General features: G+C 36.4%; 1 non-coding gene and 1 pseudogene across 1 annotated transcript; both read left to right on the top strand.

The window, feature by feature from the left end:
• The first annotated feature begins 21,095 nt into the window (after positions 1 to 21,095).
• On the top strand, positions 21,096 to 21,287 carry LOC125344447. Its single transcript, XR_007209557.1, has one exon. It is a non-coding gene; the product is annotated as a U2 spliceosomal RNA (small nuclear RNA).
• A 25,903-nt stretch (positions 21,288 to 47,190) lies between these two features.
• Positions 47,191 to 139,538, top strand: LOC125343031 (annotated as a pseudogene).
• The last annotated feature ends 4,641 nt before the right edge of the window (positions 139,539 to 144,179 follow it).

Below are 144,179 nucleotides of genomic sequence, written 5' to 3'. Positions count from 1 at the left end.
CTTCCAATGCCTTATAAATATGAGAATATAAAAATTGCATTAAGAGAAAATGAAAATGAACCTTGCTTTTGAATGAGGACGCATAAAATAAGATGCACAAATTAAAGTGCCTTAAGTAGATGAATAATGAATAATCTGTGCATGATAAACTTTCAACCTAAATGAGATTTTTATTGAACAGAATATTGAAGCCACATTAGAACATGACTCATATGACTCACTATAGTTGAAAATTTCACATATTTTTTATATTAGGTCTTGTCAATGAGGTTAAATTCAGAGGTATACTGATAAGTATTTAACAACCAGCTCATTCTACTAACTCTGCTTTGTAGCAGATTCTGATTTCTGTGTCACCATGGTTGATTTCCACACATTATGACAGACATTGGAGTTGAGAAGATGTGTGTAAAGTTGAGCTCTTATAAGTTAATATGAACCTCCTCCAGTACACTTTAGCTCATTTTATTTTTTGCACAGTGGAACTGTCAAGAAGACCTTTCCAGAATGCAGTCTTGCCTCTGATGATGACATGAATCCTCTAGCATGGTTTGTGTCCTCTGCTAACAGCAGTCTTAAAGTGCTGGCATTTCACATATGAAATACTGCAGTAACTTTCTAACTCATCTTGTTTCCAAACTCCCCTCATGAATTTACCATTTAATCTTCTGCTTTCATAGTGATAGTTCTGAAATACAAATAAGTTCACATAACTCAAGCCTTTTGTTTCTTGGAGTCTATTGAAGTGACCTCAAAGAAATCAATGCTGGCCTTAGCTAACAACTTATAAGTAAATATGTTGACTGGTATGCATATATATATATATATATATATATATATATATATATATATATATAAATGTATTAACTGAAATATGGTAGATTCATGGGAGAACTCAAATAATGTAATTTCTTAGAATGGAAAAGTCAAAGTTCCACAAAAATGAACACCAGGAAGCAGGAGCTTGAAAGAATTGAGGTGGGGTCAAGGGGGAGACAAATGAAGAGGAGGGGTGAATGCAGTCAAGAATTCAATGTAGATACTACAAAATTATGAAAAATAAGGGAAGGAGTGAGTAGGGTAGGTATAGGGAGAATGTTGAAAAGGATGACATTAATCAAGATATATTATGTTCATAGATTGCTTATTGGAACTAGGGAAGGGAAACTCAAAAATGGAGAGACAAAGGGTAAAAGGTGAACAAATGCAACAGCACTACTTACAAGACAATATGCTATAAGCCAATTGTACAATTTGGGGGAGGGGGAGGAGGAGTGAGAGAGGGGGAAGGTGGGAGAAAAACAAAGGTGGAGGTAACACGTTTGGTAAGAAATATACTCACTACCATATGTTTGAAACTATAACATTACTTTGACAACAAATAAATACTTAAAAATGCAAAAAAGATTTGTTTCTTATCTCAAATTTTCATTTATTAAGTAGGCTATAATATTTAATTAGAAATTAATTGGTAAAATAACAAAGGTTATTGAAAAATACACAGGACTTTGTAGAGTCATTAAATAACATTTTAATAGTATTGAAAGAAGATTTGAAGTCATTTTTTTTCCAACTTCAGAACATTAGCAATTGAGAAATGAAATTTCAGGGTTTTTTTTTCTTATTTATTGTCAAAGTGATGTACAGAGAAGTTACAGTTTCATATGTTAGGCCTTGGGTACATTTCTTGTACTGCTTGTTACCTCCACTTTCATTCCCCTCTCTCCTCCCTCTTTCCCTCTCCCCCCATGAATTGTTCAGTTGGTTTACACTAAATGGTTTTGCAAGTATTGCTTTTGGAGTCATTTGTCTTTTTATCCTTTGATTCTCGATTTTGATATTCTCTCTCACTTCCCTAGTTCTAATAACAGTATATACAGTATCCAGTGTACTCAGATGAGATACAGTGATAGTGTGGGTACAACCACAGGAAGGGGATACGAGAGGATCATCAACAATAGAAGCTACGGTTTCACATGGCATATTGAAAGTAATTTCAACAGTGATATAACACTCCTTTCCATAAGATGGAGTTTATTTCATTTAGCATCATCTTATGTGATCATAAGGGCCTAGCTATTGGGCCCTTGTGATCCTCTGCTGTGACTAGCCTAAACCTGTGCTAATTATTCTCTATGAGGGAGACCTTAGAGTCCCTGTTTCTTTGGGTCTGGCTCATTTCCCTTAGTATAACTTTTTCCAACTTTTTGCCCCATTTCCTTACGAATGGGGCAATGTCATTCTTTCTGATAGAGGCATAATGTTCCATTATGTATATGTACCACATTTTCCTGATCAATTCGTCTACTGAGGGGCATCCGGCTTAGTTCCATATTTTAGCTATGACAAATTGTGCTGCAATGAACATTGTTGTGCTGGTCGCTTTAGTGTGTTCTTGTTTGTAATCTTCTGGGTAGATGCCCAAGAGTGGGGCTGCTGGGTCATAGGGAACCTTTATGTTTAGCCTTCTGAGGAATCTTTACACCAATTTCCAGAGTGGCTGAACCAGTTTACATTCCCACCAACAATGAAGTACGGTTCTCTTTTGGCCACATCCCCTCCAACATTTGCTATTGTTAGTTTTCTTGATAGAGGACATTCTTACTGTGGTGGGGTGGAATCTTAATGTTGTTTTGATTTGCCTTTCTTTTATGGCCAGTGATGTAGAGCACTTTTTCATATATTTCTTGGCCATTCTTATTTCCTCATCAGAGAAGTCCCTTTTTAAGTCTTTAGCCCACTTGTAACAAACAAAATCACAAAGATTTTTTTTTAATTCCCTGAAATCAGAAGAACTAGACTGTTGACTCTAGAACCACAAAACAAAGACAGCACTAGATTGTACCTAGATGCAAGAATGAAAGCTTTTGAATGGATTAAAAGTTGTAAATTGGAGTGATAAATTATAAATATAAAACTGTAACTGTATGTTATTTTGACAATAAATAATATAATTTTTTTAAAAGAAAAAAGAAGTATTGTTTATTGTAGGTAATTTATACTCACAGTGCTGGTTTTAAAAAACCTACAAAGAAATACATGCATTTTGTTTGCTTATATTGGTGCTAGGAAAGATGTCATAAAGTTCGGATAGCATAAAATAAAATATCTCCAAATTAGCAAAATTACTAAAAATTTCTTAAACATTTAGGTTCTTTAAGTAGTTATACACAGGAGGTGCCATTAAACAGCAGTTTATGAATACAATGAATCTTGATAGATATTACTCCTCTCAATATTTTCACTCTTCCCTCCCAATCCGTCCCTTTCCTCACATTTCTTAATTTTGTAGGATATATGTTGAATTCTTGACTGCAGTCTCCCCCCTCCTATTCTCTTCATTTGTCTCTCCCTCTCTCTTTGAATTCATCTCAGGACTTTCTAGTACCTGTTTCCAGGTGTTTATTTTGAACTAAAATATATTAATTAAAAAATACCATTAAAGTTTCAAACGACAAACTAAGGTATTTGTGAGTGAAACTTTTTTCTTTTTTTTTTGCCAGTCCTGGGCCTTGGACTCAGGGCCTGAGCACTGCCCCTGGCTTCTTCCCGCTCAAGGCTAGCACTCCGTCACTTGAGCCACAGGGCCGCTTCTGGCCGTTTTCTGTATATGTGGTGCTGGGGAATCGAACCTAGGGCCTCGTGTATCCGAGGCAGGCACTCTTTCCACTAGGCTATATCCCCAGCCGAAACTTTTTTCTTAATTGCTGCACATCAAAAATAGTAATATGGAAACTCAACCGAGAAAATATGGGGCAATTGGTAGTCTATGACATTAACAAAACACAAATACAAGCAAACAAGAAATATTCAAGAATATCTTTGCTAATTATTAATATATAAAATTAGAACCAGTGGTGAATTACCATTTCATCCCTAAAATAAATGTTTATAATTATGATTTTGTAATAGGGTCCGATGGGGGGATCCCCCATCCCTCCAAGGGTTCACTACTCAGAGATAGTCTCAAGTAAAAAGATGATAAAAGGATGGATCTATTGGGGAAGTAAAAAGTGAACTGACAAACCAGGATCACAGTCCCAACTTGGGAGCTGAAACTGTGACCATAAAAAGCAGGCTGGCCGGCCAGGGTTGCAGCCCAGACTCAGGAGCTGGGATCACCCATGCCAGGCCACGATTGGGGTTGTGTTATAAAGGCAAATACCTCATGGTGAAGCTTGCTACATGCAGGTGTCCTTTGAGGTTACAACACTTACAGAGTATACGAGGTCACACGCAGGTGGCCAATGGAGTTGCAATCTGCCTTATAGCAACTGTTTGAACCAACCTATCATTTTAGTTAGAATTGGAGCACCGATTTGGCGGGGCTTACATGATGCAGGTGGATATAGCTACTCATGGGAGGGAACAGGTTTAACCTGGAACGTTCCTTGATGGGAGAACACAGGTTTAACCTTGAAGTTCCACAACTCAGGTGGTCAAGCAGTTTATACAATCTTATCATAGTGAAGGGGAACTTCCCTGGATTCCCAGCAGACTGGGCACAATCCCAAATCTGAGGATCAGGGGCAGGGGAGATCTTAGTGAAGATGGGGGTCAGCTTCTGCTCTCTTTAATCTGAGATGTAGTCAGTTTGACACCCTTCAACAGCCAATGATGGCGCTGGCCAGATCTGACCTCCGTATTACAGATTTGGAGGAAACCCTGGAACCCTTGAGAGGTGGGGACTCATGAGAGGTCTTTAGGTCACTGGGGGCTTGTTCTTTTTATATTCTTGGTCATTGTTGATTTCTTTTTTTTTTTTTTTTTGGCCAGTCCTGGGCCTTGGACTCAGGGCCTGAGCACTGTCCCTGGCTTCTTTTTGCTCAAGGATAGCACTCTGCCACTTGAGGCACAGCGCCACTTCTGGCCGTTTTCTGTATACGTGGTGCTGGGGAATCGAACCCAGGGCTTCATGTATACAAGGCAAGAACTGTTGCCACTAGGCCATATTCCCAGCCCCTCTTTTTATATTCTTTAAAGAGGTGCACAAAAGAGTTTCACTAGTCCATTTATGAGGACAATGCATCTTGATCAGTATCCTTCATCCTTCTCCCCCACTTCTCCCTCAACCCCACCCTTCCCTGAGGGCATGTTCCCAAAGGGCATTTTGTCTTGAAGAGACGCTAGTCTCCTCCTCTTCCTTTTCTTTCTTTTTCTTTTACTTGTTTTTTTTTCTTCCAAGCTGAGAGGCTCCCTTTACGAAGTAATGACTATGCAAGCCCCAAGAAATGAAGCCTGAACCTCCAAAACTAGGAGCTAAAATGCTTTGTGCTCATAACTTGGTTGTTTCTGATATTTGTTATAGGCTGACTGACACACATGGCAATGATTAATGTGATACAACCATAATAAATTCTGTAATATGGAGGCCATGTCTGGCCAGCACCATCACTGGCTGTTGAGGGGTGTCAGATTGACTCTATCTCAGATTAGTTAAACAGAGCAGAAGCTGACTCCATCTTCTCTAAGATCTCCCCCACCCTATCCAGGGAAGTTCCCCTTCACTGTGATAAGATTGTGTAAACTACTTGACCACCTGAGTTGTGGAACTTCAAGGTTAAGCCTGTGCCCTCCCATGAGTAGGCATATCCACCTGCATCATGTGAGCCCCACCAAATCCATGTGCCAAGACTAACCAAAATGATAGGTTGGTTCAAACAATTGCTATGAGGCAGACTGAAACACCATTGGCCACCTGTGTGTGACCTGGCATGCTCTGTAATTGTAACCTCATTGGCCACGTGCATGTGGCAGGTTCAACCATGTGGTGTTTACCCTTATAACATGACCCCAAGTGTGGCCTGGAGCTCGTGGTCCCAGCTGCTGAGTCTGGGCCGTGACCCTGGCTGGTCAGTATATCTCTTACTTCCCCAATAAATCTATCTTTTTACATGAGACTGTCTCTGAGTGGTGGACTCTTGGAGGGATTGAGGATCCCCCCATCAGACCCCATTACATTGTGGTCCCCTTCCTTGGGTGGACCCCATTACAGAATGAAAACATTTTCCTTTTAAAAGTTAAGTAATGTTGAATACCAGATACCCAGGTGGGCCTTGAACTCACAAAAATAGTCACCAGCACTCAGTCAATCGGGCTATGAGTATTTATCTAGCTGTGCACAGCATCTGCTTGCCATTACCGGCATGGTGATTAACAGCATCGGGGCCAAATAGGGCTGGGCTTTTTAAGGGCAAGCGTCACATGTACCACTCGCAAGTGGTCATGGGGTAGAGAATCATATTTACCACTCGCAGGTGGTCATGGAGGAAAAATCACATTAACCACACGTAGATGGTCTGACAGGTTACGCAAAGCAAGGAAGCAGAATTACTGTTAGTGATTACAGTTCCAGTAAACCCCAGAAACCAAAGCAATACAATTCCAGTTGTTATGCCTAGATTTCCGGTCCCCAAAGACCACCAAGCAGCCGATACTGATGCAAACGCATGAGAGTCTTTATTGCAAGCTCGAGCCTGGACTCCCAACAGTCACCGGCACAGCGGATGTGGATTGAGAGTCCGGACCCTCAGATACGCAGGGTTTTTATTGTGATTACAACAGGGGCAGGGTATTTCCAACTTGGCAGATATTTGATTGGATGGCATTTAGCAAGCAAGTTTTGTCCTATTTCTATTGGCTATCTGCCCTTTCAGTTATATATTTTTGGCTTTGATATTGGGATTTGGCCTCGAGATCAGGAATTGACAACAGGTGGTCACATAGCACTGATGCAAGGGGTTAGTGCAGGGGGTAGAACAAGTCACAAATGGGTTAAGCAAGCTGTTTACAGAAGCAGAATATTGCGGTCAGGCTGACCTAGTACCAACTTTATTTTAACAATTGCGACCATGTTTCTCCACTACCACTAAGCAAGCTTGAGTGGGCTAAAACAATCCAGTACTCAGTCATAAGTAAACCGATCCAACAGTTACCATGGCATTTCTACTATTATTATGGTTATTTCTATAGTCTATGACTATGATCATTTTTTACTGTCCATTACCATGGTTGTTACCCAGGTACAGAGGTGAACAAGTGCTCCCTACATTAGAAACTAGTCTCATGGGTGGGGGTGCAGCCCTCTATCATGGAGTCATCACCAGAGTTTAGAAGCTGTTCTAATTTTAACACTAAAACTTATATTTAGTTACTCCAGTTTTCAGGTCAGCCCTATCACTTTAGGTGCGTGGAGTGTGGGGTGCTGTGCTGGTGCCAGCACTGGCATGGTGGTAGGATGCCGCACGGAGCTCATATCTGTGTTTTCAGGCCAGCAAAGTCCATTTTTTTCTTCCTGGACAGAATCCCTTTACTGTTATAACTTTCTTGGGCTGTCTTTCTAGGAGTAAATGTTTCTCTGGAGTGGTAAAACTGCAATGTCGGAGGGAATTCAGCTAGAGGGCTGTTGCTCCTCTGCCATCTTCCCGGAAGTCCTCTAGGCCATTCATTCTTAATAATTATTTTATAACTTCCCTGCGATACAAAATTGTGTGCTGTGAGTTGCTATGCTGTTTTATGATTTTTATATGACATGATTTTCTGTGTGATGATGTGACACATGGAATGTTCCCCCAAACCCTATAATAACCCTGTTGAATGGAGGGTTGGGGCTCTTAATTCAGACCCGCTGCGTTGGTGACAATTGTGAGCCCAGGCTGGAGCTTCCAGTAAAGACTCTCGTGGGATTACAGCGGTTTTTGGCTGCTTGGTGGTCTTTGGGGACCCCAAAATCTGGGCATAACAAAACCATTAAAAACAGGGAGATAGAGGCCTTGGGAGAATTAGTGCACTAGAAGTAATATGCAAGCTGGGTGCCTGTGGCTCACACCTATAATCCTAGCTACTTAGGATGCTGAGATCTGATCCCAATGGGAGCTGACCTAAGCAAGAAAAATCTGAGACTCTTATCTCCAGTTAACCAGTGGGAAGCCAGAAATAGTATGGGTCAAGTGGTAGCTTGCCAACTAAGCAAAAAAGGGAAGTGAACATGCCTACATCCTGAGTAAAAGAATCTTTCCCAGCCATCCCAGGGGACCATTGGGAGATTGTCAAGGACAGCAGAAAAAGGCCTTTTAGGAGGTTTATTAGTGGGGCCATATCTCCCATGGGAGAGGGAGCAATATGGCATCTGCAACTTAATCCAGCTGGTAGCTTATGTAACTCTGGGGTAGAGGGGAAGTCTGTAGGTCTGAGTGGTGAGTGGGAGTGGCCAATTATAGCTCTAGGCCAGGGAGTTTGGGTATGGGTGGAGCTGGGGGCTAGTGGAAGAGGCTGAGGACCTGAGGTGGGGAAATACTGACAGAGTTCAAGCCCCCATACTGGCACAAGAAAAAAAGAAAGGATGGAAAGAAAGGAGTAAAGGAAGTGGAGGTAAGGGAAGGCAAGAAAAGGGGTGAGAGACAAAGAGGAAGGGAGGGAAGAAGGAAGGAAGGAAGGAAGGAAGGAAGGAAGGAAGGAAGGAAGGAAGGAAGAAGGAAGTGAGGAGGGAAAGAAGGAAGGAAGGAAGGGAAGGAGGGAGGGAAGAAGTTTGGGAAGGAGGGAGGGAGAAAGGAGCAAAGTGACACATAAGACCCACCGTCCAGAAGAGCAACAAGGTGGGAGAGTTTAAGCGAAGGCCACAGAACAGCTGGAGAACAACCAGGCAGGAGATTGAGTCACATGCCTTTATCCCATTTGATTTACTTTTCACTTATAAAGTGTCAGTTTTTTAAAGTCAAAGTTGGAAATGCACAGTCATTAAGCCAAGAAGACTACTTTTAGAGAATTAAAAATACTAGAACATCAACAAATGTTCATGCAAATTTTGTGGCCCATTGAATTCATTTTTAGAAAAAGTACATCTGAAAATAACCATGCCATAAAAAAGATAAACAATTATGATTTACTTGTAGTGAGGACATATGTAAATAAAGAATAATGTATTTTTAATGGAATTATGTATGGATCCAGCTTATTTGTTGATAACTTTTTATCATACCTAGTTAAATTCCCATTTTCTGTTAGTTACACCACTGTAAAATTATAAATATACTTACAAATATACAGTAGTATGTTTGTTTAATGAATGCTCTATTATCTATAATGGCACAAATTTTATATCTTATCTGACAATATGCATTTAATTACACAAATTACAGTAAAACTACAAAATAGAAATCGATAAAAGCTGATAAAACTTTGATAAAAACTTTAATGATGTAGATATACTAAAATAGAAAACTTTTATAATATACATTATACAAAAATCAATGTGTGTATATGTGTCTTTGTATATAAACCTATTTTATGTACGTGTACAAAGTCTTATCATTTGTATTTTCAAATGTCTAACTATATTTTATCATAATACATTTACATTTTGCATGATAGACACATTAGTCATAACTCAGAGTATCTGGTATTACTTTTTCTGTATAGCCTCTGTACTATTTACATTTTCTTTCATAAGCATTATTTTTCTGAGATTATTGCTTTATTTTTCAAAGTTTGATTTGAAAATTCAGCTAATAAAGTTTAATAACTATACATTAAGTCTTTCTTGCATTCCTTCTCGGAATCATTATTGTAAGTGTGTTAATAAAAGCTGGTCAGAGGGCTGTGATGTAGCTCAGTGGCAAAGCGCTTGACTAGCAAGTACAATGTCCTGGGTTCAGTTCCCAGTACCAAAAAAGAAAAGACAAAAAAAAAACCCAACCAAAAAAAGGTGGTCAGAATTTTACATTAGATCTATTACTTAAGCATAATAACCATACAGGCCTTTATCAACAGTAACAACCATTGATTTTAATGTACAATTATGCACTTATTTTGGCATATGAAGACCTACATCACTCCAATTTCATTTGTTTTTATTCAGTACCCATTTGTCATGGTCTTACATTTCTTAGGTTTGTGTTTAAGTACAATATGTTTCAGTACATGTTCTTTTTCAGCATAAAGCAAATGAAGACTACCTGCCATGAACTATAACCCATCAGCCATAGATTCTAAAAATGATGTCTCTGCAGAGAGAAATTAGGTTACAAATGAGTCAATAAATATGGAAAACATTTAGTGCATTGTGTATTCATACTATACAACAGAAAGAAAATTACAAATGACACCTAAGTTACCTTAAAATTATCAGTATTCTACCGTGTAGACTTCTATAATTGCTCAAGAATTTTTTACAGAGCCACTTGATTATCATGGAGACTACCTTGATATGAACAGATGGAATGTGTCACTTTGATGATACATAAATGTAGTAAATTAATTCATATGAGTCAATCTAGCTTTTGTCTACCTGCAGAATCACAGAGAAAAACTTGAAAGAAAATTTGAAAGTGAGAAGCAAACACAGCAATTATACAGGTATTATTAGAATACTTAAATAACTAACTTGATTATTATACCTATGTATTTCATTGACAGCCTTCTGGGAAGTGTCATAATCATCAACACAGGCATACATTTGTTACAGATCATAGAAAAACTAAACAGAATTACTCTCACTGCCCATCACCAAAAGATAAAAATTCTTATAATAAGAGCAAGACAAAATAAACAAGAGTTTTGATGGGCAGAACTAAACATGCTTTCCTATCCTCCTTATTAATGGGTCAAACATCAGAAAATTACAGGAATCAAAACATTTGCTTCAGGAAAAAAGAAATAAATTTGTACTTTAACTAGAGAGCCACTAAATATTGTTCTTAAATTGTGATCAGTTTATTACTGACATTAATTCTAGGGTTAGAAGTTAGTAGGAAAATTTTAGATCCAACTTGTTTAGGTTATTTATTTTAAAATGCAAAGAACAGTTGCAAAGAACATGAACAGTTGTTAGTTTTAAAAGTATAAGTTATTAATAACATGTTAATGACTTACATATGGTAGCAAAAATATACTTGGAAACTTTTTTTCTGAGAGGTCTATTTTAGACCTTTTTATGTTTAGTAGTTGTTTGGTTTTAGTTACATAATGTAAGGTCGCTGACCCAAACCTGTGGGAAATACCATTTGACAAGAAGTTTTTTGTTTTGCAGACCTGGTCTCTAGTGTCCCCACTTTGATATATTCACACTGTGCTTTTTAAATGAGACTTTCATCTCTCCAGATGATATACGTACAGCTAAATTGAAATGCTATTTGATCTCATTAGCTTTGCTTTTGTTTTGAGTTATTTTTATAACACCCAGCTCATTACAATGGCTAAGGTTTTATTCTGAGATTTTTCCTTTAATAAGTTAAAGTTTACATATTGAAAAGAACATCTCTCTAGCTCAAACGAAGTGAATATTTTCATAGTAGAGTGTACTTTTGAAATTACTACATCTCATTTCTCTATTGGATATAAAATGCTCACAGCAGTCAATGGCTAAGTATTTATTTGATAAGAATCTGATGCTTCACAAATGACTCTGGTAACTTACTTGTGGTTTTTTGTTGTACAAGTATTATTTGCCTATGGAATATAATAAGTTAAAAGTTGGTAATTCAGTTGTGTTTTCATTGTGAATGCCTTCAGAATAATATGGTCCTCTAATGGAAATTACATTATTTATTTTAAATTCCAGAATGATCATTTATATTGAGGTATTGAAAAAAAATTCCTTTCCTTTCAAATTTTCCTTGTGGAATTATAGAAAAGGCAACACATTTTGTGGGTAAAACACATTAGTTGCAAATTCTAGCATTTTCTTATGTTTCTCTCATTGGTTTAGGGCCTGATGACATTTAGACTTGTTAATTATTTATGTATTGAAACAGTGTCTCTAATTATTCACTGAACATTTATACAAGGGAAAGGTGGGAGACCACTAATTAACCTATTGATTAGGATGGTTGAATTTTGAGAAAGACAAATACAGTTTCCTGAAGAATAAGTAGCATCATTGTATGATAGGAATGTCAGTGTAAATATTGTGTTAATTTGTAAGCCAATTTTCCGTTTTTCTTGTCCAGGTAATTAACAGGAGCCATCTTCTATTTAATGGGCTACAGCTCTCATTGGTAAACTAGGTTTCTAATATCATTCCATGTGGGTACAACTTCATTGATATCTTCTTAATGATACCTTGGACAGTTTTGATTGGAAGTAATGGCTCCAGATGGCATTCTTTGGTTCAGCTATTCCTTTAAATTTGTTCATTTAGAGCAATTAGAGATTTTATAGCATGTGTTTGTATCATGTATTCTTTTTTAAATGATGTAGTGGTTTAGCTTCCAGAAGTAGGTAAATAGGTATAAATTTTGACTTTTTAATAGCATTTAAAAAATGTAAACCTATAAGTTTTTGAGTGGACTAGATTTTCATATCACATGCCTGTTGTGTTAAATATACATCATATAATATCTCAAAATCAGAATCTTTTCAGTGTGATGGATAATGAACTGCATATAACTAGCATTGTCTTATTATTAATATTGATGAATTGCTTATATAGAAAGTAAAAGTAATTGTGAAAGCTTTAAAATAAATATAAGTTCTCCACTGCTAACTTATTCTCATAATATTAAGGTCATGTTTGTCCATCTAGAAAGTTATGAAAATCGATGTACTTTTAATGCTATAATTTATTATTGTCCTCTCAACTTTATTGTCTCCAAAATATACTATAGAGTAATTTATCTATTGTGCTAGTGTGATAACTCATGTAAATTTTTCCCATCATATTTTCTTGTGAGCTGAACAAGGAAAAATTCTGAATTGCAGTTTTCTTCCAGCAGATATCAGAGCAAAGGGGGAAGAAATGTTCATGCAGTGATATCTAATAGTTAATCTTAAGTAATTAGTATTTCAGTATTATCATGGGAGGAGGAATTTCTCTAATTGACAGATATGAATAAAGTAGAGATGTCGCCCTTACCTTCTGCTTTTTAAGATCAGGTTATCTTGGGACTATCTTAAGGGGGCTATGGGAAAATAAACAAAATGGGCACATTTCAAGAGATATATAATAAAAAAAAATCTGGAGGCAGTAAAATAAGTAGTTTTCATAACTGATCCCAAAAGCACTCAGGCACAAAAAGCACTCTCAGGCACTCATTCCAGTCTTTGAGAGGATTACTGTTGATGGTCAAACAACCTCAGTCTAAACAAACACACAACCAGAGGTTTCCTCAGGCATCATTCATTTTCTATGCCCACCATTCAAATATCCTGCAGCCAGTCACAGTCCCTGTAGGGCTACAGTGTTTCCACACTAAATTTGATAACATATCCTTACATTGTATAAAGGAACTGAAAAAAATGGTGTCTAAGTATTTTTTTCCTCATCTACATCTCATGCTCTTATCTCTAGAAACTAGTATCTCGGTCATAAAATTTAAAGATTATGATCTTATTTCACTAAAAAATTTTCTAAACCAATCCTGCTTCTCCAGAACAATACCTTCATTAACCTTCCTATTTTCTGTCAAATATAATAGCACACTAGCCATCCTTCTAACTTATGGCATAAGGTCAATTAATAGAACCTGCAGTACAATGGGCCTTATTTTTCACAAACAGAATCTTGCTTTATTTTCCCCTATAAGTTGCAATAACTAAAACAAGTCATATTTCACCAGGCATTTCTGGTAATATCATATGGCTTACTTATATCATTTTAAACTGATTCAGTTAAAAACGAATTTTCCCAATTTAAATGTTTGGCTTCTTTTATATTGATTTAATTTGCGTATAATATTGTATCTTTAGGGTAAACAAAGAAATGATTGGGTTTCCCTAAAAGAGAAGAAATTAAAGTATCTGTTCATAATGCTAGTTTATCATAAGGGTAATTGAAGGAAAATATGACAGCTGTCATTTCTTAGCCTGGAGAGTTAATGCAGTTCATTGTTTGAAAATGTATGTGTGTTTAGTCTGAGGAGTCATTGGTGGCATGGAATTCTTACAAAATTTTTGTTTTTTAGTGATCAACATAAAACACTAAACTATTCACTTTTCACTTTTGAATTTAGAAGATAAATATAAAAATATATAAATTGTAGAATTCATCAAAACCATAGAAGTTGAAAATTTAAGGCCCTATGGGTTTAAATTGTGACAGGCTCGATCTTCTTCTGCATTTGAGAAAAACAAAACCAACTTTGACAATATGCCTTCACATTTACCCTCAGGTCAGTGAACTAGGAAGGAGAGCAGAATTTACTCAGTTAAATTTTATGTCCATTTAAAATCGAAATTGATAGTGAAAAAATGGATTCATACAAGTTACAGAAACATATCTATTTCTTTGGATCTTTCCTATCTTCAGATGTATTAGTTATCATTATATGTGATATATATGTATATATATATATATCATATCTATCTATGTATCTAGGCTGATTGTAGAGACCTATGTTTATAATCTCAATACTTGGTAGGTTAAGCAGGAAGACAGCAATTTCATGACCAGCCTAGACTACATAGTGAGATCCTGTTTCAAGCATATACATACTACACACGTTTTTATTCCATTGATGTCATATGAGTTATACAATTATAATTCTGTGATATATACATTTTTTTTTTTTTTGCCAGTCCTGGGCCTTGGACTCAGGGCCTGAGCACTGTCCCTGGCTTCTTCCCGCTCAAGGCTAGCACTCTGCCACTTGAGCCACAGCGCCGCTTCTGGCCGTTTTCTGTATATATGGTGCTGGGGAATTGAACCTAGGGCCTTGGCAGGCACTCTTGCCGCTAGGCTATATCCCCAGCCCCGATATATACATATTTTAAAGGAGTCATAACTCATACATATTGAAGGACCATTTTTTGCTTCTTCAATGAATTGCTTATTAGTTCACTCTTAGACTTTAAAAATGGAAAATCATATTTTTAGTAATTTAACTGGTCTTGTAAATTTTAATGCTGTCACATATACATATATTTTTTTATTTTTATTACTATTTTTATAAGAGTCTGTTCATTGTTCAGATTCAAAGATCACATTGTATTTCCTTTGCTATTTTTAGTTTTTAAGTGTTTTTTTACATTTGCATGATTACTTAATCTGGAAGTTAGATCTTTTCTCTTTTTTGGGGAATGCTCAATGTTCTATACTCCAATAATTCAAAGAAGAGTTTAAAAATATTTCAGAAACAGTTATGCTTTTTCTCACTTATATAGGATATAGATTCCCTGCTCTTACATCTATTATTCTGTTCTTTCTCCCTTTTCTTTTCTTTTTCTCCGTATTAACATAATACATCATAATTCTGCAATTTCCAAGAATAAATCCTTTTCACAGACAGCCCAATCACTTTAAGCCAAAGCAATCATACTAAATATGGAAAAGTATTTAAAGAAATGACAAAGATGAGCTTAAGTTGACTGCATGAAAAAGTAGATAAAGCAGATTAAGATTTATTTCTCTGTCTCTTTCAACTGCTTATGCTAGTAATTCATTCACTACTGGATATAACTAATTACACAAATTATGTATAATGCAAAAAGACAGCCAATTTGATATTTCCTCAGTTTGATCCTACTTTTTGCGCGAAAGGGAAATTTATATGTTAATACTGATAGGATTCATCTTCATAGCACTTTAAAACTCACTAAGCACTTTTACCCCCATCATCTCAGTTGAAATAGATAAGGCAAGCATTATCATTCTTGTTTGGGGATGAGAAATATGAAGTTCACAAAGGTTAAATCACTTCCCCTAGATCCCACAAGTAATTACTGGTCCAGCTAATATTGGATTCAAGGTCCATTTCATTTCATTTCATTTCTAATCTTGGGATTTTTTCCCACTTCTAAGGATTGAACTCAGGGACTAGGTACTGTCCTTGAGTTTCCCTGTGCTCAAAGCTAATGCTCTACCACAGAATCACTTGTGGCTTTTTCTGACTAGTTGGTTGTTGCATTTTATGGACTTAGGAATGCAATCCTCAGATTTCAGCCTCCTGAGTAGCTAGCATCATAGACACCTGTAGGTGTCACTGGCACCCAAGTAGAATTTTATATTTTAAAAATCTATGCCATTTTAATCATTAATCCTTATTTAATTTTTTATTCAAAATGTTTATAACACAATTTTGTGATTATTTTAGTGCTTAGGCTTTTGTGATCTTCATGCCTGAAATTAGTATTCATCCTTACACCTTGTTGTGGATGACAGTACTTCATTTCTTAATGTGAAAACTGCTATCAGGTTCAGAAGAGATTAAGTATCACTGTAAATTCTAATTTTGGACATAAGAAAACACAAACTCATGAGATCAGTTCTTATGCAATATAAGATAGCATGTTATTAAGAATTTGAATGAGAATTCTTGATTTTAATTCTTTGATTTTTCTGTTCAATACTACTCCATGAGGTAAATTAATAGACAACATTTTAAAGAAGAATCTTAAGAGAAAATCAACTATATGTAGAGAGAGAGGGTTCCTCCCATAGATTCTCCTAAGTATATGTTGTCTTAGAGTGAAGCAATTTTTGTAAACCACGAGCCAATATCAGTTCAGTATTATTAATTAAAGTCCACAGTTTGTATCAGAGATCTCACTTTGTAATGGACATTTCATGTTTCTTGAAAAGCAGATAACAGATGTATGTCTGTCATTACTGTGTCCCAATGAGTAGTTTCACAGACAAGAGTGCCCTGTTTGCTTCACAAATTCATCCTTCCATCCCTCCCATCAAACCTATATGACAACTACTCAATTCACAATTTTGCCTGCCTTTGATGAACTGATACAAATATGACTTAATATAATAGTATTTATGTTACCGTTTCAAAATTACAGTTGCCTTAATGTCAAATGCTCTTGCCCATGTTTTCATATCCTATTTGTCATCTCTGTGTCTTCTTTAATGAAGTACCTAGACCTTAATGAGATTTATTTTCTTACTAAAATTTTAAGAATTCTTTATGTATTCTAATGACAAGTTCATTGTACATTTTATTCTTATTATGGTAGTTATACAGAGGGGGTAAAATTTCATATGTCAGTTTATAAGTACAATGTTTCTTTGTCAACATCATCCCTTACTTCATTCTCTCCCATCCATCCCTAACTTCAAGTTAGTTTATTTTTTACATAATGTACACTGAATATAATGACTACATTTTCTCACCCTTCCTTCCTCCATTCTTATGCACAACCCCCGACTCCCATTAGCCATTCCCCATAACATGTTTCCACTCCCCGGTATTGATTTTGATTCAGAATATAGGCCTTTGCATATATTTGCAAAACATGTACTCATTTAGTTTGTTTATAAATGCTCTGAGCCATGTATGCATTATGCATTGTGTATAATTGTATTGTACATCTAGCTTTACATATGAGAGAAAATATGCACCATTTATCTCATGGGGCCTGGTTTACTTTATTTAACATTGTTTGTTCTAGGTCAATCCAGTACCCTACAGATAAGATATATTATTCTTTTTAATGGATGAAACATTGCATTGTATTTATGTACCATATTTTATTTGTTTTTATTTTGTTCATTATTATTTTATATATGATATAAGGAGGGGTTACAATAACATAAGTCAGGTGACAAGTACATTTCTTTTGAACATTGTCACCATTCCCCTCTCTCTCAGTTTTCCTCTGTAACACCTTCTCACCAGTTGTGTAGTTCATTTTCAACATAGTATCCAGTGAATATCACTGCTGCATTTGTTCACCCTTTGTCCTACCATTTCTGAGCTCTTCTCTTACCCTTCCCTAAACAGATAAGCTTACATACAATATAAAACATACAGAACTCAAAAATAGCAACAAGGGAAAAAACCAAAAGCAATAAAAAAATATCAAAAATTTCTTGTTCCTATTTCTCTATTTTTTTAACTTGTTTTGTTTTTTGCCAATCCTGGGGCTTGAACTCAGGGCCTGTACACTGCCCTTGGCTTCTTTTTGCTCAAGGCTAGCAATCTACCACTTGAGCCACAACACCACTTTTGGCTTTTTCTATATATGTAGTGCTGAGGAATTCAACCCAGGGCTTCCTGTATATGAGGTGAACTTTACCACTAGGCCATATTCCCAGCCCCTTGTTTCCATTTCTTGGAGTTCATTTCAATAAATATCCCTTTCTCTGATCATATGTGCATAGCTATTGAGCCTTTGAGATCCACTCCTATGAATATCCTCCTTTGGTCTCACTGTATGAATGTCAAGAAGCCTGAATAATTGACTATATCCAAGGGTATTTTTTTTCTTCTACCACCAACTGTGTTTACTTGTCGATTTATGGGTACATTCTAGTTAAAACAAATGCAATGTATGTTTCTTTGAGTCTGGCTTACTTAACTTGGTATCATTTTTCCATGTTCTTCCATTTCTTTATGAACCATATAATGCCATTATTTATGATAGATGAGTACATTTCCACTGTGTATATATTCCATGTTTGTTAATCCATTCATCCACTGAGTGGCATCTGGATGGATTCCACATCTTGGCTAAACAATGTGAAACACAGTTGTGCTGGTAGCTTTAGTGTGGCCTTGTTTCTGTTCTATGGATAAATGACCAGGAGTGGAAGTGCCGGGCCATATGGCAGTTTCTATGTTTAGTCTTTTGAGGAACCTCCATACTGGTTTCCAGAATGGTTGGCAAGTTTAAGTTCCTACCAACAGTGTAATAGTATTCCCCTCTTAACACATCACTGCCAGCACCTATTATTGTACCACATTTTCTTAATTCATTTTTCTATTGTAAGGGTTCTGAGCTATTTTGATAAATTAGCTATTGTGAATAGTGCAGCAATGATTATAGGTGTGTATGTATCTTTTTGATGTCTTGACTTATAGTACTGTGCGTAGATGCTCAAGAGTGCTATCAAAAGTTGTCTGTTACTATTTTGTTATATAGAATCACAGTGTTTTTAGTTTTTAATTTCTCTACCCCATCTATTCCAATTATGCACAGATTTAATATTTTGACAGTCTACTAGTTCTTGAATTAGGTCCATTGTGCTTTTAATGTTCATTTTCCTAGTGAATGAATTTCAGTTTGATGTTAGTCATTCACCATTTCCCTTTTATGTCCAAACCCTCTATAAATTATCACAAATGAAACCCTTGTCAACTTTCAAAATATAGAAAATACTCTTGTAAAATGTTACCAGACCAAAAAACAAATATCAGTAAATCAACAATTCTTTATCCTAAATCAAGCATTGTACGAAAACTTGTTTTCCTCAGTTGTGTGATCTAGCCCTGATTGTGTATATGAGATGTCTTCATTAATAAATGTTGTTGGCAATCCTTAAAAGTCAAGATATTATATGGATCTGATATTTCCCTACTGTAAATCAAATGACTAAACTAAATAATGAAATATTATATTCTTAATAATTCTGAGGTTTTAAGGATAGCACCTTCAAATAATTATAACAAAAAGATTTTTACTACAAAATAGTACTTAATAATTAGTTACATGAATGTGGCTTTGCAACAGACAGATACATGATAGATACATAGATACATACATGCATATATACATACATACATACTTGACCTCAAAACAGTTTTAAGTGAAAAAATATATAACTACTAATATTTGGGTACTCATTTCAGGTTGTTTTATTGACTCTAGAATAAAGATGACTTGAAAATGTGTCTATCATCACAGCAATTGTAACATTCAATAGCAATGCACTGGCTAGGAGTGTGACTTAGTGGTAGAGTGCTTGCCTTGCATGCATGAAGCCCTGAATTTGATTCCTCAATACCACATACACAGAAAAAGCTGGAAGTGGTGCTGTGGCTCAAGTGATAGAGCACTAGCCTTGAGAAAAAAGAAACCAGAGACAGTGCTCAGGCCGGGAGACCAAGCCCCAGGACTGGCAGGGAAAAAAAAAAAAAAAAGGATTGTACTTTCCAAGGCCATCATGATTACATTATCCATGAATACAAAATAACCCATTTTCTATGGCAGACTGTTACTCTCTCTCTCTCTCTCTCTCTCTCTCTCTCTCTCATGAAAATATTTTGAAGCATCCTCTGACCATACCAAGTAAACTAACCAGAAAGAGCATAGAGGAAGTTATGTAATACAAAACCATCCCTGAAAGAGAATCACAGGTGACTTATTTTAGAACATTTTTCATTTCTCAACGTTGTTGTTGACTCATTAAATCTAACTTCATTGTACTAGGCTTAGGTCATATTTATTCATTTTATGCTGATCAGAGAAGGATATTTCAGTATAATTAAGACTGAATATCAAGAACATACATAACCACAAATTGACCTGATTTTGACTGGAGTTACAGAAATAGCATTCAAATGAACATACAGAACTATAGCAACCTAATATTTGATAAGGGAGCCAAAAGCCCAGGATAGAAGAAAGACAGCTTCTTCAACAAATGATGCTGGCAGAATTGGTTATAAACATGAGGAAAACAGAAGCTAAATTCTATTTCAGAATCAATTCCAAATGAATCAAAGACCTCAATGTAAGACCAAATACCATGAAAATATTAAAGGAAGGAGTAGGGGAAACATTAGGGTTCCTAGGCATGTGTAGAAACTTCTTAAGCAAATATCCAGAATGACAACAAATCAAAGAAAGATTAAATAAATTGGATTGCATCAAACTGAGGAATTTCTGAATGACAAAAGACAGAGATAGCAAGATAAATTGAAAGCCCACAGTATGGGAGAAGGTTCTTACTAGTTATACATGAGACAAGGACCACACATATAAAATATACTTAGAGCTCAAAAAATTAAACCCCACTAAAAGGAGCCCTCAAAGAAACAGAAACAATTAATAAAAGAGCTGAAGCTGTGGGTTCAATTCCTCAGCACCACATATGAAGAAAAAGTCAGAAGTGGTGTTGTGGCTCAAGTGGTAAGGTGCTAGACTTGATCAAAAAGAAGTCAGGGACAGTGCGCAGGCCTGAGTTCACGCCCGAGAACCGGCAAAAAAAAAAAAAAAGAAAAGAAAAGAAAAGAAAAAACATGGAAATCTGGAAGTGGTACTGTGGTTCAAGTGGTAGAGCTCTAGCCCTGGGCTGAAGAGCTCAGGGACAATGCCCAGGCCGAGAGTTCAAACCCCACAACCAGAGAGAGGGGAGAGGGCAAATCAAAACAACAGTAGATTCCACCTCACCCCAGTTAAAATGGCTAATATCAAAAAACTAACAATATATCATTGCTTCTCAGCCTTTTGGCTAAGATCAAATGTAGTATGTGTTTCTATCAGTTTGATATCTTATATAAGTCCTCTATCCTAGGACAATATATTAAATGGATTTTTGGAGCTGGGAGTCAGAACAGGAGCTTACTCTGTCCACTCTACACATCGACTGATATTGCAGTACATCTATGAACAGTGCACCCTTCTCGGGGACTCATTGTGGTTTTGAAAAGTAGACTTATTGTCTCTGTACTCCATTTGAGTTTTGCCCCAGCATTCTCATTTTAGTCTTCTAGTCTGACCTTGGCATTGTTGCCCTAGCATTTCAACTGCAGGCCAACCTATTTCATGCATGCATTGGTTTCTTGGCACTAGTATTTTTTCTGCTACTTGGGTAACCTTCCATATGATTACAGGTAGAGGAAACTTTCAGTGGGTTTGTTGGGTATTTTTTTTAAACTCACTATCATTATTTGTGCTGGCTGAGTCGTCTTGCTGTCCGTTAACTCTGCTTCTGTAACCAGATGCTTGCTTGAATGGGGAAATAGAAGCTTTAATGTAATGACCATTTTGATTAAAAGGAAAACTACAGAATTTTCTGAAAGAAATTATACTGATACGGGAAGCATGGTAGAAGTGCTAAAAGTTGAGTTAATGTTCTGTAAGCCTAACCACAAAATTTTGCTTCTGTAAATGGCTTGTTTAACCTGTTTTTAACTTGTTTTGACCACCTGGGTGTGGTATACATAATTTTTTCCTTTAAAAACTCAGCCCTACTATGGCTCAGTGCTGTTCTTCACCATTCCAATGGTGGCGAATGGACACTGTACACAACTAAAGACTCCTAGGCAGATTGACTGAGTGCTGGTTACTTTTTGAATTGTATTAGGTGTAAATTTTTTTAAGTCTCATTATGCCCCAGAGTGTCAGTTAGATCCAGTATCCATGTTTGTCCTGCCCCTGAGCTCATTTTTCTTAAGGCTGGAGTTCTAAGACACTGAGCCACAGCAACACTTCTGGTTTTCTGGTGGTTAAATGACAATGGGTAGTTTTCAGCACTGGTTGGCTTTGAGCCATGGTACTCAGATCTCAGCCTCCTGATTCACTATGATTACAGGCATGAGCCACCAGTGCAGGGCCAGTATCCATAATTCAAGACTAGATTTGGGTGACGTTTTCAAAAAGATTCTGGGAAGTTAGGAATTATTCACTTTTTTTTGCTACCTGCACAATAAGACATGGGGGCCAAAGAAAGGGGAAAGAAGGATAGGAAAATTAGGGGACCAGCTCTCACTGGCTTCTGAACCCTGAGTTCCCATTAACAAACTTGCTAGTTTAATTAGTTCAGTACAGGAGAGGTGGCTACTGGTATGAGCAGAACCTCAGGTATCAATCTACCTTGTGGTTACAGCCACTAACATGAGGCTACAGTGATAATTCCCTCATTTTATCTGTAACACATTCATTTTACCAAACACCTCACTTAGGGTAATGATGTGTACCTCTATCTTGTCCTTCCTAGAGTCAGCTCTAGCTTCTGAGTGCTGATGAGATGGTATTTCAACCCCACATGTTAGAAGAGTTAATACCTATATAGGATCATTCATTTTCCAAAATAGGAAAGGGGCAGACAAACCAGAGCAACAGTCCTGAGTGAGAATAGTAGACCTGTAATTTAACTGTAAAGAATGTTCCCCAGATTTTTTGTTTGACTTCCTAAAAATAAAAAAAAAACTAAAAACTAAAAATAGATGCTTGCCTAAAGGGAACACTATTACACTCTCAGTGAGAATGTAAATTTGCTCAGCTATTCTGAAAAGCAGTATGTAAGTTCCTTAAAAGACTAATCATAGAACTTAATTTCACTCCTAGACATTCTTCTAATAGAAAACAAGCAAGGCCACACTAAAACTACCAGCACAGCGATGTTCATTGCAGCATTGTTTACCATAGCCAAGATACCAGATCAATCCAGATGCCGCTCAGCAGATGAATGGATCAAGAAAACGTGGTATACATTCACAACAGAATTCTACTCATCCATCAGAAAGAATTGTAATGTATAGTTCATAAGGAAATTGAAAGACTGGGAAAATATTATATTAAGTGAAGCAAGCTAGGCCCGAAATAACATAAGTTACATGGTTTCCTTCATTTGTTGTAACTAGAAAGTGCCTATAAATCTACAAGTAAATACATTGGATGATAAGTGACAAAAAATTGGATATCATGACCTATGCAGGATTCAAGACATCCACACAGTGAGACTGAAAGAGGATATTATTAGGAGAGAATCACAAAATTTCAACAGCTATGGACATATAAAATCGTATTTACCAAAATGAACTCCAAGAAATGGAAACAATGAGTTTTTCTTATTATACCTCTTGTTTTTTACCCTCCTTTGACACTGTTTTTAATTTATGTACCTTTTGCTCGTATATCAGTTTATCTGTTTGAGGGAGGGTAGGAGGGGAGCACAGAAATTGGTGGGATGGAGGGTGAGAAAAATGGGGCAGTGATAGTCACTAGACACCATGTTATAAATGAACTATACAACTTGAGGGGGGTGGGAGGGATAAACTAAAAGTAAACAAAGGAATCAGTGATATTGTTCAAAAAGAAATACACTCCTTACCTAACTTATATAACTATAACAACTCTGTACATCATGTTTACAATAACAGTAAAATAAAATAAAAAGATCTAGCATAGATGCATGAAGAGTGGAAGTTGGTAGAGAATGTAGTCATAAAGTTCAATGAATATTTCACAAAATTAAGAAAATTGAGGGCTTAGGAGGAATGAAAAAATGTTGAAAAAGGTAAAATTCATCAAGATACATTATATTTACAAACTGCTGGATGGTACAGATAACTAAAGATAATAAAATGTAATTAAAAGATTGAAAAAAGAAAAGAAATAGCATTCAACACCTAGTTTGTGTTTATCTTTCACTGAAGAAACAGGAAATATCCCACATAATTTCCCAGTGATGCCTTCTTAAAGAGGAAGTTGAAAGAGCTAAGGGTCTGTCTGAAATGGTACCAGTGCTTTAGTAACAAGTGGAACACCATCAGCATTAAAAATGAAAGGCTGTTCGGGAATGATTTTTCAATATAAATTTCCTAAACTCTAAAATTATGAAGCTATTAAAATAAAACAAGAGGCAGTATATGTGATATATAAATATGATATATATATCTATCAGAAAATAAAATGAATAGTTTAAAATACCTCAATGTGTTTAAGTTTTTTATTTTTCTGATATTTAATCTTGACTTTCAGAAACCTACTCTGTATATATTAATACCTAATTAAGTAATTTCAATGGAAGATATCACATTAGAGTTTTTATTGCATTATAATGGCTTTTACACTTGAATGGCATAGTCAGTATTTTGAGGTAATGCATTTCAAGCACTTTTTTCTTTGGTAATGTGTACCGTGGTGGATTCAGAAAAGTTTAGAAATTATCAACAGTATCACTATTTTACTATCTGATATATTGTGTAAAATGTTTGACATCCCAATATCTGGCACACAGCAAGTGATGAGAGATTATTATAATGCATAAAAAAACTGAATGCATGCATGCATAAATCACTGCAGTTAAGGTCATAAGAAAACTTGAAGTGCTATTTTCACAAAATATGTTTTGAAAAACATTTAAGTATGTAAAGTATTCTTGAAGTGATGCAAAAGCATTATGTGGATGTCAATATAATATGAAGTATACCAGAACAAAGTTTATATATGTATGAGTCATACAGATAAGAAAAAACTGCTTGATTATATCTGAAAGCACAAATACTCATATCCGTGCTTCTTTCTCTTATATCTTCTAAATATGTTCTTATTTTCATCTTTTAAGTGACCTTGAACACTGGTTAAATGTACAATGTTTCTAACCAGAGAGATCTGATTTCAAATCCCAGTTTACTAGTTTTATGACTTTGAGGACGTTATACAGCTTTTGTGAGTATCTGTTCATTTTCAAATTAATGATAATAATATTACCTATTTCATAAATTAAAATGAGGGCTGGGAATATGTCCTAGTGGCAAGAGTGCTTGCCTTGTATACATGAAGCCCTGGGTTCAATTCCTCAGCACCACATATATAGAAGATGGCCAGAAGTGGTTCTGAGGCTAAAGTGGCAGAGTGTTAGCCCTCAGCAAAAAGAAGCCAGGGACCGTGATCAGTCCCTGAGTTCAAGGCCCAAGACTGGGAGAAAAAAATAAAAACTAAATAAATTAAAATGAGTGAAAAGAAGCATATACACCAAACAGTCAATACATCATAGAGACTGTTGTTTGGGGCTGTTTATTTTGTTTTCCTCTAGTTTTCCTTCTATTTCCTCACTAGTCAGACTGCCATTCTGGTCTATATTCCTATCTTTCTTTATTTTTTTATTTTTTATATTTTACCTGTTTATTTATTTTTTTTTATGTTTTAAAGTTTTTATTATAAAACTGGTGTACAGAGAGGTTACAGTTTCATACGTTAAGCATTGGATACATTTCTTGTACTGTTTGTTACCTTGTCCCTCATACCACCCTTTCCCCGTGAGGTGTTCAGTTCACTTAAACCAAACAGTTGTTCAACTATTGCTTTTGTTGTTGTTTCTCTTATTTTACCCTTTGTCTCTCAATTTTGGTATTCCCTTTCAATTTCCGAATTCTAATACCAGTATACACGGTTTCCAATATACTCAGATAAGATTACAGAGATAGTGTAGATACAATCACAAGAAGGTGATACAAGAACATCATCAATAGTAGAATCTACAGATACACATGGGATGTTGAAAGTAGTTACAATTGTGATATAACAATCATTTCCATAAAATGGAGTTCATTTCACTTAGCATCATCTTATGTGATCATAAGGGTATAGCTATTGGGCTCTTGTGATCCTCTGCTGTGACTTGCCTAAACCTGTGCTAATTATTCCCAATAAGGGAGACCATAGAGTCCATATTTCTTTGGGTCTTGCTCACTTCACTTAGTATAATTTTTTCCAACTCCTTCCATCTCCTTACAAATGGGGCTATGTCATTCTTTCTGATAGAGGCATAAAATTCCATTATGTATATGTACCACATTTTCCTGATCCATTCGTCTACGGAGGGGCATCTGGGTTGGTTCCAGATTCTCGCTATGACAAATTGCGCTGCAATGAACATTATTGTGCTGGTGGCTTTACTGTGATTTTGTTTGTGGTTTTTCTGATAGATACCCAAAAGTGGGGTTGCTGGGTCATAGGGGAGTTCTACATTTAGCCTTCTGAGCAATCTCCATACTGCTTGCCAGAGTGGCTGAACCAGTTTACATTCCCACCAACAATGAAGTAGGGTTCCCTTTTGGCCACATCCCCTCCAACAACAGTTATTGTTAGTTTTCTTGATATATGACATTCTTATTGGGGTGAGATAGAATCTCAATGTTGTTTTGATTTGCATTTCTTTTATGGCCAGTGATGTAGAGCACTTCTTCATATGTCTCTTGGCCATTCAGATTTCCTCATCAGAGAAGTCTCTTTGTAGGTCTTTAGCCCACTTGATGAGGGGGCTATTAGTTCTTTGCGGTTTTGTTTTGGAGGAAGGTAATTTTTTTAGTTCTGCATATATTTTAGATATGAGGCCTTTGTCCGTTGAATGGCTGGTAAAGATCTTCTCCCAGTCTGTGGGCTTTCTGTTTATCTTGCAAGCTATGTCCTTTGCCGTGCAGAAGCTCTGCAGTTTGATGCAATCCCATTTGTCCAACCTTTCTTTGATTTGTAGCCTTTCTGGGTCTTTGTTAAGGAAGTTCAGTCCTGCGCCAAGGAGTCCAAGTGTTTCTCTTACTTCTTCCTTTAGTGTTTTCAGGGTGTCTGTTTTGATTTCGAGGTCTTTAATCCATTTGGAATTGATTTTGTTATAAGGATCTAGTTTTAGTTTGTTGCATGTGTTGAGCCAGTTTTTCCAGCACAATTTGTTAAAGAGGCTATCTTTCTTCCAAACTATTGTTTTAGCCCCTTTATCAAATATTAAGTAGGCGTAGTTCTGTGGGTTCATTCCCGGGTCTTCAATTCTGTTCCATTGGTCTTCAGGCCTGTTCCGGTGCCAATACCAAGCTGTTTTTATTACTATAGCTTTATAATACAACTTGAAATTGGGTATTGTAATTCACCCAGCACTGTTCTTTCTGCTTAGGATTGTTTTTGCTATTCTAGGTCTTTTATTATTCCATATGAATTTCTGGATTGCTTCCTCTATTTCAGCAAAAAATGGTGTTGGGATATTAATGGGTATTGCATTGAATTTGTAGATAGCTTTTGGCAATGTTGCCATTTTGATTATATTAATCCTCCCAATCCAGGAGCATGGGAGGTTTTTCCATTTCCTTAGTTCTGACTTAATTTCGTTTTTCCAGGTTTTAAAGTTCTCCTCAAAGAGGTCTTTCACTTCTTTGGTTAAGGTTATTCCTAGGTATTTTATGTTTTTGGGAGCTATTGCAAAGGGCGTTGCTTTCCTGATATCAGCCTCGTTCTTCAGGTTGTTAGCATAGAGAAAGGCCGTTGATTTTTGAAGGTTTATTTAATATCCTGCAACTTTGCCAATGTTTTGGATCAGCTCTAGTAGCTTGGGGGTAGAGTCTATGGGATTCTTTAGGTATAGGATCATGTCATCTGCGAAGAGAGAAAGTTTAAATTCATCTTTACCTACTTGGATCCCCTTTATATTTTCTACTTGCCTGATTGCTCTGCTTAGGAATTCTAGTACTATGTTGAAGAGCAGGGGAGAGAGTGGACATCCCTGCCTTGTTCCTGATTTTAAAGGGAAGAATGGCTTTAGTTTTTCACCATTTAGAGTTATGCTTGTTGTTGGTTTGTCATAAACTGCCTTGATCATATTCAGGAACGTTCTCTGGAATCCCAGTTTTTTCCAGGGCTTTTAGCATAAATGGGTGCTGGATTTTATCACACGCTTTTTCCGCATCCAGCGATAAAACCATTTGGTTCTTTAGCTTGCTCCGGTTGATGTGGTGGATAACATTAATTGACTTGCGTATATTAAACCAGCTTTGCATCCCTGGGATGAATCCAGTTTGATCGTGGTGTATGATTTTTTTGATGACCTGTTGAAGTCGATTGGCCAGAATTTTGTTGAGAATTTTTGCGTCTATATTCATCAGGGAGATGGGTCTATAGTCCTCTTTCCGTGATGAGTCCCTGCCTGGTTTTGGGATGAGGGTTATACTGGCTTCATAGAATTAGTCTGGAAGTGAACGTTCTCTTTCAATTTTGATGAGGTGTTTGAGAAATATTGGTGTGAGTTCTGTTTTGAAGGCCTTGTTCAATTCTGCAGTGAGTCCGTCTGGACCTGGGCTTTTCTTGGATGGGAGATCATTTATTGCCCTTCTTATTTCAATACTGGATATGGGTCTGTTTAGGAGGTTTAAATCTTCATGGTTCAGTTTGGGGATATGAATTTTTTCTAGGAAATCATCCATTTCTTCCAAGTTCTCGAATTTGTTGGCATAAAGGGTGCAAAATAGTCCCTTATTATTTTCTGAATTTCGGTTTTTTCTGTGGTGATGTTACCTGTTTTATCTCTTATCTTGTTTATTTGAGTGTGCTGCCTTTGTTTTTTGGTCAGGTGTGCCAGGGGTCTGTCTATCTTGTTGATTTTTTCAAAGGAACAACTCTTTGTTTTGTTGATTCTTTTGATGGTTTTTTTCGTCTCTAATTGATTTAATTCTGATTTGATTTTAATTATTTGCTTCCATCTATTTATTGGGGGTTCGGCTTGTTGTTCTCTCTCAAGGAAATTAAGATGCTTCCTTAAATTATTGAGTTGCTGTTTCTCCAGTTTGTTGATGTATGCACTCAGAGATATAAATTTTCCTCTGAGTACTGACTTTGCTGTGCCCCAACGGAGCTGGTTCTTTGTGTCCTCAGCTTGGTTGAATTCCATAAACATTTGAATCTCCGTTTTAATTTCTTCAATGACCCTCTGATGGTTCAGCAGTGTGTTGGTTAGTCTCCATGAATTGTAGCAATTTCTGTGGTGGCTGATTGAGTTGAGCTCTAATTTTATTCCATTGTGGTCTGAGAGAATGCAGGGAATGGTTTTGATACTTCTGAATTTGTACAGATTTTCTTTGTGCCCTAAGATGTGATCTATTTTGGAGAATGTTCCATGTGCTGCCGAAAAGAATGTGTATTCTGTCCTTGCTGGGTGGAATATTCTGTAGATGTCGATTAAGTCTAGTTGGTCTATGCAATTGTTTAGCTCTGTGGCTTCTTTGTTCAGTTTTTGGCATGTTGATCTGTCCAGAGGTGATAGTGGAGTGTTAAAGTCCCCAACTATCTATGTGTTTGGGTCTATGAGTGTTTTTAGAGTCAGTAGTGTTTGTTTGATGAAGTTGGGTGCTCCAGCATTTGGTGTGTAGATATTTAGAATGATTATTTCTTCCTGTAGGAGAGATCCCTTTACTAGTATGTGGTAACCTTCTTTGTCTCTTCTTACCTTTTTTAATTTGAAGTCAATTTTGTCTGATACTAGGATTGCAACTCCAGCCTGCTTATGGGGGCCATTTGCTTGATAGATTTGTTTCCAGCCTTTCACTTTTAGAAGATATTTACTTTTGCTGGATAAATGTGTCTCTTGGAGGCAGCAGAAAGATGGATCTTGATTTTTGATCCAACTCACGAGCCTATGTCGTTTGATTGGAGAATTAAGTCCATTAATGTTGACAGTTAGGATTGAGAGATGATCGTTTGTTCCTTTCATTATCACTATCTTGTTTAAAGCTGTGTCTTCCCATTTCTTGATCTGATGTTTACTAATTAGGGTTCATTTCTCTGTCTGTATTGGGATCTTGATTATTATCCCTGTACAGTACATCTTTGAAGACTTTCTGTAAAGCTGGTTTGGTGGAAATATATTGTTTCAGTTTTTCCTTACTGTGGAAAACTTTTATTTGACCTTCGGCTATGAAGGAGAGTTTGGCTGGGTACAGAATTCTTGGTTGATAGTTATTTTTATTTAGAGTTTGGTATACTTCATTCCAGGCTCTCCTTGCTTTCATGGTCTCTGCTGAGAAGTCTGGGGTGATTCTGATTGCTTTTCCTTTATATGTGATCGTTTTCTTTGCCCTAACAGCTTTGAGTATTTTTTCCTTGCACTCTACTGAACCTGTTTTGATCACAATGTGTCAGTGGGATGTCCTATTCTGGTCTGGTCGATTTGGGGTTCTAAATGCTTCTTGTATCTGTATAGGCCTTTCCTTCTGGATATTTGGGAAGTTCTCAGCTAATATTCTATTAAATAGGTTGCCTATCCCATTAACCTCTTTCTCCAAATTTTCCTCAATACCTATTATCCTTAAATTGGGCTTCCTGATCATGTCTTGAATCTCCTGTAGCGATCTGTTTTGTTGATTGTACTGGATTTGTATTGATTTTTGATCTTTCTCCATAGAATCTAAGGAATCTTCAACTCCTGAAATTCGATCCTCTGCTTCAGTTAGTCAGGCCTGTAGGCTAGTTACTTGATTTCAAATCTCTTTTGCTTCTGACTGTTCTTTCCTGATAATTTCCATGTCATTTCTTAGGTCTTGTATGGACTTCTTTACTTCATTAACTTCATTACTTTGGTTTTGAGAGTTGTCTGTCAAATCTTTTAGCTGGTTAGCTGTCTTTTCATTTGACTCTTGAAGTTAATTTATCTTTCTATTTGTGGATGCCATGAAATTCTCCATTAATTTTTGCTTTGCCTCCTCACACTCTAGAATAATTGACTGAAGAGATTCAAACTTTTCATTTATCATGTTTATCAGTAGACTTTGTAGAGCATTTTGAGGGTTCTCTTCTATGTCTTTGATTGATTGCTCTGCTTCCTGCTTGTTTTGAGCGGGGGATAAGACTTCATTGTTTGCCATCTTTCTTGTGTTTCTTCTTCCCATTTGAATTGGGGATGCCAGTCTACCAGCACCTGGGAGCACCGTTTAAGACCCAAAGCAGCCCTTACCAAGCACTGTTGTGTAAATCTTACAAGTTCACAATTATGTACAGTTACCCTGTATACCTGTCTATAAAATTAGATTTGGTGTTCCTAAAGAATACAATTTCAATATAACAACTGATCCTGGGCCCTGTGTTCAGTAGTTACTTATTTACTGTTACAACCCTATACGCAATTCTTGTTTTTATATTAAGTTCTTTTAGGACTGGCTTTCTCTATGAACCCCTTTGATTCACTCGGATTAAGCTGGGATACCCTCTATCCAATAACCAGGAGTCATTGGAGACTGTAGGTCCAGGCAGTAATTCAGGAGGGTAAGTTGGAGGTAGTAAAGAGAATAGAGTAAAATTTATTAGGGAGGGGAGGTGGTGATTTTGGTTTAGTTTCAGTGATGTGGAAGTGTCGAGAAGAGTAGAATCAGTAGAGAGAATAAGGTTGCAATGTTAGATAATGGAGAGTTAGCGGAACAGGGTGGAGGTGTTCTTCATACGAAAGTAAGTTTTAAAGAAAGAGAAAGCAAAGAGAGAAATAAAGTAAAAATAGTGGGAGACAGATGCACACAACAGAGAAAAATTATTTAAAAAAGAAAATAAAATGAAAAGAAAAAAAAATCAGCAAAGGAACAACCCAAACAAACAGAAAAGAAAAAAAAAACTTGATAAAACAAACAGGTAAAAATAGAAAATATGGAAAAAAAAAACCGACGACGTTTCCGAATTGAAAAATTTTTTTAAGTTTAAGAAATATTGAAAAGATAAAGAAAAAAAATTGGAGTCTCCTTATTATTTTCTGAATTTCGTTTTTTTCTGTGGTGATGTTACCTGTTTTATCTCTTATCTTGTTTATTTGAGTGTGCTGAGAACATGAATTCTCATGAACTACTGATATAAGTTCAAAACAATACAACCATTTCAGAGTACCATTGTCAGTTTCTCTTAAAACTACACATACTCTTACTATACAACAGTCAAGCTTCTTAAAATTTATCCAAGGTAATTGAAACATTAAGCCTATACAACCCTATTTGTGGTTGGGTCCTGGCGGCTCATGCCTGTAATCCTAGCTACTTAGGAATGAGATATGAGGATGGCCACTGGAAGCCAGGTGGGGCAGGAAAATCCATGAGACTTTTTTTTTTGGACAGTCCTGGGGCTTGAACTCAGGACCTGATCACTGCCGTGGTTTCTTTTTGTTCAAGGCTAGCACTCTACCTCTTGAGCCACAGTGTCCCTTCTGGCATTTTCTGTATATGTGGTGCTGAGGAATCTATCCCAGGGCTTTGTGCATGCTACACAAGCACTTTGCCACTAAGCCACATTCCCAGCCCGAGACTCTTATATCCAATTAACTATCTATAAAAGCTAGAAATGGTACCTTGAATGCTTACGTTGAATAAAAATAACATAGGAACAGCATCCAGGCCCTGAGTCCAAGGCCCCAGCCCCCAACTGGCACAAAAACAAACAAATACAAACCACCTGCTACTGAATGTTTATTCATAATTGTCAAAACTATTTCCAGTAGTGAAATAAAGTGTGACACAACTAAGCCGTGGAATTTTATTCATTACTGAGAGAAAATGTGCTAACAAGCCATGGAAGATATGGAAGAAACTTTCATACATACTAGTAAAAGAAAAAAACAACTGTAAAAGATGATTTATTATATAATTTCAATGCTATAGCTTCCTGGGAAAGGCAAAAGTATGCTTTTAGAACAGTTTAACAGCACTACATGTGTTCCAATGATTGTAGATGAATCCCCTTATTTGTCCAAACACATAGAACATACATCACCAAGAGTGAAGTCTAATGTACACTGTGGATTAATTCCAAAGCAGAGTAGCTATAGAAATGAACATCTTAACTCTGTCTTTACTGTTAAATGCAAATTGAATATGTACCTTTGTTCTTCCTTATAGAAGACATAACTGTTCTACAAATGTAAAAAAAATGTGAATAGTAATTTTTGTATTATTAGTGTGTTGCTTCTTTGGAGCATGTAAGATTGATTCAGTTTTCAAAAAGATGTCTAATCTCTTTGACTATGTCCGTATTGCTTTAAACATTCTGATTATTTTTCTAATTTGTGAGTATAACAGTACTTTGGTGGAATCTGAAGCTAGAATATCCAGTATAGCAGCCATTCATCAAATATGGCTGTTTACGTTTCAATTAATTAAAATTAACTATAATTTAAACATTTTGTTCCTTAGTGTCAGTAGCCATATTTTCAATACTTATATGTGTCTAGCAGTTAGCAAGCTGAATCAGATAGTTAAAAAACAGTTCCATGAATAAAAAATGTTTTAATAGAATATGGTACTTCAAATATTAATATCTTTTCTCTTTTTAGGGATGGATAAGAGAAACATATATTTATTGCAGAAGAGCCTAGAAAATTAGCTTGTACAGGTATAATTGAGTTTAGAAATTATTTATCCACATGAGATGCCTATAGGTTGCAACATTATTGTTGTGTCTGGAATTGAATTCACTGGCTCTTGTTTACGAGGAAAGCATCCATCACTTAAGACAGAGCCCCAGTCATTTGATTTGTAGTTTCTTTTTCAGAAAAGGTCCTATGTCAAACTTTGTCAAAGCTGCTTTATTTCCTGAGTGGTGGGGATTTTAAAATCTGTGCCACCCACACTCAGCCTTGTAGGATTTTTAAAACTTATTATTTTTCTTTTTAAAAATTAGTTAATTAATTGTCAAAGTAATGTACAGAGGGATTACAGTTTCATACGTAAGGCCATTTTCTATCAAACTCTTACCTCTTCCCTCATTTTTCTCCCACCTGCCCCTCTCCACAAATTCCCTCCCCACCTCCAACCTCGAGTTTTACAGTTGCATTACAGCATATTGTCTTGTGAGTATTGCTGTTGCATTGGTTCGCCTTTTAACCTTTGTTTCTCCATTTTGCTGTTCATTTTCCCTTCCGTAGTTCTGATAAATGTACATAAAATGCCCAGGGTACCAAAGTCAGTGACATCAAGGGTAAACACCTAAGAAAGAAAGACAAAAGAAAAAGGCATAATTTCATATGATACATTGAAGATAACAACAACAAAGATAAGCCACTTATTTCCAAAATTTGGAGATCATTTCACTTAGCATCATCTTATGTGTTCATATGTACATAGCTATTGTGGTCTTCAGCTAAACCTTAGACATGTACTAATTATCACCAATGAGGGAAACCATAGAGTCTATGTTTCTTTGTGTCTGGCTCAGTTCACTTAGAATGAGTTTTTCCAAGTCTTTCCATTTCCTTACATATGGGTCAATGTCAGTCTTTGAGACAGAAGCATAGAATTATGAGGCCCAGAAACACAGAAAAATCAGACTGCAGCACTTCTGCAATGGCAAAGGACATAGCTTGCAAGATAAACACAAAGGCTCAGATTGGAAGAAGATCTTCATTGGCCATACAACAGACAGGGTCTCATATCTAAAATATAGGCAGAACTCAAAAAATTATGCTCCCTCAAATCAAATCCTCAAAGAACTGTCCCCTTAATAAATGGGTCAATGACTTAAAGAGAGACTTCACTGAAGAGGCAGCAAGAACAGCCATGAGGCACATGAAGAAGTGCTCAACATCACTGGCCATAAAAGAAATGCAAATCAAAACAACATTGAGATTCCACCTTTCCCCAATAAGAATGGCCATTATCAAGAAAACTAGGGGCTGGGGATATGGCCTAGTGGCAAGAGTGCTTGCCTCGTATACACGAGGCCCTGGGTTCGATTCCCCAGCACCACATATACAGAAAATGGCCAGAAGTGGCGCTGTGGCTCAAGTGGCAGAGTGCTAGCCTTGAGCAAAAAGAAGCCAGGGACAATGCTCAGGCCCTGAGTCCAAGCCCCAGGACTGGCAAAAAAAAAGAAAGAAAGAAAACTAGTAACAACAGATTTTGGTGGGGATGTGGCCAAAAGGGAACTACCCTATTGGTGGGAGTGTAAACTTGTTCAACCACTCTGGAAAGCAGTGTGGAGGTTCCTCAAAGGGCTAAAAAATAGAGCTCCCCTATGACCCAGCAACCCCACTTTGGGGCATTTACCCAAAGGATTATAAGCAAGATCACACTAAAGCTAACAGCACAATTATATCTATAGCAGCACAATTTACCATTGCCAATATGGAACCAACCTAGTTGCCCCTCAGTAGATGAATGGATGAAGAAAGTGTGGTACACACCCACAATGGAATTCTGTGCTTCTATCAAATTAAATTTTGAGCAACATCATAGATATCGGAATGTTCTGCTTTTCTTTAACGTATATTACAGGAAACTATAAGCGGACTTTCACAATGTATATGATTTTTATTACATTATTTTAATGAGACAATTTCAACTTAGTTTTAGATGAAGCTTTAAAAGTTTGTGGTTTCTAAAATATAGTTATCTGTAGCATTTTGATGATAAAAATACTCAGTTCATTCAACTAGTATTTTCAAGACATTACAAACCATTCCAAAAATATTTCTAACTGAAAAAATAAGATTCAGGTGAAGTATTAAAACGTTTTAGTGACCAAAGATTTGAGAAAGTCCACAATTCTCAAGTGCTTTTGAGTTGTCAGGCTTCACTGTATCCATAGTCTCAGGTGTTTTTATTACATGAGTGTGCACATGTGTCAGACTTATACATCCTTTTTTTCCCTAAATATATTGCTGCAATACTGTTCTTTGAGTCAGTTTTATGAGTATTTGGTCATATGTCATTGTTCTATCAAAACTAATGAAGTAATCCCTTTGACACAACAGGGATTTGGTTCTTTTATTATGAACACTTTCAGAGAGATAAAATTTGCATAACTAGAAGCTAAGATTAGTCTATAAACTTATAAAAATACATTGTGCTGTATGTAACTGTTTACAAATGTACTAAATGAAATATTCTAGATTCAAGGGAGAACTCAAATAGTGTAATTCCTTAGAAAGGCAAAGTCAAAGACCAATTATATCAACACAGGACATGGATACTTGTAAGTGCTGGGGTGGAGCCAAGGGGAAAGGGGCAGAAATTGGAGAAGGGAGAGATAATTCAGTCAAGAATTCAGACAAAGTACAGAGGAACCAATGAAACAGTGAAATACACAAGCAGTATGTTGGAAATTAACTGTACAACTCCGTGGGGGGGGGTGATTGGGAGGGAGGGAAAGTGGCAGAAAAATGAGAGGAGGTAACAAGTTGGACAAGAAATGTACTCACTACCTTATATATGTAACTGTAAACAGTTTGGATTGGAAGACTTTGAAGAAGGGCAAAAAATCAGTAGATGTCATTTTTAACAGGGTCATACTCAATGTTGTCTAAGAAGCTGAGAGCTGGTGGCTCATGTCTATAATCCAAATTATTCAAGAAACTAAGACTGAGAATTATAGCTCGTGACTACACACGGTAGATTAATTGGAGATAATCTTCAACTCACCAGCAAAAAGCTCAAACTGGAGGTTTGGCTCAAGTGGTAATGAATCAGCTCTGAATGATAAAGCCCAGTGGGAGCTTGAATCCTGAGTTCAAGCCCCTATTAAGATTTAATCTAAGAAGTCAGAGCAATGGCATTACCATTTCAGTGAAATAGAGAAGAGTTCCATAAAACAGTAGACTTTGAGGAATTTATCATGATTCAATTTTGAATATGTTGAATTTGAAACTGTTTATTAAATATACAGGTAGATAGAATACACAGCTGAGTAAATGTGTTTGAAAGGAGCCCCAGTTGCCTAAAGGATAAGGCATTGGCCTCCTAAATGTGCTTGAAGTTCAGGAGAGAAGCTTGGGCTTCATCATTCTGGAGTTACACAATATATGAAAAGATTTACAAAAAGGAGTTTATTTTGACAGGAGAAGGGCACAAGTATTGAACTCTTAATGTTTAAGATTTTGTTGATGAGGTAAAATAAGCAAGGAGACAAAGAGTAGATGAGTGTGGAAGAAAATTTAAAGTTTTATAAACCCAAAACCAATTTAAAAAGAATAGAAGGGGACAGTTTACCAACTGTATCAAATGCTGCTTGGAGGTCAATTAACACGACCTTTGAGTATTCATCACTGGATTTAACAATGTGGGGCTTACTGGTAGTCTTGACCAAGCCAATTTAATAAACAGGTCATGGAAAAGCCTGCCTTAAGGGAAAGGAAAAATAGCTTCTGGAGCCCCAACTGTTGAGCTTTGCTGTAAAATGAAAGAGAAAAAAATATGTGTAGTTGGAATAGGAAGTATTGTCAAGAGTGGTTTTATCTTTTCTGTTTTCCTTTCTAGTTTTTTTATTTAAGGGAAATAACAGCATGCTTAAATATTGGTGAGAAAGTTCCTGTAGAGAAAGAGAAATTGATGATGCAGGAAATATGACACTCATCTCTCCTCTCTGTAATAAGAATGCAAAAGGAGCATTCTATTTTTCATTACAAATTTTCATTCCTTCATTCAAGGTTGAATAGCCAAAGGGTCAAATGGAAATGACCTGATTATTACTGAATAGTAATAGGATAGGCACATTTCCAGCTTGGTTCAAATGGCCAATAGCACCTTTCTTTGTGTTTCAACAGTCTTCATCTTTAAGAGGAAACAGAGCAAAAGGATAGCACAAGGAAGCAGATAGGAAAATGAACTAGGATTTTGTTACTTTGTTACCTTTCTCTTGTTCAGTCACCTTTCATGCTACATGGCAGTTGCAACATAAATGCTCATTTTTATGTGAAGTCTTAAAAACCTGTATGTTCAAAGTAGTTCTACTGACACGCAAACACTATATAACTGTACACCTGAATCACTTCAGCCCTATTCTTCCCTTTGGATACTTTTCAAGATAACGAGCCTGTAATCATATTCAGGAAATACTTTGAGGCAGATGGGACCGATTAAAGCTGAAGAATCATATAATGATAATAATATCACCTTAACCAAGTTTCCCCTAAAGTGTCAGGGGACATGAGTTGAAGGCGTAACCTGGGCATTACAATTATCAACTTGCTAATTAGGAAGCCAAGATTTTGTTTCTACTGAGATGCCAATTCAGTCTGTCCTGTTCAAGTCATTCAGACTCCCTTGGCATTATCATCTTTGCAAAAGAAAAAAAAATGGTATGTGCTTCCTTGCATATATTGACAATTAATACATATTCAGCAACTCTAAAATGTGTCAGGAAAAGGCCTTAAAATTCAAGGTATAATAAAGATCATATTTCTTTTGAAATAATAGCAGTTTGTTTTCATCTTATGCATAACTCAAGTGGACAAAATCTCACTTTTTCCAGAATGACATCAAATCATGAACATATGCAACATTCAAGTGCTAATTTCAAAGTTTTCTCATTTAATATGGGCCCTGAAGTACAGTGGGAGAGACATTGGACTAGATACATTTCCCCTCTTCTGGTTCTGGGAGGCTGACAGCCACCTTCATCTAAACTTATTGGTAACAGAAGAAAGAGCTTTGGGGAATTACATTTCTGACAAAGAGAATTTAACGGTGTTTGGATCTAACTTTCACTACAAGCCATAAGCTTCATATCAAGTGAATTGATTTCTCCATGCTTCTACAGAACAAAACTATGTCAGCTCAGAGGAAAAACAGAAAAAAGCAAAACATGTACACTATAGGAGGTCATTAAATTCATTTCTGAGCCTTACTTCAACTTTATAGAGCCTTTCACCAATTTACGAATACATCTCTTATACTCTTCTTAAGAAAAGCAACTATGCTATTCTTGCAACCTATTTCTGTTTGTTCTTTCATTCATCAAACAGTAATTTTTGAGTAGATACTACTTTTGAAGAAAACTGCTGACAAAAGAGTATTAAGATAGACATGACCTGGTCTTTGTGGCACTTACCAATTGAGCAAAGAGTACAACTGAACTACATTTCTAAGCCTATTTTGCATGAGACAAAAAAGAAATAAAAGACAGAAGAGTTTCTACCACTGCTCATTTCCATACAACTTGCAAAATCTTAAAATAGAGAAAGTACACTTCCTTTTCTCCTTAACATGTGATTTGCCTTAGCTACAAAAAACTCAGCAGAACTGAGTTTGCCAATCCTAAAAAAATGCTCTAGGAGCTAGAATGCTGTTTCATCAATCAATTTGCCTTCCCCCGTGGTAGAAGTTGGGCATAGTTAGGGCATCCTCTTTAGTCTGAATTTAGAAAGGAGGAAATCATGTGGAACAATAACAAAATTGCAGCCAATACACAATCCAGCCAATAAATCAATCTTTGTCCTTTTAAACCACTGATATTCTTAGGTCATAACAAAGCTCATTTAGGGTTTTTCAATTTAATGTTGATCCGATCTGAAAATAACTGGCCATTTAGCCCCACAGATATTTCTTCACAGGAAAATCCTCTCTCCTGATTGCCATCTCTTTGGCATCTTTCAATTTCTTTCTAAGAGCCAGTCATGTGGCAAATTCTATTTTTTTTAATTTCAATTTTATTGTACAGGTGATATAACAGAGGGGTAACAGTTAAATAAGTAAAGGAGTGAGCACATTACATTTTAAAATTTAATTTTGTTGTAAAGGTGATATACAGAAGGGTTACAGTTACATAAATAAGGTTATGAGCATATTTCTTGTCAAGCATTGTTACCCTCTCTCTCATTTTTCTCCCACTTTCCTTCCCCCTTCCAATTCCCCTCGCAAGTTGTAGAGTTCATCCAACCTAGTGTCTTGGGAGTATTGCTGTTGCATTGGTTCACCCTTTGTCCTTTGTTTCACTATTTTGCTATTCTACTTCCTTTTTCCAAATCAGATAAACGTGTATACAAGACACAGGGTACCGCAATAAAAAACAGTGACTATAGGGATAAAACAAATGGGGAAAAAGAAACAACTTCATGCAGTCCATTAGAAACATAAATATGTATGCAACAAAACTTCTTGTTTCCATATCTTGGAGTTCATTTTAATCAGTACCATTTTATGTGGTCATATGACCATATCTATTAAGCTATTATGATCTTCTGCTAGGGCTATCCCAGACATACAGTAATTGTTAAAAATGAGAGAAACCGTGGAGCCCATCTTTCTTTGGGTCTGGCCTACTTCACTTAATATGATTTTTTTCCAAGTCATTATATTTCCTTATGAGTGTGTGATGACTTTCTTTCTAATAGAAGCCTAGAATCCCACTGTGTGTGTATGTATGTATGTACATATATATATATATATATATATTTATTTATTGTCAAAGTGATGTACAGAGGGGTTACAGTTTCATATGTAAGGCACAGGGTACATTCCTTGTACAATTTGCTACCTCCTCCCTCTTTTTCCCCATGCCCTCTCCCTTTTCCCCTCCTCTCCCATGAGTTGTTCAGTTGGTTTGCACCAAATGGTTTTGTAAGTACTGCTCTTGGAGTAGTTTGAATTTTTATCGTTTATCTCTCAATTTTGATATCCCCTTTTCTTTCCCTCGTTCTAATATACAGTATCCAGGGCCCTCAGATGAGATACAGTGATAGTGTGGGGACAACAACAGGAAGGGGATGGAAGAGGATCAACAACAAAAGAAGCTATGGTTTCACATGGCATATTGAAAGTAATTCCAACAGTGATATAACACTTGTTTTCATAATATGGAGTTCATTTCACTTAGCATCATCTTATGTGTTCATAAGGGCCTAGCAATTGGGCCCTTGTAATCCTCTGCTGTGACTAGCCTAAACCTGTGCTAATTATTCCCTATGAGGGAAACCATAGAGTCCATGTTTCTTTGGGTCTGGCTCACTTCACTTAGTATAATTTTTTTCCAAGTCCTTCCATTTCCTTACAAATGGGGCAATGTCATTCTTTCTGATAGAGGCATAAAATTCCATTGTCTGTATGTACCATATTTTCCTGATCCACTTGTCTACTGAGGGGCATCTGGGTTGGTTACCTATTTTAGCTATGACAAATTGTGCTGCGATGAACATTGTTGTGCTGGTGGCTTTAGTGTGTTCTTGTTTGTAATCTTTTGAGTAGATGCCCATGATTGGGGCTTCTGGTCATAGGGGAGCTCTATGTTTAGCCTTCTGAGGAATCTCCATACCACTTTCCAGAGTGGCTGAACCAGTTTACATTCCCACCAACAATGTAGTAGGGTTCCCTTTTGGCCACATCCCCTCTAGCATTTGTTATTGTTAGTTTTCTAAATAATGGACATTTTTACTGGGGTGAGGTAGAATCTCAATTTTGTTTGGATTTTCATTTCTTTTATGGCCAGTGATATAGAGCACTTTTTCTTTTTTTTTTTTTTTTTTTTGCCAGTAATGGGGCTTCAACTCAGGGCATGAGCACTGTCCCTGGTCTCTTTTTGCTCAAGGCTAGAACTCTGCCACTTGAGCCACAGCGCCACCTCCGGCTTTTTATATATATGTGATACTGAAGAGTCGAACCCAGAGCTTCATGTATACGAGATAATCACTTTTACCACTAGGCCATATTCCCAGCCCTGTAGAGCACTTTTTCATGTGTCTCTTGGCCATTCTCATTTCCTCTTCAGAGGAGTCTCTTTTTAAGTCTTTAGCCCACTTGTTGAGGGGTGCTGTTGGTTCTTTGAAGTTTTGTTTTGGAGGAATTTAATGGTTTTAGTTCTGCATATATTTTTAATATGAGTTCTTTGTCCATTGTATGACTGGTAAAGATATTCTCCCAATCTATGGGCTTTCTGTTTATCTTGCAAGTTATTTCCTTTGCCTTGCAGAAGCTCTTCAGTTTGATGCAGTCCCATTTATCCAACCTTTCTTTGATTTGTTGCATTTCTGGGCCTTTGTTAAGGAAGTTTTGTCCTGTGCCAAGGAGCCCAAGTATAATCACATTTTCTTGACCCACTCATCTATTGAGGGGTGCCTGGATTGGTTCCATATCTTAGCAATGGTAAATAGTTCTGCAATGAACATAGTTGTGCTGCTAGCTTTAGTGTGGTCATATTTGTGATCATTTGTGTAAATGCCCAGGAGTGGGATGGCTGGATAATAGGGGAGCTCTATGCTAATAATTTTCAGAAACTTCCATTCTGCTTTCCAGAGTGGTTCAATCAGTTTACATTCCCACCGAAAATATACTAGCACTCCCTTTTGGCCACATCCTGGGCAGCATCTATTATTGTTTTCTTTGTTTTTGTTGTAGGTAATAGATAATGGCCTTTCTAACTGGGGTGAGGTGAAATCTCAATGTGATCTTTATTTGCATTGCTTGTATGGCCAAAAATGTCTATTCTCTATTCTTATTTCCTCTTTGGAGTGGTGTATTTTTTAATTCTTTAGCCCACTTATTAATGGGGTGGTTGTTTGAGTATTTTTTATTGTGGGCGGCTATTTTTTTGAGCTCTATGTGTATTTTTTATATAAAGCCTATTGTATAGCTAGTGAAAATCTCCCAAACTATGGGCTTTCTATTTATCATTATAGATATGTCCTTTGATGTGACAAATTTTTATTCCTTTAAGTCTATTCAAGACATCCTTCTTTTTCTAATTCAAGGAATCACACACTCTTGAAGGGAAATAGCATTTACATTAAAGAGAAAAGTATGTTGAAGTTTGGTAATGTTAGACACAGCCATTTTATGAATCTAATTGTTATAAAGAAAAATCCATTCCAGTTTGTAACCAATGAGCCATTTCAAGGGAATGATATAACCTGCAATAAAAAGGCAAATATTTAGTAAGTAAAATTAGCAATAGGTCTTATGGACATTATAATAAAAATTTCTCTTTTTGCAGTATCCCTTACAAGGTAAAATGTACTTTATTTATAGAACTTGAAACCATTGTATCAGGGGCTGGGAGTGTGGCTTAACTGTAGAGTGCTTGCTTAGTGTGCATGAATCCCTGGGCTCCATTCCTCAGTAACAGATAAACAGAAAAATCCAGAAGTGGCACTATGGCTCAAGAGGTAGAGTGCTATCCTTGAGAAAAAAGAAGCCAAGGACAGTGTTCATACTCTGAGTTCAGGCTCCAGGACTGGCAAAAAAGGGAAGAAAGGTAACCATTGTATTAATAATTTGCTTTCTGGATTGGTTCTCCTTATATAGTATTATAGAGTATTATTCAGTGTTAGGCCTTGAAGTAAGAAATGTTACTTTATAACTAAAGAAAAGAAGTGGAATGTAATATACAAAGCTATTTAACCTAAAGTTGCACAGTGGCTCATGCAGGTGCCATTCTTTTACAAGGGCTGCTGACTCTAAGTCTACTTTTCGGTCTACTGGGTGACCACCACATTGGAGCACATAAAAATAAGAGTACTATGGGCCAGTGATCTACTAAATATTATATATACACATATATATGATCATATATGCATATATATACTATTATATGAAATCCTAAAATAAATGTTTTTTTCTATGACTGGGTGGATTAATGAATTCACAAAACCCAATGATTCATAGTAACTGGCAGAAGTGGGATTTAAAGTGGGACATTCCTGCTCTAGAATCACTTTTCTGAATCACACATATAAGAAAGGAATATAAACTGAGCTGAAAGAAGAAATACAGGAGAAATATTAGGAAAAGTTATTTTTTGATCAACACTTTAAGGAAAATGTCTGTAACAAAATAAAATAAAATAAAAACCTTTTTAAGCTGCTTTGAGGACTCAGTATACTAGGCTCTGGCCTCTTTGGCACTGGTGGTTGATGTCTATAATTGGGGTACTCAAACCTTAATATGCTAAGATTTCAGATCTTAAGAGGCTGCAATTTGAGAATAGAGATTTAGAGCCAGCTCAAGCAGGCAAATGCATACATATTTCTATATGCAACTACCCAGGAAAAAGCTTGCAGTGGAAGTGTGTGGCTCAAGTGGTAGAGTGCCAGCCATGAGCTAACAAGCCAAGAAAGAGCAATGAAGCTCTAACTTCAAGCCCCAGGGCACACACATATGTATGCACATGAATGCATGTATTTGTGCACGCACACACAAACCCACACCTCAGTCTTAGTTTGGTCCCATTGCTCTTTGAGCAGACAATGGCAAAGTCTTAAAGGCAAATTGTCCTAGAGCTTTGTATCCAAAGGAAAAATTGTATTATAAACATATTAAGTGCTTCCATCCCTGAAATGCTTTTAAGTAACCCAAACAAAACATTTAGCACACATATGAAAATGGCTAAGTCATAGTAAGTCCGTGGAAACTTTGTGACATTTTTCATTGTACTCTCTGTCCTGTAGGATACACTCAAAATTGCCACCCAGATAAAAAAGGAGGTTCTGAAATTCACCTTTTAACAAAGGTTTCCATTTCCAGTGTGTCTTTTGCCCAAATGATTCTTGCTAAACACTCCCACCATGACTTGGCATGGAACATTAATGGATATTTACTCATGAAAGGACTGTGACTCAGACAGAAATGTTTTATCTGACTTGGCCTAAGTATCATTAACACGATTATGCAGAGTAAGTGAAGAAGAAAATGTAGGTTGATGGTAAAAGCCTTTCAAGTATGCCTTTCTCCCATTATCCAGGTAAAGTTATATGAGAAACTTGCAACCCGAATAGCACCATTTCACCATCCATGAACTTTTCCATCTTACTTGCTCTATTCTCTGGAAAGCTATATTCAAGTTCCAGAAAGAACAGCTGTTTATCTGAATTCACAACTACCTTTGTGCCTGCACAATGTACACAGTCTAGTATGACCTTAAACAGTACAAATGCCATGATGTAATTTAATGCTTAGGACCATGAGTTCTGGAGCCTAAAAGAATTGGGTCAAATTCCTGACTTCTGTCATTCACCCATTTTCTGATCCCAAGGGAAATCCTAACTTACATCAGCCTCTCTTTTGTTCACTGAAAGAAATAACACCTGTATTTCAAGAAGTTCTTCATTCATTCAATGCATGTATAAATGTCTGCTTTGTATCAGATGCAGAGACATCAACAATAATAAAATCATATAGGGAGTTAAAATATATACAACTCAACAGCTATATACTTATGACCATATAAGATGATGCCAAGTGAAATGAAGTACAGGATATAGAAACAAGTTTTTCTTTGTTGTTGTTTTTATTGTGCTTTGTGAAGTTATTTCTATGTTCTTTATTTTATTTTCCTTTGGTTTATCCCCTTTTATCACTGCATTTGGTTTTAGTACCCCATTTCTTGTATATATGTTTGTCTGCATTGGGGAAGAGAGAGTGAACAACAAAATGTTGATACAAAGGGCATAGGTTGAGCCAATGTAACATCCACACAAGACAATTTGTTGGAAATGAAATTTACAACTTGGGGGGGAGGGGTTAGAGGGAGGGAAAGTGGGAGAAAAATGAGGATAACAATGTTTGACAATAAATGTACTCATTACCTTATATATGTAACTGTAATCCCTCTGTATATTAGAGTAAGAAGTGACTTGTTGCCATGTGGTAGTTAGGAGGACAGAACTGTTCTTTTAAGTAGAATAGACAGGTTGTACCCTAGGTGAATAAGTCTCAGACTTATATGTTATATGCTTAGAATAAAAAAGGTCATCTATTATACTGAATACTGATAAGTCATTTATATGTACACACACACATATCGACAAGATATTATACTGATAGGATACTGTAGAGGAGAGGATCAACTTTACATTTAAATGATGACTGTGGTTGGTATAGTAAAGCACAAAACCACAACAAGGCAAAGGGAGAAAGAAGGACATCAGGTAAGATATATTAGTGATTCAGATTATCAAATCAGTGGTAGAGGTAGTATAGTAAGAAGTGATCAGAGTAGAAATTTACAGATGAAGTATTCAAGCCTAAGTAAGTAGAAAGGTGGAAATTCTAGTCAACGAGATGTAGAAGGCTGTGGATGCAGCAAGTATACATGTGAAAATAAATTGTAAGAGCTCAATTTGGGGCAATCAGTTTAAGATGTCTACTAGAAGAGAGGTAGACTAAAAAGTGAACTAAATGGATCTGGAATTTGTAATAAAAAAAAGAATTTATAAAGATACAAATTTGGAATACTAAAAAGATCAAATGACACAATATTTGAAAAACACTAAACAACACAGGATAGATGAGAACTCAATTTTTAAAGGTGTTTAACAATAGTATTAGCAATTATAATTCCCATTACTTGACTAGTACAGTGAAGTACCATAAAAGAAAAATTCAAGCAATCGCTTATGTGGATGATTTTTAAAATCCAAACATAGGAAGTAGCCACAATACATTTTCTTGTACTTAAGATGAAATTAATATTAGTTGATTATTTCTAATTTTATGAATGTTTGCTAAGAAAGAAATAAGACATTGGGTACTGGTAGCAATGGCACCAATCATAACTACTGAGGAGTCTGACATCTGTGAATCCAAGTTCAAAGCTAGACAGAGAAAACAAATTCAGGAGACTCATCTCCAATTAACCAAAAGAAAGCTTGAAGTGAAGCTGTGGCTCCTCAAGTGGAAGATTACTAGTTGTGAGCAAGAACACTGAACAAGAAAGAGAGGCAAGGGGCTGGGGATATAGCCTAGTGGCAAGAGTGCCTGCCTCGGATACACGAGGCCCTAGGTTCAATTCCCCAGCACCACATATACAGAAAATGGCCAGAAGCGGCACTGTGGCTCAAGTGGCAGAGTGCTAGCCTTGAGCGGGAAGAAGCCAGGGACAGTGCTCAGGCCCTGAGTCCAAGGCCCAAGACTGGCCAAAAATAAAAAAAAATAAAAAATAAAAAATAAAAAAAAAAGAAAGAGAGGCAAAGACCTTGTACTAGCTCTAAAAGTAAAGATAGAGCAAGGAGAAAGGTTGGAAGGTGGGACAGAGGGGGAGAGGGTGAGGGACAGGGACAGGGACAGGGAGGGGGAGAAGAAAGAACTATAGGTTTACAAACATATTTCCCCAAGTTTTATTACCACATACTTCCTACACAAATGACTCAACCCAGGCCCGAGCGCTCGTGAGGCGGGGCCCCCCGCAGGGCCGCAGCGTCCCCTGGCCTCGCGCTGGAGAGCGACTCCCCGCCCGCACTCCCTGCCCGCCTTCAGCAGCGGCGGGGCCAATGAGGAGGGGGCAGAGGCCGGGAGCGGGCGGCTGGGCCAGGCGGCTGGGCCAGGCGCAGCGGGCAGGGCGTGTGGGCAGAGCAGCAGCGGCTGAGCGGGGAGCATGCTCCTGTCCCTGGTGGTCCGCTCCTACTCGATGCAGTACCTGGTCCAGCGGGTCGTGATGCTGGGCTCGGCGACCACCTATGTGCTGGCACGGGCGCCTGGTGCCTGCTGTCAACGCTGCTCCCTGCCTGCCTCTACCAGCTGGTGGATGACCACCTCTACTGCGTCTACCAGAGCATGGTGCTCTTCTTCGAGAACTACACGGGCGTGCAGATAATGCTATATTGAGATTTGCCTAAAAATAAAGAAAATGTAATATATTTATCAAATCATCAAAGCACAGTGGACTGGATTGTTGCAGATATTTTGGCCATCAGGCAGAATGCTCTTGGACATGTGCGCTATGTGCTGAAAGACCAGCTAAAATGGCTGCCGCTGTATGGATGTTACTTTTCTGGGCATGTAAAGTGAAGTGCCGAATTTAATGAAAAAGAGATGAGAAACAAGCTACAGAGCTACGTGAAAGCAAGAACACCAATGTACCTTGTGATTTTTCCAGAGGGAACAAGATTCTTACCTGGAAAAACAAAAGTCCTGTCTCCTAGTCAGGCATTTGCTGCTCAGCAGGGCCTTCCAGTATTAAAATACGTGCTAACACCAAGAATAAAGGAGCAAGGACAAACAGACAGAAACAGAAAGAAACTACAATAGCCAGAGCCCAACAGAAAGAGCAGCTCACTAAAGACAAGAAAAAAAAAAAGAGGAAAAACAGCCCAACAAGAAAATGGAAGTAGAAAAACCACTCTTATCCTTGATCTCTTGATTATAAACGGTATAAACTCTCCAATAAAGAGGAGCAGACTGGCAGAATGGATCCGCAAACAAAAAGTTGCCATCTGTTGTCTACAAGAGACCCACCTTACAGCAAGGGACAAAAAAAGGCTCCCAATGAAAGGATGGAGCAAGGTCTTCCAAGCAAACACACCTACCAAAACGGCAGGTGTAGCCATTCTGATCCAACACAAGCTGGACTTTTCATTAAAATCAACTCAAAAAGACAGAGAAGGATACTACATTTTAATACAAGGAAAAATCCAGAATCAAGACATCACAGTGATAAATTTATACTCACCGAACAAAAGAGGCCATACATATGTCAAGCAAATTCTCACAGAATTACAGAACAAGATAGACCCAAACACAATCATAGTGGGAGACTTTAATACCCCACTCTCTCCAAGAGACAGATCCAACACCAAGAGGATCAGCAAGGGAGTTGAGGACCTAAGTAACACCATATCCCAAATGGATCTGACAGATCTATACAGAATCTTCCACCCTACAGAGACCCAATACATCTTCTTTTCAGCAGCCCATGGATCATACTCCAAAATAGACCATGTCATAGCCCACACAAAGAACCTCAGCAAATACAAAAGTATTGCTGTCATCCCATGTATTATATCTGATCACAGTGGATTAAAGGTAACCCTCAATAACAACGGTTACCACAGAGGCTATACACATTCTTGGAGGCTAAACCCCACACTGTTATCTAACACTTTGGCCACAGACCAAATTAAAGATGAAATCAACGAATTCATAAGCCACATGACAATGAAAATACATCACCAAGAAACCTATGGGGGGCTGGGGATATAGCCTAGTGGCAAGAGTGCCTGCCTCGGATACACGAGGCCCTAGGTTCGATTCCCCAGCACCACATATACAGAAAACGGCCAGAAGCGGCGCTGTGGCTCAAGTGGCAGAGTGCTAGCCTTGAGCGGGAAGAAGCCAAGGACAGTGCTCAGGCCCTGAGTCCAAGGCCCAGGACTGGCCAAAAAAAAAAAAAAAAAAAAAAAAAAAGAAACCTATGGGACACAGCTAAGGCAGTACTGAGGGGCAAGATCATTGCCCTCAGCACTCACATTAAAAGAATGGAAGCAGAGTAAGTGAATAACCTCACGATGAAAATAAAACAACTGGAGAAACAAGAAATGACCCAATCTAAAATGACTAGGAGGAGAGAGATCACAAAGATTAAAGAAGAGATAAATCTGATTGAAAATAGAAAGACCATTCAACAAATAAATAAGACTAAAAGCTGGTTCTTTGAGGAAATGAATAAAATTGACAGACCCCTCCCAAGAATTACAAAAAAAAAGAAGAGAAGAGACTCATATATGTAAAATCAGGCACTCCACCGGAAAAATTACAAGTACACACGATATTCAAACAATCATAAGGAGCTATTTACAGAACCTCTACTCAGTAAAAAACAATAATTTTACAGAAATGGATCAATTCTTAGAGACGTATAAACTGCCCAAACTGAACCAAGAAGAAATAAAACAACTAAATAAACCAATAACTTACAGCGAGATCCAGGAGGTAATCAAGAACCTCCCAACAAAGAAAAGCCCAGGCCCAGATGGATTCACCAACAAATTCTACAAAACCTTTAGTGATGAGCTAATACCAATACTCCTCAAACTCTTCCGCGAAATACAAACAGAGGGAGAAATCCCAAACTCATTCTATGAAGCCAATATCATACTCATTCCCAAACCAGGCAAAGACCCAACAAAAAAGAGAACTACAGACCAATATCACTAATGAACACAGACACAAAGCTCCTTAATAAAATATTAGCTAACAGGATCCAGAAACTGATCAAGAAAATCATACACCATGACCAAGTAGGCTTCATCCCTCAGTCACAAGGATGGTTCAACATCCGTAAATCAAACAACGTAATTCACCACATAAACAGATCTAAAATTAAGAATTACATTGTTATCTCAGTCGATGCCCAAAAAACCTTTGACAAAATACAACATCCATACCTTTTAAAAGCTTTGGAGAGAACAGGAATAGATGGAACATTCCTCAAAACAATAAAAGCCATATACAACAGACCAACTGCTAATATCATATTAAATGGAGAGAAACTTAAATCATTCCCCCTAAACTCAGGAACAAGACAAGGATGCCCACTCTCCCCACTTCTTTTCAACATAGTGCTGTAATACCTAGCCATAGCAATAAGGAAAGAGGAGGACAACAAAGGGATCCACATCGGCAAGGAAGAAATCAAGTTATCCCTGTTCGCAGACGACATGATCTTTTATCTGAAGGACCCAAAAAACTCAGTACCCAAACTCCTACACCCAATAAACCAATTTGGCAAAGTAGCAGGATACAAAATCAATCCACAAAAGTCAGCAGCTTTTCTGTACACCAGCAATAGACAAACAGAAAAGGAAATTATGGAAACAATTCCATTTACAGTAGCCAAAAAAAGAATAAAGTACCTAGGGATCAACTTAACCAAGGATGTGACAGATGTATTTAATGAAAATTATAAAAATGTAATAAGGGAAATCAAAGAAGACACAAGGAGATGGAAAGAACTCCCATGCTCATGGGTAGGCAGAATCAATATAGTGAATATGGCCATATTCCCCATATTGTTATACAAATTCAATGCAATGCCTATCAAAATCCCAGTCACATTCTTCACTGAAATAGAGAAACCAATCCATAAACTCATATTGAACAGCAAAAGACCTAGAATAGCCAATGCAATTCTAGGCAAAAAAGGCAGTGCAGGATTTATCACAATAACAGACTTCAAGCTCTACTAGAGGGACATCATAACAAAAACAGCCTGGTATTGGTATAAAAACAGACCGGAAGACCAATGGTTTAGAATTGAAGATCCAGAAATGAAACCGTAATCTTACAGTCAGCTGATATTCAACAAAGGAGCTAAAGACATACAATGGAATAAACATAGACTCTTCAACTACTGGTGCTGGGAGAACTGGGCAGCCATATGCAGAAAACTGAAAGTAGACCCAAGCCTGTCACCATGCACAACGATTAACTCAAAATGGATCAGGGACCTCAATATCAGACCTGAATCCTTGAAACTACTGAAGGACAGAGTAGGATAGATGCTAGAACTTATAGGCACAGGAAGGAAGTTCCTGAATATATTCCCAGGGGCACAACAAATAAGGTAAAGACTCGACAAATGGGACTACTACAAAATAATAAGTTTCTGCACAGCTAAGGACATAGCCACCAATATAGAAAGACAGCCAACGATATGGGAAAGGATATTTACCAGCACAGCAACAGACAAAGGCCTAATATCTGTCATCTACAGAGAACTCAAAAAACTAAGCCCCTCCAAGCCCAATAAACAAATTAGGAAATGGGCAAAGGAGCTAAAGAGAGACTTCACAAGACAAGATATAAAAATGGCAAAGAAACACATGAGGAAATGCTCAACATCCCTGGTGGTAAAGGAAATGCAAATAAAAACAACCTTGAGATACCACCTCACCCCAGTTAGAATGGCCTATACTCTGAACTCAGGCAACAACAAATGCTGGAGGGGGTGCGGGGAGAGAGGAACCCTTCTCCATTGTTGGTGGGAGTGCAAATTAGTACAACCACTTTGGAGAACAGTATGGAGGTTTCTCCAAAAGCTCAATATAGACCTACCCTATGACCCGGCCATACCACTCCTAGGCATCTAGCCTAAACAGCAAACCCCATATATCAAAAAGACATTTGTACTTCCATGTTTATCACGGCACAATTCACAATAGCCGAAATATGAAAACAAACCAGATGCCCCTCCACAGACGAATGTATCCAAAAAATATGGTACTTATACACAATGGAATACTACATAGCGATTAGGAATGGTGAAATATTGTTATTCGCAGGGAAATGGTCAGAACTCGAACAAATAATGTTGAGCGAGACAAGCCTAGAACACAGAAAACAAAGGGGCATGATCTCCCCGATATATGACTGTTAACAAAGGGAGACGGAGAGACAGTAGAAACAAAATCTGTGAATACTGTATATGTTCTTGATACATTGTATATTGTATATATGTCTACCTGACCTAGAGAAGGGATAGAAAAACAGGACGTAAGATATCACAAGAAATGTACACACTGCCCTACTATGTAACTGTACGCTTTTTGCACAACACCTTGTCAAAAAATTTGTGATCAATTAATAAACAAAAAAAAAAAGAAGAAGACACAAGGAGATGGAAAGACCTCCCATGCTCATGGGTAGGCAGAATCAATATAGTGAAAATGGCCATATTGCCAAAATTGTTATACAAATTCAATGCAATCCCTATCAAAATCCCAGTCACATTCTTCACTGAAATAGAGAGAGCAATCCATAAATTCATATGGAACAGCAAAAGACCTAGAATACCCAAAGCAATTCTAGGCAAAAAAAAAGCAGTGCAGGAGGTATCACAATACCAGACTTCAAGCTCTACTATAGGGACATCATAACAAAAACAGCCTGGTATTGGTATAAAAACAGATCAGAAGACCAATGGTTTAGAATTGAAGATCCAGAAATAAAACCGCAATCTTACAGTCAGCTGATATTCGACAAAAGAGCTAAAGACATACAATGGAATAAACATAGCCTCTTTAACTACTGGTGCTGGGAGAACTGGGCAGCCATATGCAGAAAACTGAAAGTAGACCCAAGCCTGTCACCATGCACAAAGATCAACTCAAAATGGATCAGGGACCTCAATATCAGACCTGAATCCTTGAAATTACTGAAGGACAGAGTAGGAAAGATAATAGACCTTATAGGCACAGGAAGGAACTTCCTGAATATAGTCCCAGGGGCACAACAAATAGGGGAGAGACACCACAAATGGGACTAGTACAAATTAAAATGTTTCTGCACAGCTAATGACATAGCCACCAATATAGAAAGACAGCCAACCATATGGGAAAGGATCTTTACCAGCACAGCAACAAAGGCCTAATATCTGTCATCTACAGAGAACTCAAAAAACTAAGCCCCTCCAAGCCCAGTAAACCAATTGGGAAATGGGCAATTGAGCTAAAGAGAGACTTCACAAGACAAGAGATAAAAATGGCAATGAAACATATGAGGAAATGTTCAACATCCCTGGTAGTAAAAGAAATGCAAATAAAAACAACCCTGAGATACCACCTCACCCCAGTTAGAATGGCCTATACTCTGAACTCAGGCAACAACAAATGCTGGAGGGGGTTTGGGGAAAGAGGAACCCATCTCCATTGTTGGTGGGAGTGCAAATTAGTACGACCACTTTGGAGAACAGTATGGAAGTTTCTCAAAAATGTCAATATAGACCTACCCTATTACTCAGCCATACCACTCCTAGGCATCTATCCTAAACAGCCAGTCCCAAGATATCAAAAAGACAATTGTACTTCCATGTTTATCGCACTACAATTCACAATAGCCAAAATATGGAAACAACCCAGATGCCCCTCCACAAATGAATGGATCCAAAAAATACGGTACCTATACACAATGGAATACTACATAGCGATTAGGAATAGTGAAATATTGTTATTCGCAGGGAAATGGTCAGAACTCGAACAAATAATGTTGAGTGAGACAAGCCTAGAACACAGAAAACACAGGGGCATGATCTCCCTGATATATGACTGTTAAGAAAGGGAGATGGAGAGACAGTAGAGACCAAGTCTGTGAAACCAAAAACTGCTTGTCAAATGGTATTTCCCACAGGATTGGGGCAGCGACCCAACAGTATGTAACTAAAACCATACAACTACTCAACATATAAAGGTTAAAAATTGACCTCTCGGGCTGGGGATATAGCCTAGTGGCAAGAGTGCCTGCCTCGGATACACGAGGCCCTAGGTTCAATTCCCCAGCACCACATATACAGAAAACGGCCAGAAGCAGCGCTGTGGCTCAAGTGGCAGAGTGCTAGCCTTGAGTGGGAAGAAGCCAGGGACAGTGCTCAGGCCCTGAGTCCAAGGCCCAGGACTGGCCAAAAAAAAAAAAAAAATTGACCTCTCAGTGGAATACAATAGCTCAAAAGCTATATATGTACGTTCATATAAGACTACTGTCGACACATTGTCTAATATCGACATTACATTTAAAGCCCTAGGTGAATTTTCTTGGGCTTGGCCACATGGCTACTGTATATGTTCTTGATACATTGTATATTGTATATATGTCTACCTGACCTAGAGAAGGGAAAGAAAAACAGGGCGTAAGATATCACAAGAAATGTACACACTGCCCTATTATGTAACTATACCCTTTTTGCACAACACCTTGTCAAAAAATTTGTGTTCAATTAATAAATAAATTAAATTAAAAAAAAACTCAAAAAAATAAGACTCAACCCAGACTCATTGATGTCATTTTCATCTGGATTTTTATAAACAATCTACATTATTCATTAGCTTACAAATAAAACGATACAAAAGAGTGTGAACATTACAACTTGATTTCATTCTTGCCCTTATTCATTTCTCCTAGTCTATATCAAAGTTACTTCTGAAAGGGTCATTGATGACTATTTTTTTTCCTCAATTTTTTATTATCAAACTGATGTACAGAGAGGTTATAGTTTCATACGTTGGGCATTGGATACATTTGTACTGTTTGTTACCTTGTCCCTCATGCCTCCCTCCCTCCCCCCTTTTCCCTCCCCCCACAGGTGTTCAGTTCACTTACACCAAACAGTTTTGCCAGTATTGCTTTTGTAGTTATTTCTCTCTTTTTACCCTGTATCTCTCAAATTTGGTATTCCCTTTGAATTTCCTACTTCCATTACCAGTAAGCACGGTTTCCAATATACTCAGATAAGATTACAGAGATAGTCTAGGTACAACCATAGGAAGGTGATACAAGAACATCATCAATAATAGAAACTACACATACACATCGGACGTTGAAAGTAGTTACCACTGTGATATATCAATTGTTTCCATAACATGGAGTTCATTTCACTTAGCATCATCTTATGTGTTCATAAGGGTATAGCTATTGGGCCTTGTGATGCTCTGCTATGGCTTGCCTAAACCTGTACTAATTATTCCCAATAAGGGAGGCCATAGAGTCCATGTTTCTTTGGGTCTGGCTCACTTCACTTAGTATAACTTTTTCCAAGTCCTTCCATTTCCTTACAAATGGAACAATGTCATTCTTTCTGATAGAGGCATAAAATTCCATTGTGTATATGTACCACATTTTCTTGATCCATTCATCTATGGAGGGGCATCTGGGTTGGTTCCAGATTCTCGCTATGACAAATTGTGCTGCGATGAACATTGTTGTGCTGGTGGCATTACTGTGATTTTGTTTGTGGGCTTTTGGATAGATACCCAACAGTGGGGCTGCTGGGTCATAGGGGAGTTCTATATTGAGCCTTCTGAGGAATCTCCATACTGCTTGCCAGAGTGGCTGAACCAGTTTACATTCCCACCAACAGTGAAGTAGGGTTCCCTTTTGGCCACATCCCCTCCAACAATTGTTATGATTAGTTTTCTTGATATATGACATTCTTGCTGGGGTGAGATGGAATCTCAATGTTGTTTTGATTTGCATTTTCTTTATGGGCAGTGATGTAGAGCATTTTTTCATATGTCTATTGGCCATTCTCATTTCCTCATCAGAGAAGTTTCTTTGTAAGTCTTTAGCCCACTTGATGAGGGGGCTATTGGTTCTTTGCGGTTTTGTTTTGCCCGGCACTGTGCCAGAGCCGGCGCTGGCGCGGCGGCGGGACACCGCCTGGAGCTCAAATCTGTGTTTTCAGACCAGCAAAGTCGATTTTTCCTTCCTGTTCAGAATCCCTGTACTGTTAGAACTTACTTTGGCTGTCTTTCTCTGAGAAACAGTTTCTATGGGTTGAGAAAACTACAATATCGGAGGGAGCTCTGCAAGGGTTCAGCCGCTCCTCCGCCATCTTCCCAAAGATCCCCATTGATGACTATTTTAAAGTGTGGGGCCTCTTGGGATCTGTTTCAGTTACTCATTTCTGTTGTGTTGCAAATGTAGCTATAGATCCATTGGAAACAAATGGGTATAGCTGCATTCCAACAAACCATTAGAAAAACAAGCATCCTGTCTGCTGGTCTTGGCCTTCTATTTACTATAGGTAATAGTTTTAGTTAGTTTATGTCTTACTTATAGCTGTTAGAGAAAACTGTAATACAGTTTTTTATTTTTTTTTCACTCAATGGTATGTTTTTTTTTTTATTTCTGTTGATACATATAATTGTACATCATTGATTTCCTAGATCATTTTTTTTAAGTTTTTATTAAAAAACTGATGTACAGAGAGGTTACAGTTTCATACGTTAGGCATTGGATACATTTCTTGTACTGTTTGTTACCTTGTCCCTCCTACCCTCCTCCTCCCTCCCCCTTTCCCCCCGGAGGTGTTCAGTTCGCTTACACCATACAGTTTTTCAAGTATTGCTTTTGTTGTTGTTTCTCTTAATTTACCCTTTGTCTCTCAATTTTGGTATTCCCTCTCAATTTCTTAATTCTAATACCAGTATACACGGTTTCCACTATACTCAGATAAGGTTACAGAGATAGTGTAGATACAATCCAAGGTGATACAAGAACATCATCAACAGTAGAAACTACAGATACACACGGGATGTTGAAAGTAGTTACAACTGTGATATAACAATCATTTCTATAAAATGGAGTTCATTTCACTTAGCATCATCTTATGTGATCATAAGGGTATAGCTATTGGGCTCTTGTGATGCTCTGCTGTGGCTTGCCTAATCCTGTGCTAATTATTCCCAATAAGGGAGACCATAGAGTCCATGTTTCTTTGGGTCTGGCTCACTTCACTTAGTATAATTTTTTCCAAGTTCTTCCATTTCCTTACAAATGGGGCAATGTCATTCTTTCTGATAGAGGCATAAAATTCCATTGTGTATATGTACCACATTTTCCAGATCCATTCGTCTACGGAGGGGCATCTGGGTTGGTTCCCTGCACCAAAATCAATTCCAAATGGATGAAAGACCTTGAAATCAAAACAGACACCCTGAAAACTCTAAAGGAAGAAGTAGGAGAAACACTTGGGCTCCTTGGCACAGGACGGAACTTCCTTAACAAGGACCCTGAAAGGCTACAAATCAAAGAAAGGTTGGACAAATGGGACTGCATCGAACTGCAGAGCTTCTGCACGGCAAAGGACATAGCTTGTAAGATCAACAGAAAGCCCAAAGATTGGGAATGTCCTTTATCAAGAAAACTAATGATAACAATTGTTGGAGGGGATGTGGCCAAAAGGGAACCCTACTTCATTGTTGGTGGGAATGTAAACTGGTTCAGCCACTCTGGCAAGCAGTATGGAGATTCCTCCGAAAGCTAAATATAGAACTCCCCTATGACCCAGCAACCCCACTTTTGGGTATTTACGCAAAAAAACACAACCAAAATCACAATAAAGCCACCAGCACAACAATGTTCATTGCAGCACAATTTGTCATAGGAGAATCTGTAATACAGTTTTAAAGATGGAAACTCAATATGACTGTAACATCATGGCCAGATTCTGGTGAAAGCAGACTGGTGACCCTTATATCATTACAGAACAGAACAAGAGAAAGCTAGTCCCATATTATAAGGGTATGAACCTCACTCATGGAAAAGATTTCATTATATATATTTTGAATAACAACACTAATTTTGTTTTTATGTAAATATAAATATATATGATTAAATATTTTCATTCCCCCTAATGCAAAAATTAGCTAACGATATGTCATAATTCTTTACCTTGAAAGAATATATAGTATATTCTTTATTTTAGATATCTTTCTATATCACTACGTAGAAAACATCCTCTCATTTTTCTGTCTGCTCTCTTCCATTAAATTGGACACACATAGCTTATTTAATTATTATTTTATAGACTTTGATATTTTCCTATTCCTTTATAATTAAAAATAATACCTGCTGAAGAACAACTCAATGTGTATATAAGTGTACAAGAGGAATAAATTTCTAAACATGATATTGCTCAATTGAGGAAGAACACTTGCAATTTTGACAGACCATAAAGTCAAGAGAAAATAAGTTTTCTTGCCTTTTTGAGGAAATTAAAAATGAAGGAAATGGCATCAAAAATGATCATTTTAGTTTTCATTCTGGTGCTCAAAATGGTAGCAGAAGACCTTTCTCACCCCTTGAAAGATGTGCCCTTGTCAGCTTTAGTTGCCTTAGGCAAAGCCTGCCCTTAGGAATCTGGAACAAATATTTGGAAGTCTTTTCAAAGAAAAATTCCCCAAGCTCACAGGATTTGTACTGATCTGTCTCAGAGGGTGACAGTTTGGATTGCTAGGCATAAAACTTCAACTTTTGACCTATGTATGCCATGTTGGTCTACCCTGGTTTGGCTGCTGAGTCAAATAAGCTGCCTCAGGCAGCTGCGCCACCTTTGCTGATGATGATCCAAGCCCAAATTTCTAACCCCCTGCCATTCAGCAAGTTCTTTAGCAGCTTTCCAGAAAAAATTGGCTTATAGTTTGGGCAAGTTCCAATGGAAGTTCAGGTTAAATCTTCCAATATTCTTAAGTCCAACTCAGAAGCTTATAGGTTTTGAATCTTACAAGTTTACTTTGTAGACTATGATACAGAATGCATTAAGAATTATGATGATGTTTTCCATGTGTACAAAGAAAATCCTGTTCTTGAATATAAATGTGGAATTGGAGCTCACTAGATTTCTCAACTTGTTAGGAAATATTGGCCAAATATGTAATACTCAGGCCCATTCATAGAAAACCTAGAGTGAGGTATATTGTTTTTTTCTCCCTCTCCAAATTACAAATGGCTCTTTCTAAGAGCACAGAAGCATCTTGAGATGGTTTGACTATAGCACATATGTAGGATTTTTGTAAGAAAATGTTGCTTCTGCATTCTATGTTATGATTAAAGAATCAAGTCACAAGACTAAGAAGTGCTTTTTAATCAGATTATAAAAGTACTGTTAATTGTTAAACTACCAAAGGGATAGAGCCCTTGCAGAGCTCCCTCCGATATCGTAGTTTTCTCACCCCATAGGAACTGTTACTCCTAGAAAGACAGCCAAAGTAAGTTCTAACAGTACAGGGATTCTGAAAAGGAAGGAAAAATCGACTTTGCTGGTCTGAAAACACAGATTTGAGCTCCCGGGGGCGTCCCGCCGCCGCGCCAGCGCCGGCTCCAGCACAGTGCCGGGCACAGCCCCCCCGCACTCCGCACAGCTAAAGCGTTAAATACACCAGACGGCAGCTGAGCACGGACGACCTGACATCGCAGAGACAGCGTGAGTACCCCACAAAAGTTATCCTCACTTGTGCCCACAGTCCAGCTTCTGGAAGGCATCCCTGTCCCCACCGCCAGAGCAAAGCGCCATTTTTGCCCCTGGCATAGGGTCAGACCAGACTTGAACTGAAGCAGGCCTGGGGAAAGCGAGGTCAAAAAAGCCATCTTTGAAAAGGGCAGGAGGGACGGAATCAGTGAGAACCATATCCGCCCAGAAGAACGCCCCCTGCCCTGACTGGAGGCGAGTTCGGTGCTTAGCCAGAGGTGCCCCGCCGTGCCCGCTGGAATTTCTAAACTTAAAGCAAAAGCTGCGAGCAGCTACCAGGGGCACGGAAACACCAGTGGGAGGAACAAACAGTTCCTGGGACAGCTAAAAGGTCCCGTCACAGAGGAAGCTAATTCCCAGCCCAAAACAGAGCTGCACTCCATACCCACCTATGCCAAGGAGGCCACCTCCCTCAGGCAAGCAACTCTCAGCAGAGCAAAACAGGCTAGAGGCGCCCTGCCCTGCTGTGTTCACAGCCTAGTCAAGACCAGGCATCAAAGGCAGCGGCCCCACAGCAGACAGAGGAGCCACATTTCCTGAGACTGCTCACCTCCCCATCTACAGAGGACGCCCAAGTCCTGCCTGCAAGCTGTGTGAACCTCAGAGACCCACGATTGCACCAACAGGGGAGAAGGTCAGAACAGAACCACCCCTTGCCAACTGAAATCAAGTCAAACCAGCCAATCAGGAAAATAAACTGCAGTCCATTGCAGGGAAACCAGAGACTGGTTTCTTTTTCTTTTCAAACAGTTTTTAAACTTTTTTTTAAACTTTTTTTTTTAATTTTTTCACATCTGAAACATCATTTGTTTTTTTTTGTTTTTGTTTTTTTTTTGTTTGTTTTTTGTTTGTTTGTTTTCCATTTTTACCGGTTTGCTTTATCAAGTTTTTTGGGGGTTTATTTGTTTGGGTTGTTCCTTTTCTGTTTTTTTCCTTTTTATTTACTTATGCTTCCTTTTTAAATATTTTTTCTCTGTTTTGTGTATCTGTCTTCCAGTATTTTTACTTTATTTCTCTCATTGTGTCATGTTCCTTTAAAAATTACTTTCCTATAAATAATTCCTCCACCCTTTTCTCCTAACTCTCCAGTGTCTGTCATTTTAACATTGTTCTTTCTACTGATTCTACTCTTCTCCACATTTCCACGTCACTGAAACTAAACCAAAATCAACACCACCCCCCAAATACATTTTACTCTATTCTCTTTACTACCTCCAACTTACCCTCCTGACTTACTGCCTGGACCTCCAGGTTCCATTGACTCCTGGTTATTGGATAGAGGGTATCCCAGCTTAATACGAGTGAATCAAAGGGGTTCATAGAGAAAGCCAGTCCTAAAAGAACTTAATATAAAAACAAGAATTGCATATAGGGTTGTAACAGTAAACAAGTAACTACTGAATACAGGTCCCAGGATCGGTTGTTATATTGAAATTGTATTCTTTAGGAACACCAAATCTAACTTTATAGACAGGTATACAAGTTATCTGTATATAATTGTGAAATTGTAAGATTTACACAACAGTGCTTGGTAAGGGCTGCTTTGGGTCTTAAACGGTGCTCACAGGTACTGGTAGACTGGGATTCCCAATTCAAATGGGCAGAAGAAACACAAGAAAGATGGCAAACAATGAAGTCTTATCCCCCACTCAAAACAAGCAGGAAGCAGAGCAGTCAATCAAAAACATAGAAGAAAACACCCAAAATGCTCTACAAAGTCTACTGATAAACATGATAAATGAAAAGTTTGAATCTCTTCACTCAATTATGTTATAGCGTGAAGAGGCAAAGCAAAAATTAATGGAGAATTTCCTGGCATCCACAAATAGAAAGATAAATGAGCTTCAAGAGTCAAATGAAAAGAGCTACCCAGCTTAAAGATTTGAGGGACAACACTCAAAACCAAAGTAATGAAGTTAATGAAGTAAAGAAGTCCATACAGGACCTAAGAAATGACATGGAAAGCATCAGGAAAGACCAGTCAGAAGCAAAAGAGATTCGAAATCAAGTAGGTAGCCTACAGTCCCGACTAACTGAAGCAGAGAATCGAATCTCAGGAGCTGAAGATTCCTTAGATTCTATGGAGAAAGATCAAAAATCAATACAAATCCAGTCCAAGCAAAACAGATCGCTACAAGAGATTCAAGACACCATCAGGAAGCCCAATTTAAGGATAATAGGTATAGAGGAAAACTTGGAGAAAGAGGTTAATGGGATAGGCAACCTATTTAACAGAATATTAGCTGAGAACTTCCCAAACATCCAGAAGGAAAGGCCTATACAGATACAAGAAGCATTTAGAACCCAAAATCGACCAGACCAGAATAGGACTTCCCACCGACACATTGTGATCAAAACAGCTACAGCAGAGTGCAAGGAAAAAATACTCAAAGCTGTTAGGGCAAAGAAAACAATCACATATAAAGGAAAAGCAATCAGAATCACCCCAGACTTCTTAGCAGAGACCATGAAAGCAAGGAGAGCCTGGAATGAAGTATACCAAACTCTAAATAAAAATAACTACCAACCAAGAATTTTGTACCCAGCCAAACTCTCCTTTATAGCCGAAGGTCAAATAAAAGTCTTCCACAATAAGGAAAAACTGAAACAATATATCTCCACCAAACCAGCTTTACACAAAATCCTTAAAGATGTACTATACAGGGAAAATAATCAAGATCCCCACACAGACAGAGAAATGAACCCTAATTAGTAAACACTAGATCAAGAAATGGGAAGACACAGCTTTAAACAAGATAGTGATAATGAAAGGAACAAATGATCACCTCTCAATCCTGTCAACATTAATGGACTTAATTCTCCAATAAAACAACATAGGCTTGTAAGTTGGATCAAAAATCAAGATCCATCTTTCTGCTGCCTCCAAGAGACACATCTATCCAGCAAAAGTAAACATCTTCTAAAAGTGAAAGGCTGGAAACAAATCTATCAAGCAAATGGCCCCCATAAGCAGGCTTGAGTTGCAATCCTAGTATCAGACAAAATTGACTTCAAATTAAAAAAGGTAAGAAGACACAAAGAAGGTTACTACATACTAGTAAAAGGATCTCTCCAACAGGAAGAAATAACCATCCTAAATATCTACACACCAAATGCAAGAGCACCCAACTTCATCAAACAAACACTACTGCCTCTAAAAACATTCATAGACCCAAACACAATGATAGTGGGGGATTTTAACACTCCACTATCACCTCTGGATAGATCAACACGCCAAAAACTGAACAAAGAAACCACAGAACTAAACAATTGCATAGACCAAATAGACCTAATCGACATCTACAGAATATTCCACCCAGCAAGGACAGAATACACATTCTTTTCGGCAGCACATGGAACATTCTCCAAAATAGATCACATCTTAGGGCACAAAGAAAATCTGTACAAATTCAGAAGTATCAAAATCATTCCCTGCATTCTCTCAGACCACAATGGAATAAAATTAGACCTCAACTCATTCAGCCACCACAGAAAATCCCACAATTCATGGAAACTAAAGAACACACTGCTGAACCATCAGTGGATCATTGAACAAATTAAAACGAAAATTCAAATGTTTATGGACTTCAACCAAGTTGAGGACACAAAGTACCAGCTCCTTTGGGACACAGCAAAGGCAGTACTCAGAGGAAAATTTATATCTCTGAGTACATACATCAACAAACTGAAGAAAAAGCAACTCAGTAATTTAAGGAAGCATCTTAATTTTCTGGAGAGATAACAACAAGCCAAACCCCAAGTCAATAGACGGAAGCAAATAATTAAAATCAAATCAGAATTAAATCAATTAGAGACGAAAAAAAACCATCGAAAGAATCAACAAAACAAAGAGTTGGTTCTTTGAAAAAATCAACAAGATAGACAGACCCCTGGCAAACCTGACCAAAAAACGATGGCAGCACACTCAAATAAACAAGATAAGAGATGAAACAGGTAGCATCACCACAGTAATAACCGAAACTCACAAAATAATAAGGGAATATTTTGCAAACCTTTATGCCAACAAATTCGAGAACTTGGAAGAAATGGATGATTTCCTAGAAAAAATCGATACCCCCAAACTCAACCATGAAGATTTAAACCTTCTAAACAGACTCATATCCAGTATTGAAAAAGAAACGGCAATAAATGATCTCCCATCCAAAAAAGCCCAGGTCCAGACGGATTCACTGCAGAATTCTACAAGGCCTTCAAAACAGAACTCACTCCAATATTTCCCAAATTCCTCAATGAAATTGAAAGAGAACGTTCACTACCAGACTCATTTTATGTAGCCAGTATAACCCTCATCCCAAAACCAGGCAGAGACTCATCACAGAAAGAGGACTACAGACCAATCTCCCTGATGAACATAGATGCAAAAATTCTCAACGAAATTCTGGCCAATCGACTTCAACAGGTCATCAAAAAAATCATACACCACGATCAAACTGGATTCATCCCAGGGATGCAAAGCTGGTTTAATATACGCAAGTCAATTAATGTAATCCACCACATCAACCGGAGCAAGGTAAAGAACCACATGGTTTTATCGATGGATGCAGAAAAACCGTTTGATAAAATCCAGCACCCATTTATGCTAAAAGCCCTGGAAAAACTGGGATTCCAGAGAACATTCCTGAATATAATCAAGGCAGTTTATGACAAACCAACAGCAAGCATAACTCTAAATGGTGAAAAATTAAAGCCATTACCTTTAAAATCAGGAACAAGGCAGGGATGTCCAATCTCTCCCCTGCTCTTCAACATAGTACTAGAATTCCTAGCCAGAGCAATTAGGCAAGAAGAGAATATAAAGGGGATACAAATAGGAAAAGATGAAGTTAAACTTTCTCTCTTCACAGATGAAATGATCCTATACCTAAAGAATCCCATAGACTCTACCCCCAAGCTACTAGAGCTGATCCAAAACTTTGGCAAAGTTGCAGGATATAAAATAAACCTTCAAAATCAATGGCCTTTCTCTATGCTAACAACCCGAAGACCGAGGCTGAAATCAGGAAAGCAACTCCTTTTGCAATAGCCCCCCAAAACATAAAATACCTAGGAATAACCTTAACCAAAGAAGTGAAAGACCTCTTTGAAGAGAACTTTAAAAGCTTGAAAAACGAAATTAAGTCAGAACTAAGAAAATGGAAAAACCTCCCATGCTCCTGGATTGGGAGGATTAATATAATCAAAATGGCAATATTGCCAAAGGCTATCTACAAATTCAATGCAATACCCATTAATATCCCAACACCATTCTTTAATGAAATAGAGGAAGCAATCCAGAAATTCATATGGAACAATAAAAGACCTAGAATAGCAAAAACACTCCTAAGCAGAAAGAACAGTGCTGGAGGAATTACAATACCCAACTTCAAGCTGTATTATACAGCTATAGTAATAAAAACAGCTTGGTATTGGCACCGGAACAGGCCTGAAGACCAATGGAACAGAATTGAAGACCAGGGAATGAACCCATAGAACTACGCCTACTTAATCTTTGATAAAGGGGCTAAAACAATAGTTTGGAAGAAAGATAGCCTCTTTAACAAATGGTGCTGGCAAAACTGGCTCAACACATGCAACAAACTAAAACTAGATCCTTATATATCACCCTGCACCAAAATCAATTCCAAATGGATTAAAGACCTTGAAATCAAAACAGGCACCCTGAAAACACTAAAGGAAGGAGTAGAAGAAACACTTGGGCTCCTTGGCACAGGACAGAACTTCCTTAACAAAGACCCTGAAAGGCTACAAATTAAAGAAAGGTTGGACAAATGGGACTGCATGAAACTGCAGAGCTTCTGCACAGCAAAGGACATAGCTCTCAAGATAAACAGAAAGCCCACAGACTGGGAGAAGATCTTTACCAGACATTCAACAGACAAAGGCCTCATCTCAAAAATATATGCAGAACTAAAAAAATTACCTTCTTCCAAAACAAAACCGCAAAGAACCAATAGCCCCCTCATCAAGTGGGCTAAAGACTTACAAAGAAACTTCTCTGATGAGGAAATGAGAATGGCCAATAGACATATGAAAAAATGCTCTACATCACTGGCCATAAAGGAAATGCACATCAAAACAACATTGAGATTCCATCTCACCCCAGCAAGAATGTCATATATCAAGAAAACTAATCATAACAATTGTTGGAGGGGATGTGGCCAAAAGGGAACCCTACTTCATTGTTGGTGGGAATGTAAACTGGTTCAGCCACTCTGGCAAGCAGTATGGAGATTCCTCAGAAGGCTCAATATAGAACTCCCCTATGACCCAGCAGCCCCACTGTTGGGTATCTATCCAAAAGCCCACAAACAAAATCACAGTAATGCCACCAGCACAACAATGTTCATCGCAGCACAATTTGTCATAGCGAGAATCTGGAACCAACCCACATGCCCCTCCATAGATGAATGGATCAGGAAAATGTGGTACATATACACAATGGAATTTTATGCCTCTATCAGAAAGAATGACATTGTTCCATTTGTAAGGAAATGGAAAGACTTGGAAAAAGTTATACTAAGTGAAGTGAGCCAGACCCAAAGAAACATGGACTCTATGGTCTCCCTTACTGGGAATAATTAGTTACAGGTTTAGGCAAGCCATAGCCGAGCATCACAAGGCCCAACAGCTATACCCTTATGAACACATAAGATGATGCTAAGTGAAATGAACTCCATGTTATGGAAACAATTGTTATATCACAGTTGTAACTACTTTCAACGTCCTATGTGTATGTGTAGTTTCTATTATTGATGATGTTCTTGTATTACCTTCCTATGGTTGTACCTACACTATCTCTGTAATCTTATCTGAGTATATTGGAAACCGTGTTTACTGGTATTGGAAGTAGGAAATTCAAAGGGAATACCAAATTTGAGAGACACAGGGTAAAAAAATAGAAATAACTACAAAAGCAATACTTGCAAAACTGTTTGGTGTAAGTGAACTGAACACCTCCGGGGGGGGGGAGGGACAGGGGTGGAGGGAGGGGGGCATGAGGGACAAGGTAACAAACAGTACAAGAAATGTATCCAATGCCTAACGTATGAAACTGTAACCTCTCTGTACATCAGTTTGATAATAAAAATTTGAAAAAAAAAATACTGTTAATGGAGTATGTGAAGTGTGCTCATTCAAAATGCATTTGTTCATCAAACCAGCCTAATTATTCTCTGACAAAGGTTCAATTATTTACTCTACTTTTCAGATGAAGACACTGCGATTCCAAATATTATTGAGGTATTTGAGATTGCCAGACCCTAATATTTCTTGTGACAATGACTAAGATTAACTACAGCCTGTATAAAAGTCACAATTTGTAAAGTGGATGAATGCTCCTTCATTGGTAAATTGGTGCAGATGTAAAGTTATGGCTGGGCACTGGTGGCTGATGCCTGTAATCCTGATTTCCTCAGGAGGCTGAAATCTGGAGGACTGCAATTCACAGGAATCCAAGGTGGGAAAGTCTCCAAAATCTAACCAACAAAAACTAGCCAGACAACAGGCATGGACACTTGGTAGGGCACCAGCAAAGCATGTGAATTGAACAAGTGTAAGGACCAGAGTTCAAACCCAGTACTAGCATATAAGAAAATTCACTTACATAAGCTTTATAGTGTACCAAGGGAAGGAGAATAACAAAATGATTAGACAAAGGAAAAAGGGTGAACCAATGCAACAATGACACTCTTATGACAATATGTTGGAAATGAACTTTACCATTTGGGGGGTAGGGGAATTGGATGGGAGTGACTATGGGAGAAAACAAGGGAGGTTATAACACTGAACATTGTACATCACCTTTACAATAAAATTTGCAGTGAAGTTGAGGTACAAAGGAATTACAGTTACATAACTCAGATAATGAGTACATTTCTTTTTTAAGGGTGTCACTCCCTAGCACATTTTCTTTCAGTTCCCCCCAACCCAGACCCCCCTCAAGTTGCATAGTATAGTTAATTTCCAACATAGTATCACTGATGAATTGGCTCACTCTTTGTCCCACTGTTTCTGTGTTTCCCTTTCCCCAGACTATTTAAAAAAATGAATGAAACAACATCAGAATAACAACAATTTAATACCCATTATTTTATTTTAAAATGCTCATACAGAAAAGTGATATGATAAAAATAAAAAGTGTATTTCCAGCCTGCTATTTTAAATGTCGTTCTTTAGAAAAAGAAACATGGAAGTGGCTCATTAGAGTTATACATGGGAGTTTTGTCTGCTCATGTCTCATTTGCAGTGCTAGCGATAGAAGCAGCCAAAGGAGAGTCATAAAAATGAAGTTCAGGAGATAGACATGTAGGAAATATTCACTCATTTTTTGTTTACTCATTTGTTATTTTTAGTTTTTCCAGTCCTAGGGCTTGAACTCAGGGTCTGAGCCCTGTCCCTGTCTTCTTTTTGCTCAAGGCTAGCACTCTAGCACTTGAGCCACAGTGCCACTTCCAGCTTGTTCTATATATGTGGTGGTGAGAAATCGAACCCAGGGCTTCATGTATACGAGGTGAGCACTTTACCACTAGTCCATATTCCGAGCCCCAGAAACACACTTCTTGACTTCCCTACAGAGCTGAAGATAGAACCTAAGAATCTTGAGATTGGTTGATTGCAGCACATAGTTAGGACTCTTTGAAGAAAATTTGAATGCTCCACATAATTGAGTGTATGACATCAGTATACATGAGAAAGTCAAGTACTGTATATAAATAAATACAAACCTTGGTTCACTTCCAAGATTACTTAGGTCTTTACTTATGTTTTCATATAATGTTTATTTTAACTTGTTTATTAGTCAATAATTTGTTATTCCTCCATGATAACTAGTTTTTCAATAATATTCTCCCCTAATCATCTGTGTTAAAATATGGACTTTGAAAACTGACCTAAATTTAAGGCTGGTATTTCTGCCTCATTGTGATACTTTAAGTGAATTAAATAAGCACTTTATGCTTCAGTTCCAGAGTGACTAACCATTCAAATTTTCTAGGGACTGAGGGACTCTCCAGAGATTCTAGAGTTTGAAAGTGAAAGCTGGTACAGTAATGGGGAAATTAAGATGGGTGGTCACCTTCAATTTCTCACTGATAAAAATTGACAGGAGTAGAAGATATCTGAAATAGTTATAAGGATGAAGAGGAGGTAGTACATTATCTGGTTGGTTCAACACAAGGTCAAGTGTTATTACTGCATTGTTAGATTCTTAGTCCTTCCTGACATTTATATCACTTATATTAATAATTGAAGCTTTTCAGTAACTTTTAATTTTATTTATTTTTATTTTTTAAAATTTTTATTGTCAAACTGATGTACAGAGAGGTTACAGTTTCATACGTTAGGCATTGGATACATTTCTTGTACTGGTTGTTATCTCCTCCACCATTCCCCCCCCCTCACTCCTCCCCCTTTCCCTTTCCTCCAATGAGGTGTTCAGTTGGTTTATACCAAATGGTTTTCTCAAGTAATGAGAAAAAACCTGGAAAAATAAGTCCAATGCGGTTTGCTGTTCAACATGATAAAGTACATGGTCACTATATATATATATATGTAGTAATGGAACAATTTTCTTTACAAAGAAAACTAGGAATATAATTGAAATTCATAAAAATTTATACATGGTAAACACAGTATTTCAACTTAATTGTATAATAGGAATTATTTTATACCCAACATTTAGGCTATTGAACAAATTTGTAAAAGTAAATAAAGTCTTACTTTCTATGTTCTGCAGAAGTAAATTCCAGATGGAATAACTAGTTAAGTACAAACCATTAAATGTAAAAATCGATGAAACCAAACATATTTATCTGACTGTAGGCTAAAGGAGTCCAAAATCAAAGGGAAAATATTCATAGATTTAACTTAGTGATATTTAAAACTCCTATGAGTGCTTTTTAACATATGAGTAGAATCAAAAGGCATATGGAAAAATCAATAAAATAGTTATCAGCAGGTACATATATTTTATATTAGCAATGAGTTTACTAATTAGAATATAGAAGAAGAAAAATATGGAATGATCCTATGAATATAGAAAATTTAAAAGCTTAATTGTAGGCAATAATTAAAATTATACTTTCTAATAATAGCAGCTCTAATGAAATAGCAACTGATACTAGTTTCGTATGTGGAAATAGTAATATGGCTTAAGAACTAGTACTGATGTGACTTAAAAATATGAAAATGTAGACTGGAAAACAATTTGGCACTATGTATTGAAAATCTTCATTACTGTTTTGTTCCATAAAGTACATATCTAGTAAATTACCCTAAAGAAATCATTTGAGCTGTGCACAAAGATGAAAATGGATATTTATCTAAGTCTTGCTTAGGCTAGAAGAAAATTTGAAAGAATCTGCATGTCTTCAAGATAGGCAATGGCTCAATGTCTAATAATCTACACACATCGTAATACATGTCATCAAAAAAGCTGTGTTTTAGAAATCATTTAATAGCACAAATGGCTACAGTATTCAAGCTACTTAAAAAGAAAATTGTAGGGGCTGGGGATATAGCCTAGTGGCAAGAGTGCCTGCCTCGGATACACGAGGCCCTAGGTTCGATTCCCCAGCACCACATATACAGAAAACGGCCAGAAGCGGCGCTGTGGCTCAAGTGGCAGAGTGCTAGCCTTGAGCGGGAAGAAGCCAGGGACAGTGTTCAGGCCCTGAGTCCAAGGCCCAGGACTGGCAAAAAAAAAAAAAAAAAAAAAGAAAATTGTAAAAAAGGTATGTGGTATAATTCTAATTTTTATACTGCATGTTTGCATTTGGTATATATACATATATATGTACCTGTATGTATTTTTGACAATTCTTCCTCATTGCAGTGTTGCATATTTTTACAAAAACCAACATAATCAAATTATATTCAGAATAGATTAAAATTGATATTATTCTTTGTTTTGGTCTTAGCATCAGGATTTCCAAACTGTGAGCAAACCATGTAATTTATTAATTGGAATAACTTTTTGAAATTGTTTCATACATTGATGTGCACTTGCCCTTGTTTTGAAAAAATTTTATTCATTTTTGTAATGCAAAATGGATCTCAGGAAGAATCCATTCAATAACAAACAGTACAAGAAATGTATCCAATGCCTAACGTATGAAACTGTAACCTCTCTGTAAATCAGTTTTATAATAAAACCTTTAAAAATAATGATATTTTAATAAATAAACTGAGGAAACAAATGCATGAGCATCATGGACTATTTATATTTCATTAATTTTTTTAATTGTAAATTTTCTGTGTGTGTGCTAGTAGTAAAGTTTCAATTCAATACATAGGCATTCTCCTTGCACTACCTACTGAGCTACATCTCCACTTTCAGCTTTTCTTTGTGGTTAACTATACATAGAGATGAGAAGTCAGCCTGGTTGGCTTTGAAAGGCAATCCTCAGATGTCAGTCTCCTGAGCAGCCAGGATGAGAGTCATGAGGCATTAACACCCAACTATTACAATATTTTTAGTCTCTTTTAAAGCCAAGTGAAAGGCTGGCATAGAAAGTCATATCAGGTTTACTGATTGGTTTAATTTGGGGGAACTTATAGAATTTTAAAACTTATTTTATTGTAAAGTTGATGCTTATGTACAAAAGAGTTACAGTTATGTAAGTCAGGTAATGGGTACATTTTATTTTGTACAGTGTCACACACTCCCTCATTCTCTCCCAGTTTTTTCCCTCCACCCCCCACCCATTGTATACTTCATTTCCAACATAGTGTCTACTGACTACCACTGCTGAATTGGCTCATCATTTCTCCCACCTTTTCAGTGCTTCCTCCTCCACTATCCAAATCACACAGACTTACATACAAGACAAAAGGTACAGAAATCAAATACAGGAACAAAGAGAATAAACCAAAGAAAAAAGGAAAGAAGAAAAGAACTGCAATCAGCACAATAAAAAAATCTCTTCTTTCAAAAGGATAGGCTCATATCCATAAGATCAGGGACTCCACCAGAAAAATTACAACAAATACCCAGGATATACAAACAATCATAAGGAACTATTTCCAGAACCTCTAATCACTAAAGAATGATAATTTTATAGAAATAGATCAATTCTTAGAGAGTATAAACTGCCCAGACTGAATCAAGAAAAAATAAATCAACTAAATAGACCAATAACCTACAGTGAGATACAGGAGGTAATCAAGAGCCTCCCAACAAAGAAAAGCCCAGGCCCGGATGGATTCACCAATTAATTCTATAAAAGCTTTAGTGAGGAGCTAATACCAATACAGGTAACATCACCACAGAAACAACCAAAATTCCGACCATAATAAGGGACTATATCAAGAAAACTAACAATAACAATTGTTGGAGGGGATGTGGCCAAAAGGGAACCCTACTTCATTGTTGTTGGGAATGTAAAATGGTTCAGCCACTCTGGCAAGCAGTATGGAGATTCCTCAGAAGGCTAAATATAGAACTCCCCTATGACCCAGCAACCCCACTTTTGGGTATCTATCCAAAAACCACAAACAAAATCACAGTAAAGCCATCAGCACAACAATGTTCATCGCAGTGCAATTTGTCATAGCTAGAATCTGGAACCAACCCAGATGCCCCTCAGTAGACGAATGGATCAGGAAAATGTGGTACATATACACAATGGAATTTTATGCCTCTATCAGAAAGAATGACATTGCCCCATTTGTAAGGAAATGGAAGGACTTTGAAAAAATTATACTATGTGAAGTGAGCAAGACCCAAAGAAACATGGAATCTATGGTCTCCCTTAGTGGGAATAATTAGCACAGGTTTAGGTAAGTCACAGCAGAGGATCACAAGACCCCAGTAGCTATATCCTTATGATCACATAAGATGATACTAAGTGAAATGAACTCCATGTTATGGAAACGATTGTTATATCACAGTTGTAACTACTTTCAACATCCCATGTGTATCTGTAGCTTCTACTATTGATGATGTTCTTGAATTACCTTCCTGTGGTTGTACCTACACTTTCTCTGTACCTTATCTGAGTATATTGAAAACTGGGTATACTGGTATTAGAACTAGGAAATTGGAAGGGAATACCAAAATCGAGAGACACAGGGTAAAAAAAGACAAACAACTACAAAAGCAGTACTTGCAAAACTGCTTGGTGTAAATGAACTGAACAACTCATGGGGGGGAAGAGAAAGGGGAGGGGGGAGTGGGGAATGAGGGATGAGGTAACAAACAGTACATGAAATGTATCCAATGCCTAATGTATTAAACTGTAACCTCTCAGTAATTCAGTTTGATTATATATATATATATATATATATATATATATATATATATATATATATAAAGATTTTGAGATGGAATGGAAAATCTGAGAGAAAAACTTCTGAATGAGGAAATGGCAAAGTGAAAGGACCACATAATCTAGAATGAGAGAAATAAATTATTTTGGACAGGCAGTTAAAGTCTTCATCAACTAGGGTTGATTAATGTATATATGATGAGACTCTATTGGAGGGTTGAGAGCAAGACCATTGTTTGATCTGATTTGGCTGAGTGAAACCGTGTTATGTTGGCTGAGGGAAAGTTGACCCAAGGAATCAAAATGGAAGCAAGGAGACCAATTAGTAGGCTGTGGAATAGCATGGGCAAGATGTGGAAGTATAAGAGGTCCTTCCTCCGTTCTATGTGTTTACTCATGTACTTCCTTCTGCTATCTCAACCAACAATTTATAATTCTGTCAATGCAAGCATGATTTCTCTGGAAAGCGTTCTCCAAATTTCATCTAATTTTCACTGGATATAATAAATTGCTTCTTTTAGTGGGAGAGAGAGTACAGATATTCTTACGACTTCTATTATACCCTTACTATTAGACCCGTTAAATGTACAAACTCTATAGTTAGATTATATGAAAAGAAATCTTGTCTTTACTCTTGATGTGGGATGAATTGTGCCACCTCACATTCTTATGATGAATTAGTAATGTTCAGTAGCTTAGATTGTGAATATATTTGCAAATAAGGTAATTGCAAATTAAATTATTAAGATGAAGTGTTACTGGAGTGACTGGATCTTTAATTCAATATGACATATCCCTTTTCTGTTTTATTTTGTGCACGTTCTGGGGCTTGAACTCAGGGCCTCACTCGCTCACTCAGCTTTTTCCATGCTTAGCTGGTGCTATGAACCATGAATCTTTAATTCTGGCTATTTTCTGGTTAACTGGACATAAAAGGTTCTTGGATTTATCTTCCCTGGCTGGCTTCTAACTGAATTCCTCAAATCTCAGCTTCCTCTGTAGCTAGAATTATAAGCATGAGCCACCAGCAGCCAGTTGATGTCTTTATCTTTAGAAATGTAAAGTTTGGATGCAGACATGCACACAGGGATAATACTATATCCAAACAATGGCAAATATTTAAGTGATGCTTCATAAGCCAAGAAATCTCAAAGACTGACATAAAACCACCAGAAGCAAGAAGAGTTGCCTGAGACAGTTTACTTTTCCACAGTCCTCAGAATCTAATACTGTCATCTTGGATTTCTAGCTAAAAGAATTGTGTGAAAGCTCATGTCTGTTGTTCTAAGCCACTCAATTTGTGATACTTTGTTATAGCACTTATAGAAATTGAATATACACCTTTACTAACTATGCAACCTTAGAAAGGTTGCTTAACTTCTCTGTGCTTTAGTTTCTTCACCTGCTAAAAGAGAATAACTTCATACCAGAGAGGTTATTATTAATGTTCCATGATAAAATACACATAAATGTGTTAGAATAGTGTCTGGCATATAGAAAACATTTAAAATATTAGGAGGCAAAGATTATATTTTACTTATCTTCACATGCCTAGAGACTCATCAAAATTCCTAACACAGAGTAGAAGAGTATTTGCTTGTTCAGAAAGAATTGAAGATTTCTGAAGCTTTTGATAAGGAACAGAGCTTTGCCCATTTCTATTATCCAGAATTCTTGGACTTTCGTTTCTAGTGTCTCATCATTAAAAAGAAGTCTGTCAGTGCTATTTAGATTGCAGTGAATAATTTGATACTTGTGTGCAGTTAAGCTAGCACTTACTCTTTCCAATCTTGAATTGTTCATTTATTAGATGACATAATTGAGCCAAATGATCTCTAAGGTCCCTTCTAATTTCAAAATTCTGCAAGCATAGGTCCCTCACTATAATTTAGGTGTGCATTTGAAGAATGAATTATATTTCTTCATTAAAGAAATAACAAAATATCTCGCAAATCAACTAGAAGGCACTCTCATGGAATGAAGATTCTATTTGGCAGGGCTCTCAGTGTGCTTTTGCTTGGTCATTAAAATGAATCAGACCTTATGTGCACATCTAAGTAATTTAATGGTTCCACTTTTCTCAAAATCATTCAAAGATATTTAGTTTCCTCCCTCTGTCATCAGATTCCCAGAATTGTTCCTTTTTCTCATCCCTCAGGTAATTATTCATAAAAATCTATACTCCATAATTTCTGTCTACAAGTAAATCTTTCTGCTTTACAACGTTATGTATACTGTCTCAATTGTCAAGATGTTTTCTAGTTCAAGCAATTTACTACTGCATGTAGGTTGCAGTCATGGATTCAGTAATGCTGATTTGAATAAGAGCAGAAGATAATAAGTAACTCCAAATATAGGTCATCTTAGAATATTGAAACATATTTTTAATGTAGCTTTTTTCCTCTCACTGCCAAATTCTGGTTTAACAAGTGCTAAAAGGGCTATGATATGGACATTGTTTGAATGTATACCACAAGGGTTTAGGTGTTAAAAAGGCGAATCCTCAGTGTGGTAATGTTAGGGAATGGTAGAGCTTTCAGAGATGGCTGTTTGTTGAACGGAATTAGGACACTGGTGACACTGCCCTCATGAATTAGTCATGGTTCTTGTGGAAACTCATTTAGTTCCCATGACAATGTTCTTTAATAAAAGAATAATACTAACCCCTCCTCACTCTTTTGCTTAATGCCAAACCACATGATTATACCCTTTTATATGTGCCACCACCAAAATTCCATCTGCGAAGGGGCTCAGAGCAGAGGCTGTAAATAAAGCCACCCAATCTTGTACTAATAATTACTAAAAATGTGATCTAATAAACTTTTTCATAAATTCCTAGGGTCAGATGTGTTGGTATGCAACTGAAAATAAATTTTCATGAGTATAAATTTACATTTTAATGAGTATTTTAATTGATTTCTATGTTGGTGGTCTATAGATGGTGCATGCATTTATAGTGACTCTTCATAGGGTATATAAAATTATTTTTAAAAAACATATTAAATCTTAGATTAGCAAAATTATACATTTAAAACTGTACACATGATGTCTATGGACAAATATCTAATAAAAATCTTTTATTTGTATATACTTAACTCATTTGCCAGACTTTTATATGTAATTAAACATTTAAGGAAAATAAGAGGAGTTGATATAGTTTTGAAAGCTGAAAAGTCATTATGTACCTGTATTCTTATTAATAATATCATTCACACACCTTGATTAGCCTGATTTGCTTTGATTTGAACTTTCAGTTTTCTGGTCTGCTAGATATTTAAAAAAAAATTAGACTTTTGTTGCTATTTTACCTCTTGCTTGCTATATAGATTTTGTAAAATAGTATGGTTAGTTCAAGTGAAATTTGAGTAAAGTAAGGTGTTAACATTACTGCAATAATATATCACTCTCAAATCACAGTGGCATACAACAGTAAACATTTATTTCTTGCTCATTTTAAATAGAGGCTATGGGTCAATTTTGACAGTGGTCCAATATGTAGTTCTGCCTTAGTTTGGTGCATATGTTTTTACTTCCAAATCTTGATTAAGACCTGGGAATATGGACTAGTGGTAAAGTGCTCGCCTTGTATACATGAAGCCCTGGATTTGATTCCTCAGCACCACACACATAGAAAAAAACTGGAAGTGGCGCTGTGGCTCAAGAGGTAGAGTACTAACTTTGAGCAAAAAGTCAGGGACAGTGCTCAGGCCCTGAGACCACGCCCCAGGACTGGCAACAAAAACAAAACAAACAAACAAAATCTTGGTTAAAATAACATTCACTATATTCTATGTGCTCTTCTCCTGACAAGTGCAGTGGCAAGATACACATTTAAATGTGCAATAATGTTTAAATCCTCCTCCAAGACATGGCATAAATCATGTCCACACATTCCATCAACAAAAGGATGTAGTTACACGGTCATTGTTGAGAATTGGAAGAACTGTACTTTGCCTACAATGAGGCATGGCATGGTGACTGTGGGGATGTGCAACTCTGTCACAGGGGAAGAAACCAAGTGCGAACAACTTGATTATCTGACCATTAGTTCAATGAACAGTTCTGATTTCAACTGCAAAGTGTTTCTTTTTAAAGAATTCATCTATTTACATAGACAACACCTCAACGTACATCTATTTTGATAATATAACAATGAAGTCGCAACTTGAAGATTTATAATCAATAGTTACTACCTCTTTTTATACACATGGAGATGATGTCTTGGGTTTGACATGCTGCCCCTGACTTCATTTTTTGTCATCCTTTTAACTATAAGCTCCATTAAGTTTCTCATTCTATTCTCACTGTGCAGTGCAATACCTGACTCTATGGTTGAACTCAAGAGATATTTATTGCGTGAATAAGTGAAGGGTAAAAGTAGTTAGGATTAATAGAATACATCATAAAGTGTGCTGTATTTGTGCTGTATTAGTGTAATTTGCATAACATTTTCAAATGCGTTAGTATTTGAGATTTTTATTGAAACTCAGAGGTTAGAAAAATAGATGGAAAGATTAAAGTTCTATCTGTTTTGTACGTGTGGCAGTCCTGGGGCTTGGACTTGGGGCCATGGCTCTGTTTCTGAGCATTTATGCTCAAGGCTAGCACTCTACCACTTGAGCTACAGCATCACTTCCAGCTTTTGGGGTGCTTAACTAGAGATAAGAGTCTCACATATTTTTCTGTCCAGCCTGGCTTCAAAGTGGGATCATCAGATCTCAGCTACCTCAATAGCTAGGTTCACAAGAGTGAACCATCAGCACCTGGCTAAGTGTTTATCTTTAATCTTTATTAAAGTAATGTTGAATATACTGTAAGAGATAAATTCAGGAACTCCTGTCTGTGGATCTTGAGTTAATAGACAGCAACTTGTAAGATGCCTAGTACATGGCAGGAGCTCATGATATGCTTGATGACAATTTAAATTCTTTTCTTATATTACCAGGTTGCAAACTATTATTTCATTTTATTCTATTGCTTTCTTTTTTTGCCATGTTTTATTTTTATTGTCAAAATGGTGTTTCAGAATGTTTACAGTTACATTAGTCAGGTAATGAGTACATTTCTTATTGAACACTTTTGCCTCTTTCTTTTCTTGTGGTCTCTGACAAAGCCTGTGTATGGACTACAGAATGCATTGTTTGAGGATTAATCTTACCATTGTAATACTCTCTTTCCCAGAGCAAGTTCTGTTCTTTTTTTCCTTCAGAGGTCCAGTTTCTCTCATGCTCTGTGAAGGAGATGAGAAGAAGGACTACAGAGGGTTTTTATATCTCAAGATCTCAATGATCATAGCTCTGAGGGGCAGACTTTCTGCTTCAACAGGGCCAACTATTCTCTTTCCCATAAAACCCATGTTTTACCCCTGCTGCAAAGAAAGGAACATGACAGGTTGACTCTTTACCTGCAGGCAGACAGTATGTCTGGATTTGCTTTGAACTCACTGATCAATCACTCTAGGGCACTTCCAACACCAGGTCAGTATACTGATTCTCTAGATGGCATAGGACCCATAGGAAAGTTATAAAAATTTAAAGTTATGCAGTTTCTACTTCCTTTCTATCTATTTAATATAATAATTTATCATATTAATAGAAAACTTACAGCATTAGGCAGAGTAATATTGTAGTCATTTTCAAAGCTTGTTAATTATTTGTCCTAAATCAGGTTTCTTAAAAAAAATTTTATTGTCAAGGTGAAGTACAGAAGGGTTACAGTTACATATGTTAGGTAGTGAGTACATTAACTGTTCAACTTGTTACACCCTCCCTCATTTTTATTCCACCTTCCCTCCTACACCCCCACCCAGAGTTAAACAGTTTATGACAAATTGTCTTGTAAGTATAGCTGTTGCGTTGGTTTGGCTTTTACCCTTTGTCTCACCATTTTAATGTTCGCCTACCCTAATTCAGACAGACATATATAAAATACCCAGGGTACCAGAATCAAATACAGTGACCACAGGAGCTAAATCATAGGAAGATAGAAGAAATAATCTCACATAGTACATTTAAAATAACATTAATGATAAACCACTTGTTTCCATATTTTGGAGACCATTTCTTTTTACATCATCTTCTGTGATCATATGTAAATACCTAGTGAGCTATTGTGATCATCTTCTAAGACTATCCTAGACATATACTAATTATTACCAATAAGGGAGATAATACAGTTGGTGTTTTTTTTTGTCTGGCTCACTTCACTTAGTATGATTTTTTCTAAGCCTTTCCATTTTCTTATGAATGGAGCAATGTCATTCTTTCTGAAAGAAGCATAGAATTCCATTGTGTGTGTATGTATACATATATATATATGCCTCCATTTCTTGGTCCATTCATCTACTGAAGGGCATCTGGGTTGATTCCATATTTTGGCTGTAGTAAATAATGCTGCAATTAATACAGATGTGCTGGTAACTTTATTATGGCCTTGTTTATGATTCTTGGCTAAATGATCAGAAGTGGGATTGCTCGATTACAGGGGAGCTCTATGTTTAACCTTTTGAAGAACCTCCACACTGCTTTCCACAGTGGATGGATAAGTTTACACTTCCAACAGTGTAGTAGTGTTATATTTTGGCCACATCCCCTCGAGCATCTGTTGTTAAAGTTTTCTTGATAATGGACCTTCTTATTGGGGTGAAGTGGAATCTCACTGTTGTTATGATTTGTATTTCTTTTATGGTCAGGGATGTTGAGCACTTTATGTGCCTCTTGGCCACTCTCATTTCCTCTTGAGAGAAGTCTCTTTTTAAGTCTTCAGCCCACTTATTAAATGGGAAATTGCTTCTTTAAGGATTTGTTTTGGGGGAACTTAATTTTTTTGAATTCAAAGTACATTTTAGATATGATTACCTTGTCTGTTTTATGGTCAGTGAAGATCTTCTCCCTGTCTGTGGACTTTCTATTTATGTTTTAAGCTATGTCCTTGCCAGGTAGAAGCTCTGCAGGTTGGTGCAATCCTATTTGCACAACCTCTCTTTGATATGTTGTGTTTCTAGGTCTTTATTAAGAAAGTTTCAAACTGTGCCAAGGAACCCTGGTGTTTCCCTTATTCCTTCCTGCAATGTTTTCAGGATATCTGCCTTTTCCTCAAGGTCCTTGATCCATTTTTAATTGATTCTGATGCAGGATGATATATGAGCCATATGTCTAGGGTGTGAGCCATTTGGGGATTCCCAATGGACTCTCATAGCATTTCCTGGTTCCAGATCATGCCTACCTATCAGCCTATATTAATAGTTGTCCATATGGTTTCACATGAACCATGCTAATATACTAATAGATAGCATGAAGACAATAAAAACAAGATTTTATATACTTCCTTTGTTAGTGCTTTATTTATTCAGGTATAATTTATATAGAAGAAAATATATAATTTTAAGTGAACATTCACAAATATAAGTGCTCTTGTAACTCTTATCTAGGTTGAGACAAGGAGCTCATTTTCTTTACTGATAAATAATTTTTCATTGTCTAAATTTACCCATAGTTTACCCATTTTCCTACTAAAGAACAACTGATTAATTTCAACTTTTGGCAATTATGAATAAAACAGCTATAAATTCTTTGTATAGGTTTTAGGTATTGTTGAACGTTCTTGTCCTAGTCTTTTATTGAATATAAACCCTATTAGAATTTCTCAAGTCATGTTGATTTTACTAAAAGATGCCATCTTTCTCCTAGACACTCATATTTCTGATATTAATTAATAAACTAGGATCAGTAAAAATTAATTGCTAAGTGTGATCACAAATCCCTGCAAACACTACAATGATGCAAGAGAATTGTGACTCAAGGTCAGTGTGGGCCATACAGCACGTATGAAGTTGGCTTACCCTATAATAATGAGAACTTGTTGGAAAAAAAGATATTCGCAATAAGTAAGTGATTATAGACCTTAGGAATCTTAGCATGCTCCCCCCCCCCAATAAATTGAGATCTTTGACCTTATGTATTGAATAAAGAATCACACAGCTTTTCTCTGGCATATGAGTTGACAGTGTCACTCTTTTTTTTCCCAGTCCTGGGCCTTGGACTCAGGGCCTGAGCACTGTCCCTGGCTTCTTTTTGCTCAAGGCTTGCACTCTGCCACTTGAGCCACAGCAGAACTTCTGGCCATTTTCTATACACATGGTGCTGGAGAATCAAACACAGGGCTTCATGTATATGAGGCAAGCACTCTTGCCTCTAGGCCATATTCCCAGCCCACATTGTCACTCTTTTTACACTTGGAGAAAATAAGGGTTACTTGGACATAGCCTTGTGATATTCTAACTTTCACCTGATAAGTGAGGTTTCTACTAAATAATTAATGGGTGAGTTCGAAGTACAGCCTGAATATAAAACCTGAGTTTTATCAGAAAGCCAAGGTTCTCAGGTTATGGACTGGACTAGACTCAGCCACCCTTTCTTGCTTGTCACTTAAAGGGATAAGTACTAGTGAATGCCAGAAAAAGGATATTTAATTGAATGATTCATCTTTGAAAGGACAAGGACAGTCAGTGACCCTGAGATGTTCTTGGGGGTATTGGCATAATTTTTACAGTTAAGTAAGAGGAGAGTTAGGGGCAATAACCACAGGAACGTGAAATTATATGTTCAGGTAGTGTCTGGTCACTGTAAGAGGAAAGTATTATTTGTATGAGAGATTTTAGCTGTTAGCACAAGATGTTTACTCATTGATCTTGTACTTTCTGAGATCCCAAAGTGAATATAGGGAAGAAAGTACCAGAAATCACTAGACACTGGTGGATTATGCCTATAATCCTAGCTACTCAGGATTCTGAGACCTGAGAATACCCAATTCAAAGCCAGGTGGGGAAAAATAAATACATCCATGAGACTCTTATCTCTAATTAATCACAAAAGTGTCAGAAGTGAAGCTGTGGCTCAAGTGGTAGAGTGCTATACTTGAGCAAAAAAATCTCAGGGACAGTGCTCAGACCCTGAATTCAAGCACAGGACAAGCACAAAGAAAATGATGCTTGTTTGGCTATCATCCAGGGTTCTTTTTCAGATATATTTGAAGCGGGTGATTCACATCCCAATTGGGAGGAAGCACAATTGCTTGAGATTTAATTACACTATTCAAAACAACACATGAATTGTTTATTCCTGAAATTTTTCTCTTAATATTTTGACTGCAGTTGAGTACAAGTGAAACCTGCAAAGCACATTTACAGATAATGAAGTACTATATTACTTCCAAGCCAATGACACTTCAAATATATCTATCAAGATACAAAATGTAGGGGCTGGGAATATGGTCTAGTGGTAAGGTGCTCACCTTGTATACATGAAGCCCTGGGTTCGATTCCTCAGCACCCCATATATAGAAAGAGCTGGAAGTGGGGCTGTGGCTCATGTGGTAGAATGCTAGCCTTGAGCAAAAATAAACCAGAGAGTGCTCAGGCCCTGAGTCCAAGGCCCAGGACTGGCAAAAAAAGATACAAAATTTAAATATAATTTCAAGCTAACTTGATTATAAAAAATGACACTAAGAAAAAGGCTACACATACAATAATAAATAATAATATCCAATTCACATTTTATTTTCTCGTTGTGTATGCATGAAATAATTGGGATTAAAGATCACATTTTACGTCAGAATATCACCTTTATGGTATTATGGAATTGAGACAACAGATCATTACTCTAAAGGTACTATTTACTAGTTAGTCATCTGAGTACAAAATAATGACCTTGGTATTCACTGATGTGATCATTAATATTACAATCAATAGTATTGGAATGAGCACATTGGGTTTGGAATCCTGGAGTGAGGAAGAATGGTATAGATAGATAGATATATAGAAATATATTAATATAGCATTTGTTTTGAAAATGTAAATTTCTTATAATACATGCATTTCCCCAAAATTACTGTGTGGTACAAAGATAGTGAAAACAACCTGGCTCATGGGACAAATGAGGTTAGGTATACAACATTTTAGCCATTTATGCTGCACTATATTTTCTTGAACCATGCCATTTTAATTTCTCAAGAAATGTAGTAAAGGATAACATTGATCAGGATGCATTATATTTACAAACTGCTTTGTTTGAATTGCAACTCCTGTTTAAAACTACTTAAAGATAATGAAATATTTTAAATGTAAATAAATGGAATATATAGTAAAGTCATTTTTAGGAATACATATACAACAATATACAAGATTACAGCTAAATTAGCTATGCATACACAATATAGTGAATATAACATTTATATGCATTGTTTTAGTTTATGGAATGTCTGTGTTGTTAAATCAGCAGAAATGAACAGATATTAAAAGATAGCAAAGTCATAGCAATAGAACTATTGACGTATGACTATTTTTATCTTTATCAAATATTAACTGGAAAAAAAGATTTTTGACTGATGTCACTAGCCCAAGATATTTCTAGAGATTATGTGCAGACTAAAATAACAATAGCCAATCTTCTCAAACATGGTAAGTGTTGCAAACGAAGTATCTTTAAGGTAAGGCACTGGTGGGGTGGCTCGTACCTGTTCTCATAGCTATGCAGTAGGCTGAGCTCTGAGAATCAAGGCTCCCAGGCAGAAAAACTTGTTATTTTTATTGATCTATAATAAAGAGGTCAACACTAAGTATACAAAAACTGCACAAATAGAAATAAAAACTTCAAAAGCAATTACAAAAAATATTGCTCCCATGGTTTTTCTTAGGATTCCTCTTCTGTTTCTGAAACTTTACTGAAAACAGTTGCAATCACAACAGTAGTAATACACAATTGATTTCTCTACTAATCTGTGGTGGTTGATTGGTTGTGTTCTTACCAATTTATATTATCTATTCTCAATCTTCTTTTTGCACTGTGGTTTTTCTATACCACTTAAATCAAAGGCAGTTTGTAATGCTTAGAACTACTCCCCTCTTCTTTCCCTTCCTCCCTCCCTTCCCTCTTTGCTTCATTTCATTACTTCCTTCCTGTTAAAATTTGATACTTGCATTTTTCTATTTAATATTCCATATGATGTTCAGCAACCCTGATTGCAACTACCAAATTCCATCTCTATCCAATAAGGAGGCAGTTGCAATCAATTTTAGAATACTAGCAGTACAACTGGGAATGATCTCTCCCTATTTTTTTTGAAAACCACACTTCAAATAATCTTGTTCCCTGCAGGGGACAGTTTATTGTCAAATGTACAGTAAGCAGGGGGTGTTTATGATTTTAAATATGTTTCTATCATGGTTTCACCCCTGCTGTTTGCTGACAGCCTCAGTCATTAGTTCTGTCTTTCCAGTGCTGAAAATAAACCCGGCATGGTAAGAATTCTGTGCAGCCTTGGCAGCCCACTGAGGAGTGGGGATTGCTTTAGCTATAGCCCCAGATTTCTTACAGTCAAAGAAATGTTTCCCCAAATCTGCAGATTGTAGCAAAGTTACAGAACACTTTATTTTGCTATTGGATATGTCAATTTCTCAGGATAGAATTTAGAAGGTTTATTGTTCAGGATTAAATTTTACATTATCAAGAAGACTAACAATAACAAATGTTGGAGGGGATGTGGCCAAAAGGGAACCCTACTTCATTGTTGGTGGGAATGTAAAATGGTTCAGCCACTCTGGAAAGCAATATGGAGATTCCCCAGAAGGCTTCCCTATGACCCAGCAGCCCCACTTTTGGGCATCTGCCCAAAAGACCACAAACAAGAACACACTAAAGCCACCAGCACAACAGTGTTCATCGCAGCACAATTTGTCATAGATAGAATTTGGAACCAACCCAGATGCCCCTCAGTAGACAAATGGATCAGGAAAATGTGGTATATATTCACAATGGAATTTTATGTCTCTGTCAGAAAGAATAACATTACCCCATTCGTAAGGAAATGGAAGGACTTGGAAAAAATTATACTAAGTGAAGTGAGCCAGACCCAAAGAAACATGGACTGTATGGTCTCCCTTATTGGGAATAACTAGTACAGGTTTAGGCAAGTCATAGCAGAGCATCACAAGAGCCCAATAGCTATACCCTTATGAACACCTAAGAAGATGCTAAGTGAAATGAACTCCATGTTATGGAAACGATTGTTATATCACAGTTGTAACTACTTGCAACGTCCCATCTGTATCTGTAGCTTCTACTATTGATGTTCTTGTATCACCTTCCTGTGGTTGTACCTGCACTATCTCTGTACTGGTATCAGAACTAGGAAATAGAAAGAGAATACCAAAATCTAGAGATACAGGGTAAAAGAGACAAATGACTACAAAAGCAATTTTTGCAAAACTGTTTGGTTTAAATGAACTGAACAATTCATGGCGGGGGGAAAGGGAAAGGGGGAGGAAGGAGGAGGGAATGAGGGAGGTGGCAAAAACAGTACAAGAAATGTATCCAATGCCTAAAGTATGAAACTGTAACCTCTCTGTACCTCAGTCTGACAATAAAAATTTAATTAAAAAAAATCAAAGTTTGTGATGTATTGTTATGCTATTCTACAATCTGCAAATGGATGTGTTACTAGTCACTCTATTGGGATAATGGTAATTATAAGCACAAACAAGAAGCTCCTTTAGATAGATAGGAGTTAAACATATACATATACATATACATATACATATACATATATATATATGTTTCTTTGTAAGAAATCTGTGGCTATAGCTAAATATACATATACATATACACATATATATATATATATATATATATATATATATATATATACATTCCTTCCTATTATACCAATGACCCAGATACCATTAGGAGTCATTCAGATTGTCATATGCAGACTGTGTTTTGCAGAAAGCAGTTAGGAGGTGATAATTAACACCCAATCCCTTTGAAAAGTGTAGAAATGAACTAGGTGCTGTTACTGGATCTCTGTATCTTAACAGATTACTATGATCTGGTTCATTGTCTACCCTTATGCTTCTAGAAAAGTATCAATTTCCTGAACTCTTCTTTCATCCTCCTGTGCCCTTGCAACATACATATCAAATAATCTCTCTCTCTCTTTGTCACTCCTCCTCTCTCTTTCTGTGTGTCTCATTACTTCTGCCACCTGGGTCTGTAGCTGTCTTTCTCTCTTCCCTCCCTCTCCCTCTCTCCCTCCCCCTCCCCCACCCTCTCCCTTCCCCCTCCCCTCCCCTCCTCTTCCCTTTCCCTCCCCCTCCCCTCCCCTTCCCCCTCCCTCTCTCCCTTCCTGAGGATATAATCAATGATATTAATGCCAGGAGCGCAAATTACCTTATTATTAGTTGCTAAAATTTAATTTGCTCAATGGCCTAGTTTTTATAGAAATCTTAATTTATTTTCCGAAATTAACTTTTTAAATTTATATTGTCTCTGTTTAGGATCCACGTCTTCCTGTTTTATAGCCATGAAACTAATCAATTAATAATATGGTATACTAACTTTTCAATTTACCCTCTAATACTTAAGACTTTTTTGCCAGTTCAACATTAGGATAAATATATAGAAGTTTTCAACTCTTATATTTTATATACAGTACAGATATAATCCTTTATAATTCTTTATTTCTTAATAAAGAATGCACTTATTAAAACTGCATTATAGGTTTATTGTCAAAACAGAAATGTATTTTTGGGCTGGGAATATGGCCTAGTGGTATAGTGCTTGCCTTGTATACATGAAGCCCTTGGTTCGATTCCTCAGCACCACATATATAGAAAAAGCCAGAATTGGCTCTGTGGCTCAAGTGGTACAGTGCTAGCTTTGAGCAAAAATATGCCAGGGACAGAGCTCAGGCCTTGAGGTCAAGCCCCAGGACTCGCAAAGAAAAATAAACACACACACACAAAACAGAAATGCATTCTTTACTACTGGATCTATCTTCAAAATTGAAATGCTTAGATTTCACTTGGAATTTTTCTGGCCTTTAAAATGATATAACTTTATTTGCCTCCCCCTTTCTCAACTCTAAAAGAAAAATTCCAGAGGCTGGGAATATGGCCTAGTGGTAGAGATTTAGAAGGGGCACTATGGCTCAAGTGCTAGAGTGGGAGCCTTGAGCACAAAGAAGCCAGAGACAATGCTCAGGTCCTGAGTTCAAGCCCCAGAACTGGAAAAAATAAAAGAAAGAAAGAAAAGAAAAAATTCCCCCTGACTTATAGAAAAAAGAAAAAGATTTAAATAGCGTTCATTGTTCCATGTCTAGGTATAGGTGTGGGTTTAAAATGCTGTTCCCTACAAGATTGCTAGAATTTGGAAAATTATTTCATCTGAAAAATCTGCTTTGATATCTAAAATTAAAATTTTCCCTTTTTTAGCAGAAATTTATTGTAAAAATTTGTTCATTGTGATATTCACATATATGCATATAATGTTTTTAACAAATTCATTACCACTATGTTATTATTTCTCAGCTCTTGTCATTTTTATTTTTTAAAGTATTTATTTGGTATCATTATGCTATTTTATGTATATATACTGTACTTACACAATAGTCACTCCACCATCCACCTCCATACAATTTACTTTTACCCTTCTCCACTTGTTGACTCCTTTTCAAAAAAAAATTTCCTCTTTGTAAAATCATGACATATTATTGCTGAACTTTTAAGGTTTCGCTTATGTGTATATGTTATATAGTATATAATTATATATTATATATAAAGTCTTTTAGAGGCTTCCAGTCTTGAATATTAAGAATCACTTATAATAATCCATATTCTGTTCTAAAAGCTTTTTTCTTAGCCAGGTGTCACTGCCTCATGCTTGTAACCTAGCTACTCAGGCAAGTGAGAGTGAGAGAAAGAATTATGTTATGAAGCCAGCCTGGGAAGAAGATTCCAGGTGACATCATCTGCAGAATGTTTAGCAAAAATGCTGCTTAATGGATTAATCCCAGTTCTCAAACATCAGACGTGAGCAAAGAACAAAACAAAACCAAGCAAGTGTGAGACTCTGAGGTTTTTTTTTTTAATCTTGACTATAGTACTAAAAGTAATTCTTAATAAATCAATCTATATTTAGGAATCCTATGATTAGGTGCATTTATTTCCATTTCAAAGGTTGTTTTACTGAATCAAGAGTAGGTAGGTAATAGGTAGAGTTGGCAACACTTTAAAATTCCTTTTGTTTTTTCTTTTTGCCAGGCCTGGGGACTGGGAATCGGGGTCTGAGCATTGTCCCTGGCTTCTTTTTGCTCAAGGCTAGCCCTCTAGCACTTGAGCCACAGTGCCACTTCCAGCTTTTTCTGTGTATGTGGTGCTGAGGAATCGAACCCAGGGCTTCATACATGCTAGGCAAGCACTCTACAGCTAAGCCACTTTCCAAGCCCCACTTTAAAATTCTATACCTATATTTTTCTCCTTTGTGGATGACTTTAAGACCACTAGAAAAGTACACAGATTTCATCATTTGATATTCTATGAACTATAAAAATATATAGTGTGTATGAGGTGATGGATCAGTATAATAGCTTGATTTGATTGTTCCTTATTGTACATATACATCAAGATATCACATTGCACTGTGTGAATATATGCATTCATTATTTGTGCATTAAAAATAAAATTAAGAGAAGAACAAGATTTGGAGAAATGGGAGTAAGAAATCAATACATATGATATATGTAGATGATAATACTTTTACAGTCTAGATTTTATTCCATTTTTAAATTTAGTCTTCTGTTATAAAGAAGTGTTACTGTAAAAACATGAAATATGCATAATATGTTTATAATGCTTCTTGGAATAGTGAAATTTTATGGAATAAAAGACTTTAAGCATCCCTCCCCAAAGAATAAATTACTGAACAAGACTTCTAGGTTCCACAAGTAGAACTGATTAGTGGCAGAATGATAGGAAAATAATCCATATCATTCTATATTATATAATGTGATATCTGTTGACTATGATTAAATGTGCTACAATAGGCTAGGAGCCGATACCCAAAATTTATTTCTTTACAAGATTATCTTAATTGATTATAATGTGTCATAGATTGTAATGTCTAAATGCAAATTTCCATCTTAGATCCTTTGACTCTGTTTTTAAAAAACTGTATAAGTAATAATGCTACTATATCCTACAGGACCAGAGTTGTAGAATAATTATATCTTTTTTCACTATTTTGTGAATTAAAAGTAGTTTACATAAATTTAGCCTATGAGGAATTGTTGCAATCTTTTCAAAATCTGATGACAGGGTTTTGCACCTATTACTTCCTATAGAACTAGGAAAGTTTTGGGAAAATTATTTGTCTCATCAATACTTCCTCCATCACATCTTATTCCCCACTCAAATTACTGTTAGTCACCTTTCTCCTTTAAAGCTTTAGGGTGATTTTTTTCTGGGAAGTAAGGTAGAAATAAGTACAATGGGAATAGTGTTGCCATATGTGAACAAAAATGATTTTAAACAACTCTATAAGAATTGAATGGGACATTTGGCTGTGAGACTTTCCTAAGAGCAGGAATGAGTTTGATGTTGCATTGAAAGTAGAAGATTAAGTACAGTTCTCATCTCACTTTACTTGTTAGGTTATTACATAGATTCCTATTATCTAGAGTTAGAAAGTCATTATGAATCAAACCAAGCATTTGAAGTTAGAATCATAAGACATGTTTTAAAGTTTTCCTGGGAGACATAATCTATATGAAATGTTCACTATACTATGAAAACATTCTTCTGTATGAACATTTTACTTTCACATATCAATAGAACTTTTAATAAGGAAGACAAAATTTAACCTATTTTGTTCAACAGAGTTTCATCATTGTAACAAATTCTTGAGATGGCAAAATTATAAAGAAAAGTTTATTTTCAGCTCAGATATTTCTAAGTTTCATTCTATGATCAGTTCCATTGCTTTGCTCCTAAAGTTTGAATGCTTCTCCATACAAAATTGTTCAGAACATGCCCAGGAAATCCAGGCACCAGTGGCTCAATATTATAACCTTACCTACTCAGGAGGCTGAGATCTGATGATCACGGGTCAAAGCCAGCATGGACAGAAAAGTGCTACGGGAGTCTTATCACCCATTAACTAATCAAAAATTAGAAGTGGAGCTGTGACTCAAAGTGGTGAAGTGCTAGCCTTGAGCAAAAGAGCTCAAGGAGCACCCAGGCCCTGTGTTTGAGTCTCACCACCAAAAACAAAACAAAAATGAAAGAAAGAAAGAAAGAGAGAGAGAGAATGAGAGAAAAAAGAGAGAGAGAAAGAAAGGAAGGAAGGAAGGAAGGAAGGAAGGAAGGAAGGAAGGAAGGAAGGAAGGAAAGGAAAGGAAAACAGTATGACCAGGAATTGGTTTAAAAAAAACCCAAAGAAGGGCTGGGAATATTGCCTAGTTGTAAAGTACTCACCTCGTATACATGAAGCCCTGGGTTCGATTCCTCAGCAACACATATATAGGAAAACCCAGAAGTGGTGCTGTAGCTCAAGTGGTAGAGTGTTAGCCTTGAGCAAAAACAGGACTGGCAAAAAAAAAGGAAAAAAAGAAAAAAAAAACGAAGCAAAACAAAACAAAAAACCCAAAGAATATATTGGGTTACATAAACCTTGTGCAGGTATGCTCTAGTTAACTAAGGATATTCTAGTAGGCATCACCTCAAAATTTCTGTTGCTTCCCACTAGCACTAAGCTGTGTAACAAGTCTTTAACACAGGGCCTTTACAATCCATTCTAGAACTATCCAAACCAGGGCATTCACTTCCGGGACCGTGAAAATCTTCTCATTTTGTGTCTCTCACCAATTCTGGAAAATGCATTAATTCCATCCTCAGGGTCTCAAAGTCGTAACTATTTTAATATTATTAAAAAGTCAAGTCAGAAGTTTCTTCTAAAGATGAAGACAAGCTCATCTCTAAGCTCCTGTAAAAGTGAAAATATTTATATTTCAGTGACACAGTGGTGAAACATACACAGATTTGACTTCTCCAAAGCAGAAAATATTTAAATAAATGAGAAATTGAACTAAAGCAAGACTGATACCCAACAAGGAAACAATGAATTCTGTAGTTTCACATTCAGCATGTGATGCCCACTGTGGTAGTTGTGGACTTTCAAGGGCTTAGTAAGCCTTGCCTCTAAAATTGTACCCATTGACATTCACATGGTTACCATCACTGCCTGTAGCTTCCCTATGCAGATATTTCATTATTAGTTGCAACTCTACCTACCTGAAATCTATCTCTATTAAAGATTCGACTTCATTGTCACACTTGTGTACATTGCTTTGTTGGTGGCTACTTATACAGACTCTGACCTGCCACATATAGTCAGATTCCCACAGATTCTTGTGAATTCTTAGTGGAAGCCTCTGTGACATATGGTTCAATATAATATTGCTTGTATTTGCTACTTAATACATCTTACTTGCTTGTTTCTGGATGAGAAAAGGGCATGAGGATATTGTAGGACAAAAACATCTCAATGTGAAACAATGGAATGTTGACCGAAAATATGTTTTTGAAACAATTCCAAGAGATGTAGTAATTCTGAACATGACCCCACCAATATTTCAACAGAATTTGCTTGGTTTCATTTGTGTGTGTGTGTGTGTGTGTGTGTGTGTGTGTGTGTGTGTGTGTGTGTGTGTTTTGTCAGTCATGGGGCTAGAACTGTGGGCCTGCGTGCTGTCTCTGATCTCTTCATTCTACCACTTGAGCCACAGTACCACTTCAGATTTTCTGGTGGTTAATTGGAGATAAGAGTCTCATGGACTTTCCTGTCCCAGCTGGATTTGAACCATGATCCTCAGATCTTAACCTCCTGAGTACCTAGGATTACAGGCATGAGCCACTAGTGCCCTGATCATCAGGCTTTTTGTCTTGTTTTTGGAAGTTCTACGGTTGTAGTTTCACTGATGGATATCAATTAAACTTATAAAGGGTAGTCTGGGAGGGACACCAACAGTGAGAGTAAAGTTGGATTGAATATCAATCACCCCTGACTTATCTAGGAAGAGAGAAATGGTCTGCCACAGTGAAATTTGTCAACAGTTTAAAACACTGCAGAATTTGAAATGTCAGTTACCAGATGCATCTTATAGAGCAAATTATAAACATGCCATTGTGTCATGTCATTCCCACAACTGCGATGTGATTGCCTGCAACAGAAGACATGAAACAAGGGAGAATTAGACAAGTTTAATTGCCTCTACTTCACAGTATAAGCATTGTAAAAATGAAGATTTTTAAAACATATTTGTGTAGCCTTAAAGCATGTTTCCTATCAAATAATATATACTAGTACTACTATTCATAAACTACCTAATCTGGATTCCTATCTTTGTGAAGGGATAGTGCCTAAATTCCCTCTCCTTTCTTTCAGCTCTCCATGACTTCAAAGATCAGCCTTTAATTTCCATAAATTCTTAGACTCAGTCTCAATTCCAAAACCTTTTATTTGGTGGTAGCTAGGAAGTTCAAAACAAAGTAATGAGGTCTGAGTTAATCAGAGCAGGAAGTACTTGTTAACTCAGTCATTGTTCATATAAAATTCTGCATCTCTGCACTTCACAGGATTTGCAGGATTGATCCAATATGACTATGTACAGCATGCACTCTGCTAAAGGTTTTCTGGCAATGATTCAGTATAAATAACAATAAAACAGCATTATTACTTTTTAAAAGCATTTACATATCTATATGAGAGTAAAGAGAATAAAAGGCATATGGATTTAAACAGCTCTGCCTTAAAAATTTAGACTGAAAATAACAGTAATAGAAAGATAATTTAAATATCTCTCTTATTGTAAGATCCCCTGAAATGACTGCTATTGTAGATGATAAAAACAGGAACAAGCACTCACATGAATGTAAAATGCTCAAGCCTCTTGATTCTATTTTCTAAAACTCCTAGACTAGGTTACACAGCATTCTCATTTAGTACAGCCTCCCTGAAAAAGGTTTTAAAATGTACTGATACTGGCCCCACCCTGAGGCATTTGTCAATCAGCATTATTTTTAAAGCATCCCAGATGCTGCTGTTGCATGAAGCATAGAGAATGACTGCAATAACACATACAAAATGTTATATAATCCTAAGACGTCCGTGAGTACTTCGTAATTGTAGGCTGTATGGTGCACAGACTCACACTGCAGAAAAATCAAAGCTAGCTCCAGCTCCGATTGTCTCCTGAAAAAAACCTTGAGAGTTTAAAATGGAATCCTAGGAGATCTACTTTGAGGCCTGGAGATGTTGCCCCCATGTGGTACCTTCTTTAATAACAACAGAAAGTAATGTTGCTAGTCTGAGCAATTTTTTAAAGAACAATGTTCAGTTTTAAAAGACCAACTGTTTAATATTAATAGAAATTTCTGGTTAACAGTGCTCTTTGAGCTGTTTCATTTTTATGTTTTCATGATTTTTTAGTGTATATTTTCTCTTTCCCTGTAAAAATAGTTTGGTGATTCTCCATTTTTCCCCAACAAGAGCTACATCAGATTTTCATAATGAATCTGAAGCAATCAGTTTGATCTTTTCCCAGTCTCATGATGTCATTCTAGTGAGATGAACTTCATATTATACTTCTCTTCTTGATCTCCGCCACACACACACACACACACACACACACACACACACACACACACACACACGTGTGTGCTAGTACTGTGGCTTGAACTCAAGGCCTGAGCACTGACCCTTATGCTTTTTACTCAAGGCTGGTGCTCTACCATTTGAGCCATAACTTCACTTGTGGATTTTCACTGGTTAATTAGAGAAAATTCTCAGAGTTTCCTGCCTGAGCTGACTTCAAATTTCATCCTCAGATCTCAGCCTCCTGAGTTGCTAGGCTGACTTGAACCACTGACACCAGATTTTTCATTGGAATGTTTGTGTGCCTCCAATTCCACTATGGCTTTCTTTTTCTCCCTTTGGTTCTAGATTGTTTCCTTTTGTGACTATCTTCTAAAATGGGTTTTGCAAATCAATTCTGTCAACTTCGTTCAGTTATTAAAGTAGAAGACATTTCCTGCTCTAATTTACTTTTGACGCATAATCATTTCTAGCATCTCAGTTCCCCAAAAAGAAATAGATACATACTAGGGTATGTTTATGTTCCATTACATCTGTTGCAGATTGAAGATAATAAGGTAAAATTAGAAAATTTTTTATTAAATGATGTTATTATTGCTCTGAATATAATTTAAACACATAATTCAAAGAAACAGTTCAGTATCTTAGAAATGACTTGGAGTCTGGGAGCACCTGTCAGAATCCTTCTGTTAGTCACACTCTTGTGGACCAGACATTGAAAAAGTGGATATACGCAGAGGGGCCCCAAAGATGCATTATAACCTGTAATTGTATTATAATGGTTTTCTTGCTTTAATCTTTTTTATAATGAAGGAAAAAATTCCTATTTCCATTCCCAGAATTTATATCAATAAATATTATTTTATATGATCAGATCCGGCTTTAATTTTCAAGTCTTTCATTTGTGTTATCATTTAGATGTGTTGCATTGATAATCACTGCTATTGTCTGCTCCATTCTTCATTAGAGAGGTGAATCTTTAAAACCCAGTATAAATAGGAGTTATGAAAATGAATGTGACTAAGAGAATCTCCAGGGTTATTGGGACTATTAGTAGGAATTTCCAAGACATCGTCTAAGGAATAAGCAAAAATTTGAAAGGAAGTCAAAAGGTTCTGAAAAAAGGTCTTTGGAACAGTGATAAAAGCAAGACCTGAAATATATTTGAATATATTTAGTGGATATTTATACACTTTAATAGTTCTTACGTGAGTTGAAAGAATGTGGGTCCAAGAAACGTATATTCGATATAAGTAAAGAACATATTAAACAAACAATAAGACCAACCTTCTACTCATCAAAGAACATATAACTAAACATTATGCTATAAGGTTGTATTGAGATCAGTTTAAACATTGAACTGATACATGATAAAATTGTGATTCAATGGAATTAATATTAGGGGAGAGGAGGAATATACTTAAGCATACAGATGTGGTTCAGAATTTGAGAAGAAAAGTCAGTTCTTCATCATCCCTAAAAGAAAGTCATTTGACAATGGTTATATTTGTATGATTCTTCTGGAGAGAGAAAATCCAGAACTGTGGGTATGGCACTTGTGGTAGAGCACCAGCTGTGAGTGAAAAACCCAAGTACATGTGAAGCCCTGAGATCCAAGTCCCAGTACTGGAACAAAAAAATTGAGCAAGAAATTCAGGTTCTACATATAAATATGAAACTCTATCTCAAAAACAAAGCAAAAATGGGTCAGGGCCTCATGCACAGTTGTGAATTCAATCCCAAATACCATCAAATAAAGGTTTAATGTACATCATGGAGGCTATAGTTTAAAAAAATGAATGAATGAATAAAACCTGAATTTGTGATTCATGCTAAATAGATTTTATCTTTTCCTTTGGCATAAATAAGTATATGAAATGATAGACGTGTTCATTCACTTTCTTATAGTAATCATGTGAATCTCATAACTTTTCTTTAACCTTAAGGACACAAAACAAAATAATTTAAAAACAAAAAGAGAGAACCTAGAATATGACAACCAATTTGCATGTCCATGGAACTTTTCAACAACAACGGGAAATATGGGATGAAGGAGAAAAGAAAGTTGCAAGGGCCTCAATGAGTATGGAGCTCAGTATTCAGAACAAAAATAAAACCATTGTCTTTTGGACAAGGGATTAAACAGATCATATGCATGCAGATAGGAAGATGGGTATATTTGGTTTAGTATATATATATATATATATGTATATATATATACATATATATATATACACACACAAACACATATAGATAGACACATAGATAGATAGATAGATAGATAGATAGATACATACATACATACATACATACATACATACAAGCAGAGAAAATTTTGGAAACTCAAGTAATGAAGTGGAAAGAGTCTAGGGAAATTTAAAAGATTTCAGAACTCTTCAAGTACAGGTATTTTGCACACAGGATTGCTTTGTCTTTAAAGGATTAATTAAACAGATAAAGTTGAAATCCAAAAAGTCAAAAACCAAATACAATATCAAACACCTAATGGTGGCTAGAGTATGGATGGATGTGAGGGCGATCTAGCTGCAACATCTGTCACCCCATTGATCACCATGGTTGATTCGGCTGATCTGGCTGGCTACGCAGGTGTCCCCTTCTTCCCTCACCACTCTATTTGCATCCCTCCCAAAGTTGCGTGCTGAATCAAAGAAGAGGACCATCCCTCATAGTGGAGGACCGGTCTTCAGTCAAGGGTATACGAGTAGCTGTGCTCCCCTGCTAGAACTTCTAAACAAGCTTTCAAGGTAGCTATAATGACACACAAATTTAAACTCATTGACTCTTGTAGCAGTGCTTTCTCAGGCCAAGCATTTCCATGCATTTAACTTAAGTCTACACATTTCCTCTCCAAATGCTCAAATTTCTGCTCTGAAAACATCTTTTGATATGGAAGAGGCCTTTTCCCATGGTACTCCCCTGCACAGGCAGTCTTGCAAAAAACAGAAGTCTTTCTCCAAGGAATGGTTCTGTGAGAAGAAAGTCTACAATAACTTTTTTTCAAATGCATTACAAACCCAAAATTGGCAATAGACATCAGAAATGTAATGCTTTCTGAAACAGATGACTGGGTTCAGATATTTTCGGGTGGTGTGTTTGACAGTTATTGACTAGTATAAAATCATGTATGAAGGACAACAGGATGTAAGCCAAATTTTTCATGTGTTAGTGAAGATGAACATTCAATGTCTCAGTGTTACTCTGTGTCTAGAAAGACTACATCTTAAAAATGCCAGAAGCATGCAATATAGTCCAAACTGGGCTTATGACAGTTAAGAAGAATAGAGGAAATACAGATATTTTCGAGTGATAAGAGAACTTAAAAATTACATCATAACAAACTTGTTGAAAATGAGAAATATGAGGCTAATTATGGAAGGAGGTAGACCTAGAAATCTGAGTATAATATATAATGCTCAGTAAACAATATCTCCCTTTCTTCTTTTTTCCTTGTGTATTGTGTTGAGAAAGAATGGACTGGCAAAGGTACAGTATCCAGTGTATTCAGATGAGATACAGTGATAGTGTGAGTACAACCACAGGAAGGGATACAAGAGGATCCCCAACCAAAGAAGCTACAGTTTCACATGGCATGTTGAAAGTAATTACAACAGTGATGTAACACTTATTTACATAACATGGAATTCATTTCACTTAGCACCATCTTATGTGTTCATAAGGGCATAGCTACTGGGCTCTTGTGATCCTCTGTTTTGACTATGCTAAACCTGTGCTAATTATTCCCTATAAGGGAAACCATAGAGTCCATGTTTCTTTGGGTCTGGCTCAATTCACTTAGTATCATTTTTTTCCAAGTCCTTTCATTTCCTTTGAATGGGGCAATGTCATTCTTTCTGAGAGAGGCATAAAATTCCATTGTGTACATGTACCACATTTTCTTGATCCATTCGTCTACTGAAGGGCATCTGGGTTGGTTCCATATTTTAGCTATGACAAATTGTGCTGTGATGAACATTGTTGTGCTGGTGGCTTTACTGTGTTCTTGTTTGTAGTCTTTTGGATAGGTGCACAAAAGTGGGGCTGCTGGGTCATAGCAGAACTCTATGTAGAGCCTTCTGAGGAATCTCCATACCACTTTCCAGAGTGGCTGAACCAGTTTACAATCCCACCAACAAGGAAGTAGGGTTCCCTTTTGGTCACATCCCCTCCAACATTTATTATTGTTTGTTTTCTTGATAAAGGACATTCTTACTGTGGTGAGGTAGAATCTCAATGTTGTTTTGATTTGCATTTCTTTTATAGCCAGTGATGTAGAGCACATTTTCATATGTCTCTTGGCGGTTCTCATTTCCTCATCAGAGAAGTCTCTTTTTAAGTCTTTAGGCAACTTGTTGGGAGAGCTGTTGGTTCTTTGCAGTTTTATTTTGGAGGAATTTAATTTTTTTTAGATCTGCATATATTTTAGATATGAGCCTTTTTTCTATTGTATGGCTGGTAAAGTTCTTTTCCAAATCTGTGGGCTTTCTGTTTATCTTGCAAGCTATGTCTTTTGCCCTGCAGAATCTATGCAGTTTGATGCAGTCCCATTTGTCCAACCTTTCTTTGATTTGAAGCATTTCTGGGACTTTATTAAGGAAGTTTTTCCTGTGCCAAGGACCCCAAGTCTTTCTCCTACTCCTTCATGTAGTGTTTTGGGTGTATCTGCTTTAATTTCGAGGTCTTTGATCCATTTGGAATTGATTTGGGGCAGGGTGATATATAAGGATCTAGTTTTCATTTGTTGCAGGTGTTGAACCAGTTTTGTCAGCACCATTTGTTAAAGAGGCAGTCTTTTTTCCAGACTATTTTTTCAGCTCCTTTATCAAAGATTAAGTAGGCATAGTTCTATGGAACCGGTTCATTTGTGGGTCTTCAGTTCTGCTCCATTGGTCTTCAGGCCTGTTCCTGTGCCAATAGCAAGCTGTTTTTATTACTATAGCTTTATAATACAGCTTGAAGTTTGGTATCGTAATTCTTCCAGCACTGTTCTTTCTGCGTAGGATTGTTTTTGCTCTTTGTCGTCTTTTATTGTTCCATATGACTTTTTGAATTGCTTCCCCTATTTCATTAAAAATGGTGCTGGGCAATTAATGGTTAATGCATTGAGTTTGTAGATAGCCTTTGACAATATTGCCACTTTGACTTTGCAAACCTTCATGCCAACAAATTCGAGAACCTGGAAGAAACAGACGATTTCCTAACAAAAACTGATATCCCCAAACTCAATCATGAAGATTTAAATGTTCTAAATAGACCCATATCCAGCACTGAAATTGAAACGGCAATAAGAGATCTCCCATCCAAGAAAAGCCCCGGTCTCTATGGATTCACAGTAGAATTCTACAAGGCCTTCAAAACAGAACTCACACCAATATTTCTCAAACTCTTCAATGAAATTGAAAGAGAAAGTTCACTACCAAACACATTCTATGAAGCCGGTATAACCCTCATCCCAAAACCAGGCAGGGAGTCATCAAGAATATAGACCGATTTCCCTGATGAACATTGATGCAAAAATTCTCAACAAAATTCTGGCCAATCAATTTCAACAGGTCATCAAGAAAATCATATACCATGATCTAACTGGATTCATTCCAGGGATGCAAAGTTGGTTCAATATATGCAAGTCAATTAATGTAGTACACCACATGAGCCGGAGCAAGGTAAAGAATCATATGGTTATATCCCTAGATGCAGAAAAGGCATTTATTAAAATCCAGCACCCATTTATGATAGAAAGCCCTGGAAAAACTGGGATTCCAGGGAATGTTCCTGAATATAATAAAGGCAGTCCATGACAAACCAACAGAAAGCATAATTCTAAATGGTGAAAAGCCAAAACCATTCCCTTTAAAATCAGGATTAAGACAGCGATGTCTGCTCCCTCCTCTCCTATTCAACATAGTACCATTTTCTTTTTCTTGAAGACAAGTTCTCTAAAAGAGCTGGAGAATCAATATGTTAATCTCTTCTTAGTAATGTTAGTAGGCATCCATCAAAGAGAAATATATTAGGAAGCTGATTCCAAAAGTATAGTCCGGGCATGCGTGGTATATATATACAAAGATGATGTGCATCTCAATACTGTTTGGCCATGAAAATCATGTGGAAAAAAATGATAGGCCGTTGACAACTATTTCTATACATACATTTGTCAACAATCTAATATATGTTTTATAGAATTATTTAGGATAGCACATGGTTTCTTATTAAAATCTACATAATGTCAACTGCATTTATTAATTACCTTTAATTTTCACTCCAAACCACTGTGTGTGACATAGAAAGATTAAAATAAAGACAGACTTAATTGGAAGTGGAGAATTAGGTAAAAAGCTCAAGGTTCTTACAGTATAGAGTATTTCCAATCTACTTCTAGAAGTAATATAATACTGGTGCTTGTGGATAGCAGAGAGACTTTAGCAATAAATAAGTACACTTAGGTTACTCATAATACAAAAATCAGCAAGTTCCTAGGAAATGAACTTTGTGACTTCCAAACTTATTTTCTCTAGTTTGTATACAATACAAGTTTGTATATTGGACTATGTCAGAGAGATGGCATTACTGCTAGTAGTTAGCAGAGAAAATCTTGTGTGGCATGAACTGGAAGTTACATTTCTTTCCATTTTTGGAAGTACATTTTTAAAGTACAATATATTATTTTCAGGGACTCTGGAAAAAAAATTTAAGCAGCAAATCCACATACAAATGTGCTTATCAACAGTCAACTGTCATTGGGGTAGGACTGTTGAATTCAATTTATTTCTGAAGTTGTAAGGTTTTCAGAAGCTTATAGGCAGCAAATTACAAATCCTTTGACTTCTTTATCATGTGCAGACCAAAGCATTCAACAAATGGTACACTAGGTATTTTCTTTCTATTTTCATAAGGCAGAAATAATGTGCTCTTTTCAAGTCAAGCTAAGACTAATTAATATACTCTCTGAAAGTTGTATTCACATGAATGGCACTCTCATCATATAATATGCTAACTAGGATACTTACAATATGTCACTAATTCTTACAGTGTAATACATCTTTTAAAATTATCTATGTCTTTTAGGAATACTTGTTATAGTGTTCTGACATTTATTAAATTAACCACTTAATTGCATTTAAAGTGAAAGTTCATAAATAATAGAAAGTTTGGTTATAGCAGGAAAATATATGCATTTCTATTCAGGGAGTACAAAAATGGCACATGTTTAAGCCTCTAGTTTTCCATCTTGCTTGCATTCTGGCCTATTCTAGTAAGAGTATAAATTGTTTCATTTCCATCAATTTCTAATCTAGACCCAATGCTTGATCAATTTATAAGTTATGGAATTCCTTTAGTTTTGTGTGTGTGTGTGTGAGAGAGAGAGATACAGAGAGACACAGAGAGAGAGACAAAGACAGACAGAGAGAGGGGGAGAGAGAGAGATGTGCATGCTTATCCTATTACTTGCTTTTGGGAGAGCCTTCAAGATTTTTAGTTTAAAAAATGCTTCAAGTCTGCTATGGGTTTGGAGGGAAACCACATAATCCCCGTCCTGTTTATTAGTAGTTCGTAAAAACACCCATAGTTAACTCCATTGAAACTCAATTCTACAATTAATATATAATGCAAATATATATCCACAGAAGGTAAAATAAAGGGACAGGTACCAGTAAGGGCAGAGGCAGTTGTGAATGTTGGTGAATATGCTCATGTACTCAAAGCACTTCTTATATAAAGACATATACATACATCTATAAAAATTGAAAATGAGGCATCATGAAATTGTTTTCAGGAGGAGGGAGAGCTATGAGATTAATAGGGTACAGTATATGCATGTGTGGAAATAAAACCCTCCTTATACAAATTGTATATTTAAAAAACACAATTTTAAAACACTCTGCAACACAACGACACACAAGAATGACTTATTATCTGATGAATTTGAATGTTACCAATTGAATCCAGATCACTCTTCCTGGCTTTGACTGAATGCCATCATGTCAGCTTTGGATCTGTAAATCATCTCTTATTCTGGGAGGAATTGGTTCTTAGGCAGAATAATGGAGAAGTGAGTGGTGGAGTGTATAGGCCTCATCATCTACCAAATTAGACAAATTAGTTCAGCAGAGTTCTGGGAAGGAAGGTAAAAGTTTGCAAGGTCTCCTGAAGCATGAACTCAACACAATTAGGTCAGTGTCATTTATATAACACCTTATTAGCCAAGTTAAGTTACAGGGCCAGCCAACAGCTAGTAGGTGGACTACATCATTTTGTGGAAAGAGGTACAATGTCAACTTTCTAGGGGAATAGTTAAGTGGTGGATAGGTGTCTGTGACAGTTGACTCCAGTACTGAATACTGTAACCATCCAAAATAGTTGGATTCTAAATGTAGCTAGTTTTTTTTTTTTCCAGCCAGTTAAGTATCTTTTGCTTATTCCTTGGTAGTTACTATCCATATTTTCCATGGCAGCTGGTTCAAAGCTTTCTCATTCTTGTTTAATACCTCTTTGGTGATATAATAAACAGCAAACCCCATATACCACACAGAAACACAAATAAAGATGCTTAGTGATCCAGACATGAGTGGGTAATATTTATTATCTTAAATACTTGGGAAGTTGACATAGGGAAGTTCATAATTCAAGACCAATCTGGCAGAAAATTTCACAAGAAGCCTTCTTAACCAACAACTGGTACAGTGGCCTTTGCCTGTCCTCCTAGGCACACTGGGAATTTTAAAAAGGAGGATTGTTATCCAACTGTACCCTGGGCAGGAAGCAAGACCCTACCTCAGGGATATCCAGTTCAAAAAAGTTCTGGGAATGTTGCTTAAGTGCAGTATGTCCTTAATAAGTGTGAGGCTCTGAATTCAAGTCCAAGAACTGTGAATAATGTACTTTGTTGAGAATCTCAAAACATTTTCCCCATCCACACCACTACATTTCACTATAACAAATCCATGTCACACATATTTCTCCCTCAGCTCAGAGGTTCTTTGTGTGTGTAAAATCCAGACAATTTGTAAGTTTGTGCTTGATATCTTAAAGCTTCATAAATTAAATGGATAATCTCCTAACTCTGTGTATTCTGTTGGAGCTACTGCTTCATGTCCTTAAATTTTTTTCATCTCAAAGTTTCCCATGGGCTTGCGTGAATAATCTCCAAAAAGTGGTGTGCCATAATGCAATGTGATTATACAGAAAAAATACATATTTGGGGAGATAGAAAGATTGGAGGGAAATGATGTGAATCCCTTCCCCATACCTTTATAAGAGGACAAAAGTAGACTGATACTTGTGAATGTAAGCAATAATTTATCAATAAGGAAATTGGTATGGCTCTTTTGCTTCTAAAAGAATGACCTCGTACAAATTTGTCAACCTCTATGAGTCTGATTGTCAATATCCATAATGTGCTGTTCACAATAAACCTTACATACTGATCATGAGTGTGTATTTGGTGGTGGAGGAGATATGTGTCAAGCACTTGATAAATGGGACTTACTCTTATTAATTACAGTATGGCTTCTTCCTTAACCACTGGATTTGAACAGTTCCTTAGAACTGTCATCAGTACCTGCTAGTGATCAAAGCCAATAGCTTATTTATCCTACGCATTCAACAGGATATATGCAGCATTTGTCATGGTTGCGTTGCTTATTATAAAAAAAATGATCCAATTGTCTACTTTCTACCTGTAACTAAATATTTCAAAACTATCATTACTTCATATAGCTAAAACAGAAGAAGTTGCATTCTGCCTTATATATATTGTATTTTCAAGCTTCATTCATGATGTCAGCATCTATTTACTCTCACAAGATAAAAGCCTCAAAATAATCTTGACTTTGCTTTCTTCCCAATATTTCTAATCTTGTGTGTCTGCAACCACAAAACCTAGTAAGTCTGATTATGGAGACTTTCCAACCTTACCACAGTATCACATTCGTTAAGGTCTAAAAAGCAGTTTGTGATAACCGTATTCTAAAAAATTTATATACTAAATATATTAAATATTCAATGCATGGATTAAAGGGTTGAATCTAAACAGAAATAATAAAATAACTGTAAAGACATATACACAGATTTTATATGATCAAGAGATAATAGAATTTCAAAGCATTATGCCAAATACAATATTTCAAGAACTGTAATTTAAACATTGTCATTGTATTTGATATTGGTACCTGGGATATTGTATATGCATTTATCTGAATCAGGGAAGGGAAGGGGAACATCAAATTGACAAGAAAAAAGATAAAGGGAGAACCAGCCCAACAGCAATATTCACAAGACAGTATGTTTGAAATTAACTGCATAATTCTGGGGGGTAGGGGTGGGGAGGAGGAAAGTGGGAGAAAAATTAAAGACGAGATAACAAGTTTGACAAGAAATGTACTCACAGGGATGGGAATATGGCCTAGTGGCAAGAGTGCTCGCCTCTTATACATGAAGCCCTGGGTTCGATTCCCCAGCACCACATATATAGAAAATGACCAGAAGTGGCGCTGTGGCTCAAGTGGCAGAGTGCTAGCCTTGAGCAAAAAACAGCCAGATTCCGCAGAGTGCTCAGGCCCCGAGTCCAAACCCAGGACTGGCAAAAAAAAAGAAAAAAAAGAAAAAAAATGTACTCACTACCTGATGTATATAATTTTAACTTTGTACATCACCTCTTGACAATAAGAATAAAAATAAAAAATAAAAGAACTTCAAGTTCCTAAACCTGTGTTTCTAATAAAAAAATAGACACTAAACTAATAGGAATAAACATTGGAATAAAAAATTGGAATAAATTTTGCCAAAACATAATTCTTTCTTGCCTTTAAGGGTGTGATTGGGTGACTGAAAGAACATTTGTTTATGCCCCCTGATGGTTCAGTAATTTTACTTTTCAAGATAAACTGGTAATAGGAAGACTAACAGAAAAAAGGGAACATTTAGTATGTGTACAGCGGTATCACAGGAAAATGAGTATTTACTAAGCCACTTAGGTTTGGAAACATATAATCTCTTTATGAGGGAGAGGAAAGTGAGGAAAGCAAGAAATTTTAGAGGAATAACAAATGAGCTTTAGGGGAGGTAGTTGGGTTTGAAGAACAGACGACATACTAGGACCAATTTTAGATAACTTCTGATTGTGATGTCACTGTGGTCTTTCTCCTTAGAGTTAAATTGCCTTATTTACTGAGATTATAGTGAAGGACCCATGATAACTGAGTTTCTTCATTTGTAACTTCCCTTAGTCACCCAAGAGAATTTTAGAGAAAGCCCCTTCATGCCCTTGGGAAATAGAAAGGAATGATTAGATGGGGCAGGCATGGAGGGGTTTGGAGGGATATCAAGGAGACATTGAAGCTGCTTTTCTAGTTCAAAATACTCTTCCTGTCAAGAACAAGTGCTTTAGAACATAATTTTCTGACCACTAAAATTCTTCTGCATACTTTTAAAAGTTGTTTACAATGAGCATATTGTTAAAATTAAGTACATGTATTTAAGGCATGTGGGTTAATTTATTGAGATTTTTAAATAAATGGAAGAGAGATGATTTAATTTTGCATTCATGGCATTCTATATTTCTTCACTCATGGGGAAAAGCTTTTAAGAAAATAAAGCAAAAAATAAAAATATTGATTTATTCCCAAGTTTTTGCAAAAATAAATATCAATGGTGAATTTCCTCATTTGTGGAAACATTTCATCATTTGGGATTTTGATTGAAAATATCTGAGTGATTAATTTTTTCTTTGCTAAAACCATCATTAAATACATATTTGACTCCATATAATTCAAATGAGATGAAGTATTTCTGTAGCAAAAAAAAAATGAAAGGCTAGAAGGAAAGATGTGAAGCTTATTAAAAGCTACCTAAATGGATCAATTTTTAAATTTTACTTTATTTTATTGTAAAGGGGATGTAGAGAAGGCTTACAGTTACATTACTATCTCCCTTGTTTTCTCTCACTTTCCTACCTGCCAAGCACCCCCCCCCCAACTGTTTTTGTAAAGTTCATTTCCAATATAGTGTCTTAAGAGTATCAGTGTTGCATTGGTTCACCCTTTTTCCTTTGCCTAATCATTTTGTTATTCTCCTTCCCTTGGTACACTACAAAGCCTTATGTAAGTGAATTTTCTTATATACTATTACTGGGTTTGAACTCAGGACCTTTTATACTTGTTCAGCTTGCATGCTTGCCTGGTGCCCTACCAAATATCCATGCCTCTTGTCTGGCTAGTTTATGTTAGTTAGGTTTTGGAGATGGAGTCTACAGACTTTCCCACCTGGGCTTACTTTGAACTACAATCCTCCAGGTTTCAGCCTCCTGAGGAAATCAGGATTACAAAAATCAGTCACCAGTGCCCATCCATAACTTTACATCTGCATCAAGTTACCAATGCAGGAGCCTTCATCCAATTTAAAAATTGTGACATTTATAGAGACTATAGTAAATCATAATCACTGTCACAAGAAATATTAGACTCTGACAATCTCAAATTCCTCAATAATATTTGGGATCACAGTGTCTTCATCTGAAAAGTAGGGTGAAGAATTGAACCTTTGTCAGAGAATTATTAGGCTGATTTGATGAACTAATGCATTTAGAATGAGCACACTTCACATTCTCCATTAACAGTACTTTTGTAATCTGTTTAAAGGCACTTCTTTGTCTTGCAACTTGATTCTTTAATCATTGGATAGAATGGGGACACCCAATTTTCTTCCCAAAGTCCTACTTATATGCTATTTTCAAACAGTTTCAAGATCCTTCTGTCTTCTTAGGATGTATGGGGCAGAAGATACAAGTCAGTCAAAGAAAGAACTCTGCATTTTGCAGAGGGAAAAAGAAAATAATATGCCTTACTCTAGGTTGTCTATGAATGGGCCTGACAATTACATATTTGGCCAACACTTCTTAACAACCAGTTGAGAAATCCAGTGAACTCCAATTCCACATTTATATTCAAGAACAGTATCCTCGTTGTACAGATGAAAAATATTTATCATCATTCTTAATGTATTCTGTATCATAGTATACAAATTTACCATATAAGATTTAAAACCTGTATCCCTTTCTCAGCTGGCCTTGAGTACTGAAAGGATTTAACTTGACCTTCCATTGGAACTTACCCAAACTATAAGCCATCTTTTCCTGGAAAGCTGCTAAAGAGCTTGCTGAACGGCAGTGGGTAGAAATTTGGCATTGCTGCAATTTATGGTGAGTGAGCACATGTTAAAATAACATCTTTCAACACACCTAAATCACCTTAGCGTATAAAATGAACTTATCAATATTGTTGAAGGTTTAATGCTTTCTAGTAAGTAACAACAGGCCAGGAATTGTTCTGGAATAACGAACTCCTGTGACAAATGACCTGTTATATAATACTGCATATGAAAGGAATAAAAGTATCTGTCTCTAATGCATATACTATCTACAATAGTTAAAAACCACTTTGCCTACCAAGGGCCACACAGTACAGAATTCTATCCAGAGAAGTGCAGGAATATTCTCACTGACTCAGATGAAGAAAACAATGCCCAATACCAGAATCCATGGATTTGGTAATGTATTTGGATTAGGAAATTGTGCGATTTAAGGTCCATTAGATGGAAACCACGATGTCCTATATACACATATTAGTTAGCAAAAGGTGATGGTTCTGATCTGTACAACACGATAGCCCCAAGCTTTGTAATTTATGTTGTATTCAATTTTTATTTGTTTTGGTGGTGTTATATTTCTCTTGTGTTAAGCAAGGTAGGAAAAATTAGGGAAAATAAAGCATAGCTCTTTAAAATAAATCAAGATCCTGGAGCTAAGAATAAAGAATACTTTGTTGTTGTTGTTGTTGTTGTTGTTTTTTAACTAATGAACAGCTTGGTTAAGATAATACATGCTTTTCACTTTAGTCTCTCTTCCGCTTTGAACCATAGCAAGCAGTAGAATACACCCTTTTGACCTTGTCCAAATGATTGATATGGCCTGAGAGCTTAACAAGCATATCTGAAAGAAAAAATACATTTTTTGAAACAAATATTTGGTAAAATGATTCCTTTGATGACAAGAATGCTTGTAGGAGGAGAAACTGGCTTCTGTGTTATGACTGAGATTTAGCAAAAGTGAATAAATATCTATGGGAAAAACTGATAATGTCCAGACGTTGTAGCAACAAAAATGACTAAAATGTACCAGATGCCTGGAGCTAAGGAGCACTTATTTAAAGGGATGTTTAGGCTAATACCTTGGCCTAGTATACATAGTACTTACTTAGTAAACAGACCTGTGTTGGTAAAACAAGTAATTGCAATGTTTTAATATATCCATACTTTTGTCAAGTCTATCTGCTTCTCTGGTAAATAAAGATAGCTCTTACCTTTGCCTTGTGACTTGGCCTGAAATTCATTTCTGTATCCTGAATTAAGAACTTGAGAATCCATGGAGCAAGTTGGGGACATTTCATCTCTGGTATTTATGGATATTCTCATACACACTAATCATTGAAGTCACAAGAAAAATGGTGCTTTAAAATTGAAATACCAGGCTGGAATCATGGTTGAGTACCTACCTAGAAAGCATGAAGTCCTGAGTTCAATCCCCAGTACAACCGAAACAAAGAAAACACTAAAATACCCTTACTTGTTCATACTTAGTTTACAATTTCTATTAGCATACATTAATAATCATATATTTGATTATGTTAATTTGATCAATACATAATCCATACTTTGAACAAGTAATTTATATTATGTTCTTTTATGTTCCTCTTTTTTCCCTCCCCTTTTCAAACAGTGTTTAGTGAGTTTCATTATGCTATCTTCATATACATACATGCATACATACATACCTACATTTTTGCTTTTTTATCCATTTGTTGATATGGGCACCTAGCCTGACACCAAAGTTTGGCTATTGCAAATACTGTTGCAATAAGTATGTATGTGCAAGTATCTGTTTTGCATAGATATGAGAGAATATATCTTGATTAATACTACAGCTATATGCTCAAGTGCTCTAACAGGGTAAAGTAACTTTAGAAGGGAATTATTGAACCAATTAAAAAAGTATAATATACTATTTTATTTGGGAACACTTTAAAGGTTGAAATTTATAATACATAATTGATAATTGTGAGAAAGTCAATCAGTAAAACATCAATGCTATCATGACATTATCAGTTAAGCTAATCTGGAAATCTTAAATTTCAAGGATGAATTTAAGTGTTTTGAGACAGCATAGCATAATCATTAGCAATAAAGATGCATTATCAGAAAGATTATGTGGACTTAAAACCCACTAGATACTATTAATAATCATTTCTTCAATTATAGCAAACAAATTAACTTTCCCAAGACTTAGATATTTTCCACTGTAACATAGAAATGAGAACAGTATATGCCACATGATGTTCTGTTGATATAATAAGGGATCCATGGCTAGAATGGGTGGCTCACACCAGCAACCACAGCTACTCAGGAGGGTGAAATCTGAGCATTGTAGTTTGAAACCAGACCAGGCACAAAAATTCATGAAACTCTTATCTCCAACAAACTGCCAAAACAGCCAGGAGGGGAAATGCAGTTCAAATGATAGAGCACTAGCCTTGAGCAGAAGAAACTCAGAATCGGTTCCCATTCCCTGAGTTCAAACACCAGGAGTCACACCAAAAAATTTAAAAATAAGACAAAACAAATAATCCAACTACAAGAAACACTTAATGAGTTTCATACACATATATGTAATAATAATTTCAATATCTTATATATTGTAAATATTTTCACATATTTGAATACACATTTGTATACAAACTTCAGAGAAACTTAGTTTATACATACAGTATTATTATCATAATAGGTGCTATACATTTACTTATTTATTTTCTTACTTATTTTGTTAGTCGTGGGGCTTGAATTCAGGGCCTGGTTGCTGTCTTTCACTCAAGGCTTTTTCACTCAAGGCTTATATTCTACCAATTTGAGCCACAACACCACTTCTGTTTTTCTAGTGGTTCATTGGAGATAAGAGTCTCACAAACTCTTTGCCCAAGATGGCTTTGAACTGCGATACTGAGATCTCAGCTTCCTAAGTAGCTAGGATTATAGGTGAAGCTACCAGCACTCGTATCAATTACATTTTTTGAAGTACATAGAAAACATATGTGGTGAAAGCATGTGCCTTCTACTCAGCAGATGAATCGAACCTTTATTGGTATATAACTGTATATGGAAATCATATAGTATTGTAGTGCAATTCTTCAAACAAATATGTAATGAGTAGATATGTAGATACTAAACTCACACAAAAAGACTAGTGCAGAATTCTCATCTTCCTCTGTGACAAGTTTTCCTGAGGTATAGTAGAAGTATACAAAAATAAACTGAGTGGTTGAACAAATTTACACTCTCACCAACAGTGTAGTAGGGTTCTTATTTGGCCACATCCCTGCCAGTAACAGTTGTTATTAGTTTTCTTGATAATGGCCATTCTTACTGGGGTGAGGTGGAATTTCCATGTCATTTTGATTTGCAATTCTTTTATGGCCAGTGATGTTGAACACTTCTTCATATACCTCTTGACCATTCGTGTTGCCTCTTCAGAGAAGTCTCTCTTTAAGTCTTTAGCCCATTTATTAAGGGGGTAGTTGTTTCTTTGAAGATTTTGGGGGGGGGACTTAATTTTTTGATTTCTATGTGTGTTTTAGATATGAGACCCTTGTCTGTTGTATGGAGAATATGAAATATTCTCCGAGTCTGTGGGCTTTTTATTTATCTTGATAGCTATGTCCTTTGCCATGCAGAAGCTCTGCAGTTTGATGCAATCATATTTGTCCAACCTTTCTTTGATTTGTTATGTTTCTGGGTCTTTGTTGAGAAAATAGCCAAAGTATTTCTCCTATTCCTCCCTGCAAAGTTATCAGGGTATCTACTTTTATCCCAAGGTCTCTGATACATATGGAATGTATTCTTATGCATGATGATATATAAAGATCAAGCTTTAGTTTGTTACAGGTGTTTAATCATTTTTTTCTAGCACCATTAGAGATCCCCTATGAGCCAGTAATCCCACTTCTGGGTGTTTACCCAAAGGATTACAAGCAAGACCACATTAAAGCTACCAGCACAACTATGTTCATTGAAGCACTATTTACTCTTGCTAAAATATGGAACCAGGCCAGATTTCCCTTGATAGATGAATGGATCAAGGAAATGTGGTACATATACACAATAGAATTCTATGCTTATATCAGAAAGAATGAAATTGCCTCATTCATAAGCAAGGGGAAAGACGAAGAAAAAAATCATACTAAGTGAGCCAGACCCAAAAAACAGACTCTATGGTTTCCCACATTGTTAATAATTAGTACATGTCTAGTACAGGCCTAGCAGAAGATCACAATAGTTCAATAGCTATGTATGTGTGAACACACAAAATGAACTCCAAGTTATAGAAATAAATTGTGTATCATTGTTGTTGTTATTTTCCACATGCCATGTAAAATTATGCCTTTTTAATTTGTCTTTCTTCCCCATGGTTTTACCCCTGATGTCACTAACTTATTTTGGTACCCTGGATATTGTATGTATGTTTATTAGAACTAGGAAATGGAAGCTGAGCATCAAAATGGAGAGAAAGGGTTAAAGCAAATCAATGAAACAGCAATACTTGAAAGTCAATGTTCTTTAAACCAACTGTACAACCCTTGCGGGCAGGGGGGGTAGGAGACTGAGGAGGGGGGCAGATGGAAGAAAAATGAGGAAGGAGATGACAAGTTTGATAAGAAATGTACTTATTGCCTTACATAAGAAACTTTAACCCCTCTGTACATCACTTTCACAATGAATAAATTAAGTAAAACAGTATTAAAAGCATACATTATTTTACTGAAATATCTAGTGCATTCAAGGTAAGTGCATGCAAGCAACAAAGATCTCATTGAAGTGTGCTTTTTGACGTAACTTTCAGATGAATAAAATAGGAAATGTTATAAAATGTTATTAAAATAAAATGATTAAATAAAATACTGATGTGAAATACAGTTAAAACACAATTTCAAGTAAGGAACATTCGATGAGTGTGTTCACATACAGCAAGTGTCAGAAGGAAGTGAAGAGAGAGTTACCTACAAAACTTAGCCTTCATCTTAATTTGCAGATTTACTTGCACTATTAAAAAAGTTAACAATCAGATGAAGCTTCACAGAATACATGAGTACTTTGGGTATACAAATAGATTGTTATTGCATAAAGATGAAAGTCTAGATGTTATTTGTTTGGAGAAGTAAGGTTGAGTTTAGGGTATAATTACTGGAAATAACAGTCAATTTCTTTCCACCCAGCCTTTGGCTGTGTTAGCATCAATTTAATGTTTTATTTGGTGGCAAAATGGCAGCCAATAGTTCTGGTAACTTTATTCTCATGTTTTCAAATTTAATGAACACAGATTATCCCCTTGACTCAGAAGTTCTAAGAAAAGTGTTATTGAATGATGAACTTGCATGACCATATCTGAGCCAGCAACTCTGACCAGGCATGTAGATACATGAATCTGTTGAACAAGATCAACTAATGAAAAGCAAAAATCTAAGGAAGGATTCAGATTGACTAATTATGAAACTAGTTATAATTCATTAATTTTGAAGACTGAGAATACGATTGTCACATAGAATAAGATTTGGCTATGTTTACAAGAATGAGAATGAGTGGGTATAAAGGAGCTAACACAAGTGCCTTCTAAAGTTTGTGATTCATATTGATTTTGTAAAATGATTTCCAGGAAAATATTTTATAGATTTTGATAGCTTGCTTAAAATGACTGAAAGTGTTCATAATTCTATCTCAAATTCCTGCTATAAGTACAATTTCCTACAAGCTCAGAACTAAGACTGCAGATATTAATGTTTCTGATAATGTATTGTTTCTATTGACTTTAGAAAAAACATTTGTGCCTAGAAACCTTATTTAGCCTCTTATTTTTCAACTGTAATATCTGAACAACTAGACTGAAACTACTCACTCTCTTAAGGATGTATGAAAAGATATAGATAACACTTGTATTGGATGCTGGCTGAAGCCTATAATCATAGTTACTTGGTAGGCAAAGATTCAGAGATTGTGGTTCAAGGCCAGGGAGAACAAAAAAGTTCATGAGACACTATGTTATGCTCAAGAATACTCTTTAGATTAATAGTTCCAAAAGATATCATCTAAGGCCTTGTTTGTAGAACATATATATTTCTAGAGCCCACTCCCAAAAATTATTCAATAACTTTGGAATATGATTTATGAAAGTAAATAAAAAAGGTAGTCCAAACACTTGGATAAATGCTTTTCTAGAGTTATCCCATGCATATTTCTTGGTTATATCTTCTCCACGAAATGTGAGCTGAGTACTAGTTTTTCACTAAACACTGTTATTATGAAATTAGTTAAATAATATTATTTCTTTTCTAAACATAAGAATTTCATGAGCATACACTTACTAGTAAAATTAGCATGTTTATTAAGGTTTGAAGAGCTGAAGAGAAAAACTAATGTTATAAATACAAAGATAGCTGTGTAAGTTTGACCTTGGAAAATTATTCTTTTTTATTTTTTTAAATTTATTGTCAAAATGATGTACAGAGAGGTTATAGTTTCATATGTAAAGCCTTAGGTACCTTTCTTGTACTGTTTGTTACCTGCTCCCTCATTCCCCCTCCCCCCTCCCCCTTTCCCTCTTCCCCCCATGAGTTGTTCAGTTGGTTTACACCGAACGGTTTTGCAAGTATTGCTTTTGGAGTCGTTTTTCTTTTTTTACCCTGTGTCTCTCGGTTTTGGTATTCCCTTTTATTTCCCTAGTTCTAATACCAGTATATACAGTATCCAATGTACTCAGATGAGATACAGTGATAGTGTGGTACAACCACAGGAAGGGGATACAAGAGGATCAACAACAATAGAAGCTATGGTTTCACATGGCATGTTGAAAGTAATTACAACAGTGATAGAACAGTCATTTCCATAACATGGAGTTCATTTCACTGAGCATCATCTTATGTGTTCATAAGGGCGTAGCTATTAGTCTCTTATGATCCTTTGCTGTGAGTAGCCTAAACCTGTGCTAATTATTCCCTATGAAGGAGACCATAGAGTCCATGTTTCTTTGGGTCTGGCTCACTTCACTTAGTATAATTTTTTCCAAGTCCTTCCATTTCCTTAAGAAGGGGCAATGTCATTCTTTCTGATAAAGGCATAAAATTCCATTGTGTATATGTATCACATTTTCCTGATCCATTTGTCTACTGAGGGGCATCTGGGTTGGTTCCATATTTTAGCTATGACAAATTGTGCTGTGATGAACATTGTTGTGCTGGTGGCTTTACTGTGTTCTTGTTTGTAGTCTTTGGAAAACAATTATTTTAGAGTTTCTGTTGTTGAATGTTACATAAATTTTCAATAAGATTTTTCCCTAAAATGTTCAGACTTGAATATTTCATTTTCCAAGCAGCCTGCTGGATTCTTTTGGACTCATTTAATTTCTTACAACTCTATGAAGTAGAAACCATTTTTAGATGAGGAAAATGAAACAGAACAGGAAGTTCATACATTATACAGAAAAAATCTTTATAGATAAAACAATATATGGCTAAGAACTTTCCTGTTTTTAGAAAGATTCTTAATATATAAGATACTTTGGGGTTTCACAAGGATTAACTAAGGTAAATGAAAATGGTACCAGGCAGGAGGTGGGCTAAAAATTCAAGCAAGTAATTCTTGGTGAGTATGAATTATCTCAAATTTGATTAAACACTGCTGTCACTTTTTGAAATTTGACCTGAGCTGAGCCTTCAATAAAAGAATCTTGGTAAAAACCACTCTTAGGAATTAGTATATAGTACCAAGTTCTTTTTCAATTCTAAATAATAGAGTAGCTAAACTTAAAAGTTTTCTTTTACTTGAATGTCATGAAGGTGCCAGGCACCAGTGGCTCAACTCTATAATTATAGGTACTTAAAAGGCTGAGATCTGAAGACCACTTTTTGAAGCCATTTTAAACAGAAAATGTGTGTGAGGTTTTTCTCTGCAATTAACTAGCAAAAAGCCACAAGAAGAAATGTGGTTCAAATGGTTGAATGCCAGCCATGCTCAAAAGAGCTAAAGGAAAGTGCCATGGCCCTGAGTACCCAGTACCAGTACACATACACACACTCAGAAATAGTCATGAAAGTGAAAATAAAGGAATGCACGCCCACCTCAACTCATATCTATCATATAAGTTATAAGAATAAGAGTATTTTTCACATTATTTTACTTGTTTTCTTATATCAAGGTTGTCAAGTATAATCTTACTTTTCTGATGGATCTTAAAAAAACACAAAGAGATATACAATATATAGACTTATATGTTTTAATATAATTTTAAAATGTACTGGAAATATACTTCCCAAAGTATTAATATTGAAGAAGAATAAGAATCATAAATTTTAATATAAAAGATACATTTGTAGATAATTCTATGGTTTGAGTCTTGTGTAAAATAAAGCAAACTTCAAAATATTAGCATGTATTACATGAGACATCTGGTAGTATACAAGTCATAGGATAGTTGTGATGATATATGAGAGATATGTATTCAATGGCTTGCCATGATCCCTTGTAAGTTGGAAATAATAACTAAATACGACATCCCACCCTCAAATTTTCAAAGGTTTAACCAAAACCAATATTACTAAATAGTAAACATAACAAATCTCAAATTTTGTCTTTAATTCCTTTTCTTCACTGGGTATATATGCCCTAATGCACTAAAGCAAGCGTCAGGGAACTTTAGAGGAATATAGTGAATGTAAAAGAGTGAAGGATAATGTTCTCACTAACTATAAAATTTGATTTAAGACATCTTATGTTTCCAGGTGCCAGTGGCTCACGCCTGTAATCCTAGCTACTCAGGAGACTGAGATCTGAGAAATACAGTTCAAAGGTAGCTTGGGTAGAAAAGTTTCTGTGAGAGTCTTATCTCCAATTAACCACTCAAAAATCAGAAGTGGCTCTGTGGTTCAAACCTTGTGCTAGCCTTGATCAAAAGAGCTCAGAGGTAGTGCCTAGGCCTTGAGTACAAGCCCCACAACAGGAAAAAAGACATATTTCTAAATTCCTTTCCACAAGTAATTTTAAAGATAATCAAGCAGATGGATGTGGAAAAATTTACTATTGGAAAAAATTCAGAAAGGAATATGTACTCTATAAAATATCATGACTGTGTATAACTGTTGTGGTGAACATATGATGAGAGAAATAACATAAGTAACTATAGTGATGAACTTAGTAAATAGTAGAAAATTAATTTTACCCGCTCTTTGGCAGAAGTGATTTGAGTTTAGTTTGTGCGTGTGTGTGTGTGTGTGTGTGTGTGTGAATAGCTTTTTTTAAAAGTTTTTATTATAAAACTGATGTACAGAGAGGTTACAGTTTCATACGTTAGGCATTGGATACATTTCTTGTACTGTTTGTTACCTTGTCCCTCATACCCCCCTCCCCCCTCCCCCTTTCCCCCCCCCCCTGTGGTGTTCAGTTCGCTTACACCATACAGTTTTGCAAGTATTGCTTTAATTTGTCATAGCAAGAATCTGGAACCAACCCAGATGCCCCTCCGTAGACGAATGGATCAAGAAAATGTGGTACATATACACAATGGAATTTTATGCCTCTATCAGAAAGAATGACATTGCCCCATTTGTAAGGAAATGGAAGGACTTGGAAAAAATTATACTAAGTGAAGTGAGCCAGACCCAAAGAAACATGGACTCTATGGTCTCCCTTATTGGGAATAATTAGCACAGGTTTAGCCAAGTCACAGCAGAGGATCACAAGAGCCCAATAGCAATACCCTTATGATCACATAAGATGATGCTAAGTGAAATGACCTCCATTTCATGGAAATGATTGTTATATCACAGTTGTAACTACTTTCAACATCCCATGTGTATCTGTAGTTTATACTGTTGATGATGTTCTTGTATCACCTTCTTGGATTGTATCTACACTATCTCTGTAATCTTATCTGAGTATATTGGAAACCGTGTATACTGGTATTAGAATTAGGAAATTGAGAGGGAATACCAAAATTGAGAGACAAAGGGTAAATCAAGTGAATAGCTTTTATCTGATTCTATACTCAGTTTGGCCTACTTTAAGAGGCTTCCAAATTTCTTTCGTATTTTTATACAACCAGCATACAGGATCAAATTAAATAATAAAATAATTCTAGTTAATGTATTTGCATAATTTTTCTCCACAGGAATATTTTGGCTTAATGAAATTCCAAAAATGAAAGTAAAATTAATTACAGAAACTTACAGTTGTTACTAGATTCTCTGAAAGAGCAACTTTTTCCTTCCAAGGTCTCCTGAGTAACACTCCTGAAAATAAGGCAGCCTCAAGGGCCCTTGATTTTTAGCACTTTACTCTTCATAAATGTTTACAATAGCTACACAAAAAGCTTGTAATGTTGATCCTCTTATTTTATGTTAGTTGATCCCCATTTTGTGCTACCATTTATTGCCCATTCAAGAAATATTGTGAATGTCTCTGTTTAAAGTCAGAAACTTGGCTGGGTGTCAGTGGCTCATGCCTTTAATCCTATCTACTCCAGAGGCTGAGAGCTGAGGATTATGGTTTGAAACCAGCCATAGCAGAAAAGTCTGTGACACTCTTACATGCAATAAACTACTCAGGAAAAGTCAGAAGTGGTGCTGCGGCTCAAGTGGTAGAGCACTAGCCTTGAATACAAAAAGGCTCAGGGCCAGTGCCCAAGGCCCTGAGTTTAAGCCCCAGGACTGGCAAAAAAAAAAACCTCAAAACTCAGAAAGTTGGAAACTCAAAATGTTTTTACATATAGAAAAGTAGAGAGTAATAAAACAACTATACCTTGAGCTATTAGCTAGAAATTTAAAACAATGTCTTCTTATATTATTGAATTGTTTCAACTCTCAGTCTTCCTTGACTCATCAGAAACAATCATTCTGTTGAACTTGGTATGTATTTCTTCATGATTTAAAAAATTCTTATCTTTCATTAATGTATATATCGGTATACTATCATTTTGTCTGGTTTTTATACTTATGTGAATTAAACCATCTTGTATGTATCATTATCCAATTTCTTTTCTCAAAGTACATTTCTGATTGGTGAAAGTATTAGGATTAGAACTCAAAGTCTTGCACTAAGGACTTGCTGAGGACTAAGCAAGTCCTCAGACAACATACCTATACTCCATTCCATCATATAAAATAATATTTATCAAAACCAACTCCAGGAAATGGAAATAAGAATTGTTTTGTTGATGTTTTTGTTTTCTTTTTATGTTATTTGTTCACTTATCTGTCTTTGGGATGGTAAAGGGGAGCACAGAAATGGAGGGACAAAGAATGAATAAATGTAGTTGTGGTACTTACTAGATACTATGCTAAAAATAAATTACACAACTTGTGGGTGGTAACAGGAGGGGAAAACCGGGAGAAAGCAAGGGGAGAGATGACAATGCTCAAAGAGAAATGTGCTCATTACCTGATTTATGTAACTGTAAACCCTCTGCATATCCCCTTTACTACTATGAAAAATATTTACAAAAAAGAATATGATACATTTTTTTAATTTTAAGAAAAGAACAACAACTTAAGTTTTGTTCACATGACATTTGGTATACTTGAACTCATAATCCCAGGAACCCACAAAATATATTGGTACTGTTGTGATATACAGCACCTGACAAGACTGTCCTAGTCTATGTTACCTACTGGAAATAATTAATGAAGACCGAAAGGAGTAATTGCTTTTTCCTTCTACTTTAACAAACGTGGCAATGAATGACATGTTTTAATTTAACTGATGATGAAAAATAAGTAAATTTCACCATAATTCATATAATTAGGAACTCTCTACAACTAACAAACACTAGACAAACCCAGTAAATTACAACAATTCTTCCCGGCTCTTTAAAATGGCACATCTTGCCAATACTCTGAAATGTTTCTATTAAAGTAAGTAATATTTCAGGTTATAAAAACCTCATGTGTAAAAGTCATGGTATCCTTTACTCTGACCACTCAAATAGGTGAAATTAAAATGTATAAAGAAGAGAACAGTGAATAAAGAAACCAGACAGTCCCTTGATAATGACAGAACAGATTGTTCATCATTTTTGGTTGCACAAATACTAGGACTAGACTCATTTCTCAGTGGAAAATTGCCATTGATGATTAACTGATAATGAAGATTCAACCTGCTGTGGTTGCTGAGACAAATTTAGCATTCTGAAGTATCAACATTCCTCAATTTAAATAATGTGTTATTATTTCAAGGTAAATAACATATGAAGGGGTAGTGATGCAGTCGTTTTGTTAAATGGGTATTTCCTGTTTTATTTTAGTTAAAATATATGATACTTTAATGGAAACAAAAATTTCACTGTATAGCTATTTAATATCGTTATTTAGTAATCTTGATTTACGCTATCTTGAACCATTTGCATTACTGTGACAATTGCCTGTCATAAACAAAATAAAGAAGGAAAGATTTGTTTGACATTGCTTTGGACCTAAGTCAATGCAGAATACCATAGTTTAGAAGTGGTGCAATGAGAACTGCTCATCTGCAAACCATAACAAAACTCATAGATTAAAATTTATGACAATCTACATTTTTTTTAAAAGTTCACATTTTCCCAGTTATGTTAGGATGTTGATAGAATTCCATTATTATATAAACATTTTAAGACATGTTATTTCTTAACAAACTGCAAGCCTGCAAATCATAAAAAAATAATATTTTAGTTAGTCTGCATTTAGTAAATACCACATGCCTTCCTATTTACATCGAAAGGTTTTGTTTGAATTTAATTATTACATAAACACATTTTAAGATCTATGATATCTGAAATATTAATTGGATTAATTGTATTGAAATAAATATAAATACTTGTAACAATGCACAATTCTGGGATATAGACTAAACTTGAGCCAATGTCCTTATGGATTGAGAATAGGAATCTGCATTTTAACAAAATTTCCAGGAAAAAAATCAAATATAATATAATCCTCAAGAACATGTGTCTCTATCATAGACACATTAAAAAGGTATGGAATTTAGATAGGTAGTAGTGGCTCATTCCTCCAACCCCAGCTACTCAGGATGCTGTGATCTGAGGATCTGGTTCAAAGATAACTTGGGCAGGAAAATCCCTGAGACACTTATCTCTAATTAAACAATAAAAGGTCAGATGTGGAGCTGTGGTTAAAGTAGTACTGTGCTAGCCTTGAGGAAAATGGCTCAGTAACAATGTTTAGGCTCTCAGTTCAATCCCAAAGAATAGCATTAATAATCTTTAATAAGAAGTTTGATGTTACAGAAATTAAAAAAAAAAAAAAAAACGTAGCAGATGCAGTCCATGGCGGAAATAAAAGTATAGTGACATCTTGGAGAAATTGCAGTGAAAACATAGATTAAAATATGTGTTTCTATCTTCAAGTAAAGAACTAACAAAATAATATGATTATTTTGATATTGGAGATTTTTAAAACACAGTAGCCTAGAGGCATGTTAGGAAGTAAAGGATTGAATTTCTTTTTCCCATTCATTTTTAATGAAATTCTGGGGACTATCAAAGTAAAACTGATTGTAATCGCCAGCATGGATAAGAACTGATGAAAACAATTAGGATGTAGGAGTCTTGTTGCTTAAAATGTTTCTTGCCAACATAAAACGTGATATTTATAAAATGAGCACAGAGAAAACAGTTCATTAGGTAAATAATGAGAAATTGGATTATACGGACTAGGATCTCTAAGGAAGAGGAACTCAGAGAAATTTTGTAGATTTATTTATTTCAAAATCAATCTATTTCCTACAAACTGGTTGCTTTTCCAATACTATCACATCACATACATAGTTTATAATGTATAATATCTGTGTTCATATTATGTAATAATAGCTAACACTACTAGTTGAGTAATATATTTTGGCAGGTGCTGTGTTAACCCCATAATCTCTTTTATTCTTTTCAACAAATTTTGGAAGTAGGTCTTATTGTTTAGAATATTTTGTAAGCTAAAAAGTCAGGCTGAGTACCTGTGACTCATACCTGTAATCCTAGCTACTCAGATCTGAAGATCGTGTTTCAAAGCCAGCCTGGGCAGAAAACTATATGAGGCTCTTATCTCCAAAAATACTACTCAGAAAATTCCAAAAGTGGCACTGTGACTTAAGTGGAAGTGCACTAACCTTGGTTCAGGGACAGTGCCTAGGTCCTGAGTTCAAGCCCCATGACACTAATAAATAAATACATACACACATACATACATATATACATAAACAAATTAAGTACATTTTAAAGATAGGTAATTTTCAAAAATGATATAGTATATTATGTACAATAGAGCTTGCATTCAACCCAAAATACAATGGCTACAAAGTCTATGCTTCTAAGAAATATCCTAGAATATTTTATGAAACTGATTTTATGGTAGTGTTCTCTATCAGACATCAGTCTTTAGCAAACTTAAAAATATTGACTTCCAGGAAGACAGTGGAGGAGCAGCAGAGCCCTAGCTAAGCTACTGCCAACATCCCAGTTTTACTACTCCAGAGAAACTTTTATTCCTAGAAAGACAGCCCAAGTATGTTATAACAGTACAGGGATTCTGGCCAGGAAGGAAAAATCGACTTTGCAGGCCTGAAAACACAGATTTGAGCTCCAGGCGACATCCCGCTGCCATGCCAGTGCCAGGACCTGCACAGCGCCCCACACTCTGCACACCTAAAGCACACAGAGGTGACCAGGGAGAAATCCTCCAGAGAGCAGCAGACAGATGCGGATTGCAGGCTGAGCACAGACAGGCTGAAATCACAGAGAAAGCATGAGTACCCCACAAAAGACATTCTCACTTGTACCCACAGAGCAGCTTCTGGAAGGTAGCCCTTCCCCCACTGCCAGAGCAAAGCAACATATTTGACACTGGCAAAGGGTCAGACCAGACAGGAACTAAAGCAGGCCTGGGGAAAGCGAGGACACAGGGGCCATCTTTGAAAAGGGCAAGAGGGACCGACAAGTGAGAGCCATGCCCAGGTGGGAGGCTCTTCCCAGGCCAAGACTCACATACTCACTCAGGTGAACTCAGCCAAAGGAGCCCCAACCTGCCCACTGGAATTTCTAAATTAAAACCAAAAGCAGCAAGCTGCTACCTGTGACATGGAACAATCAGATGGGAGAACAAACAGTCCCCAAGACAGATAAACAGTCCCAACACAGAGGAAGCCCAATTCCCAGCCTGAAACAAGGCTGAACTCCATACCCAGCTTTGCCCAGGAAGCCACCCTGCCCAGGAGGGAGGAACTTACCCCAGGCAATCAACTCTCAGCCATGTAAACCAGGCCAGAGGCTTCTCGCCCTGCTGAGTCCACAGCCTATTCAAAGCCTGGCATTAAAGGCAGCGGCCCCACAGCAGGCGGGAGGAGCCATGGTTGCCAAGACTGTTCACGTTCCCCACCTACAGAGGACACCCAAGTCTTACCTGAAAGCTGTGTGTACCACAGAGCCCCAGGACTTCACGAACAGGGGAGGAGGGTCAAAGCAGACCCACCCCCTGCAAACTGAAAGCAAGTCAAATCAGCCAAGCAGCAAAATAGCCTGCAGACCATCACAAGGAAACCAGAGTTTGTAGAAAGCCCACGCAAACAAGGAAGCCTCCATTATTTCAAACATTTTTTTAAACTTTTTTTTCATTTCTGAGACATCGTTGGTTTTTTGTTTTCAATTTTTATTTCTTTGTTTTATCAGGTTTTTTATTTTTGGTTGTTGGTTTTTCTGTTTGTATGTTTGTTTTTAATTTTTCTCTGTTTTGTGCATTTGTCTTCCAGCATTTTTTCTTTATTTCTCTCTTCACATTCTCTTTCGTTAAAAAATTAAATTCCAATGAATAACACCTCCACTCTTTTCTGCTAACTCTCCATTGTCTATCATTTTAATCTTGTTTTTTTCTACTGATTCTACTCTTCTCCACATTTCCACATCACTGAAACTAAACCAAAATCATCACTCCCCTCCCCCATACATTTTACTCTATTCTCTACACTACCTCTAACTTACCCTCTGGACTTACTTCCAAAACTTCCAGATTCCATTGGTTATTGGATAGAGGGTATCCCTACTCGATCTGAGTGAATCAAAGGGGTTCAAAGAGAAAGCCAGCCAGTCCAAAAAGAACTTAATATAAGAACAAAAATTGCTCATAGGATGGTAACAGTAAATAAGTAACTACTGAATACAGAGCTCAGGATTGGTTGTTATATCGAAATTGTATTCTCTAGGAACACCAAAACTAATTTTATATACCGGTATACAGGGTATCTGTATATAATTGTAAACTTCTAAGATTTACACAACTGTGCTTGGTAAGGTCTGCTTTGGGTCTTAAACGGTGCCCACAGGTGCTTGTAGATTGGCATTCTTAACCCAAATGGGCAGAAGAAACACAAGAAAGATGGCAAACAATGGAGTCTCACCTCCCACTCAAAAAAAGCAGGAAGCAGAGAAGTAAATCAAAGATATAGAAGAGAACCCTCAAAATACTCTACAAAGTCTACTGATAAAAATGATAAATGAAAAGTTTGAATCTCTTCAGTCAACTATTCTAGAGCATGAGGAGGCAAAGCAAAAATTAATAGAGAATTTCATGGCCTCCACAAATAGAAAGATAAACGAACTTCAAGAGTCAAATGGAAAGACAGCTAACCAGCTAAAAGATTTGAGAGACAGCACTCAAAACCAAATTAATGAAGTAAAGAAGTCCATGCAGACCCGAAGAGATAATTATAGCAAGGACATGGAAATCATCAGGAAAGACCAGTCAGAAGGAAAAGAAATTCGAAATCAAGTAGCTAGCCTACAGTCTCAACTAGCTGAAGCAGAGGATTGAATCTCAGGAGCTGAAGATTCCATAGAATCTATGGAGAAAGATAAAAAAAATACAAAACCAATCCAATAGACAAAATAGATCGCTCCAGGATATTCAAGATACAATCAGAAAGCCCAATTTAAGGATAATAGGTTTTGAGGAAAACCTGGAGAGGGAAGTTAATGGAATAGGCAACCTATTTAACAGGGTATTAGCTGAGAACTTCCCAAATATCCAGAAGGATAGGCCTATACAGATACAAGAAGCATTTAGAACCCAAAACCTACCTGAACAGAATAGGACATCCCACCGACGACACATTGTAATTAAAACAGGATCAATAGAGTCCAAGGAAAGTATCCATAAAGCTGTTAGGGAGAAAAAAACAATCACATATAAAGGAAAATCAATCAGAATTACCCCAACTTCTCAGCAGAAACCATGAAAGCAAGGAGAGCCTGGAAAGCGGTATGCCAAACCCTAAATAAAAATGACGACGAACCAAGAATAGTGTACCCAGCTAAACTCTCATTCATAGTCGAAGGTCAAATAAAAGTCTTCCACGGTGAGGTAAAACTGAAACAATGTATCTCCACCAAACCAGCTTTACAAAAAATCCTCAAAGATGTACTATACAGGGAAAATAATCAAGATCCCAATGCAGACAGAGAAATGAACCCAAAATAGAAAACCAGAATATTAGATCAAGAAATAGGAAGACACAACTTTTAACAAGATAGAGATAATGAAAGGAACAAACTATGAGCATTCAAACCTAACTCTCAACATTAATGGAATTAATTCTCCAATCAAACGACATACGCTCATAAGGTGGATGAAAAATCAAGATCCATCTTTTTGCTGCCTACAAGACACACATCTATCCAGCAAAAGTAAACATCTTCTAAAAGTGAAAGGCTGGAATAAAGCCTCTAGGGGCCTAGAAAATGGCCCCCATAAGCAGGCTGGTGTTGCAATCCTAGTATCAGATACAATTGACTTCAAATTAAAAATGGTAAGATGAGACAAAAGCTCTACTAATAAAAACAGCTTGATAGTGGCACCGGAACAGGCCTGAAGACCAATGGAACAGAATTGAAGACCCAGAAATGAACCCACAGAACTACGCCTACTTAATCTTTGATAAAGGAGTTAAAAAAAAACTGTCTAGAAGAGATAGCCTCTTTAACAAATGGTGCTGGCAAAACTGGTTCAACACATGCAACAAACTAAAATTAGATCCTTATACATCACCCTGCACCAAAATCAATTCCAAATGGATTAAAGACCTCGAAATCAAAACAGATACCCTGAAAACACTAAAAGAAGGAGCTGGACAAACACTTGGGATCCTTGGCACAGGACGAAACTTCCTTAACAAAGACCCAGAAATGCTAAAAATCAAAGAAAGGATCGACACATGGGACTACATCAAACTGCACACCTTCTGTAGGGCAAAGAACATAGCTCGCAAGATAAACAGAAAGCCCACAGATTGGGAAAAGATCTTTACTGGCCATACAATGGACAAAGGGCCTCATATCTAAAATATATGCAGAACTAAAAAAATTTACATTCCTCTAGAAGAAAACAGCAAAGAACCAATAGCTGCCTCAATAAGTGGGCTAAGGACTTAAAAAGAGACTTCTCTGATGAGGAAATGAGAATGAACAAGAGACATATGAAAAAGTGCTCTACATAGGATGATGCTAAGTGAAATTAACTCCATGTTATGGAAATGACTGTTGTATCACTGTTGTAATTACTTTCAACATGCGCTGTGAAACCGTAGCTTCTGTCATTGATGATCCACTTGTATCCCCTTCCTCTGGTTGTACCTGCACTATCTCTGTATCTTATCTGAGTACAGTGGAAACCATGTATACTGGTACTAGAACTAGGAAACTGAAAGGGAATACCAAAATTATGAGAAATATGGTAAAAAGACAAACAAATACAAAAACAATACTTGCAAAACTGTTTGGTGTAAATCAACTGAACAGCTCATGGGGCAAAAGAGAAACGGGGAGGGGGAAGGAGAGAATTAGGGAGGAGGTAACAAACAGTACAAGAAATGTACATCAGTTTGACAATAAAAATAAAAAAATAAAAATATATTGCAAACATCAAGCATCATAGTGTGCCATCATCTTTGATTAAACAAACATACTTAGAATTTATTGATTGCTTACTGTGTATCAGCCATCATTGCAGGAACTTTTGTATGTTTTGCATTTTTGTGGCAATAATGGGGCTTGAAATCAGGGTCTCACATGAGATGCTTACTACTGGTACTTTCCTACTTGGAATATATATCCACATCTGGTATTTTTGTTGGTTAATTGGAGATTAAATTCTTGTCTGCCTTATCTGGCTTCAAATTTCAATCCTCAAACTCATCCTCTGGAATAGCTAAGATTACAGAACTGTGTTACTGATACTAGGTTTATATTTTGTATTGTAATGAGAAAAAAATGGCAACAGAAGGAGAAGAATTGAAATAAATATTTCATTATGGCATTATGGACAAATATTTATCCTGGCTTATATATAACATGGATATTAACATACAAATTTCATTCATTATTGTTTCTGAATCTTTCAAAATCTCTTTTCATGACTATAGGTATATTTAAATAGCAATCACACTTGTAATTATAATCTTATAACATAGATGTTAAAAGAAGTCCAATTTCTCATACTAGAAAAATCACAGTTACTAAGCAGAGATTTATAAATAAAAACGTCAACTTTTTTCCAGTATAGTTTATCTTTTGATAAAACAACATTGTGATCATAAATTTACAAGCTGAATTGAAACCCCTTTGTACAACTACTTAAAGATAATAAAGAAGTACCAAATAACCAATAAGGAGGTGATAACGAAATCAACTTACTTTTCTGATAGGAATACCACATAGAAACTGTATCAATGTCAAACCTATTCAGACAATGGCATTAATCCTTTGTTCTGTGTTTTGCTTTGTAGTTTCCTAATGAAAAGGTAATGGTCAATTGGCCAAATGCTATTAAAGTAGTTGGCAGGCAGTGCCATTTGGGAGTTACAGATTTATTTTCTAAAATGGGGACTATTTCATAAAAATTTGGGCCTTAGACTTAAGCCTTTCTCTGAGATGATTTGGTTCAGTGAAGACTTCTTCCATAGAGGTCAAAAGTTGATCACTCAAATGGCCTTGACAAACCTACTAATATCTCTGGAAGGTTGCTCTGACAAAAGATGACACCAATGTCATGCTGTCTAGCCAATTTAAGGACAGCTGGCTGTTAACATAATTGTTCCAAGATAGAAATATGGAATTACATAAAGTCACAGTCTCCTGAAGCAGTTATTACTGAAGTGCATTTATTTCAGTTTAAAAATGCCTTAGATATTCACTGACTCTGACAGTATGATAAAAACTAGCTAAGATAGTATACCCAACACCAATTACATTAGATAATGAAGTGTATGAATTTTCATCCAGCATGTTCCTAATCACTGCATTCAGTGTACATACACAGAAGCAGTTACTATAAAAGTATCTATCCTATATTCTTTCTTGTTAAAAAATATATAGACTCCAAGTTCATAGTGTAGGAATACTGATCAGGTCACAAACCTTTATGAGCAATGTGTCTACTGATATGATGAATTGCTTCATTTGAACTAATGTATGCCAAATAAATTTCAAATGCTAATGACATAATTTTGATTTTGTTTATAACTTTAGTAATAGTAAGTTTAGTATTATCATGACTGATTTTATGATAATATTTATTTTTATCAGTCATTTTTATTTTATAACTGTCAGATGGTTGGACAAATGACTCATTAGAGTTCCAGCCAGAGAGGTGTCAGGTACTGAGTGTGAGTCATGGTCTCCGATAAAAGAAAAACAAAAACTGACCCAGAATGTTGTACTAACTCATGAAAAGTCTTTAAATGATTTTTTTTGTTATATTTAAAGTAAAGAAGTCATCCTTGTTATATGTCTGAATCATCGTTTCAGATAGAAAATAGGTTATATGACATGAACTATCACTTCATCCACTTTTGATAATTCTAAAGAGTAACAGGGAGATTAGTAATGAAAATCATTCTTTCTCCTGGACCTAGACATGTTGCTTGAATGTGGTAATTTTTGTACTGGGACTACTCAATAACTTTTCAATAATGACCATCCTGAGACATGTGGCATTGAATTATCTGAGGGTAAGAAGGAAATTGACTATAGACTTAGAATTTGGGAAAAGTTTCAGTCATCTTACAACACACACATTTCTTTTCTTTTCTGTTACTTTTACCATGATTACATAAGTTAGTAACAGATGACTTTTTCCCCTAGCAAAAAAATGCTTTGATAATGCTCTGTGGTCCACAGAAACGAGTATAATAGAAAGAGATGTTACATGAATTATTACCAGTAACATAAGGCAGCTAAGAGGAATGCTCAAGTTGTATCAGCCTCCTTACTGTAAAGATCTTAGACAAGCTCAGATAGATATAAAGGAGAAATAGAAAAATTATAACTACAGCCACAAATTTCAGAATGAATAGAGGCCCAAGTTAAGAAGTTGATGTTAATTTCTAATTATAATATGATATAGTGACTGGGTTTATATTACATATTCATTCATTGGAACTTAATGAGATTATTATAGCATATGCCATTACACAGGAAAAGTCAATTAGATTTATGGCCAATGAGCTAATCAGATCAACAATGATACACTGACATATGATATAACATTAAAAATAGTTAACTAAACCTAAGCTTAGTGAATACACACTGCCTTTCTTGTAGTCATTGGTGTTGAGCACTGAGCTTCCTAATATGTCACTTTCCTATAGCTATTATAATTGATAGGGTAAAGCCCCTCCAAAAATGTCTATGTTGAAATAATCTCAGTACTGTGTGACCTGACATGACAAAAGAGAATTAAGGTTTCAAGCAGAATTTAAGTTACTGATCTGTTGACTTAAAAATGGGGAGTTTACATAAAAATCCACTAGTGGATTTATGGCTCAGGTAGAAAAGCTCTAGCTCTGTGAACAAAAGCTAAGGGATGATACATAGGCCCTGAGTTCATCCTCATGATAAGCAGAAAAAAATGTTCCTGCCATTGTTATGTAATTTTAAAAATTCTCATAAATTTCAACAGAAATCATGTCAGAATTTCTTGCCTGTTGTGATTCATTCCAATGGCAAGAAGGTGAAGAGAAAATGGGATATAAATTCCACAAAAGGGGTCTCATGGCTGTATCCTGTATCATGTCCTTTGTAATAAGCAGGATGCCTGGCATGGTTTGAATTAAAATCAAATGAATGAATAAAGGAATGGAAAAAATATATCAATCATAAAATGTACAACTAGAAGACAGGTTAAAGGTCAATATCCTCATATGAAGTTCTAGATGAATCATAAAAATAAATACTGTTGAAGTAAAAATCAAAGCAGAGATTTCTTCAATGATTTTTCTTCTGTAAGACTGAGTCCTCATGTCTATTTTTAACTTTATTTCAATTTTGAGATTACAGAGAACAATATATTCATAATGTGTTTACTTTTAAATATTAATTCTGGAAAATACATGTTGAGATATCTAACTAGACATTTCTTTTTATTTAAAATTTATTTGCGTGGGGCTGGGAATATGGCCTAGTGGCAAGAGTGCTTGCCTCATATATATGAAATCCTGGGTTTGACTCCCCAGCACCACATATATAGAAAATGGCCAGTAGTGGTGCTGTGGCTCTAATGGCAGAGTGCTAGCCTTGAGCAAAAAGAAGTCAGGGACAGTGCTCAGGCCCTGAGTCCAAGGCCCAGGCCTGGCAAAAATTACTAAATAAATAAATAAAATTTATTTGCTTTTGCTTTGTACAAGGCCTGATGCAGTTACAAGGAAGGCCTCTTGAAGAAGGTATCACTCAACATGGGACTTCAAAGATGAAAAAAAGGAAGGAGGAAAATAGAAAATGCATACACATGAAGAAATGGACAGTTGTAGGAAGGGATAAGATATTGGTGTATTATCCACAAAGGAAGCAGTGGGTGAGGTGGTGAGATGTCCTGGGGGGTAGATTCCAGAGAACGTTAATGACTACGGTGAAGAGTTTACATTTTTGGTCGTGGTGGTGGTCTGTTTATGCCTGCATGAATGTATGTGTTTATGCTTGCAGAGCACAGCTAATTTATATCCCATGTATAAATAACATCGTACAGTATTTCAGCATTTGTCTCAGTGTCTGAGTTACTTCACCTAGCATAAATCTTCCAGGTTTAGCCATGCTGTTGCCAATGGATGGATTTCCTTGAATTTTATCACTGGAAAATAGTTCTTTCTCTGGGTGTGTATATATTCATACATGCATATAAGTGTGTGGTGGCCCATGACTGTAATCCTAGCTACTCAGAAGGCTGAGATCTGAGAATCACAGTCCAATTGAACTAACAAAACCCAGAAGCCAGAAGTGTTTCTGTGGCACAAGTGGTAGAGTGGTATTCTTGAGAAAAAGAAGCTCAGAAACAGTGTCCATGCCCTGAGTTCAATCCCCAGGACTGGTAAACCAAAAAAAGAGAGGGTAATTTAAAGATAAAATGGGAAGTCTCTCCATAAATTGGTAGCAATTGTTAGACATTCAGAACTTTTTTTAAGCATCCATTATAATCTTAGCAATATGTGTTCCAATTATATTAATCTGTGATTTTCAAATGCAAACTTTTGTAGCATTTCTTATACTTTCCCTATTCTATCTGGATAACAACAATCAATTTTGAGTAAGAAGTGTGACTATTTTTCCCATGGACATATAAATGGTTTTGTGTGATAAGTAGACAGGAATAGCACTAAAGAATTTCAACCAAAGATTAGTAGCAATTACTGCTGAAATCTATTTCCAGCTTACTTCTGGCTGTCTGAAGAATAGAAAGAAGTAATTAGTTATACACTCTTTCACCTTTCCTACCCTAAGACTACATTATATGCCTTCTTTCACTGATAAGACATTGGTACCTGGGCTGGGAATATGGCCTGGTGGCAAGAGTGCTTGCCTCCTATACATGAGGCCCTGGGTTCAATTCCTCAGCACCACATATACAGAAAATGGCCAGAAGGGGCGCTGTGGATCAAGTGGCAGTGTGATAGCCTTGAGCAAAAAGAAACCAAGGACAGTGCTCAGGCCCTGAGTTCACGGCCTAGGACTGGCCAAAAAAAAAAAAAAAAAAAAAAAAGGCATTGGTACCTGAGAAATCAATAATGCATGATTATTACTGGGAAATCACTGTCTGGCCTTTGAATAATTGTAAGGTAGCAAGACCTGAGGTTTGATGGGAAATGATACATTAAGAGCAGTCATGCCATTATTTTTATTAGAATTTTTAAAAATCTAGAAGTGTAATAGTTATCTTTTTACCTGAGAATATATTAATAACATTGATAGACTCACTCATTAATGAGGTGCTGAATTTCCAATTTGCCTATGGACTTGATATCATACCATAGTGTAATTCTAAGCTTGTTTTGACTGATATGAATTTAAAATATATGGACACTAATTTTTAGATGTGATTGTTGTTTTTTGAAATTTTATTGTTTGTTTTGGCTAATTAAGTTTATATTATAGGTGATTTGAAATGTAAACAAATTTATTGGATATCAAGTAATTTTTTTCTTATTTATTGTCAAAGTGATGTACAGAGAGGTTACAGTTTCATATGTAAGGCCTTGGGTACATTTCTTGTACTGTTTGTTACCTCCTCCCTCATTCCCCCCCTCCCCTCCCCCTTTCCCTCTTCCCCCCATGAGTTGTTCAATTGGTTTACACCAAATAGTTTTGCAAGCAGTGCTTTTGGAGTCATTTGTCTTTTTATCCTTTGTCTCTTTATTTTGATATTCCCTTTCACTTCCCTAGTTCTAATACCAGTATAGACACTTGCATAAAACACCCTTAAAACCCATCTCAGAAGAACTCAGTCTCTTTCCAATTCATGACAACACACTTTTGCAAGGCTTTGTTGTGTGTTTTCTTGTTTTAAAGATCTAACAAATTCTTATCTTGATTATACTGGCATTCAATCTTAGTTATCAACACAGCAGTCAGGAGAGCAGGTGGGGGAAATCTCTAACACTAACCATCTCTTGGCTTTGGAAAAATAATTCTCACGAGCTTCTTTCAGCACATAGGCAGTGTCAAATATTACTGAAGAAAGGTGAGGTAGGAGTGAGCATGGTGACACACCTGAAACTTCAGCTACCCAGGAGCCAAAGAGGGGGGCACCATGTCCTGAAGCTGGTCAAGTCAAGAGGATAAGATGTCATTTGGAAAATAAATTAAAAGAAAAGTACTGGGGCATGTTTCATGTGATAGAATGCTTGCTCAACACATGTGAGTACCTGAGTTTAAATCCCGGTACCACCAAAAACAATTCCTACCTGTATTTCTATGGGATATATTACAAGAAGGACTAAAGTCAATATCCTCAGTGGGATTAATCAGACATCCTCATTGCAAGCTTCAGAGGTTCCATGCTTTCCCCACAATGGTCTTAATTTCTTAAACACTCAAACACATTTAGAGTTTTTAAACCACAATAATTGTACATACAGTTTTCCATGTAAGCTATTCCTTCTCTTCAATTATAAAAGATAAGAGCTTCTAAGAAAGCAATCTCAGTGTCCCTCTGTATTCTGTTATTCTCTAACACTTTATTGAGGGTTATTAGGATAGTTTTATTAATGTTTCAGATGGTATTACACAATTTATCATTAACTAACCAGTTCTGCTATTTTTGTAAAGTGTTTGCTCCATACTTTTCAAATACCTGCATTATGGTACGTGTTAGAGAATTCAATGGGACATTTAAGTAAGACTTGGTAAAGTGTTCAGCAACTGAGTCACCATCCTATACCTACAAAGCATTTGGTATTTTATCTACTAAGAAGGTGGGTAAATCAGTTCCAAAACTAGTCTTACCATATGCTTTTTTGAATGACTCTTGGTTGCCCTTATGTGCATGTACTTTGAGAAACAAAGACCAAAACACCATTATACATGAAAAAAATTTCTAAGACAAATGTGAGGTAAAGTAGAGATAGATCTAGAGATAGATGGGAGACATCAGGTCCAAAGTGATGGGAAAAGACTAAAAGAAGGAAGTCAGGTAGAAAAAAACCATTTTCAACTGAAGTTCTCATCTAAAAGTGTAGCCAAGGTTATCTGAGTATACTTAAGAAAGTACATCCCCATCCTAGGTGCTTCATCTTGTCCGGGTACAGTATTTCCCCTATGCTAAGTCACTGGGTATAAGCAGATGGTGGAAGGTATGGATCCAGTAAAATGTGGATTTCAGAGTAAAATGGTTTTGTCCTTTAGTCAATTAGATTTTCTGTACTGGGAAACTTTCAGGATAGTTTCTTAAGGCTGCTACTCCTTATTGGAAGAGACTATGCAGAGTAGGTAATATAAAAGAGAGAAAACTCATTGCAAGCTATCTGTGGTCTAGCTATTCCAAAGTAATGTTCAAAAAATGTCAAAATTGGTGGCTCACGCCTGTAATCCTAGCTAATCAGGAGGCTGAAATCTGAGAGTTGCGGTTCCTAAGCAGGAAACTCTTTGAGACTCTTATCTCTAATTAACTACCAAAAACCTGAAAGTAGAGCTAAATTCTAATGGTTGAATGAGAGCTATGAGTAAACAAGTTCAGAAATAGTGCCCAGGCTGAAGTTCAAACCCCAGGCCTGGCACAAAAAAGGTCAAGATAGTTAAATAAGTCTAATTATTAAGTACAATGGGAATTGAAATCACTGTGTTAGAATATTATGGGGAGGCTAGAGTGAAAGTCAGAAGGAAAAATATTGATATGAACTTAATATTGATGAAAATAATGGAAAAGTATAGAGCGTTTGGCTTCCAGACATGAAGTCAAATTCACTGGGAAAGATATTTAAGGATTCAAGTTTAAGAAGTGGCATAAATGTATTTGAAAATTTTGACCTATCATAAAGTAAATGTAGATACAAACAAGATAAAGTGATAAATGAACTAGAATAACAAATTCATATTTCAGTTTTTTAAAGGGACACGTTTATTAAAGAATACTTTTTGTGTTTTAGTTGGGATTTACAAACACACAACAAGAACCAGAAAACAGAAAAAGAAATGGAAAAAAAGATGGAAAAATGAGAGATGAAGTACGTAGAGAGAAGACAAATAATGAAAATGTTAATGAATTCATACTAAACATAAATGCTATACAGACATGGTGCCAAGACATTCACAGACATTACTTCTTTCAGTACCAAGGTAACTTTTTCGAATGAGTATTATCAATTGTAAGTGAGGAAATTAACTCTCAAACAGGTAGTATGACTTTTTCTAAAGTGATACTGTAAAACACCAAGAGTCAAGATTTTGTTGGCATTACTGACGTTGAACTTAGGGATAAGTATACAATGTGAGTTCTGCCCTTAAATTTTTTTGCTGTATTTGTGTTACTTTTTGTTGTTTTTTTTTTTTTTCAAATATGGTCCTATGTTCATGTCCTGATCATCCTTGGCCTGATTTCCAATTTATTCTTCCAAGAGACGTGCACCCTAACATGCCTAGACTTTTGTTGCTTGAAATAGAGGTTTTCACAAACTTTTTGTGCAGCTTGTTTTTCACCCAGAGTCTTCCAAATCTTTACCTCCTCTATAGCTAAGATTATAGACATATGCCCTCATATACAGCCAGCATCAAGAACTAAATGCAGTTTTTTTATCTGAAAATAATGAGGAGCATGGGGATGGAAGTTTAGATAGAAACAAGTTACCTGAGAAATGAAAGGCTGTTATTCCTAAATTCAAAACATTTCAATGTCTTCTCATTCCACTCAGATTAAAAACCATAGTTCTTACAGTAGATTTATAATGCCATGTACAATCTGATGCTCTCCAGCCATCTTCTTCCCCCTCTAAAATCTCTCTAAACTCATCCCGTACTTGACAGATTATCATATGATTGCCTTCAGGCCAAATTCATTCTAGCCTGTTTTAGCACAACCTGTTAATTAAGAATAGTTTTTCCATTTTAAAGTGATTGGAAGCAAACACAAAATACAGTTTAGTGACATTTGCAACAATGTAACATTCAAATTTCACTGTCAATCAATACAGTTTTATTGGAACACATCTACTTTTATTCATTTTCATGTTGTCTATGGCCAATTTCAAGCCACAATGGCAGAACTGGATAGTGACAAACACTGGATGACCACCAGATGAAAATGTTTCCTCTATAGGCTCTTTACAAGAAACAGTTGTTCACCATGATAGATGTTTCTTCATAGTACTACTTAGCACTAACAGCAATGACTATTCCTGTAACATTACTGCCTTGAGGCTCATGGCAGTGGTACCTGCTCAGCTTGGATATTTTTGCAGCTGCATAGATGTCAGGAAAACCTCCCTCCTCACCTCTATTTAGGACTTTGTTTAAAAGTCACCTGGTTATTGAAGCCAAACTTCCTGACTATGTTATATAAAATGGAAATTGTATATGAATGCATTCACTTCCACTGACTCTTGCTCAGCCCTATTTTTTCATGGTACTCTCATGCCCTCAAACATTAGCAATAAACTTATGTTTGTCATTGATACATTTCTATTACTAGGGTGTGAACACCTGAAAGCAGGCATCTTTGTTTTGTTAATAATACATCCCACCCTCTAGAAGACCAGATCCCACATTATAAGTGCTCAATCAATATTTCATCAAGATAGAGGAAATGAAACTGGCAAGGATGGTTTCACTCAGCAATATTACCTAAGATATAATGAGAAAAGGTCTTACTGGTACTTGAATGGAGCTTGTATAGAGAGAAGCCTGAACAATGTATATTTGCCTAGGTAAAATAAGGACACTCAAATTAACTTGGGACAATAGACACCAGGAAATAAATATTCCAAGATAGGAAAGCAACTGGAAATGGAAAGTGAAAGACATTAAACTTCACTGTCCAGCCATAGGTTTATTATGTCTTTTGGAACATGTGAATTTGAATTTGACTAATCACTGTGAACAATTTTTTCCACAATTTTTTAATTTTATTAAAAGTTATTTAAAGTGATACATAAAAACATAAAATTTGCACATTTTATAGGGCAACATGTGGTTTTTTCAATGCATATGTACTTGTGAATTACTATACCACTGTAAATCTATTTATCTCTTCAAGCAATCATTTTATCTTCATTATAAAAACATTCAACATACTTTCTTGCAGCTATTTGAAATCATAATTATCTTTAGTCATACTACTATACAAACTGCACACTGCAAATTCCTTCTTTTATCTAACTATAATTAAATACTCATTGACCAACCTTTCTTTGACCCTCTTCTTACTGATGTCCTCAGCCTCTGGCAAGTACTCTTGAGGTCTATCATATTAAACTTGTGTATTTCACATGTGCAGAAGAGTATGGGCACTCATCTTTCTCTACCTGACTTATTTCATGTAACATGATTTCCAGTTCCACCCCCATTGCTGCAAATTACAGCATTAATCCTTTCTTTTGACTGAAAATCATTTCATGTGTGTGAGTGTGTGTATGTGTGTGTCTGTGTGTGTGTATCTCACATTTGCTTTAACTATCTTCAGTTGATGGACATTTAGGTTATTTACATATCTTGACTATTGTGAAGAGTGTTACAGTAGATATAGAAATGCACATGTCTCTTAAATATATTTATTCCATTTCTCGTGGGTTACTTAGGAGTAAGAGTTCTGGGTTATAAAGAAGATCTATTCTTAATTTTTTTTACAAAAGTCTGTTACTTTCCTTAATGTGTGTAATAGTGTACAGTCCCACAAATAATATGCAATTTTTAGCTTCTTTCCATACCTTTCTTTTCCTACTAACAATACACTGGAGTAAGGTGACATCAGCTCCTTGTAAAATTGTCTATTGTATACAAATATTTCACCCATACTGTAAATTATTCTAAGATGACTAGATTTTATAAACTGATTTGTCAAGCTTTACTTCTGATTCCTTTCCTTTAGTGTTTTTGTCCAAATTATCCTTGTTCATTCCAATATACTATACTGGGATGTTTCTCCTATGTTTTTCCTATAGTAGTCTCATAGTTCCTAGCTTTTAAATGTAACTCTTTAATCCATTTAATTTACTTCATATAGTTGAGTTTTATAATGAGTAATATACAGGATCAATTTTCATTTTTATACATATGGATATCCAATTTTTCCAGCACCATTTATTGAAAAGATTGCCATTTCTATAATGTTGCCTCAGCACCTTTACTAAAAATGAGTTGGTTGTAGATACATGGGTTAACTTCTAGGATTTCTATTCATTGTTCTCTGTATCAGTAAACTAGTTTTATAAAGAAAAGAAATAACTCGTTCTGGTCATATTTTTAGACCACATTGGATTTGCTCATATTTAAACAGCTTTGTTTATGTTGGAGTAGAAGTGTGGGAAGGTGGATTTTTTTATGTTTCTACTGGTAGTTTAGATGGTCTTGAAGCAAATAAATCTTTTAAATCTCTAAGCCTCACTTTTCTCATCTATGAAAGTGGAATATAAATATCTAATTGTTACTGTGTAGTTACTATGAAGTTACTGTGGAGTGTTACTGTGAAGTTAAGATGAAATCATTACAAAGCTTTGGATATATGTTAGTGGGTATATTTAGAAGACTGGGTACAAATCTTGAATCTGCCACTTGGCTATATGACCATAGGTAAAAAGTCTCCAATTAAATGGCACCTACATTTACTTTTTTGTTTTGTTTTGTTTTTCTGGGACAGAGTCATACTATGTGCCAGTCTGGCTTTGTACTCATTATGTACCCCCAATACACTATTTATTTATAAAGTCGATATAATTTGAATGTCTCTAAAATACTGCATGTTCAAATTCTATTCACATTGTGAGGTATTTAAATAATCAAAATGTGGACCAGACAATTGTAGGGCATGTAATCACAGCTACCTATGACACGAAGAGTATGGTTACAGGGTAGCCCAGAGCAAAAAAAAAAAAATATTGAGACCCTAAATCAATAGGGTATGATGGTTTACTTTAGTGACTCCCAACTATGTGAAAAGCCTCAATAGGAGAATTGAAGTCTGAGGCCAGCTCTGAGCAAAATTTCAAGACCTTATGAGAAATCAAATCAAAACATAAACCTATTAATGGTATTTCAAGTTTGGGCTTTCTTATTATATAGCATCCTTAGGGAGAAATCTTATATAGAGTGAATACTTGTGGCTTTATAAGGACAGGGAGATGGAATAGACAAAAACAGATGTACATGGGTATTTCCCGTTTTGTCATATAATCATGCATTGTGCTAGTTCAGTACTCTGCCTAGCAGGTCATCATCATATGTGACTCATTGACTCTCAAACAAACTCCTTTTTCTTATAAAGCTAGCCTTCCTCAGGTATTTTATTAGAGAGATGAAATGCTGACTAATGCTCTACCACTGCTCAAGCAGAAATATACTTCAGATGTTTTAAAATAGTATTGAACTATGGGGCTGGGAATATGGCCTAGTGGCAAGAGTGCTTGTCTCATTATACGTGAAGCCCTAGGTGCGATTTCTCAGCACCACATATATAGAAAAGGCCAGAAGTGGCACTATGGCTCAAGTGGCAGAGTGCTAGCCTTGAGCAAAAAGAAGCCAGGGACAGTGCTCAGGCCCTGAGTTCAAGCCCCAGGACTGGCAAAAAAAAAATTAGTATTGAACCAGGAGTCAGAAGAAATCCGAGTTTGGGGGTCTTAGCCCTTTTATTCATTAGTCTCGCAATCTTTTGCATGTTACCAGTCTCTGAACTGGCTTCTGTGTTTATAGAAAGAAGCAATTATCCTTGCTCTAAAAGCAAATGCAGTGTTTGTGAAAACACTTCTCATGTTAGTGTTCACATTATTAATGAAGTACATAATCTTGAGAAAAACAGATAATAAAAAAGAAAGTAACAGGGCTGGGGATATGGCCTAGTGGATAGAGTGCCTGCCTCGTATTCATGAGGCCCTGGGTTCAATTCCCCAGCACCACATATACAGAAAATGGCCAGAAGTGCGCTGTGGCTCAAGTGGCAGAGTGCTAGCCTTGAGCAAAAAGAAGCCAGGGACAGTGCTCAGGCCCTGAGTCCAAGCCCCAGGACTGGCCAAAAAAAAAAAAAAAAAAAAAAAAGAAAGTAACAAAACTTTCATGTTATTTCAGCAAAATATACTATAAATGCTTTTTTAATTTAAATCTTTCAGATACTAAAGCATTGAAATTAAAAGTTGTTCTTTTTAGGGCTGGGAATATGGCCTAGTGGCAAGAGTGCTTGCCTCGTATACCTGAAGCTCTGGGTTCGATTCCTTAGTACCACAAATACAGAAAATGGCCAGAAGTGGCGCTGTGGCTCAAGTGGCAGAGTGTTAGCCTTGAGCAAAAAGAAGCCAAGGACAGTGCTCAGGCCCTGAGTCCAAGGCCCAGGACTGGCCAAAAAAAAAAAAAGAGTTGTTCTTTTTAAACCACTATTTACAAAACTTAGTTCTGGTTCCCCAACACCCCTGAGGAATAAGCTGTTGCAAAAATAAAATGAAGTTTCAAGCCTTTATTCTAAAAGTCACATTTAAATAACAGAGACTAAAGGAAAGAAAATAAAAGTAAACACACACACACACACATGCTCACGTGTACACAAACACACACACACTTCTGTGGAACTAATGCAAGTGAAAAGTGGTTTCTACATTTGATGTGAAACAAAAACAAATTTGAACAGGAAGGGGTAGGAATCAAGCCTAGGTGCCTCTGGCTGTTTTTCCTCTTTTCAGTGTGACTGAACCAAGTAAGTTTTATTCTCCAGCACCTTGACACCTTTGAGTTTAAACCAGTCTACCATGAGCTTGTGGACCACACAAAATGTCTGTAGGCACTTTTCTTATGCAACACATTGTCTGTTTCTTTTTTCCTTTCTTGACCATAAAAAAGTCTCCCAAGTGACACTCTTACAATAGGCCTCTTTTCATACATAAAAGTCACAATCTCCTCCATCCAGGAGAACAGAATTCATATGAAATTAAATTGTATCCTGTAGAAGGATTAGTTGTTAAGCCATGCAAACACAGGGACACATTTTCCTCAAAGCACTCGAAGCCTGCTGTCAGTTTCTTAGATTGCGCCAATCATTTTTTTTTTTCCTGAGGCTTGGCTGAAGCCTACTATTATTGGTGTGCATTGTCAGGTATCTGACAGATGTCATCCTGCCCTTTCTGTGTAACAATATTTCTTGTACCTTCTGGGTATTTTGTCTCTGGCATTTTTCTTCAGTAATGTCTCATTTCCTTGCAAGGCCCCATTTCTGAAAACTATATTTCTGATCAGTTTCCATCTCTGGAAACACAGTACAGGAAGAGTGACCAGGTGATTGATTCTCTGACTGAACTTGACAAGGAAGGCCATGTTTGGAATAGGAAGAACAGTAATTCTGGTTCACTTTACAAGTAGTTCCTCATCAATAAGGAAAATGAGTTAAGTTTCTGTGATTGGCTTTCTCAGGTCCACTTCCTGTAGTAATAAGATGGAAGTAGTCTCTGTCAATTCCAAACAACTGTGTTGTCCTGGGACAAAGATTTGCCAGCCAACATTTTTAAATCTAGGCTCTTTTTGGCTGCTGTAAGTAGAAATTTGTATTTAAATGATGGCATTGCTATCATTTTCCTTGTTGTTGTTGTTGTTGTTTTTTTGTATCTACATGAGTATTTTAATGGGAAATTTAGTGATAGTACAGTTACCAATTGCTGTTGTGCCATGTTAAGCTAGCATAGCAATTATTAAATGCTGCTCTCCCAGTATTTACCTTTTAGAAATTATGGTGCTTATTAGTAGCCATCCTGTATTTCCCCTGAGGTAATGTTTTCACTTTTAAACTGAATTGATCCTGTCATGTGAGCAGCTGCATACTGGTGGAATGCCATCCTCAGCAACTTTCATTTACCATGGAGAGTATCATCACTTGCTTAAGACTGAATACAAAGGATATTGGGATTTAGGTTCAGTAATTGGAATTCGTTCTTATGAAACCCATGAAAATAGGCACCCTGTTTTTGTTTCTCATCACTGTTTGGTCTGCATTAGCATAATGCATCACAGATGATTCACACTCCATAAATATGCCAAAGGAATTCTTTCTGATTTTGCAAAGTGTATCTGAAGCTTAAAGAAATTGTGAAAATTATATGTGATGCTAGGGAAAAAATATAGACAGCAAAAGAAATTCTTATTAAATGGCTTCTCTGGAAAGTTTAGGTCCGTAAACTATAGGCCAAAAACACAGAATTAGGTAAATTGACAGTTTCTCTTTAGCTTAGAATATTCATTCTTTTAAAAAGTTTATTGCTGTGATGTAAGTCCTGCCTCAGCCTACACTGCCCTATAAAGCAAGCCTGAAACAAGGGCTTTGTGAAGAAGTTTATTTTTAGAAATGATGGCATAGAAGACCATGATTCTGAAACAAGTGAAGCAGGGTACCTTATTTCAATGAAAAGAGGAAAAAATACACAGAACAACCTTCATTTGTTAAATTTTGTGTTTCTGTAATTGGGAATAGTTGAGGAAATGGAGCATGTAAGAATAGTTAAGTTACAACTGACAAAAGTTGTTTTTGATTAGAAAATAACATTGGTTATGAGGACAAGCAAACACGTGGACAAAAATGAACAGTAATTAAATTTCCTTACTAGAACTTGTCATTCCACATTGATTTCACCTTCACTTCATCTCTTCTCCTCCTCCGAACTCCTTTGTTCTTGAGCACTCACGCACATAGGTTTTTGTGGGGACTAGGAGAATAAAAATAGAAAACAGATTAAGTTTGCATTAAGATGATCAGTGCTTGACTTCCATTCAGTCAGCTTGAGATTTGGTCTGTCGCTATTTTAATCCTTAAATTGGTCCTTTAATTTTTAAAAGATAAATGGCATTATATACAACTGAGGTTTACAGCAAAGTTTTAAAAGCAAACATGACGGGTTTGTTCTGTTATTATATATGCATATATATGTATGTATGAACATATATATGCATATATAATAAGGCATGGATGAATTTTCAAAACTTTTTCCAGACTTTAGACAGTCTATTTTTATTATTTTCAACAGAGTCTTTTGAATGATATTTAAAATTTCAACAATTTTGGGCTGGGGATATGGCCTAGTGGCGAGAGAGCTTGCCTCATATACATGAGGCCCTGGGTTCAATTCCCCAGCACCACATATACAGAAAACGGCCAGAAGTGGCGCTGTGGCTCAAGTGGCAGAGTGCTAGCCTTGAGCAAAAAAGGAAGCCAGGGACAGTGCTCAGGCCCTGAGTCCAAGGCCCAGGACTGGCCAAAAAAAAAAAAAAAAAAAAAAAAAACAACAACAACAACAAAATTTCAACAATTTAGTTCAACAAACTTTTAATAAGAGCCTACTCTGATCTGGAGGGAAAGAAGATGAATAAAACATAGTGTCTGTTCTTTAGGGAATATAGATGAGCAAATAACCATACAACTGTGAATGTGTTGTGAAGCAGGAAAGAAAGAAGGTGTATTTGGAAGTTTCTAAATTGTGGATGGTAATGACATTACGATATGAGCAAATTGAATAATTTTTTAACACATGATACTGTGATTCATTTTGGACTTCATCACTCAGGTGCTTAGAAGACAGGAAAGGTTCTCTGACTAGTTAGTACTGGTAGATACAGGCTTATTTCTAATTTAACAGAAAAATAGATGACAGATGCTTATGAAAACACTGGTACATACATAATAATTTCAGTTTTTTTGATGTGGGTAAATGTATTCAGAGAGCTTATTTAAAACAGGAAAAAAGTCCGAAGATGGAAACTTTAAGAGAATGGTAACATTTATAGAGCAGTTAGACAAGTAACAATAAGTGAATGAGAACAGTGAATCTATCATAATCCTAAGAAGAATCATTTTATAAACATCAAGAAAAGAAAGTTTTTTTATGAGAGTAAATAGTGGAAATCTCAATGAGAAGGATAAAGTAGGGAAAGGAATGAAAAGAAACATTTTTAAGCTTGGTCTAGTTTTTGTAAAGTTATGAAAATGGCAGGTAAATTATTGTGTGTTGAAAGGACTAGGATCTCAGCTTCTTTTTACAAAGTGTAATGGTAAGAAATGGTTGAAGAAAACCATTTTTCTTGCTATTGTTTATTGCATCGTCTTAGGGTAAATAATATTTGCTCGGTGGGAAAAAGGAAGAGCAAAAAATTGGTTTTGTAATATGTAGGAATGGATGATATAAGGAGATAAAGAAGAAGGAAGAATTTTTTCTTGGTAAGACAGGGAAAGATTGATGATTGAGAAAGGTGAGGAGGTAGGATTTTCAGTGAAAGTAGAAATCATAAGAAGCAGAGAGAAAGGAGTGTTAGCATGAGCTTTCTGTAGTATGAGGTAGGCATAAACTAATAATTGAACCTTCTAAATAGCATTACATGTTTTATTATTTTCTAAAGCTCAGTGACCTAATTTATAGGTAAATTCTTATTAATAAAAGATAGAAGACTGGGGCATAGATCATTGGGAGAGCACCTGCTTAGTATGTGCAAGGTCCTGGGTTCAACCTCAGTGCCAGAAAAAGAAAGTCAACGCATGCATGGGAGGGGATCAAGAAAACTGTTGGCCTTGCCTCAATAAGAAAAGTCTATTTTAAAAAAGGCAAACTAGAGGGGCTGGGGATATGGCCTAGTGGCAAGAGTGCTTGTCTTGTATACATGAGGCCCTGGGTTCAATTCCCCAGCACCACATATGCAGAAAATGGCCAGAAGTGGTGCTGTGGCTCAAGTGGCAGAGTACTAGCCTGAAGCAAAAAGAAGCCAGGGACAGTGCTAAGGCCCTGAGTCCAAGCCCCAGGACTGGCAAAAAAAAAAAAAAAAAAAAAAAAAAAGGCAAACTAGAAAGCTTTTAAAAAGAAAGGAAAACAACAATAAAAAACTATGAACTGATAATGAAAGGTTGTTTTACATTTTGGTAACATTTCATTTGCATATGTTTCTGAGAACTTTCCATTGTAACCATTTTCTCAAATTTTGTTCATGATGGTCCTTTATCTTAAAGCTACTGACATTTGATTTAAAATTTACTGTATTGAAAGCCCACAGACTGGGAGAAGATCTTTACCAGCCATTCAACGGACAAAGGCCTCATATCTAAAATATATGCAGAACTAAAAAAATTACTTTCTTCCAAAACAAAACCGCAAAGAACCAATAGCCCCCTCATCAAGAGGGCTAAAGACTTAAAAAGAGACTTCTCTGATGAGGAAATGAGAATGGCCAAGAGACATATGAAAAAATGCTCTACATCACTGGCCATAAAAGAAATGCAAATTAAAACAACATTGAGATTTTATCTCACCCCAGTAAGAATGGCATATATCAAGAAAACTAACAATAACAATTGTTGGAGGGGATGTGGTCAAAAGGAAACCCTACTTCATTGTTGGTGGGAATGTAAACTGGTTCAGCCACTCTGGCAAGCAGTATGGAGATTCCTCAGAAGGCTCAATATAGAACTCCCCTATGACCCAGCAGTCCCACTTTTGGGTATCTATCCAAAAGACCACAAACAAAATCACAGTAATGCCACTAGCACAACAATGTTCATAGCAGCACAATTTGTCATAGTGAGAATCTGGAACCAACCCAGATGCCCCTGCGTAGACGAATGGATCAGGAAAATGTGGTACATATACACAATGGAATTTTATGCCTCTATCAGAAAGAATGACATTATCCCATTTGTAAGGAAATGGAAGGACTTGGAAAAAATTATACTAAGTGAAGTGAGCAAGACCCAAAGAAACGTGGACTCTATGGTCTCCCTTATTGGGAATAATTAGTACAGGTTTAGGCAAGTCATAGCAGAGCATCACAAGGCCCAATAGCTATACCCTTATGAACACATAAGATGATGCTAAGTGAAAAGAACTCCATGTTATGGAAACAATTGTTATATCACAGTTGTAACTTCTTTCAACATCCCATGTGTATCTGTAGCTTCTATTATTGATGATGTTCTTGTATCACCTTCCTGTGGTTGTACCTACACTATCTCTGTAATCTTATCTGAGTATATTG

Source organism: Perognathus longimembris, chromosome 28, assembly GCF_023159225.1.
Source record: "Perognathus longimembris pacificus isolate PPM17 chromosome 28, ASM2315922v1, whole genome shotgun sequence".
Lineage (NCBI taxonomy): Eukaryota > Metazoa > Chordata > Mammalia > Rodentia > Heteromyidae > Perognathus > Perognathus longimembris.
This window is presented reverse-complemented; position numbering and strand designations above follow the sequence as displayed.